Genomic DNA, 144,179 nt, shown 5'->3' with positions numbered 1-144,179 from the left:
ATTCCGTAGCTCTTTGTCCCATCTTGTCACAGTTTAAGCACCTGCCTTGAAACTTGGCCTTCTTAGAGATTCCTTTAGGCCCTAACTTAGAAGCTTTTCCAATTTTCTTCTTGTTCTTGAAGCTCTGACCATGCTCCACAACATTAGCCTTCAACACAGCCTTCAAAACTCTTTTATCAGATTTCTAGTTATCATCTTCAATACGAAGCTTGCTAATAAGAGCCTCCATATCCATCTCCTTTTTTTTGTGCTTTAGATAATTCTTGAAGTCACTCCAACTTGGAGGTAGCTTTTCAATCATACAAGCCACTTGCAAGACTTCATTCATGATCATCTCTTTGGCAAGCATTTCTTGAATAAGCACTTGCAGCTCATGTACCTGATTCATCAATGGCTTCGTATCTACCATCATGTAGTCCAAGAATCGATCTGTAATAAACTTCCCTGAACCTGCATTTTCAGTCTTGTACTTTCGGTCCAGTGTTGTCCACAGCTCTTTAGCTGACTTTGCGCCATAGTATACTCCGTACAGGTCATCAAAAAGGCCATTTAGGACATAATTTTGACATAAGTAATCAGAATTATTCCATGCATCCACTGCCATGAGTGTCTCCTTATCACTCTCTTCATTACTGGGTGCACATCTTCAGTCAAGTACTTCACAAGTCCTAGGGTGGTCAAGTAAAATAGCATCTTCTGCTGCCATCTCTTGAAGTTTGCTCCATTAAGTTTCTCAAGTTTCTTTGTGTGACTAGCAGAAGGAGGCATCTGAATCCAGAAGTCTGAGTGGGCACAGTCTTATTATCTCCACTTGCCATTTTTGGATAATCACAAAAACAGAAATCAATTAGATGTTATTTTCTATCTCAACAAACTAATTAAAACCAATTTCCAAAAGGAAAACATGCAAAAATATGATTTTTAGGGTTTCTATATACACCTACAAAAATAACTGTTCATGTGTCACTGTTCACTGACAAGTGTCATTGTTCATTGTCACGTGTCACTATGTTGATGTGGCAGAGCGCAACGTCATCACAATGTTGGCGTGACACAACACCATATCATCATAATGCTGATGTGGCACACTGCCATATCATCACGTGATGATGTGGCATGGCCACGTGGCAGCCGTTGCTGATGTGGCACAACCACATGGCAAGCAAAATATCCACTATTGATCGACACATGTCACCTGCAGAGACCGACATGTGCCACTTGTATCAGGTCGAAACGTGGTGTATCAGAAGGCGACATGTGGCGATCGCAGAGACTGACACGTGTCAGTTGTGATAGGTCGACATGTGTCTCCACTCGTCTCGCGACACGTGGCTTCACTCTGGTCGACACGTGGCCTCATGACTGTATAACACATGGCCTCCCCATGGTGCACCACTTGTCAGCGTTTCGTCTAGCCACGTGGTGCTCTCCCACTGTGACACGGGGTGAGCCCATTTTCAATGAGGCCGTGTCTCTTGAGCCTTGGTCTGCATCGGACTTGGATCTTGGACAGAATAGTAGCCTGTTCTAACCACGGGCTGGACTTTGAAACTGGACTAGGCCCAATAGAATTTTAAAATTTAGGCCCATTGACCTAGAATCCTACCTAAACTAGTTTTCCAACCTGTCTTCAACCTCCAGTCGAGTTTTCTCGACCCGTTTTCCTAATAAACAAGTTTTTTCGATACGATTCGAATTTTCACCCAAATTCCGCTATTCCAGAGACCAAAAATTGCCCCAAAAACACCAAAAAATTCATAATATTATGGGCAAGCTAATTTCTTGAAAATTTTTTGATAAAACAAAAAATAAAACATACCCACCCACAATATTATACACAGTTAAATTTTTTTTTTCTTTTACTAGTTCCTTTCCTCATCAATAACAAAAATAAATAAATATATACAATTTCCAAACACCAAACATACACTAATGGCAACAAACTTTTATTAAACAAAAAATAAAATTAAAAAAATAATCAAAAACTCATCCACATACACACGGGTACAAAGCAAATAAATTTTTTTTTTCTTTTTTTTTTCTTTCATCAAAACCCGTAGCACACACTTCACATAACCAATATATATATATATATATTATTTTACGTCCTGTGTGATATTACAGTGTCCTTAAGATATTTTACGTCCACCGGTGCAAGAGTTTTGTGATGAACATCTCCTAGGATACAACGGCTGCAAAAGCTTTTAAATCTAGCACCTCCAAAGTTTTTCTCTTTGAACTATCAAGGCACCTTTATTTTACCCCAATCATGGTTTTTATCTCTATGTTTTTCACATATTTTTTCAAAAATGTTTTCTCTGTGTTTTTCTTTATCTCTGAAAAATCCTAAAATTGAAAAGAAGGTTAAAGACTACGTGAAAGCATCAACCTTTCAACCACTAAGTTGTATTTCCTCAAAACTCTCAAACCCCACAAATTTCAAAATAATATTTCATTTATTTATTAAAATAAAAATTATTTTCTCCATCAAATGTAGGGTGCAAAAATACAAAAATAAAGACCCAAAGCCCATTTACAAATCATTCAAACTTAGACCCAAAATACAATACGATATTCATGGCATCCAATCCAAACACAAAAAGGAACCACGGTAGCACCGCGACTCAGGTATTCAAGTACTTGTCCGAACTCGTCTCTCCTTTTGGTAAAAATTTAACCCCAAAAAAAACAAAAGGGAACCATTAATTGCTTGGAATTTATTCTCAAACTCAAAGAACATTTTTTGTTTGAAAGAAGGTGCTGAAACTATTAGACCCCTCCGGAGGAAACCCTCAACCTCTTTGGTTGAGGAATATAAGCTTTATGGCAGAGATTCTGAAATTGAGGCCATTGTTGGCTGGTTGCTCTCTGATGATGATGATGCTGATGGCTGTGGCACTAATAAGTTTGTACTCATAGTGGGACCTGATGGAATTGGTAAGTCTGCTCTTTCTCAATTCGTTTTTTCTGATGAACGAATCAACGCCCACTTTGACCTTCTGCTCTGGGTGTGTTGGATAACTTTGATGCTATGAGAATGACTAGAACACTTTTGTATTTTTCTTTTTCTTTATGATGCAACTATAGATGTTAGCCTTTTTTTTTTTTTTTTTTGGAGTAATACTATGGGCATAACTTTAGTCATAAAGTAATTTCATGACTGTTAAGTATATATATTAATATAAATATTTTAAGAAAGTTGATATAAATATTTTAAGAAAGTTGCACAATGTTATCTTAAACATAACCGGCCGACCACCTTCCTAGTACCTAATTTTCAGCCTTTAATTTTCTGATTCAGATACCATTTTTACTTTGAGATGGGGATTATGAAAACCATGTCTCAAACTTCCTTTTTCCCGGAAACAACTAATTTTCACCTCCTCCTCCTCCTTATTCTACCTGTTCTGTTCATCTTCCTCATCAGTCACTTCAAAACTTGGTCTGTGTTCAAATCCTCATCACTTCCACCTGGTCCATTTCCATGGCCAGTTATAGGCAATATTATTCAAATAGGAACAAAACCTTACGTCTCTCTCGCACGCCTTGCTGAAACCTATGGCCCTCTCATCTCACTCAAATTTGGAAACCAACTACTCATTGTAGGCTCATCGCCGTCTGCTGCAATGGAAATTCTCAGGATACATGACCGGAATTTATCTGGACGACATGTTCCTCACGTTTTAGCAGCTAAGAGTTTGGAACTCAACAGATTTTCACTTGGGTGGTCTCTAAAGTGCAATGAATTCTGGAGGAACTTGAGGACCCTTTGTCGAGAAGAGCTATTCTCAAGCAAAGCAATAAGTAGTCAAGCTTGTATAAGAGAGACAAAGGTAAAGGAAATGTTGGAATTTATAGGTAAAAGGGAAGGCAAGGTGGTTAGAATTAGAGATGTAGTTTCTGCTGTTGTGCTCAATATGCTTGGTAATATTATGGTCTCAAGAGATCTTGTAAACTTGGAAGATGAGAGTGTTCATACTGGGGAAATTAATCGGATTTTGAGGAATATTTCGGATCTGGCTTCTATTCCAAATATATCGGATATTTATCCATTATTGGCTCCATTAGATCTGCAAAGATTAAGAAAGAAGGGTATGGAACTCCATCAAAGGAGCAGTGAGATGTGGAAGACAATCATCAAAGATCGGAAGGAGAACAGAGAAATTGGTATTGCCCCAAACCATCAAGATTTTCTTGATGCCATCATCAAAAAAGGCTGTCCTGAAGATCAAGTGAATCTGCTATTTCTGGTATAATGTCTTCTACCTCTGATAAAAAATATATTGTGATTATATATGTATTCTATATATTGTTTATATATGTTATTATTATTTTTATTTGGGGCAAGGGATTCCAAGAGGAAATTGTAAACTTTGTCATTGGACTTTGTGTAGAGAAGTGATTGATATTGATTATACTTGGTCATATTGACATGGTGATAAAATGGTTGGACTAAAGAGACATGAATGCATTTACAGGAGTTATTTATTGCTGGCACAGACACTAGCAGCTGGGTGATTGAGTGGACTATGGCAGAACTAATTAGGAATCCAAGATGCTTGAAGATTGTTGAAGACGAACTTGCTACAGAAATCAAACACAATTCTATAACAGAATCCCATGTAGCCAATTTAACATACCTTCAAGTTTGTATTAAAGGTTGTACCCTCCTGTGCCACTTCTCATCCCTCATCGGGCAGTTGAGTCATGCCAAGTTATGAACTACACCATTCCCAAGGACTCAATGATTCTAGTGAACCTTTGGGCCATTGGAAGGGGCGTCAATTACTGGGAAGATCCATTAGAGTTCAAACCAGAAAGATTTCTCAACTCAAGCTTGAATTTCAAAGGGAATGACTTCGAATTCATACCTTTTGGTTCAGGGAGGAGAATTTGCCCTGGCTTAACAATGGCTTCCATGCATGTTTCATTGATTGTTGCCTCCCTTGTTCATTTCTTTGATTGGTCTCTTCCACATGGAAAGGATCCAAAGGACTTGGATATGACAGAGAAATTTAGTATTGATATGGTGAAAGAAGAGCCTCTCCTCCTCATTCCAAAAACTAAATTTTAAGTGAAGATTATTCCATACCTTCTGTTAGGTGAATACAGAAGCTACAGAGACCACCAAGCATACTTGAAGAACAGAGGAAAGCAAGGTAAGCTATTGCATAAAGCTTCAATATTCGTATGAAATGAACATTCTACATAATATGTTTTCTGATTTGCAAATTCTGATGTGCCTTCAGAGATTGTTTTGAAAATCAGATTTTTAAGTTCAGGACCTCATATCAGAATGGTAAAATGAATTGCATTTATTGTAATATAAAGAACCTTCTAGACTTTTTAAATAGCACTAGCATCAAGGATTAAGTAAATCCAAAAATCTAAAGCAAATAATGCTGACTCTAAAAACAAGATTTACACATTTAACTTTTTAACAATTCTTCTTAATTTGTTATCTCGAGTTGGATTGATTCATGGACTTTTTGAATTTTTCCATAACTGATTTTGTTAGGATGTCTGCTTGTTGCTCATTTTGTGCTGTTTTAAACTCCAAATGAATTTCATAATAGTTCCTTTCATTAATTTTCTTGTATGATGCTCTCTTGCATCCACTTACAATAAGATTTTAGATTTTATTTATTTATTTAATGGCAGCAGCCACCACTCCTCCTTGTGGTGGAAGTTAAGCTTTTGAAATTAGTCTAGAATACCAATAGTGAAATATACACAAAGTTTTATAACAACCTTCTTTTTTTTTTTTTTCTGGGCCAACATAATAACTCCCCTAAGAAAGGGAGAGAAGAAAAGGGTTATTCATAAGATGATTATAGAACTGAATTGCCTCACTAAATGCTTTAAAGCAGTTTCCTAATCACATTCGGATGAAAGGGGGTGCTAGAAAACATATACCTTTGCCTAAGGATTGGAATTTGAAAATCCTTCACATTTGTAATTTCAAAAGCTAATAAGAAAAACTGCTGCAATTGCTCAAACATCTAAAAAGGCATGAATTTTGGGAAGCAATCCTTGACAGCAGCATATAAACCTGTAGATAGTTATCCCTACTTGATTCAGCATGCTGATCATAATTTAAATGCTCTGTCAAAATGAATCAAATTGCTGTTGGCAGTCCAACTTGAGTCTAATATATTTCAATTTCTACCTGGTTCATGATTTGTTATTTCTGTCTTTCCATCATTGCTGTTGGCAGTCCAACTTGAATCTAATTTCACATGGTAAAAACAGTAATGTTCTCCATGAAAACAGCTGAGTAAGCTTTGTTTGGCCTAATTATCTAGTAGAAAATCTAGGTGGGATACAGATCACAGAATTCCTATGGGCAATTTACTAAGTAGTTGAGGGTGAAGATGGTGAATATTTTATATTATAATGATATGAGATATGCATGTTGTTCCGTAATAAAACAAAGCAAATGGATATTTTTATGATACAGTAAAGTGGATGATGAATTTAGCATCTCAAAATCACTCAAGATTGTGATGGACACACAGATATAAATCACCTTCCTGCATTACATTCCAAAATGATGATTCAGAAACCAAATTGTTTCACTTGAAAAGTTTCATAAATAATTGGGGCTTAATTATGAAATTCATATATTAAATTGCATTATTGTCAAACTAAATAAATAAATAAATAAATAAAAACTAATAAATTAAATCTTCTTCTCCTCCCTTCTCATCCTACCTTTCCTGTTATTCTTAATGATCTTCAAGCATTTCAAAACTTGGTCTAATATTCAAACGCCAATTAGTACCCAGCGGGCCCATTTCCATTTCCATGCCCAAATATTATAGGCAATATCCTTCAAATGGCAAACAGAAAATGTTTAAACAATCTCTCCTTGGGTTAATTTCCATTTTGCACATATAATCATTAAGATGGTCTATAAATGATTTGTTAATATGTTTGCCACACAAACAAGATAGTTGGGTAAACCAATAGCGTCCCTGGCTTTGGTCTGTCTTTCGGCATCAGTTTGGCATATTATTTGTCTCTGAGAACCATAAAGTCACACATTTGTTAAGACCCTAAACATGTATATATAAGAAGACCAATTTCAGTAAACTAAAGTTCATTTTTTAATTCAACAAAAAATAAAAAAAAAGTTCACTTGGCGGCAAGCATTAATGCCGCGTGGTGAAACCTCTCATTCACGGCGATTTATTGTAATTTTTGTTAAATGCCAAATCTACCCTATGCAATTAGGAAAATGGTAATTTTTTTTAGACTAAATCTAATAACCACGTTTTTAATTATATTTTTATATTTAAAAACTATCATTTAAGAAAAGATCATAAATACGCTTCAATATTTAAATAGAATAAAAATAAAATATGCACTCCAATGGAGTTTTAGAAAAAAAAAAAAAAAAAAAACCGTAACAATGGAGATAATAAAATTTAGCAGTCAAGATGAAAAGATGACCCAAAAAAAAAAAATGAAAATAATTTTTTAACCCTATTTAGCTTTCTTTTATTATTTATTTGTTTTCTTTGTATTTTTTTTTTAAATTCTCTTTATATCTGTTCTTCACATGAATTGCTTTAAAAAAGGAGTTTAAAAAAAAAAAAAAATAGGAACTTTGAAGTCATTTGGCATGCATAGCCTATACAACGGGTTATGTATACTGAAGAGGATAATTATCTTTAGATTATATAACCAGAATGATTTAAACATGTTTAGATTATTATAAACATAAACAACATTTAGATTAGGTATATATAACCCAGATGATTCAAATCTGTTTGGGTTATGTATATCGGAGAAAATAATTGGATTTGGATTATATAAACTGAAATAAAAATGTAATAGTAAGTAAATTTGTTCAACAAATATGGTCTGGACAATTTTAACCATCCAGGTTTTGTATACATGAGTAGACAATTAGATCCATGCTAAATAAATTAAGTGTAAATTCAATGATATGTGTTGTTCATTTATGCATACTTGAAGAAAGACTTGTTCTTCCACTAAAAGTTAAAATCCTATTAAAAACAAAATTGAGTTGATCATAACATAGTATATAAAACTCATTTTTAAAGATAAATAATGCCAGATCAATTTGAAAATAGGACTATATAACTTAAGCAATACAATAAAAATGTTTTCTATTATTTTATTAACTGATTTATGTGTAAGATTCCATCTGCAACATAGTTGGAAACTATTGACTCCTTACAAAGATTTTGTATTTGCTCATAAAATCAAATTGTATGCGGTCTTGTTTCTACTTTTTCAGTCATTTTAGATACAATCAAAGGAGATTAGGGGTAAAGTTGATATAGTATATATTAAATATATTTAAGGATAAATAATGTATAATTTATTGTGTAGATAATAAAAATTGAATTAAAAATGAGTGTATGTAGAATATAGTGTGGTTATTAAATTTTATAGTATGGAAAAAAATTATTTTTAGAAAAAATAATTATTGATGGAGTAGCAAGATGCTTGTAAATTTGCTATTTTGTTATTTTTTTTTTATTGGAATGAAAAATATTTCTAAATGTTTTTCTAAAATCATAATCATGGTTAGCATTTTTTAAGAATTAAAGATTATCTTTTTGGTACATTATCCATTAAGATCTGTAATTAGATTCTTTTGGATTAATTTTTATCACTTATTTTCAAATTATATATATATCCATATGTCACTAATTTTATGTTTAACCACTCTATATGCCAATGTATCTTTATAAAATCATGCTCATGGTTACCATTTTGTGCGAATTAATATTATCTGATAAAAAAATTAAAGATTATCTTTTTGGTACATTATCCATAAATATTTGTAGTTAAATTATGTTGGATTAATTTTGATCACTTACTCTAATTTTATTTTAATACTCATTAAAATGAAGAAGTTTTTTCTTTTAAAATAAAACTTTTAATATTACTTAAACAGAGAAAATAATAGCATCATTTTGGATAGCATGAGCAAGTCAAAGGGGCCTTCTCTATCCAAGACGTATACTCAACTAAATAGAGAGTTTACTAATTAGAAAATTTTATTAAGAAAAAAATGTGTGTGTGTGTGTGTGTTTTTTTTTTTTTTTTTTTTTTTTTAATATGATTTCTCGGCAAAATAAAACTATCAGTTGTATTGTGGCATAAGTTTAATCCACAAGTTAAGTTGAATCAAAAAAGTTTTATTTTATTTTTAATAAAATAATTCATGGGTGAAGAAGTTAAAATAACGGGCCAAAGGGGGCAATATGGAAAATTAAAAGACCAATTACTTTTTTTCATATCAACAGGATAAAATTGGTAATTGACTTCATTTTTAAGTTTTCTTTTTAACCTAATCTACTGTAAAATCTTATCCACTATGTATTTCTATATGGAACTATAAATAAGGGAAGCAGTGCTAGTATCAGGTTAGATTTGCTACTTCATTTGCAAATATCCAGGAAGCTAAAGATTGAAATCTTTAGCACGTTTTTCAAGTGGGTATGGTGAAATATATAATCCGACTTAGATTATGGCTCCCAAATAATGAATTAGAGAAAGAAGTTGGATGGCTTGATTTTGTGAAATATATAATCCGACGTAGGTTATAGCTCTTAAATATTGAATAAGAGAACTAAGTTGGTTGGCTAAAATTAACTACTACTAATATTATGGAAATTCTCATCACCATCGTTATTGATGGAAAAACCATTATGACCTTTCTTATTAGTTTTTGAATTACTTTAAAAATTAAAATTTAAAAATATACTAGAAATTTATATGAGTCATATGAAGTTCATTTTGGCCTTCTAAAGTGTTATATTTCATTAGATTTGTATAAATTTAAGTACATTTTTAAATTTCAATATTTTAAAGCAATTTAATGACTAATAATAAAGGTCCTGATAATTTACAGTTTTGATAGAAGAATGAGTGAGTCACTACTATTTTAGCCTTAATTTTAGTTACCACTCAAACATACAAAAAATAAGATAATGCATGAAAAAGGTACATACCTCAACACATCATCACCCCTTTAAATTGATGATTTGTAGACCAAGTTTAACTTGCAAAAATTTCACATGGGCTGATGAGAATCATGTATCAAACTAGACTCTCAGAGAAAAGCAATATTCTATTCCTCCTTTTCATACCAACTTTCCTATTTTTGAATCCTCAAGTGCTTCAAAACTTCATCTAAGTTCAAATTCTCATTACTCCCACTAGGTCAATTTCCATGGCCAGTTTTAGGAAATATCCTTCAAATTGGAAAGAAACTTCATTTGACTTTGACAAGCTTCGTTAAAACCTATGGTCTCCTCATCTCTCTCAGGTTTGGAAAACAGCTTGTTATTGTTGGCTTATCACCCATTGCTGCCGCCGAAATTCTCAAAACCTAGGATCACATTCGGTCTAGCCGATATGTTCCTCACGTTATACTCGCTAAGAGTTTGGAAGTAAACACTTTTTCATTTGGATAAACCTTGGAGTGCAATGAACATTGGAGAAACTTATGAACCATTTGTTTAGAGAGCTATTATCAAACATAATGATATGCTCTTTTGCTTGTACAAGAGAGAAAAAGGTAATGGAAATGATAAAATTGTTATGTACAATGCAAGGCAAGGTGGTGAAAATTAGAGATGCAATATTTGCTATTGTATTTAATATACTTGTTAATATTTTGGTCTCAAGAGATTTTATATATCTAGAAAATAAAAGTTTAAATGGGGAGATGGGAAAGTTTGTGAAGGATATCATGGAATTTGGTTCTACTCCAAATGCATCTGATTTTTATTTTATATTGGCTCCATCGAACTATAAGGATTAATAGAAAAGGTCCATGGAAATTGTAACACCCCGATCCCAGTAAACCTCTGAATTTGAATTTTTGATCAAGTTTGACTGAATTGACTAGATTGACCAAGTGAGTTTTATAGCTGAGTTTTTTCTATGACAAGAATTTCATTTTGACCGAGGCATTATGACGAAGTACACATTAATCTAAGTTCATAGACTAGTAGTGTGTCAAAATCGAAGCTGAGATTAGAAAGTTATGGTTGTAACAAGGTACAATCAAGATTGATCAAGCGAGTTTGAGGTTGACTTTTTATTCGTATGGAGTTTGATTTTGACCTATGTACCATATTATAATGCTCGTAGATATGAGTCCTTATACTAGCAGCATATTTAATTTGGACCTTCTGTTGAAGAGTTATAGACATATAAAGTTTTAACTATTTTTCTATGTCTAACTCTACCGGGTAGTTTTTATCAAAAAAATGTAAAGTGATTTTAAAAAATATCCTAAGTTGCACCATGTGTCACCAATCTATGGGTGCCACATGGCATGTCTCTCTTTTCTTTTTCTTTTCTCTCTCCTCTGCCATGAAAAAGGATTCTCTCTCTCTCTCTCTCTCTCTCTCTCTCTCTCTCTCTCTCTCTCTCTCTCTCTCTCTCTCTTCCCCTCCTTCATGGTTTGATCAAAGTTGTCATTTCTAGGCCACCCAATGTGAACATGTCCCTACGCCGATGGAGCCCAATTGCCGAGCCTGTTGACGACACACCAAGATTGGGCGTTTGAAGCTGGTGGAGGCATGCTTCCATTTCTGGCGATTCTGCCATTTTTTGACGAACCTAGCCCTACCTATACCCCTATTCTCTATTTTAGACCCCTGATTCCAAATATAGCCTCCAGTTTTTCAAATTCTAAGTCATTTGAGAGATACAATGAGTTGAAGTTTAGCCAAAATTCTCCGGCCATTCGAGGGATCCAGCGGCGATTTTAGGTTTGTTTTAGCTAAGTGTTTTTATCCTTATCTTGCAAGCTTTCATTTGGTATATAGTTTACTAATTATGGTTGAGCATTTAAAATTTTACCATTTTTGAGCTAGTTTTGAAATTGTTATAAGAATTGGTCTGTATTGGAAGTTCCCCACCTAAGAAAATTGTTGCATATACATTTTTAAAGGTTGATAGGGGTTAATAGACTGCTCAATTTCATAAAATTGAGTATAATTAGGAGAAACCCCAAATTTTCGAGCAATAAGCCATTCAGGGTCAGTATATAGCTGGACTAACTTGAGTCTAACTTTGGAAACCCGAAGTAGTGAAAGTGAGATTTAAAATATCTAGTGTATTCTAGTACCCTTAGAGAATATATATGTTATTTAAATAATATTTCTAGTGTATGTTAGGTACACGATGGGACTTGCAGTGGATCTTACAGTAGTTTAAGGATGGACGAACATTATTATTGTGAGTGACATATTTTTCTAAGTTTAATTTGGAACAAAATAAATATTTGGATATATATATAGTTATATACTTATTGCTTTATTTAGTTATTATTAAAAATTGGATTTAAAGGGTTAATCTAACAAATTATTATTAATTGAGTTTTTATAAAATTCCAAAGGGTTTAGGTGCTGATGTTTAATTTAAAATAACTTCATTAGTTAATTTATTGTTGTAATTGCCGATCTACGGTTCCTATGAACTTAAATTATTGGGTTAGTTGTAGAATTAAAAGCATATTAATGTATATGGTTTTCTTTAAAATGCTTCAGCACTTTAATTTTGACTACAACCTATATTTGAAGTGCACAATATCACAAATTTAGCTTGGTAAAATGAATATATTATTAAAATATGTTGCTTATATTTTTATATTTATATGTGTGTATATAAATGAATATGTGCGTATGATTTTTGTAAGGCTATTTGTTATTATTTATTTATTTGTTTATCTATGCTGATCCAAGAGAATTAAAAGTTGTAAAAATAATTAATATTTAAATGAAACTAACATAGTATATTTCCTTAAAATTATATTTTTGATTTCAAAAATATTTGTTTATTTATTTGTTTAGAACATTTAATTATGGTTTTAAAATGTAAGTATGAGGAGTTGAATTAAAGGTTTTAAAATGTAAGTATGAGGAGTTGACGTTTTCATTATTATATATTTTTGTGACTATCTAGTCTATAAATGCATCATATAGTACCGTGTTCTCACTATGTATTGATTTCAGTATGCAGGTTATAATCAGTTGTCCTTTGTGGCTGTGCTAATTGAAGGTAGATAGGTAGTTTGTAGAGATGATATTAGTCAACTTCCTTATGGTTGAAGGACGACATGTTTACCCATTGCTATAAGCGCTAAGGTGAGTGAGGGTAGACGACTGTTTCTATTGTGATGACATTAGCCACCATTTCCTTAGCTTTAGGATGGTAGGTTATTTAGCATCGGAACCATTGAAATGCCAATGAGGCCGTCTGCTGGTTCTCTACTCCCTTCTTTTCTGTCAAATGGTGATTGGGACACCAAGCATTACTTGGAAGCAGCGGTATATCCTATGGTACAACAGGCATCCTTTCTATAGATATATAAATATATATATATATATATTATATCATGTTATGTGTCAGGTGTACTATACCATACCAGGGGTAACGACATGATTTGGCTCATGAACGGCTTAGTATCATATTTCTACTACTTATGAGACTAGCGGGTTGGATGATCATTATAGGCAACCATCCCTGGCTATATTGATAGCAAAATACCTACAGATAATTGATATCATGAGACCATACCTTGGTACAATATATGGTATATCAGATGTATTTCCGCTATGAGTGTGCTATTTATATAATACATTTATTAGTTTTTAGTTCTATTTACCTAATTATTATTATTATTATTATAGTCGTTGTTATTGTTGTTGTTGTTGTTGTTGTTTTCGTCAACTGTACAATTATTGCATTTGTTCGAATTGACGACTTAATGGATTTGGGGATATTTAAGCTTTCGAACAAGTATTATAGCTTTCGAGTAGGTATTGCAACTTTTAGGCAAGATTACTAGCCTTAAGACCGGTACTTCAGCGTTCGGGCAAATATATTAGACTTCGAGCAGGTATTGTAGCCTTCAGGGAAAAGCACCAGTCTTCGGGTTGGTACTTAGCCTTTGAGCAGATATTGCAACCTTTAAGCAAGAATACTAGCTTTCGGGTAGGTACTAAAGCCTTTAGGCAAGTATTGCAGCCTTCAAGTAGAAGTCCTTACCTTCAGATAGGTACTTCAGCCTTCAGGTAGATATCGTAGCCTTCGATTTAGTGTATTAGTCAACGAGCAAGTTATCCAAATCCTTCGAGAGACTATATGCATATTTATATTTATGTAGAATATATATATATATATATATATATATATATATTTACATTGGATTTGGGTTGTAGTGATGTTATCGAGGTTACCATTAAGACCTCAATTGTCAATTTAAAGTATTGTTTCTGTATATGCATTTTTAAATGTAATTCATTTTATTAAAGTTGTCTTATAATTTATCAGTTATTATCGATATAATTTGTATCTGCATATTTCCAAGATGTAAAAAGGTAGATTGTATGATTTAGGATATGGGACCTAGGTTGTCCTATCTCTTATTACTATTATTATTATTATCTTTATATCTACATTTATGTGTTTTGTATATTCATGAAGTGTTGTAAAAATGTGATATTGTAGTAAATGGGAGGTATGAACGACCATAAGCTATAAAAATATGCATTTCCTATGCTGTGTAAAAATTTAGGAAGAGCTGGAGCTATCCTGGAGTTCAGGTAATAAGCGCTAGAAGGGGTCCCAACACATATAAATGTATTTATGGTTTACTAATTATTACTCATATTTGTATTCCTACACTATCGTTAACAAAGTCCTACAAATTTGTAGAAACTTGTAATAAGGTAAGGAGGAATAGTGGATTTATATTTTCAGAATGAGTTTGCTGTGTAGGGAATATTTGGAAAAGTCCAGTTTACAGGGAAGATGTTGCAATTTTAATAATAAGGAATCCATGTTGTTGTACAGCATAAAGCCAATACGTAAAAAATAAAGAAAAAATACAATAAAAGTCCGGATTTTTTGTAAAATTTCCAATGGGATTTTTCCTAACCGTGGTCATTCTAGGATTCTGATAGGTAACTCTGGAAGGGTTTTGATATAAATTTTTTACAAGGCTCTAAGTTGTGGGAGACAATCATCAAAGAACGAAAGGAGATGAAGAAAAATGGTAATGCTTCAACCAAACAAGATTTTCTTGATGCTCTCATCAACAATGGTTGTCCTCGAGAACAAATTAATATAGTTTTGCTGGTATGATTTCTTCTCCTGCCTTACACTTTTCCCTTTCTAATTATCAGGTGATTCTAATTAAGGCTACATTTGGTGATGCTTTTAGATCTCTTAAAATGGATTATGAAAGAATTTTCAATAATTACTCTCTCTCAAAGCTAGAATTTGAAAAGTAGTTGGGGTATCTTCTTAGATTTTGCTTCTAGAACAATCACCATTTTAATATTAAAATTATTAATAAAACCTTAAACTAACCCCAAAAAAAAAAAAAAAAATCCTCTTTGACCATGTAACTTTTTACGGTTATTTAATAAATATATTTTTCTTCTTCACAATTAATTTGTTTTAAGTAATGTATTTTAATTTTAAATATAAGTATGTTGTTAATTTTGATTATATTAATTTTTATTAAGAAAACAAACAAATCAATAGTATAGTAATAATAATATACATAAGGAAATTATAATTTATGTCTTTTGGTCATTCTACATAATTACAATAAATAAGAATTTTATTTATCAAATATTCAAATTCGAGTTTTTTTACCTTTTAACCATTTTGAAATAGAGTAATAGAGGTACCAAAAAATCTATCAAAGTCCACACCAAAATGTCATGACAAACTATTTTGTTATTATTTTGTTGGTTGATAAATTAATATAACATAAATATGGATGGGTAAAATATTGAAATGATAAATGTTACAACATATATGCCAATAAAATAATTAATAACACCTCACCATTTTGTTTATATTTCGGTAAGTTTCTGTATACCTCTAGTATTAGTCTTTAAAATAACAGTTTATTAAAAGCTGGTTATTGTTGCTTCATTGGTTTATATATAGCAATTCCAAACTAGGCATAAACTTATTTGACCTCTATTGAACAGGAGCTGTTAGTTGCAGGCATAGACACTACTAGCTAGCTCCAGCGTTGAGTGGACATTGGCGGAGTTGTTGATGAGTCCAAAATCCATGAAGAAAGATAAGGAGGACTTGGTAGAGAAATCAAACAAGATAATTTCATAACCGATTCCCATTTGGCCAACTTGCCATATCTTAAAGCTTGTATGAATGAAGCCATGAGGTTGCACCCTCCTACGCTACTTCTTCTCTCCCATCGTGCAATGGTTTTAGTGAATATTTGGGCATTGGACGAGACCCGGATTACTGGGAGGATCCTTTAGTCTGCAAACCAGAGAGGTTTCTCAACTTGAGTTTGGATTTCAATGGAAATGACTTCCAATTCATACCCTATGGTGCAGGAAGGAGAATATACCCTGGCTTACCAATGACTGCCAAGCATGTTTCCTTGCTTTCTGCTTTCCTGATCCACTTCTTTGATTGTTCTCTTCCACAAGAAATGGATCCAAATGACTTGGATATGTCTGACAAGTTTGCTATTTCCATGGTGAAGGAAGATTCTCTCCTTGTCGTTCCCAAAATTAAAATTTAAGTTTCATATTATTCCACATCCCTGATTATGCATAATATTAAACATTGTAAAAACTGTTTGATTCTATTTTATTTCCCTTAATTTTCACTAACTTTCCTTCCATATTTCCCTTGTTAATTTTCTTTCTTTCCATCAGTTGCTATTGGGAGCTCAATTTGAGTTTTCACATGGTAAAAACGGTAATATATGTTGTTTCTAGAAGTGGACCTAGAAATTTTTCTAGAGGGCACCGTTATAATTGACGCTTAATTTTTTTTTTTTTGAAAGTATATAAATAAGGGTCGGTTTTTATGTTCTAAGATATTTGACAAATTATATTGTCCATTGAAAGAAGTAGATGGAATGTTAATTGAATGAAATAGGTGGAACAATGTTAAAATCATAGATATAAATACTTACAAATTTTTCAATACTTATCCACTCTTGATGTACCCAACCAAGGACCAAAATGATTTGTTAGATTTATGTATATGGCAAATTTTTCTATCTATATTGCATTTTGTCCCACCAATTATATTATTTACTAAACTAAATATTTTGCCTTTTTTTTTTTTTTTATATGAAGAATACGGCTTCAATATATCGGAATGATTTCACATTCATAATAAATACATTACAAATTTATATATAGAAAAAATTAACAGTCCATAAAGCAAAAAAGGAACATAATTACAAGAAGAAATAATAAATAAGTATAGTTTTATTTGTTTTAATTAATAATTCTTGAGCTACTACGTTACTAACTAATTTTATTAAATCATTGTAATTGTAAATAATTATTACTTTAAAATTGTGATTAATGAATACTATATTGCTAAAGATGTGTAGACAAATGTTATAATTATCATAAGTAATTATGACTTTAAATAAGTAAGAGATGTTTTTCAATTAAAAAAAAAAAGAAAAAAGTAAGAGATGAGTAAAAATAAAAAATAAAAAAAAATGAGGAAAAAAAGTATTAAAACCTGAGAAAATCTGAAACCCAAAGAAAGAAAAGAAACGAAAAAAAGAAAAACAGAGAAGAGAGAGAGAGAAGAAAGAACTCTGTTTAGTTTTCTGAAAACTTCGATACAACTATTTTTATTAACTATTTTGATATTTATACAAGAGACAAAACTGTATAATTTGCCAAAAAAAATATAAGAAAAAAGAAATAAAAAGGGGCTAAATTGCATTGTTGGCGTGTGGGAGTTAAACGAGGGACATTATTGCTTTGACAGCTGAGTGAAACGACAGTGTTGTTTGCCCTAATTATCCAATAGAAAATCCAAGGATATAGATCACAGAATCCCTTTAGGCAATTTATTGGAAGATTTTTTAGGTAAAGATGATGGAGATTTAATATTATAATAATATGAGATATGCATGATGTTTCCAATAAAAAAAAAACCAAGCGCATGGGAATTTCTAACAATCACTCAACCACCAAGATTGTAATGGAAACATAGTCAGATATACATTGCCTGCACTACTTTCGATAATAAAACAAGGCACATGTTTATTTATTTATTTACTTTTTCATTTACAATCATTTCTTTTCAAAATATATAATATTTAAAAATATAAATAATCTATCAACAATCTTATTTTATAGGTACAGGAATTTTTTAATTGTAATATTTCAAAAATAATTGGGGCTTAATTATGAAATTAATATTTTAAACTTCATTATTCTAAGAATTTAAAAAAAAATGAATATATAAATCTTCTTTTCCTCCTCCCTTCTCATTCTACCTTAATTTTCTGTTATTCTTCATCATCTTCATGCATTCCAAAAAACTTGGTGTAATATTCAAAACCCCATCATTACACGCAGGCCCATTTCCATGTCCATTTATAGTTAATATATCCTTCAAATCAAACAAATTTTTTGACATGTGAGGCTCATCATCACCACCACTGCAGTAACGGAAATCTTTAAAAAAATTTCCTTAACTTAATTTCCATTTTACAGGTACATATATGCCTAATAAGTATTACAAATTGGTTGATTTATATATATATATATATATATATATTAACATCATTATGAAATAAGAGTCAAAGATACGGTCTACAATGATTTTGGCAAGTGAAAGATCAGCCAAAAAGTTAAATACACACATCCCTGTGAGATGGTTGGGTAAACGAATATGTAGCACCTGGTTTTGCATCAGTTTGACATATTATTTGTTTGTGCGAATAATAAAGTCTCACATTTGCTAAAATTAATATTGAAGATCCTATATAAACGAATATCAGAGGAGCAAGTTCAATAAAATAATTAAAGTTCTCTCTTTGGTCCCAAAAAAAAAAGTACTTTTCTTTAAACCTAATTTATCCATTAGAAAATTTATCTTGGACAAATCACTATGCCCATTTAGTATTTCTATATGTATGGTTTTGCCTACTAAAATTACCAATATGCTGAAGTAGCAACTTTCCAAATGATTTGCTACTTTCATTTGCTAAAAGTCCGTAGGAGCCAAAGTTTTAAGATCTTTAGCACTTTTTTCCAATTGGGTTTGGTGAAATATAATCAAATTTTTAGGGAATGGTTTTCAAATAATTGTTGGAGAAAAAAGTTGTCGGCAAAAAAGTTGTAGGCCCAAAAGTGCTCATATTGTATAGTGACAAAAATTGTCGCTCAATCATTCAAACGATAATATAATGTATGAAAAAGCTACCCCCAGCCCCTTTATTTATCACCTTTAAAATGACGATCGATATACTAGTTTTACCTGCAAAAAAAATTCAAATGGAGCTCATGAAATTCATGTCTCAAATTAAACATTCAGAGCAAATCAATACTCTCTACCTCCTTCTGCTTCTCATACCATCTTTCCTATTCTTCATCCTCAAGCGCTTTAAAACTTCATCCAAGTTCAAATCCTCACCACTCCCACCAGGCCCATCTCCATGGCCAATTCTAGGAAATATCCTTCAAATTGGAGAAAGACCTCACCTGGATTTCACAAGCTTTGCTAAAACCTATGGCCCTCTCATCTCTCTTAGATTTGGAAATCAGCTTGTCATTATTGGCTCATCGCCTGTTGCTGCAACAGAAATTCTCAAGGCTCAAGATCGAACTTTATCTGGCCGATACGTTCCTCATGTTGCACCAGCTAAGAGTTTGGAAGTTAACAATTTATCACTTGGATGGACTCTGGAGTGCAATGAATATTGGAGAAACTTACGTACCATTTGTCGAGGAGAGCTATTCTCGAACACGGCAATAAGTTCTTTTGCTTGTATAAGAGAGAAAAAGGTAATGGAAATGTTAAACTTGTTACGTAAAATGCAAGGTAAGGTGGTGAAAATTAGAGATGTGACATTTGCTGCTGTATTTAATATAGTTAGTAATATTTTGGTCTCGAGAGATCTTATTAACTTGGACGATGAAAGTTTAAGTGGGGAGACGGGTAAGCTTGTGAGAGATATCATGGAGGTAGCTTCTGCTCCAAACATATCAGATTTTTATCCTATATTAAGTCCATTTGATCTACAAGGGTTAAGAAAGAAGTCCAATGAATTGTGTGATAGAAGCTCTAAGATGTGGGAGGCAATCATTAAAGAAAGAAAGGAGACGATGAAAAATGGAGATGCTTCAACCCAAAAAGATTTTCTTGATGCTCTCATGAACAATGGTTGTCCTGATGAACAAATAAATATGCTTCTTTTGGTATGATTAATTTATTCTTCTTGATTATGAACTTAGTAAGTTTTATTAAATTAAATTACCATTCTTTTCAAAAGTTTAAATTATTAAGAAGTCGATCATAATTATATTTATATTATCTTAACGAATACTTATTTGCAGGAGCTGTTATCTGCTGGCACAGACACTACTAGTTCCGCAGTTGAGTGGATATTAGTAGAGTTGTTGAGGAATCCAGTATGCATGAAAAAGGTTAAAGAGGAACTTGCTAGAGAAATCAAACAAGAAAAATCGATAAAAGATTCTCATTTGACCAACATACCATACCTTCAAGCTTGTATGAATGAAGCAATTAGGTTACATCCTCCTTCGCCGCTTCTTCTCCCTCACCGAGCCACTGAATCATGCCAAATCATGGGCTACACCATCCCAAAGGATGCAATGGTTTTAGTGAATTTTTGGGCTATTGGACGAGACCCCACTCACTGGGAAGATCCATTAGTATTCAAACCGGAGAGGTTTCTTAACTCAAGTTTGGATTTCAAAGGGAATGACTTCCAATACATACCCTTTGGTGCAGGAAGGAGAATATGCCCTGGCTTACCAATGGCCGCAAAGCATGTTTCCTTGCTTGCTGCTTCCTTGATCCATTTCTTTGATTGGTCTCTTCCACGAGATATGGATCCAAATAACTTGGATATGTCTGAGAAGTTTGCAATTTCCATGGTGAAGGATGAGTCTCTCCTTGTGGTTCCTAAAATTAAAATTTAAGGCAAATAATTATTCTATGTCTCCTTTCAATATTATGCATATTAGTAAGTTAAATTCTGTTGAAACTTTTTTATTGTATGTGTACGGGGTCTTACTTTTTATCATCTACATGGGATACGTTGGGAAAAGTACCTAAATATTTATCATGCCTAATAAACAGTTTGGCTAATTTCGTATCACTAGATTTTGTAATTTAGATCTAAAGATTATAGATGCATAGTTTGGCATCGTGCTTCTTGATCCCAGCATAAATGAAGTAATTACTTTCCATGTGTAGTCAATTAACATTTTCAATCATGCAGGATAATTTGGGAATTGAACTTGTTTAGCTTTATGTGTGATATATACTATCAGACTCAAATAAAGTTTATTTTAATTTATTAAATTGAGGTCTATCATTAATAACCATTATAATACATTATGAGTTAGGATTTGAATTTAAAAAAATTGGTTAAATATAGGTTTAATGATATAATAAAATTCTACTTAGAAAAAATAAATCATATCAGAATTCGATGATTAATAAATGTAATTTTAAATTTCAACTTTTGATATGATTCACTGGTTAAAAAATGAAGACTTTACATAAATCTTTATATTAAAAACTAGTATTGATCCCGTGCAATGCACGATATATTTAATCGCAATAAATGATTTTAAAAAATAAGAGTAACATTTTAGAGAATTAAAAAATAATATAACAAAAATTGAAATTGTGGAGGAAATATTATTCAATAGTTATATATCTGATTGATTAAAAGTTGAAAAATCACTTATTTTATTGCCTATTTATAGGTGAAAATCTTTAAAACTTGATAAGGACAAAATATTGTTTGGAATGATGAATGTAAATTTTTTTCAATTCCTAAAATTAAGCCGTTATTTGAAATTAAAGTTTCTTTCCTTATTATTTAAATAATTTGAAAAATAACCATGTATGGTATCATCCTTTGCAATCTAAATATTGTAAACTTAGTCTTATTTATGTCCTCATCCATTCAAGAAAAAAAAATATTTATATTCAAAATAAATAATTAGCCTTATCCAAGCTTCATTTGCTTCAAAAAATTATTATTGCTTTAAAAGGGTATCATTTACCATATTCAGATTCATTTATTACCTTCTAAAAAATGAAAATATGATTTATTTTGGCTCCTTTGATTCCATAATTAATTCTTAAATTTATTATTACTAGTTAAAAATTGTAATTTGGGTATTTTATTTTTTGATTCCTTAGAATAATTAATTTTCCTATATTAAATTCTCATAATATAATTTAATTATATTTATTATTATTATTATTATTATTAGTATTTATCCTATGAATATATTTTCACCTTATAAGATAATTTATTTATGGTTACATATATTTTAAGAAAATTAAATAAGGAGATCAATTTTATTATTGAAATCTATATATTATAACATTAAAATTTTATTTATTATATTTCTAAATATATATGAGTATATAAAATCTAATTATTAATCGTTGTATATAATATTTTTTTATTTTACAATAAAATAAATATAACAAACCAACAAAGATATTAATATATAGATTATAATTTTTTTAATGTTTTTAATCTTACTATCTTTTTGCTTTTTTTTTTTATTCCTTCTAAGTAATTAATTTTTCTATATTAAATCTTTATAATATAATCTAATTACCTTTTATTATCATTATTGTCATCACCATTATCTAATTACCTTTACGCTGACTGTGAATTATACACATAGGCCTCTTGTTGGAGTCATATACTCCACTCCCTCGATAAACTCTAGTAAAGCTTTATTTCTATTTAATTTTCTAAATTCACCTGTATCATATGTGCATACATACATACACACACATAAATGACAATATTTCTATTTAATTTTTTAGATTCACCTACATTATATGCATGCATGCATGCACGCATGCATACATACATACATACATACATATACACACACATACATAAATGACATAAATGAAAACATTTCATTGTTTCTAAGATAGAGAATTTGAATTCACATCTCTCGATTTCAATACCAATATATATATTGATATATATGTATATATTTAGAGGTTTATGAGGTTGATTGATTAGTACGTACCAAATTGAAGTGATGCATGACTTATGTATCATATATTACAGCTGGTGAAAAATAATAAATTTCTTCTGCATGAGGCCCTTCCAAATAAAGAAAGCAAAAATGAATGTTATGCATGGGCAGGCCAATTTTAAATCTATAATGGGAAAAAAGAAAAAAGAATATCAAATCTTTTAACTCAAAAAGCCTATATAAAGCATCACATATGTTTCCATCGTTGGACCTTATAATGCAATAAGCCAATGAAATTTTGTTCTCATTAAAGATGAATTAATACCCAGTAAACAATCTTCTTCAAAAGCCTTTTGTTCCTTTCAATAAGTTTCCACAGTATATTTTGGTTCAATGTTGTCAACTTCAAAGAAAATTCTATAGCATGGTTCACCTCGATTCTCATGATTTAGATGATCATGATTACGATCCATAAAAAAATATTGAAATTAAACAACTAAAAGTAAAACTCTAATAACCAAAACAAAAATATGAAAGAATAAAAAACACCAAAATATTGAATATCAAAAATTTAAATAACTGGAAGTATCATTTACTAATTTATAACCAAATGTATTTGACTTATTTGGCAAATAAAATAAAATTAAAAAAATTGTCTTGAATATAAATCCTATTTCACCATGACTAACAATTATATTTTAAAAAGGATATTCCAAATTTTTTCCACTAATAAAATAAAAGTATATTATTTATGTAATTTTTAATGTCCAAATAATGAAATATCTTTATTATTTTCCATACAATCAGATTTTTATATGAAAAAAATATTTAATATACTTTAATATTATATGGAGACTTTAATGCACGTCATATATATAATACATATTATATATGTAGATACATTTTAATTTATTATTTTATAAATATAATATTATATTTTTATCATAATTATACATTTTAACAATTTTATCCCAATTAATATAATATTATAATAATAAAAAATATAATTTTGGATACAACCAATAAAAAGTAAAAAATTTCATACCCTTTCAATTAATTATTTCAATTCGCAGAACCATATATATGTTGATGCACTTATATAGTATATAATAATATATATTTTTTGATACAACCAATTAAAAGCAAAAAATCTCATCCTTTTAAATAGTGATTACTTTTAATATTGATTGATATTTTGATAGGGATATAAATAGTAAAGAGAAAAAAGGATTTTTTTTAGTGATTTTGGAGGGAATTTAAACGAATACTATGATGACATTTGGCAATTTTTGTAACAGCCTAGACCATTCACTTCCAATATTATTCTCTTTGGACCTGGAGAATCCTCTTACAACCCAACCCTCAAAATTTTGTCAAAACGCATCTTACGGGAAAGGTGGAATCCACACCCACTTATATGGCATACTTCGTTCCCCTTCCAATATTATTCTCTTTGGACCTGGAGAATCCTTTTACAACTCAGCCCTCAAAATTTTGTCAAAACGCATCTTACGGGAAAGGTGGAATCCACACCCACTTATATGGCATACTTCGTTCCCCTTTCTAACCGATGTGGGACTTCACAATCCACCCCCCTTGGGGCCTAGCGTCTTCCCTGGCACACCGATTCGGGTACTGGCTCTGATACCATCTGTAACAGCCCAGACCATCCGTGTCCGATATTGTCCTCTTTGGGACTGGGAGAATCCTCTTACAACCCAGCCTTCAAGGTTTTGTCAAAACGCGTCGTATGGAAAAGGTATCCATACCCACTTATATGGCATGTTTCGTTCCCCTTTCCTACCGATGTGGGACTTTACAAATTTTTTGTGCTTACTTTCTATTTTAATATATTATATAGACATGCAGTAACATATAATATTATATTATATAATAATAATAATAATAATAATATATTTTTATATTCAAATAAAAAGATATTATTGTTAATTTTTATATAATCACATTTGTATATATAAAAATGATTAAAATATATTTAATTAAAGAAACTATATATATACAAATACATTTTATGTATTTAACTTATTTGGTAAATAAGATAAAATCTAATATTTTATTTATTTTAAATTTATTTTAAAATTGTTACCATATGTAATTTTATCAATATTTTGATAGTTATTGATAGTAATGGATAGTTATATCAAAAATTAATTTTAGATATATTTAGTTATATTCATAGAAGGTAAGATAATAAATAAATAAATAAATAAAGTGCTTTAGAGGAAATTTAGAAAAAGGATATGCTGACATGTGGTACATACAGTTCTTCTTTTATATATTATGTAGATTTTATTTAAGCTTGGCTAGTGTTATATGTAACCTCTTGCCCCCATTATTTGCATGATAACTCAATATATAGTTAGGATATAAGTAATTTAAACGTTATGTGATTGTCATATTGTCATGTGAATCCGTCATATAAGTCCAAGATGTCTTCATTGGCTGAAGTTGATGGTCAACTAGAGAATTGTTTGCAGCGATATCAAGCATTGAATGTGATTAACATAGAAATAAGCTTTTAATCCTTGCATAATTTTCAACAATTTATACGATAGCTGACCACTTTAGACATTAAACTAATGAATAATCCCCACAATATAGATATGCAGAACTTGAAAACCGTTAAACCAAGGTTACACACTGGTGACCTAAAGGTGCTCGGTGAGGTTTTAATGCTGCTAAAAGAGCGATGAAGCACTGTATATAACATGTTATTTTCAGAACAAATATGGGGTCCATGGTTAGTTTCATTGATTCAAATATTAAAAGAATTTGATTCTAGAATATTGTCCAACGGAAAAAGGAGTCTATAATAATTGAAGGCCTCATTTGAGAATGTACCAAAACTGGCGAAGTAAAATCGAACATGCTCACAAGTTGATAATGGTGCTTCAAGATCAAATAATGAATGAAAAAAGAATAATAAACATGGTCATGATGATTCTGTGTCTCTACAATGGCCTATTATGGCTACACATATATATTCCAAACAATTTTTTGAAATTTCACATAGGCAAACACGTTTGATAGTTTATACAACTTTTTATTTACTGGGTAGCAGAATTTGATGACTAAAGCAGCAATGCTAATCCATAGTTCGCCTTATTCTTAAGCTCATAGTAACAACATATACATTCTTTAATAAAAGGTAAAAAGTGAAGATGAGGATGAACCAACTTAGATGAAATACAAAGCAATAATGCACTTTCTCGCATATTGGAGCCAAGCACCCACATTGGAGCCAGAACTATGAGATATAGAAAGATAAGAGAGTTTCCTCCAAGATCTACTAGATCATAAATGCAATTAAAGCACCAACACTAACTGTCGAAATTGATCATATATAAATCATTGCATGTAAAAATAATGAGGTAATAATGTAGGGAATTCTAGTCTACTGCATAGAAGAGTCATTATAGTAAAAGTCATATAATTCTATACATGTTATCAAGGGAACATAGGACTTTTACAAATGGCAAACAAATATGACATATTTATGGGAAACTATATATTTTGCAATTTGAGTACTGAATATGCAAAGGCTACCACATGTACTGTGCAGTTGCAATTCTTTCAAAGACTAAATCAAGGCAAAATGAATCCTTTAGAATGTAATAAGCTGCAATCATTTTTGTTAGCATATAACAATTAAGCATGTTATGTATGTAGTTTTCATTTTTTCCTTTATATAATAGTCATAATTTGTTCATTTCATGGATTCCCTGCGGATAGATTACTCTCTACTTGCACTATTCAGGTGAGGGGACGAACCAACAACTATTCCTCTGTCTGTACACCATTAAGCATGTTATGCATGTAGTTTCTTTTCTTTCTTTTAATCACAGTAATAATTTGTTCATTTCATGGATTCCTTGCGGATATTACTCTCTACTTGCACTGTCCAGGTGAGGGGACGAACCAACGACTATTCTTCTCTTGGTACTGTGAAGTCCAGCCGCATCACCACTGCACTGACAATGTGAAGACTGCACAGCCACCATCTTTGACAATGGTCATTGCTGCATTTAACACCGAAAATGGATTGCTCAACAATTGTGGGCTACTGTCAGAAGCTGTTGAAGATTGTGGCCATACAACCGACTTTGTAAGCCTATAAATAGGCTCCATCCCGTTGCATGTAAGCAAGCCAAGAGAGCAAGCTCAATATTATCCCAAGTGAGGAATATTGAGAGAAAACTCCGAGAGAGAGAGTGTTTAAGTTCCAGAGAGAGCTTGAGAGAAGAGTGAGCAATTCCAGAGAGAATTTGACAGTATAGAGAGAGGTTCCACGTGAGAATCTCCACGAGAGAAGTTTTTTATTTTTGTATTCTATTTCCAAGAGAGTAATAGAATTCTTTTTATTTTTCTTATCATATTTCTTCTCTAAAGTGGTCAGAGACCACAACAGGTACACCATCTTCCTGCAATGATTTCCAGCATCAATACTCCGCCATGAGGTTTTCAATCACTACATGAGACACAAATTCCAGAGTTAGCTAAACTTCAGTCACTTCAACCAAATCTGTGCAAAATAGATAGCAAATACCACAACTTCACCTCAAGAATTAGGCCATGGCAAAACGAACAGTCAATCAGATGCAACACTAGGCAAAATAAATCCAACAAAACTTAATCCAGATAGGAGAAAATAACCTAAATCACTCTTTGTTAAACAAGTTTTCTCAAACTAATTGGTCCACTACAATCTGATCCTTTATATCGCCTTCTAGTCCATTACAGTATCATCATCTCCTCTTTATAACCAAAACCAAAACCAAATCCAGATTCCTTAAGACTTTGATCACTTTTCTAGACAATTCTATACATGCAATCTTCTTCCATTATTATAACAACAATCGTTTCCCATCAATCTATGCAATCTGAAAGTTCAAACGCTTAAGCCCAGAACTATTAAAAACCACAATTCTGACTCCACAAAAGATCGGAGCCTAAGCCCATTCTATGCACCCCTGTCAATCCCAATCACTAAGTTCCTCAATCTCTGCTCTGATCACCCCAGGAAGTCAAAAATTGCAAAATTCAATACCAAGTTAGGATCCTATATATCTATATATTTATATATTTATATATATATATATATATATATATATATATATAAGACATTTAACTCTATTTTTATGACAATTTGAACTAAGTAGCTTCAGGACTTTTGCTTTCAAATATATATCACAACCTCCTGAAAATGAATTTGCATTTGCAAAGATCATAAACTAAGTCAAAAATTGCAAAATTCAATACCAAGTTAGGATCCTATATATCTCTCTCTCTCTATATATATATATATAAGACATTTAACTCTATTTTTATGACAATTTGAAATAAGTAGCTTCAGGACTTTTGCTTTCAAATATATATCACAACCTCCTGAAAATGAATTTGCATTTGCAAAGATCATAAACTAATTATGCAAAAGTACTTTTATACTAGGTGCTTAAGGCAAGTGAACAGTGCATAAATGACATAAAATATTAGAGCCAAAATCAAGGATCTTCTATGGTAGTTCTAAAGTTATATATAAAATTTGTACAGTGGAATCGGGCAAGCCCCGTTATTTTTGTTTGATATATTTTGGACAAAAAATAGCATGAATGAAGCAAGGATGAAAGAAATATTATTAAGACAGACTACAAAACTTTAGATATTATGCTATTCAGAAAGTCATCTTGTAACACAATCACGACATAGTTTCAAAAGCACATTAGGATTTAGGACAGAGTTCAACTTAGCTAAGAACAAAGGTTACAAGCATCCCTGATAATCGAGTTAGAGCAGCTAAGGATCAATTTTGAGATTTGCAAATAGGCATTGTCCGTACTTTTGACTTTGGTTTATCTTAATTGCTAAATGTATTTTTCTGTCCATTCGTTTGTTGCTAATCGTAAATATGATTATACAATGACTGATAGCATGATAGCGTGTGCACATACACATTGGAACACTTTTAAAAATACTATCAATTGAAGGACAAAACTAGTTAAAGTTAAAATATGATAACTCTCAATGAACTTGATAAACTCTGACGTTTAGTTGAAATTTTACCTTTAAAACACTGTTTACAGAAAAAAAGGGATATAGATAGTCTCCTAAAGATTATTAGGATTGCATCTCACCATAACCAATAAACTTGCATATACAAGTAGTTAAATAATGAATAGCTTGCGAATTGCGCTAAGTTAAATTTGAAAATGTTATGCATCAACAAGGTATCATTTAAGTGGGTAAAAAAACACTATATAGTAATTTTCATTGTTCATAAAAACATTTTATGCCCTTTTGAATGAATAATTGAGTGCCAATCAACCGTGAAATATGGACGCAGCATTATGATTAGAAGGGAATGAATATAAAGATTCTGTTATATGCAATATGTAGTTGCAATCATTGCGAATAATATGTCAATACAGAAAGTGGTTTTGAATATAAACAAGTTTTTAACTCCCCCGGATTGAGTACCAATAAATCACACAATCATATGCTGGCCTCTAAATTCCATGTGTATGAAAAATCAAATTCAATGGCTTCAAGTAGTGTCTATCATTCAAAGGTGAAAATTATCAACTTATTTCCCAAAGGTGTTAAATTTATTTCCCAAAGGGATCGACTGTTAGTCCGTTAGAAATAATATTTTGTTGGTTGCTGTAAGCAAGCAAGTAATGAGACATAGCATTTGAAAGAGCAGATATATTATATCTCACCAAAGAATATTCTAACTTGGACAATATGAGTGTCAGGATGCACCATACGTATGTGTGTGCATGCGTGCGCGCTTATGTATACTTTTGACACTTTATGTCTTAACTCGTTTTTTACACATTGGCAGCACTCTAATTGCATCGCTTGTATAATCAATTATATGATAAAAGTTTTTAAAAAAACTTAACATACTTATTTGAAATTGATTTTCCCATTTAATCCTTGAGATATTGTGTCAAGCTTGGGGAGTTTATTGTGTTATCATCAAATATAATTGCTAGAGAATTTAGGCGTCCCCTTTTTCCTTCTTTTTGCAATATTGAGTTTAAGTTTCTCCAAAACTAGCTAGAATACCATTAAAAAACCAAAGAAATCCACTATCACACTTGAAATATGGATCAAACTATTGAAGATAACCAATCTCAGTGTATGTAGATTATTTCTTTATTACAATATTCAAAGGTTTTCTTAAAAAGTGACAAATAGACCAAAGAAATGGAATATTGTCTCAACATGCCGGCTATCATGGGCTTCTAGATTTGCTTTGTCTCTGCCTACTGAATTTGAGGTTGGGAAAACAAACCACTAACCATAGGATTCCAATATCCCTAAGTCGCAATGCTTCTATGGGATGTTTCATCAAACATCTTCTGGGCATCAGCTACGCGACTTTGCTAGAGTCCATTAATACCACTGTGTTGCATTTTGCCTGGTGGATTTATTTAGGGTTTTTTCGAAAAATAGCCACTTTACAACTTCATTTTAGAAAAATAGCAAAAAAAAAATTTTTTTAAAAAAAATAACCACCTTTTAGTACATCAGGACCAAAATACCCTTTTGTACTTTTTTTTTGGGTCTATTTTCTCTACCGAAATGCAACTTTGTTTTAGTTTGTTGTTTTTGGTTTTTTTTTTCCTCCATTCCCTTTTCCTTTCGAAACAGAACTAGGGCATAAAAACAAAGCTTTCCCTTTCTCTTTAGAAACACACCAGCAGCGCCATTTTTCCTTTCCCTTTAGAAGCACACCAGCAGCGCCATTTTCCTTTTCCCTTTAGAAGCACACCAGCAGCGCCATTTTCCCTTTCCCTTTAGAAGCACACCAGTAGCGCCATTTTCCCTTTCCCTTTAGAAGCAGCGCCATTTTCCACGAACTTGTAGAAAAATGGCGGAAAACTGGCGGAAAATTGGCGGAAAACTAGCGGAAAATTGGCGGAAATTTTGCGAAAACTGACAAACTGGAGGAAATTAGCGGAAGTTCATCTTTTTCGCCAAATTTCCTCTGTTTTTACTGTTTTTCGCGATTTTTTAGTTTTACACAAAATTTCTCCCATTTTCAAACCATATGCCACCTAAGTATATTTAAAATCACATATAACATCTCATAAATTAATTTCTTGCATACCCATATCAAATAAAAAGCTTAAAAAACCCTAAACTAATAAAACTTACAAGAAAAAAGAGAAAGAGAAAAAACAAAAAAAAACACATATTTCCTTACTTTCATCTAATAAGAAAAAAAATAAAATTTTTACCTGATTTTAATTTGAGATATGAGAAAATACAAAAAAATGAGAGTGAGAAGAGATGAGATACAAAGAGTGACCTTAGACAAACCCCACGAACGGCTGTGTAGAAACCCCATGAACGGCTGTGTAGAGAAACAAAGGAAAGGGTAAAAAAAAAAAACCTTTTGCGTAATTTTCAATTTTATCAAGGGTATTTTTGTCCCAAGGTTGCTAGTTTTTTTTAAAAAAAAAATTTTTGCTATTTTTCTAAAATGGAGTTGTAAGGTGGCTATTTATCGAAAAAACCTATTTATTTATTTGAAAATTGATCACTTATGAATTGGGCTTAGAGAGCTGGGTTTGAACATCTCCTATTTCAATCTCTTCAGCTTGTTCCACCTGTCGAGCGGGTCCAGCCCACCGATTGTTGGACGAGAGACCACTTCAAGAAGAGGACGAACAGGCTGAGGATGTTCAAATAGGGGATATAAATGTGAATATCGAGCAGTGGATAATCCAAATTAGTCACATGGCTACATAAGTTTTCTTTTCTTTATTTATTTATTTATTTATTATTATTATTATTATTTTTTTGGTTATGTTTTTGTTTTACTGGTTTATGACTTTTATCATGGCCAAGTAAGGTTGATTTGTATAATTGCAACTATTAATGTTTAAAAAATTACACGTCAGAGTATTTAAAAACTAAATATTTATTAAATGCTGTGATCCTTGCAACGTGTTTTTGTTCCCAATGGAAGATCGACTTAATTGCTTTTAATTAGATACGAAGAAGTAGATAAATTATTTTGAATAATTCTATCATCTAATTTATAAATATATTTATTAATAATACATATATTATTATTTAATTGATTAATATATTAATATAATTTAAAAATAGATAAACAAATATTTTAAACAATAAATATTATTAAATATAAAACGATCGAATAATTATACATATATTTGGAATATATATATATATATATATATTGATAGACTAAATGGTGTATGTAATATTATTTAGTAATGTCTCTACAACCAGGGCTAAGTCTATACAGCTAGAGCTTAGTAGAATAAAATTCCCTTTAGCTTAGTTATGTTTTAATAAGGTTAGCTGACTCACTCATTTTCTCAACATTAATAAGTGATATTTAACTATATTAGGAATGATAAATGATTATAATGATAACAAAAAAATCATTATTTTAAATGATTTTTAATTTGATGTATGTATATATATTTTTTGTTCTTTAAGTTTAGGCTCTATTTGGATAATGATAATTTTTCTTTATTTGAATATTTATTTTGATATGGAAAAATATGGGCTTAAAAAATTATATTTCCACCTATATGGCAAAATATGTGGAAAAGAATCATTTTAAGAATTTCAAAAAAAAATAGTTTTAATATTTTTTAAAAATACTTTGTTATTAATTTATTATATAATATTAAATTTTATTATATAATATTAAATTTAATTATTATTAATTCTAATTTTCATATTTCTTTCCAAGCATAACAGAAGAAAAATTAATCTTAAGAAACTAATTCTGAAGAAAATCAATCCTAAGAAATTAATTCCAAAGAAACTAAATTAAATCCATTTCTTTTCGAATTTTGACATTTCTTGAACAAAATTTTATAATCAACAAGTGAAATATCAAAAACTTTTAAAAATAATTGAAAATCAAAAAGCAATCATTTATAAATTTTACCAAACAAGCCCTTCATGATTTAGCATACAGATAGTTATCCAAATTCACTTGAAGAAGAAACTATGTGGGGCCAAAGTAAGGCTAATCCATATTAGTCTAAATCATAAGTCTTATCTTATTAATATATTAAAGTTGGATAGTTTGTTAAACTGTTTTGCTAAGTATCTTAGCGAATAATAATGGATTGTTTTTTCTCCAAAACTATATTAATATATATTAAATTGAATAGTTTTGTCAAGTGAAATGGTGAGCTATTTAAATCAAATATTATCTATAAATTTTTAAAAAATATGTCAAGTGTCAATATTTAATATTTAATAGTATTAATTACTGAATAGAACAAAGAAAATTAAATTGAAAATTGATAATTATCTAAAATTATTCAATATATTAAATATTATCTAATTTTTTTTAAATATGTCAAGTTTCAATATAGATAATAGATAGTATATACTATTATTCAAAATTAAACAAAGAAATTTAAATAAAAAAATTAATAACCATCTATAATTTTAATATTAAATATTAAATATAAAAAAGAATTGAAAATCGATAAAAAAAAAAAGAAAAAGTATAAAAGGGGCTGGTATTGCAATATGAATGAAATGTAAATAAGTATTTTTGTAATTTTGTGAATATACGAAAACATCTTTGTAAAACTCAAAAAAGAAAGAGGGTTTAACTGTAATTTTTTTCTTTATTTTTTTTTCTATATTAATTAACTATTAATTATAGAGATTTGTGATCGAGATTAAAAATATTTCACACCAAAATTGTTTTGTAGCCTTCAATTAATTAATCAAGCTGTATAGCTGAAAACATTTTTTGTTGCAGGCACGATTAATTACTGACACACAAATATTATGACAAAATTCTTTTAATTACAAATTAACAAAATTTGATTTTAATGCCAAAAGTCAACGGTGGCTAGCTGTTTTATTTTTGTAATTTAATTTTTGCATATTCCTTTTACAGAACATGATGACAACACCTTAACTATTATTAAAAATATTAAATAAGAAATTTGTAAGGGTGGCCTAATAAGAGCATCAAGTTAATTATTTGACATCTTATAAGAAATTATTGTGCTAAAGCGACATCAATATAACAATTTATCCTCTGAACCATACTAATTTTTGTATTTTACTTTATAAACAATTGCTTTTCTATCACTTAACTTAGTCTAATCATGCCATTTACTTTAATAAATTTAGCACAATTAGTCATATGGTATAAAAATAAAATAGAATATTTAAATATGATTAATTTCTTTAGATTCAAATATTCAAACGCGTATATGGCTGGAACTTGGACTTAACCGACACTAAAGCCAAATATGTTACAGTGAATGAAGGCAAACTCTAATTATAAATAAAAGAAAAGCAAAGCCACATCCTTACATGTGGTACTGGAAATCAAACAGCTAGAAAAGATAAACCAAATATTCTTCTCCCAATGAAAATCACATCTCAAACTACAGTATTCTCAGAAGAAGCTAATCTTCTTCTTCTCCTCCTCCTTCTCAGTCTACCAATCCTGTTGTTCTTCCTCATCAATCACTTGAGAAATTCTTGGTCTATATTCAGGTCCTCATCACTTCCACCAGGTCCATTTCCATGGCCAATTATAGGCAATATCCTTCAATTAGGAACCAATCCTCACCTCTCTCTCGCACGCCTTGCTCAAACATATGGCCCTCTCTTCTCACTCAAACTCGGAAACCAGCTTCTCGTGATTGGTTCATCGCCTTCTGCTGCAATGGAGATTCTGAAAACCCATGATAAAAGTCTATCCGGCAGATATGTTCCAAACACTTTAGCTGCGAAAAGTCCGGAACTTAACAAATTTTCACTTGGATGGTCTCTAGAGTGCAATGAGTTGTGGAGGAACTTGAGGACCCTTTGTCGAGACGAGCTATTCTCAAGTAAAGCAATAGGTACTCAAGCTTGTATAAGAGAGAAAAAGGTAAAAGAAATGTTGGAATTTATAGGTAAAAGGCAAGGTCAGGTTGTGAAGATTAGAGAATTAGTGGCTGCTGTTGTATTCAATATGATTAGTAATATTGTGGTCTCAAAAGATGTTGTAAACTTGGAGGATGAGAGTGAAAATGGGGAGATTAATAGGCTTGTGAGGAACGTTGTGGAGCTTGTTTCTACTCCAAATATATCTGATATTTATCCTCTTTTGGCGCCATTGGATATACAAGGGTTAAGGAAGAAAGCCTTGGAACAACATGAAAAGAGCAATAAGATGTGGAAGGAAATCATCAAAGAAAGGAAGGAGATTAGAAAAAGCCGTATTGGTGATTCAACTCATCAACATGATTTACTTGATGCTATCATAAACAAAGGTTGTCCTGATGATCAAGTCAATGTACTTTTTCTGGTATGACTTCTTTTTCCTTGCTATCTTCTGTGATCACCACTGGTTCTGCTACTTGCAATTGATATGATGATTGTTATTTTATTTAAATATTTTATTATCATTATTTTTTTAGTTTTTTAATTGAAAACTTATAGGGGAAAAAAAAACTTATTGTGTTTTCTTATTCTATAAATTAATAATTATTATATCACTTACCGTTTCTACCAAATATCGATTAATGGTGACAAAGAATACAGTACCAAGGGGCAGAATATGATAATCAAATATGTCCTCGCAACACATATGTTGTGAACGATATGTGTTGGATACGCCAAATTTTCTATATGACATTTCTTTAGCAATTCAAATTTGTCATTTACGCACGAAACTTTTTGATGCCTATACTAACTATACATAATTTTACAGGAGTTGTTTATTGCTGGAACAGACACTAGCAGCTTAGCAATTGAGTGGACAATGGCAGAACTAATTAGGAATCCAAGGTGCTTGAAGATTGTTGAAGATGAGCTTGCTAGAGAAATCAATCAAGAAGATTTCATAGCAGAATCCCATGTACCCAACTTAACATACCTTCAAGCTTGTATTAAAGAAGCCTTGAGATTGTATCCTCCTATACCATATCTCGTCCCACATCGAGCAGTTGAGTCATGCCAAGTTATGAACCACACCATTCCTAAGGACTCAATGATTCTGATGAACCTCTGGGCCATTGGAAGAGACCCAAATTACTGGGAAGATCCATCAGAGTTCAAACCAGAAAGGTTTTTGAATTCAAGTTTGGATTTTAAAGGGAATGACTTCCAATTGATACCTTTCGGTTCAGGAAGGAGAATTTGCCCTGGCTTACCAATGGCTGCTTTGCATGTTCCTTTGATTGTTGCTTCCCTCATTCATTTCTTTGATTGGTCTCTTCCACTGGGAAAGGATCCAAGGGACTTGGATATGACTGAGAAATCTGGTCTTGATATGGTGAAGAAAGTGCCTCTCCTCCTTGTTCCAAGAACTAAATTTTAAATATGAGATAATTTTCCTCTTAAGTTTTATGTGTAATATAAGTAAGTACATCAATGTGTTGTGTAATCAATATAGTATGGTTTTGTGATAGATGGTGTCTTAATTTGGTATAAGAATTTAGAGCTACGAATTATATTTAAATTTAGTTAAATATGATTGAATTAAACTTTAAAATAATCCGAACCAATCATATCTGCTTAAGCATTTCATTTTCCAAACTGCATATATATATATATATATATATATTCAGACTTTAAAAAAAAAAAAAAAGAAAAAGAAATTAACAATGAATTTAAACTATTAATTTGTTCAAATTCAACTTTGCCGTGTAAGATAGGGAAACCCCAGTCCATGTAAATAAGTGGATATATAACCAGTGTGTTATCGGCAAAGGATGACCAATTTAGCATTTTTTAAAATATTAGCTACTTGACCGGGCAAGTTACTGTATATAATTGCAATTTCACGTGTTCTTCTTCTTCCGGTGGAAAAATTATTTTCCCGTTTTATGTGTTATCTTCCAAAATATAAGCATCACAATATACCAATAAAAACACCCAAATAGAGTTAGTAAGCTCTATATTTCAACAAAACAAGACAAAAACCACGTGAATTATTTTTGCAATAATTAAACTCCAAGTGGATATCAAAATATTTTAATGGATGAATAATCTCCTTTTTCAAGAAGAAAATTGCTTCCTACTTTTCTCTTCACTTTTCCAAATCTACCTTCTAGATTATTCCTCGTCCAGCATTAATGGAGTATTCTCTTTCTCATAATCCCCTGCTAACTATGATGTATGCTATTATCCTTCCCTTCCTCCTCATCTATTTCATTTACTACCACCTAAAAATTCCAACCGATTGTTCTAAGACCAGACAATGCACTGTCCCTCAGGCTGGAGGTGCTTGGCCTATTATAGGCCATCTTCATCTCTTTGGTGGTCAGCAACTGACCCACAAAACATTAGGATCCATGGCAGAAAAGTATGGACCGGTTTTCACCATAAAGCTCGGTTTTCATAGAGTTTTGGTTCTGAATAGTATAGAAATGGCAAGGGAATGTTTTACTGTCCATGACAAGGTCTTTTTCTCTAGACCAAGTGTTGCTGCTTCAAAGTTGCTTGGCTATGACTATGCTATGTTTGGCTTCGCTCCTTATGGTGATTATTGGCGCGAGGTTCGAAAGATCGCAACTATTGAACTTTTATCCAACCAAAACTTGGTAAGCTCAAGCATATTCGAGCATCGGAGGTGCAAACTATTATCAAAGAGCTTTACAAGTTGTGGGCTAGTAAAGCTGGTGAAGGAGGTGGAGTTTTGGTGGATATGATGAAATGGTTTGGGGATTTGACGCATAATATCAGTTTGAGAATGATAGGAGGGAAGAGATATTTCGGAGTTGATGCTGAATTCGAGGACGAAGAAACAAGGCGTTGCAAGAAATTGATGAGGGATTTTGTTTCTCTATTTAGTGTGTTTGTGTTGTCTGATGCTATACCTTCTCTTGGCTGGTTGGATATTAATGGATATGAAAAAGCCATGAAAAAAACTTCAAAAGATTTGGACATCTTGCTAGGAGAGTGGTTAGAAGATCATAAGCAGAAGAGATTAATAGGTGGAGAAGACAAAGAAGAACAAGATTTCATGGATGTAATGCTATACATCCTAGATGATTCAACGAACATCTCTGGTTTTGATGCTGACACAATTATTAAGGCTACTTGTTTGGTAATAAACTCTAGCTACTAGACTAATAAACATTTTTTTGCTCTAAAGATCTCTAAAATTAAGCACGGTTACAAAAACTCGTTTAAGATAACATTTGTTTCTTCAGAAAAGATTCTTAAAAAGTTACATTTTACTGATTTTGGTTTTAAGCTCTTCAACAAAACTGTCCAAACATTCTTAAACTTATGAGCCTCAAAAGCTAGAAATTGCATTTCAGAAGCCATGCCAAACATTAACTTAATATTTTGCTGGAGTACTTGGCTTTTAGGAGTTTTTCATTAATTTTGGGGGTATCATGCATAGAATGTACAATTACTTGGTGAGCATGTATCTGTACATATATATACTTGGTCAATTTTGAGTGGTTAATGATTTGTCTTAATTCTTGTCTCCTACATAAATATGTATATATATATTCATCAAACACCTTGACCTCAAAACATAAAAAGGAAAGGACAAGAGCATATCATGGAGTAGCTAGAAAAATTATACATACCATTGAACTGTGGCTGATAAGGATCTTTGTCTTATTGCATATGCAGAACCTTTTATTAGGAGGCAGTGACAGCATTTTGGTTTCGATAACATGGGCTTTATCATTACTACTAAACAATCCCTAAGCTCTAAAGAATGCACAAGATGAGCTAGACATGGTTGTTGGCAAACAAAGGCACGTGGACGAATCAGATATCAAGAACCTAATCTACCTCCAAGCCATTGCTAAAGAAACTTTACGTCTTTATCCACCCAATCCCATGATTAGTCTTAGAAGTGCGATGGAAAATTGCACCCTCTCATCTGGCTACTTCATCCCCGCCGGTACTCGTTTGATGGTGAATGTATGGAAAGTTCAACGCGACGAGCGTGTTTGGCCCAGTCCGGACGATTTTCATCCAGAGAGATTTTTGACAATTCATAAACAAATGGATGTGAGGGGTAAAGATTTTGAGCTTATTCCTTTTGGATCAGGAAGGAGGTCATGCCCAGGTATATCAATGTCTCTCCAGGTTATGCATTTGGCTTTGGCTAGCTTCTTGCATAGTTTTGAAGTTTCTAAACCTGTATTCAATGAAGATTTGGACATGACAGAGAGCAGTGGGTTGACAAATATGAGAGCAACACCCCTTCGAGTTTTTCTTACTCCACGTCTTAGTTCTAATCTTTATGAACATTAATCTAATTGCGTGGAAATTTTATGATTATATGCAGGATCAAGGTGTTTGAGACTGTATTGGGATAATTAGTCATGCATTTCCTTGCCATATATAAAAAAAATATATTTATATATATATATATATTTTTTTTTTTTGAGTAGTTTGGTTTTTTGTTGAATTGAATGTCATGCATTGTATAAACTTTGTCGTTATGTATTGAATTGCAATTATATATACATATATATTATAATATTAAAATGCGACAAATATCAACTTGTTTACCAGCTTCTTGAATACCAATAGTTGATATTATATTTTTATTGGTTTCGTTCTAAAGTTAAACATCTTATATTAGGTTATTTAATTAGTCAATCATTCATATTATATATTAGTATTTAAAATTAAAATATTAATAAATAAATTGGTATCCATATTTTCATCTCTATCAAGATAGTTCAGTAGTAAATCTATATAACTTTTAAGACAATGATTTTGAATTTCAATTCTTCCACCCAATTGATATTTATATTATTCTTATTGTTTTCTTAATTATTACTTGCTTATCTTTAAACTCCTCTAAACAACATGTAATTTGATTCTGTATATCTGTTAATAATTTGCTATGTTAAGAAGGGAGATTGATATAGCTGGCATACTAAATCATGTCACAAAGTAAACCAAGTTGTAATTTAAGCCCCAAAAAAATAAAAAATAAAAAATAAAAAAAGAAAGAGTAAACCAAGTTGTAATTGATTTTTTTTTTTTTTTCGGTTTAACAAATGGTCATATCTTACCATATCACTACATATATTCGATATAACATATCCAAGTATTCATCAAAAAAAGTTCATGTCAAAGTAGAGAAATTAACAAATTAGAAACAGAATCAGCTAAATATTATTTTACCTAATTCTCACTTTCCTTGTTTGGTTATTTTTCTCCCTTTTTAGGAGTTTGACTTGGCATATTGAATTCTTCCATCCATTATCGATATTGCAATTTGAGCTTTTGATGAGTAGTACAAAATATAATTCTTTTGTCAAACCAAAAAAAAAAAAAAAAAGAAAAAAAGAAAAAAACTTTTATTTAGCAAAAATAAACAATTAAATATTGCTCAAAAGGTGAACAATCGTTTTCTGGACAAAAACAGCTACAAATAAGCCAAAAAGTTACAACCAAACTCTATATCACCCAAAAAAAACACTAAAATAAAGCACCACGAAGACCAGACCTTATAATTAATTAATCACAATATCTCGAACTTCCACAATAAGATCTGTATGATCGCAACTTCAAGTTTTTTTTTTTTTTTTTTCATTTTTTCCCCCTGTTAAGCGTGGAAATTTTAAAACATTTTTTAAAATATATACAAATACATACACATACACGCGCAAAAAATGAAGTGAAAACCTCAAAATTATCTTCAGTTTAATTACCTTTATAAATTTCATTATTAATTATGACTAAGTTAACTTTTGTGATATTGATTCAATTTCGGATCTTGATTGCTATCATATGTAGATTCATGTATTAATTTTATTTTCTTAACAAGAATTATAATATTATTAAATAACAATCCTACCATTTAATTATTATATTCTCAAATATAGAAAATGCATAAACTCAAGCTAAGTTAAAATGATAATAATTAAGTTTAAATTGAAATTGAAAAATTGATTATCTATAATTTTATTATTTAATATTCAATAGTAAAATATCTAATATTTAATATAAAAAATAATTAATTTTTTTTCAGAAAAATATGTTATGATTTTTATCAATTATAAATATACATATTAATAATGTAACACCACGATCCAAACCACATCGGAATTCGTGCACGTTAACCGAGGTTGACCGTTGATCGAGTGGGTCAAAAGTTGACTTTTTGTTCCGGTTGAAATTTCTAGTTGACCATGGTACCGTGGCGAAGTGCATGATGTCCCGAGTTCGTAGACTAGTAGCACGTCGAAAACGAATCTACGGTTTGAAAGTTATGGGCAAAACAAGTCGAGGTACAAACTGTCCAAAAGGTGCTGGGAGTTGACTTTTTATCATTGTATAATTTTGTTTTGACTTTTGTATGGTTGTAAAGTACTCATCGATACGAGTTCATAGATTAGCGGCACGCTTAAATTGGACATTTGGTTAAAAAGTTATGGACGTGTGAAGTTCGCTAGATACCGTAATATTTTATTATATCTGGATTAAGTGTACAGTAACGCCACATGTTGTCACCTGATTGGTCCATGTGGGTGACCAGTGTCACCCACGGTGTCTTTTATTTGGCAAAAACGACGGGGAGGAAAGAGAGAGAGGAGAGAGAGAAGGAGAGAGAGAAACGACCGGCCGCCGAAATTGTCAAATTTTCAGGCCGATTCTTGCTACACGCGTCGGCCAAACTGGAGCGCCTCTCCATTTCCGGCCGAACTCCGAAATTTCACAATCACTGGTCGCCGGACGCGCCCAAAACGAGCCGGCGAAGCTCGACGGCGATTTTTCCCCTCCACCGCCGGCCACCGCCGTTTGACCCATTTTCGGCCACTTTCAAGCCACACGCGCCTGACCGGTCTCTCCCGTGGGAATTCCGGCCTACCCATCAAATTTCACGGCCATGGGACCTCCGACGCGCCGAGATCGGAGTATTTTCCGGCGAAGCGCCGAAAACCTTCAAATCCCGATCTCTTCGCCTTCCGGCCTCCGTTTGCCTCACAGCCGGTCCTATTGGAACCCTCTCCCCTCGATCTACAAAGCCCCCAAAAATCTCAGCCATCGGCCACCAGACGCGCCGCCACCGACGGCGGTTGCCGGTGACCGCGACGGCTCGCCGGGAATTACTGTTCCGGTGAGTACCCAGTCCCGTCTCCGGTCCCTCTCAACTAATTCCGACCTCCTGAATCCAAATCCGGCGTCCTTTTCCTCGACGGTTTGGGAGAAGCGAGGAGTTGAATCTCGAAAACTTTCCGGCGAGATTCCGGCCACCTCGGATCCGATCTTAGGGAAGTAAGACCGGATCCGTGATCCTCGTCACTCAAGCTTCGATTCGGTATATTATTCGTAATTTTTAGTTGTCGTTTGTGTTCGTTCCCCGGGTACCCATTTGGGAGTTATCCGATTAAAATATTAATATATTTGGTTGGTGTACTGTGGATGTTATAGGTGCACGTGTGGGTAGTAGAGTTGATCCTGCGGAGGATCTTAGCTGATATACGCGCTCAAGGTGAGTAACCCACCTTTAAAAATATTTTGGGCAATTAATTATATTTAATTGGTATTTAATGGATATTTGGAATTATGCTCATGTGGCGCAATTTAATTATAATTGTGGAAAATTATTATTTTATTGTGATTTAATTTTATTTATTACGCATGAGCAAGGTATTTTCAGTAATAAATCGTATGTGGTTTTAATATCATATTTGGGCATAATTGGTTTAAATATTTTAAGGAAATTGTTTGTTTAAATTGGTGGTTTGAATTTTATAATTATGCCCGTGGAATATTATTTATTGGACCTCATGTTACGAGAAAAATTATTTTTATTTGTTATTGATGGTTTCGTACCCGGTATGTTAAAGGAAAATATATGGGATGGTAAATTTGAAAACTGGTATATTTCCCACGGTGATTTTGGAAAATCGGTACGGTTATATTAATTTAACAATTATTTTAGACGCACTCATACAGTATTGGTGTTCCAATGTATATGTGGTTAGTGCGCAAGTTATTATGTCTCCCATGAGTTGCCATTGGACCGTGAGCAGGCAAGTTTGATATTGGCCACAGCCGCCCCCCTCCTTGGCCGGGATGACGGTTTCAGCAGCGGTACTGTCGGGACGCCGAAGTGCCGTTTGCAAGTTTCTCTCTTTAACCTCCCACCAGTCGGTGCTCGAGACGCTGGGTATCGGAGGGCATCACTGGTATATGGTGTGGTGTGTCAAGTATAAATTTTTGGATGGAAATTTCAAACCCCAAAGTGTTCAAAAATTATTTATTATATTTATTTACATTTTAATTATATTTGGGGTATTTATTTATTTATTGTTTATTAAGTTGTTTGATCCCTTGGTTTTCGGAAAATACGGATATCGGATTTTGTGAAAATGTTTTAAAAAGGAAACATTTCCAATGGAATAAATAGTGAGGGTTTTGAGAGAAATTATTACTTTCCATTGTTATTATTTTTTTTATCTATTTAATTGTCGGTATTAAATTAAATTTCCTTATTTGTTATATAATTAATATTAAAAGTTTTTAGTAGATAGGGTTACTCACTGAGATGATTAATATCTCACGTTTTTAAATTCCGTTCCCTTATATGCAAGGGGTGGTAGTTCGAGAAGTACCTTTGTACTCGTTTATTTCAATTGTAATATTTCTTTCATCTTTGTTGTATTCTATGCTTAATAGTACTTTATGAAGCTCTGTATACTGTTCTGGACACTTATGTATTATTTATGTACTGGATTACTGTTATTCCTACGAAGTGCTGTAAAATTGTAAAATCAATTTGTAGTATTGTGGGAGGAATAAGGGGATGAATATAGAAATGTGTTTTCAATGCAGGAAATTTGTGGTAAGTCCAACCCTTAGGGGAGGTTCTGCCAGATTTTCCGTTGGAGGGTCCGGTAGGGTTTTCCTGGGATCAGAGCTTGTCTAGGGTTCCGGTGAGAAATTTTGGACGGATCCTGACAAATAAAAATTATAAATATAAATAATAAACTATACAATGTAATTGTAATTGATAAGAATATTTTAAAATATATATAAAAGGAAATATCTTAAAATTAAAATAATAAAAAATAGGTTAGATGATAAAAGAGATTTAAGGGAATAGAATATCCCATTTAAATCAAGTTCTTTATTGAATCAACTAAATCTTTTATTTAAAGAGATAAGTTATTTTTGAAATCTATATTTTGACAATGAAATAAAAATATAGTTGAAAGTTATATTTTAAAATATAAATTTTAAAAATTAAAAATGAAATTAAAAAAATCAAACTGAAATTCAAAATCATATTTTAGTAAAGTCTTCACTTCTGTTAGATGAAGGCACAAAGGCGAAGCAAAAACAAAAATAATAATAATAAAAAAAATGCTAAAATTTAACACTTGGGAATTGGGCTTGGGGGGTCAAATCAATGCTAATCCATATTATTCTAAGGGTTTGTTTGGTATAGCTGATGAAAATATAGCTTTAGTTTATAAAACTTTGTACAATAGATTTTTTTGAAAAATAGCTTTTATTAAAAAATTAATAAGTGTTTCGCTGTAAATAAAAAAAATGTATTAAATGCTCAATAAGTTTGCATATAAGCTAAAAAAACTATTTTAAATGCTTATTACGTTTTAATATAAGCTAAAAAAAAAAAGAGATTTTCTAAAAAACCATTAAATCATAAATTACAAACTAATCAAGATCATTATCATGACAATAAGATCATAGACATATTGTACACATAAGGGGTATGGGGTACCGATATTCTTCTTCCTCATCCCCATCCCATCTACTTTATAGTCTTCTTCATCAAACCTCAATCAATAATTAAATTCATATCGAACTTTATCTAAATTCAAGTCCCTTTCACTTCCTCCATCAAGACAATTGAAATTGACACGAAATTCTCATTTTTACTTTAACAAGATTTGCTAAAACCTATATCGACCATTCCTCTCACTTAGTTTTGTTCATAGGAAAAAAAAAATAATTTCTCACTTGGAGTTGGAAATCAACTTCTCATCATAGGGCTTATAATTACACACTTCTGTTGCAACATATATGTTTAGAACCAAAGTTCAAAAAATCGGTATCAATGGAAATATCAAAAGTTTAAAATACAAAAATTTCCATAGAAATATTGAAAAATATCAAATATCGATAAAAAAATTATAAAAAATGATGGAAATTTGTTTTAAAAAATAGAAATTTTTACTAAAAGTTTAGAATTAACTTATTTAATCCATCAATGATCAAATTGATCATAAAACTTGCTAAAATATTGAATGGATGTTATATTCTTCTTAATGAATTGATTTATAATAAACATTAATGACCATTGATAAATTATTATTAATAAAAACATGTCAAAAATACATATATGATAAATTTATTTATTAACTAAAATATATGAAACGATTATTACAATTACATTATAGTTTATAAATGTTATCTTAATACCACATAGAATTTTTGGTGGTTGAAAATCATCGGTTTCTTCCGCATTTTGGTTCTGAGATGTGAAATATGAGAAGTAATTATAAAAAGATGTATCTCCTTAATAATTTTGCATATAATTATTAATATGCCAACCATATAGATCTTGTATTATCGGTTGACTATGTGCATAACTACTATTCTCTGATAGTTGAATTTGAGATGGTACTCATGAGTTGCTACTTGATGATATTTCATAAATATCAATTGAATAAGGATTATGAAAATGATTTACAACCCTATTGACCCAAAATTCATATAAATTGAATTCTTTTCTTGTTGTGACATCTCCATGTATATGTTTCATCATCTATTACCCACATTTGTAAAACAGATATTCACAACAATAAGATTTTTCAAGTTCAAAAATATAATCTATAATCTTTGTATTTTTGTTTTATTGATATTCAATAAGTAGAACTTATTAATGTTATTTAATTCAATTCATTCTATTTTGCTTATATCACTAAATGTTTAAAAGACAATTAAAGGGTAAAAAAATTATCAATAAAGTTAATTTGACAAAAAAATTTACAAAATATCAATAACATTTATGAATTTTTTAAAAAAATTAAAAAAAAAATTCTATGGATATTTTCGAAATTACAATGGAATTTTATGGAAATTTTAGCAATTTCCATGAAAATTATAAATTTTTTTAACCAAATTATTAATGATTTGATGTGGATATTTTTACGGAGATTTCCATTGAAATTTTGGAGAAATTTTAAAAATTTCAATGGATATTATAGAAATTCTATCTATTTCTATTTGGAACATAAATTTTATTTCGACCCCTTAAAAAAATAAAAATTTCAAAAAAAATTTGGATATTTTAAACCATGTTTAGAACAAAATCCCACATCGATCATTGCCTACTAATTAATTCTTTTAGGAAAAAATCACACTAATGTCTTCTCTGTTTTTCAAATTCTTAAAAAAAAAAAAAAAAAAAAAGAGTTACCACTTACATTTAATTTTTATTTTCAGTGTCAATTCTATTTCTACATTTAAAAAAAAAGAAAAAGTCATATGTAAATTGAGTGTATAAAAATACAAATGTCAATTATAAAATTTTTTATTGATTGTATATATTTGAAAAAAGAAAACTGACTATTTAGTGGGAAATTTTTTTTAAAAAAAATGTATAAAAGGGGCTGATATTGCAATATGAATGAATTGTAAGTAAGTATTTTTGTAATTTTTTGAATATACGAAAACATTTTTGTAAAACTAAAAAAAGAAAGAGGGTTTAACTGTAATTTTATTTCTTAATTTTTTTATATTAATTAACTATTAATTATTGTGATTTGTGATCGAGAATAAAAATATTTCACACCAAAATTGTTTTGTAGCCTTCAATTAATTAATTAAGCTGTGTGGCTGAAAACATTTTTTGTGATAAGCACGATTAATTACTGACACAAATATCACGACAAAATTCTTTTAATTACAAATTAACAAAATTTAAATTTAATGCCAAAATTCAACTGTGACTAGCTGTTTTATTTTTGTAATTTAATTTTTGCAGATTCCTCTTACAGAACATGATGACAATACACCTTAACTATCTGTAAGCGTGGCCTAATAAGAGCATCAAGTTAATTATTTGATATCTTATAAGAAATTATTGTACTGAAGCGACATCAATATAACAATTTATCTTCTGAACCATACTAATTTTTGTATTTTACTTTATAAACTATTGCTGTTCTATCACTTAAATTAATCTAATCATGCCATTTACTCCAATAAATTTAGCACAATTAGTCATATGGTATAAAAATAAAATAGAATAGTTACATATGATTAATTTCATTAGATTCATATATTAAAATGCGTATATGGTTGGAACTTGTACTTAACCGACAATAAAGCCAAATATAGTATGGTCAATAAGGGTAAACTCCAATTATAGATAAAAACAAAGCAAAGCCACATCCTTACACGTGGTCCTGGAAATCTAACAGCTAGAAAATATAAACCAAATATAATCTCCTAATGAAAATTACATCTCAAAATACAGTATTCTCAGAAGAAACTAATCTTCTTCTTCTCCTCCTCCTCCTCAGTGTAACAATCCTGTTGTTCTTCCGTATCAATCACTTGAGAAATTCTTGGTCTATATTCAAGTCTTCATCACTTCCACCAGGTCCATTTCCATGGCCAATTATAGGCAATATCCTTCAATTAGGAACCAAATCTCACCTCTCTCTCACACGCCTTGCTCAAACCTATGGCCCTCTCATCTCACTCAAATTCGGAAACCAGCTTCTCGTAATCGGTTCATCGCCTTCTGCTGCAATGGAGATTCTCAAAACCCATGATAGAAGTCTATCCGGCAGATATGTTCCAAACACTGTAGCTGCCAAGAGTCCGGAACTTGACAAATTTTCACTTGGATGGTCTCTAGAGTGCAATGAGTTGTGGAGGAACTTGAGGACCCTTTTTCGAGACGAGCTATTCTCAAGTAAAGCAATAGGTACTCAAGCTTGTATAAGAAAGAAAAAGGTAAAAGAAATGTTGGAATTTATAGGTAAAAGGCAAGGTCAGGTTGTGAAGATTAGAGAATTAGTGGCTGCTGTTGTATTCAATATGATTAGTAATATTGTGGCCTCAAAAGATGTTGTAAACTTGGAGGATGAGAGTGAAAATGGGGAGATTATTAGGCTTTTGAGGAACGTTGTGGAGCTTGCTTCTACTCCAAATATATCTTATATTTATCCTATCTTGGCGCCATTAGATCTGCAAGGGTTGAGGAAGAAAGCCATGGAACAACATGAAAAGAGCATTAAGATGTGGAAGGAAATCATCAAAGAAAGGAAGGAGATTAAAAAAAGCTGCATTAGTGATTCAACTCATCAACATGATTTACTTGATGCTATCATCAACAAAGGTTGTCCTGAAGATCAAGTTAATGTGCTTTTTCTGGTATGACTTCTTCTCCCTTGCTATCTTCTTTACCCCTACCACTGTAAAATATGAGTAGAGCATTGCTATACTGTGATCACCACTGGTTCTGCTTCTTGCAATTTATATGATGAATGTAATTTTATTTAAGTATTAATATTATCCTTATTTTTTTCAATTTTTTAACTAAAAATTTATACAGGAATTATAAATTTACAGTATTTTCTCATTCTGTAAATTAAGAAATATCATGTTGACTATTGTTTCTATCAAATATCGATCATCAATAGTGACAAAACAATATAGTACTAAGGGGCAGAATATTATAATTAAATATGTGCTTGCAACACATGTTCTGTGAACGATATGTGCTGGATAAGCCAAATTTTTTATATGACACTTCTTATTGCAATTCAAATTTGTCATTTACTCACGAAACTTATTGATGCTTGGACTAACTAGACATAATTATACAGGAGTTGTTTGTTGATGGAACAGACACTAGCAGCATAGCAATTGAGTGGACAATGGCAGAACTAATTAAGAATCCAAGGTGATTGAAGATTGTTGAAGATGAGCTTGCTAAAGAAATCAACCAAGAAGATTTCATCGCAGAATCCCATGTTCCCAACTTAACATACCTTCAAGCTTGTATTAAAGAAGCCTTGAGATTGTATCCTCCTGTACCATATCTCCTCCCACATCGAGCAGTTGAGTCATGCCAAGTTATGAACTACACCAATCCTAAGGACTCGATGATTCTGATGAACCTCTGGGCCATTGGAAGAGACCCCAATTACTGGGATGATCCATCAGATTTCAAACCAGAAAGGTTTTTGAATTCAAGTTTGAATTTCAAAGGGAATGACTTCCAATTGATACCTTTCGGTTCAGGGAGGAGAATTTGCCCTGGCTTACCAATGGCTGCTATGCATGTTCCTTTGATTGTTGCTTCCCTCATTCATTTCTTTGATTGGTCTCTTCCATTGGGAAAGGATCCAAGGGACTTGGATATGACTGAGAAATCTGGTCTTGATATGGTGAAGAAAGTGCCTCTCCTCCTTCTTCCTAGAACTAAATTTTAAGCGTAAGATAACTTTTCCCCCCAGATTTATGTATAATATAATTAAGTACATTAATGTGTTGTGCTAATCAATATAGTCTGGTTTTGTGATAGATGGTGTCTTAATTTGGTATAAGAATTTAGAGACTATGAATTAAATTTAAATTTAGTTAAATATTTTTTTAAAAAGTTTAACAATGCATTTAAACTTTTAATATTTTTAAATTCAACTTTGCCATGTAAGATAGGGAAACCAATGTCTATGTAATTAAGTGGATAGATAACGAGTGTGTTATCAGCAAAGGATGACCAATTTAGCATTTTCAAATAATATTAGCTGCTTGACCGGGCAAGTTATTGTATATAATTGAATCTTCACGTGTTCCAAAACATAAACATTACAGTGTATCAATAAAAATACCCAAATAGAGTTAGTAAGCTCTATAGTTTAACAAAAAAAGACAAAAACAATGCACTGTCCCTCAGGCTGGAGGTGCTTTGCCTATTATAGGCCATCTTCATCTCTTTGATGGTCAGCAACTGACCCACAAAATATTACGATCCATGGCAGACAAGTATGGACCTGTTTTCACCATAAAGCTAGGTTTTCATAGGGTTTTGGTTCTAAATAGTATAGAAACAGGAAGGGAATGTTTTACTGTCCATGACAAGGTCTTTTGCTCGGACCAAGTGTTGCTGCTTCAAAGTTGCTTGGCTATGACTATGCTATGTTTGGCTTCGCTCCTTATGGTGATTATTGGCGCGTGGTTCGAAAGATCGCTACTATCGAACTTTTATCCAACCATCGACTTGGTAAGCTCAGGCATATTCGAGCATCGAAGGTGCAAACTACTATCAAAGAGCTTTACAAATTGTGGGTTAGTAAAGGCGGTGAAGGAGGTGGAGTTCTGGTGGATATGATGAAATGGTTTGGGGATTTGAGGCATAATATCAGTTTGAGAATGATAGGAGGGAAGATATATTTCGGAGTTGATGCTGAATTTGAGGACGAAGAAACAAGGCATTGCAAGAAATTGATAAGGGATTTTATTTGTCTATTTAGTGTGTTTGTGTTGTTTGATGCTATACCTTCTCTTGGCTGGTTGGATATTAATGGATATGAAAAAGCCATGAAAAAAACTTCAAAAGATTTGGACATCTTGCTAGGAGAGTGGTTAGAAGATCATAAGCAGAAGAGATTAATAGGTGGAGAAGACAAAGAAGAACAGGATTTCATGGATGTAATGCTAAACATCCTAGATGATTCAACGAAACATCTCTGGTTTTGATGCTGACACAATTATTAAGGCTACTTGTTTGGTAAGAAACTCTAGCTACTAGACTAATAAACAATTTTTTTTTTCTCTAAAGATCTCTAAAATTAGCACGGTAACAAAAACTCATTTAAGATAACTTTTGTTTCTTCAGAAAAGATTCTTAAAAAGTTACATTTTATTGATTTTGGTTTTAAGCTCTTCAACCAAACTGTCCGAGCATTCTTAAACTTACGATCCTCAAAAGCTAGAAATTGCATTACAGAAGCCATGCCAAACATTGATTAAACATTTTGCTGAAGTACTTGGCTCTTAGAAGTCTCTCATTAATTTTGGGGTATTATACATAGAATGTACAATTACTTGGTGAGCATGTACCTGTACATATATATACTTGGTCAGTTTTGAGTGAATAATTTGTCTTAATTCTTGTCTCCTACATAAAAATAAATAAAAAATAAAAAATAAAATATATATATATATATATATATATTCATCAAACACCTTGACCTCAAAACATAAAAAGGAAATGACAAGAGCATATCATGGAGTAGCTAGAAAATTTATACCTACCATTGACCTGTGGCTGATAAGAAACTTTGTCTTATTGCATATGCAGAACCTTTTATTAGGAGGCAGTGACAGCATTATGGTTTCGATAACATGGGCTCTATCATTACTACTGAACAATCCCCAAGCTCTAAAGAAGGCACAAGATGAGCTAGAAATGGTTGTTGGAAAACACAGACACGTGGACGAATCAGATGTCAAGAACCTAATCTACCTCCAAGCCATTGCAAAAGAAACTTTACGTCTTTATCCACCCAATCCCATGATTAGTCTTAGAACTGCAATGGAAGACTGCACTCTGTCATCCGGCTACTTCATCCCCACCGGTACTCGTTTGATCGTGAATGTATGGAAAGTTCAACGCGACGAGCGTGTTGGCCAAGTCCGGATGATTTCCAGCCAGAGAGGTTTTTCACAATTCATAAACAAGTGGATGTGAGGGGTAAAGATTTTGAGTTTATTCCTTTTGGATCCGGAAGGAGGTCATGTCCAGGTATATCAATCTCTCTCCAGGTTATGCATTTGGCTTTGGCTAGTTTCTTGCATAGTTTTGAAGTTTCTAAACCTGTACTCAATGAAGATTTGGACATGACAGAGAGCTGTGGGTTGACAAATATGAGAGCAACACTCCTTCTAGTTTTTGTTACTCCACGTCTTAGTTCTAATCTTTATGAACATTAATTTAATTGCATGGAAATTTTATGACTATTTGCAGGATCAAGGTGTTTGAGACTGTATTGGGATAATTAGTCATGCATTTGGTTTTTTGTTGAGTTGAATGTCATGCATAATATAAACTATGTCGTAATGTATCCAATTGCAATTATATATACATATATATTATAATATCAAAATGCGACAAATATCAACTTGTTTACCAGCTTCTTGAATACCTGTAGTGATATTATATTTTTATTGGTTTCGTTCTAAAGTTAAACATCTTATACAATGTTATTTAATTTGTCAATCATTCATATTTATTAGTATTTAAAATATTGATAAATATAAGTCTTTTGTCAAACAAAAAAAAACACTTTTATTTAGTAAAAAAGGAGCAATTAAATATTGCTCAAAGGGTAAACAATCATTTTCTGGACAAAAACAGCTACAAATAAGCCAAAAACTTAAAACCAAACTCAATATCAACAACTGCGACCAAATAAAAATACTAAATTAAAACACCACGAAGATCAGACCTTATAATTAATTAATCACAATATCTCCAACTTCCACAATAAGATCTGTATGATTGCAACGTCAAGTTTTTTTTTTTTTTTTTTTTTTCCCCTCTTAGGCCTGCAAATTTTAAAACATTTTTTAAAATATATACAAATACATACACATTCACGCACACAATACGAAGTAAAAACCTCAAACTGATCTTCAGTTTAATTACCTTTATAACTCCCCCCCCCCCCAAACAATGACATGGAACGATAAAATAGGCGTTGAAACGGCACCGCGGGTTCTCTTAAACGACTCTCTTTGAGACGTCGTTTTATCTCCTTCTTTCGCTTTCCTTGCTATCTCTGATGCTTTCTGGGCCATGGCTTAGAATGGGCTGCTGAAAATCCCAATGGGTTGGGGTTGGGGGGTGAAGTGCCGGTGGACATGGTTTCTACAGCCTCCGTTGACTCACTGCTATAATGGATTTCCAATTCCTCAACCACTATCATCAAACGGAGCTCCGGTAATGGATTCTTTTCACCCAAGTTGAAAATTTTCTTATAAATTTTTCCCTTCAAATTGTAATTTTCTTCAATTTAGCTACTGAAAATGTGGGTAGTTCATGGATTTTTGAATTTTAGGATTTTTGTTTTTTATTTTTTATTTATTTATTTTGTAGCTGCCGAAAATGTGTGTAGGTTTATACTTTTGATTGTGCATTTGTTTATATATTTGAACTGAATTTTCTAGAAAAAAAAAAAAAAAAAAAAAGTGCTTTAAGAGGAACTTTCTAAGTTAATTAATCTGATTAAGATAAATAGGAGTTGCGCTCCACCTAAATAAAGGCTTTAGAATTTGAAATCTTCCCCATTTGCAATCCAAAGCTGAGATTGAAATCTGCTACAATTTCCCAAATATATGATAAGAACATGAATTTTGGTGGGATGTTATATGATTATTATCATCCCCAGGCAACATTTGAGAGAAGCAGGGAGAGGAGGAATGTGGCTGATTCAGCTGCAGATTTTTTCTCAAACTTAAATAGACCTATAGTTTTACTTTACAAACCTTGTGTTTAGTCTTTTTGGAACTTGGTTAAGCATTTTGATTTCCTTAGTTCTGTTCTTTTGTTTCTCTACTTTACAAATTACTTCTGTTGGGAGTTCAACTTGAATTTTTGACCGGTACTACATGAGGAACAGTTAGGAAACCGATAATTGGTTTAAGGTGCGAAAGTCAATTTTCAGTTACAAATAACAAAGTAGATTTAAGTATTCTTTCACATTACTATCTATAAAAAATTTTAGAGTGGTTGAACTACTCATGTTGAGAATTTCTGTGGCAATTATTCAATGATAATTTGAAAAGGAAATGTATTAATTAAGACAAAATTTCTATTAATTAATTGAGTTAATTAATAGTCTAGACATGTATGTTGTTTCTAGAACTGAGGTTTGTACAATGCAAACGTGTAGTGTATAATCATAGTTTGACAAGGGAAATGTGGGGGTCAGTTGCTAATATTTTAGTCATTAACTCAATCATTTAACAATAAACAAATACAATATGCTAATCAAGATTGCGATTGACAACCAGATCACAGACCTGTTGTATAGAAAATACTGAACACCTTTTTATATCACCCATTAAAGTGATGATTTGGATACCGGTTTTGCCAGTTTTGATTGCAAAACTGCAGATGGTGTTTATGAAAATCATGTCTTAAGCTCTGTTTGTAGATAAAGCCAATCTTCTCCTTAAATTAATTGAGTCAATTAATAGTCTGGACATGTATGTTGTTTCTAGAACTGAGGTTTGTACAATGCAAACGTGTAGTGTATAATCATAGTTTGACAAGGGAAATGTGGGGGTCAGTTGCTAATATTTTAGTCATTAACTCAATCATTCAACAATAAACAAATACAATATGCTAATCAAGATTGCGATTGACAACCAGATCACAGACCTGTTGTATAGAAAATACTGAACACCTTTTTATATCACCCATTAAAGTGATGATTTGGATACCAGTTTTGCTAGTTTTGATTTCAAAACTGCAGATGGTGTTTATGAAAATCATGTCTCAAGCTCTGTTTGTAGAGAAAACCAATCTTCTCCTTATCCTCCTAATCTTACCTTTCCTATTCATCATCCTCAAGCTCTTCAAATCTTCATCCATATCCAAATCTTCATCACTTCCACCTGGTCCATTTCCATGGCCAATTGTTGGCAATATCTTCCAAATTGGAAAGGAGCCTCACCTGGCTTTCACAAACTTAGCTAAAACCTATGGCCCCCTCTTCTCACTCAGATTGGGAAATCAGCTTCTCATTGTGGGCTCATCCCCCGATGCTGCAATGGAAATTCTCAAGACCCAAGATCGCTACTTATCTGGTCGATATATTCCTCATGTTGTACCAGCTAAGAGTTTGGAACTTAACAATTTTTCACTTGGATGGACATTGGAGTGCAATGAGCACTGGAGGAACTTACGTACCATTTGTCGAGGAGAGCTATTCTCAAGCAAAGCAATAGCTACTCAAGCTTGTATAAGAGAGAAAAAGGTATTGGAAATGTTGGAATTTATTGGTAAAATGCAAGGTCAGGTGGTAAAAATTAGAGATTTAGCACATGGTGTTGTATACAATATGATCAGTAATATTCTGATCTCAAGAGATCTTATAAACCTGGAGGATGAAAGTATAAATGGGGAGATGAGTAGGCTTGTGAGGAATATTATGGAGTTGAGTTCTACTCCAAATATATCTGATATCTATCCTATATTAGGTCCATTGGATGTACAAGGATTAAGAAAGAAGTCCATGGAACTATATGATAGGGGCCGTAAGATGTGGGAAGCTATAATCAAAGAAAGAAAGGAGATTAGAAAATTTAGTGATGCTTCAACTGATCAAGATTTTCTTGATGCTCTAATCAACACTGGTTGTCCCGAGGTTCAAGTGCATATGCTGCTGTCTGTATGATTTCTTCTCCTATCTATCTTGTCCCGCTCACTGCAAAATAATATATATATATATATATATATATTTAAATTACTGTATATTTACTTACCAAATATTTTGATGTAATGCATTTTGTCACAATAATTTGTTGTAAAACAATTTATATTAATTAAACTCCCCTGTTGTAAAATATTATATGGTCACTACATTTTACCAAATATAGTATAGATACGAAAATATAAAAGTTTTTGTAACTAAATGTAATTTTGATTACAAGATTAAGTTAATCTGAATCGCCAGAAAGCACTTTGAGTCACAAATTTTTTTTAGTTATACTCTTAACTGTTAATTTTATTTGATCACAAAATCACAACTTTTTGTGATAACTTTTACTTTTGAAATTATTTGACTGAAGTGTATACCTCCTTGCCAGCTCATGAACTACTCGTGAAACTCAACGTTCAACAGCATGATTTATGGATGGTTTGACTGATTGAGATGTATTTGCAGGAGCTGTTAACTGCTGGCACAGACACTAGTAGCTCGACAATCGAGTGGACATTAGCAGAGCTAATTAGAAATCCTAGATGCATGAAGATTGTTGAAGAGGAACTTGCTAGAGAAATCAGCCAAGACTTGGTAAAAGAATCCCATCTACCCAACTTAACATACCTTCAAGCTTGTGTTAAAGAAGCCATGAGGTTACACCCATCCGCACCACTTCTTCTCCCTCATCGAGCTGTTGAGTCTTGCCAAGTTATGACTTACACCATTCCAAAAGACTCCATGGTTCTAGTGAATTTTTGGGCTATTTCGCGAGACCCCGATTACTGGGAAGACCCATTAGTCTTCAAACCAGAGAGGTTTCTGAACTTGAGTTTGGATTTCAAAGGGAATGACTTCCAATTGATACCCTTCGGTTCAGGGAGGAGAATATGTCCTGGCTTATCGATGGCTGCCAAGCATGTTCCTTTAGTTGTTGCTTCCCTGATCCATTCTTTTAATTGGTCTCTTCCAAATGGAATGGATCCAAGAGACTTGAATATGACTGAAAGATACAATATTACTATGATGAAGGAAAAGCCTCTCCTCCTCATTCCCAAAACTAAATTTTAAGTAAATTTTATGTAGAATATATCTCCTTTGCGTGAATCAATAAAACAATATGGTTTTATTGTTGTTTCCAATTTATGCAATTTAGTTACAGCCAACTGGCATATTTATGCATTTCTGAGCTAATATTTTCTTGTTGCAAGTCTCCTAGACAAGTTATGATGTTACATTTTCAGATCATCTACTGGAGAAGAAGAAGAATTGATTGAAATTTTTATTTATTTATTTATTTTTAATGTAAGAAAAAAGGACAGAGGGCATAGTTTGAGCATGTGAGAGTATGTATAAAAAGTCTCATAGACCTGGGACTACATAGTTCCTAGGCACAAACATGTGTGGAATCCATATGTGGAGTCCTGACAAGTTTTGTGTCCAGAGATTTTGTAGTCCTGGACCATGAGTTTATTTTTGCATTATTCTAGTTACTCTTCGATCAATAGTTTAAAAAAATTTCAATAGCCGGGAGAAAATAGCGTTATACCATGCCCTCGTCTTGTAAAGTCAAAGCAAATATTGGGCCTTTTTTTTTTTTTTTTTGTGTGATAGCAAATATTGATGTTAGAGGAAAGAAACTATTTAGAGAGTTAATTATTAACCAATTGAATTTATTTTGACTTTTTTCTTTCTTGTTTTCATTTTGTTTTGGGTTGTTTTGTGGAAAAATAAGTAAATAATTAATAAAAATTGGATTGGATTTCCATAATTTTGATTTTTCTAAATACCATCAGTAGAAATCACATAATGTCTGTTATCAATTTGAGCGTAGCGGGCAAAAAATCAAAGCTTTGGGTGCATTTTTTGATAGTTTTTGTGCATTGCCGCACTGCCACTCGAACCTGGACAAGGATGGAACAGAAGCATGATTTAGGCCAGCTCGACTGCGATCTTGGCCGCAGTTTTGGGTGCATTGAAAGTTCGAGAGACAGAGTAAAAAATAAATGTTTATTTGCTTTGCTAGTTTTTAAATTATGTCCATAATTGCACTTTGATACTTTTTTTTTTTTGGTTTTTATTTTTCATTTTTTAAGCATTTTACTTCTTAAACTGTATTTTTAATCTAATTCATTGTTGTTTTGAAACATTTAATACATTTGTTATAACAAGAAAGGAATAAAATTACAATATCCAACAATTTCACAAGATTCTTACATGTTAAATCAAATGTACTGCACATCTCAAAATTGTTAAAAATAAATAAAAATAGTTTAAGGATTAAAAGGTACTAAATATTGAAACTTAATCACTGAAGTATCAAAAAATAAAAAATATAAGGACCACAGGACCAAAGTTGTTGTGGATATTGGTCAAGGATTAACATAGCTAAAATTCCAAAATCAAAAAATAGTTTGAGGAGTTTAGTGATATTAAATATTGACCCTTTTATTTAATTGTCCATGTCCATAGTCCTTTTTTTTTTTAAAAAAAAATTTTTTGTGATAAATTGAGGTGGGATTTAGCACCAAGCTTAATCCAATGCAGACCTGGTAGGTTAACAACAATGACCACTACCATCTGAATTGTTGAGAAAGGAACTGCCGACAAATGTTAAAACTCAATCCATATCCAACATGTTAATATATATATATATATATTTATATTTCCAACATTCTGTCGATTTATTCATATTAAAACCTCAAAAATGTTTTCTCCCTCCGACCATTGGCCATCATAACTTGATGGATGATTATCACTATCAAGCCCTTCATAAATGGCACCAAATACCTGCTTCATAGCTTCTATATTTAAAGAACCAGAGCCACTGAAAATCCATCCGCCTCACAACCCCAAAATAGGCTAATTCATAACTATCACCATTTAATCACTTTAATAAATTGCAGTTTTATTAAGAACTAAAATAACAGTTTATATAATACAGGAAACAGCCATGTAAGCCCTTCTTTCATTCAAAACGATAAAGTTTGACGTGTCAAATTATAAGCCACAAAATTTGTTTCACAATGAGTAAATGAATATCTAAAACTGCCATTAACAGGTAACAAACTTTTAATATCATGTACTGTTTTTTAAGAAAATATATAATATTTGTAGATATGTTGATATATCATAGAAAATGAAAACAAATATGTAAAATAAGGGATAAAATTATTGTTCTTTTATCAATAAAGTAAAACATTTAAAAATAATACATACACACACACACACACACACGATTAATATCAATTGCGGTCTCTCAAGTTTTTTTAATTTTTTTAATGTCAAATTTAATCTTTGATTTTTTTTGACAATTCAACAAAAGCCACTATCGAGTCAGCCGTTTAGGATGTATACTCTCTCTCCTATGTTGCAGGATGAACCACCTTCACAAACAAAATTTTAAAAAAAAACATATTAATAAAAATAATAGAAGTAATTATAAGTCATTATACTCAATAAATAATTACCCTCACTAAGAAGTAATTATACACAATAAATAATTTTTTTTTTCAAAAAAAACATGTTTAAACTTAACTACGCAATTTTTTTAGATATTAATATACATATATATATATATATATAAATATTGTAATAGGCAATAATATCTCTAATAAATATAAAGTTGATATGTTCTGAACACTTTAGCTGCTATAAATCCAGAACTTAACGAATTTTTGCTTAGATGGTCTCTAAAGTGCAATGAATTATGGAAGAGCTATTCTCAAGCAAAGCAATAGGTACTTGAGCTTGTATAAGAGAGAAAAAGGTAAAAGAAATGTTGGAATTTATAGGTAAAAGGTAAGGTCAGGTTGTGAAAATTAGAGATTTTGTAGAACTAGACTAGATTGAACTGAATTATTTTAAATCAAATTGTAGTATTTTAAATTTAGTTCAATATGATAGGATAAGATCTCCAATAGTCCAGTCCACTCCAATCTAATTCTGTAATAAAAACCGGTAATTAGTGGTTGTTGTATTTAATATGATTAGTAACACTGTGCTCTCAAATGATGTAGCGAACTTGGAGGATGAGACTGAAAATAGGGAGATGAATAGGCTTGTGAGAAATGTTGTGGAGCTTGTTTATACTCCAAATATATCTGAGATTTGTCCTACTTTGGCTCCATTGGATCTACAAGGGTGAAAGAAGAAAGGTATTGAACAACATGAAAAGAGCAATAAGATATGGAAGGAGATCATCAAAGAAAGGAATGAGATTAGAAAAAGTGGTATTGATGATTGAACCCAAAGTGATTTACTTGATGCTATCATTAACAGTGGATGCCTTGAAATCAAGTCAATGTGCTTTTTGGTATGGCTTCTTCTCCTTTACTATCTTCTTTACCCCTAGCATTTTCGAAGATGAGTAGAATATTGTGATCACCATTAGTTCCACATACAATTGATACGATTGTATTAATTGATTTTATTTATTTTTGTTTTAAATAAAAAATTATATGAGAAAGATAAACCTATAGCTCTTTTGTAATTCTGACAATTAATAATTATCATGTCAGTTACCCATTGTACCAATATCAATCATCATTTGTGACAAATAATATAATATCAAACTGACAAAATGTTTTTTATATATACATATATATATATATATATATATATATTGTTAAAAACAAAATATTATAATTAAATTTACTACAAACAACATTTGTTACTAAAATTAATTATTATTGCTAAAAGCCATTTACTGTGCTTAAAAGTAGTTTTAGCCACGCAATTGATTGTGGCTAGAAAACCTATGGCCAATGTTCATTTTTTGTAGCTTTACTGAAGAAATTTATTGATGTTTGGACTAATTAGACATATGCATTTTACAAGAGTTACATATTGCTGCAAAAGACAGTTGCAGCTTTGCAATTGAGTGGACAATGGCAGAACTAATTAGGAATCCAAGATGCTAAAGGATTGTTAAAGATGAACTTGCTAGAGAAATCAACCTAGAAGATTTCATAGCAAAATCCCATGTACCCAACTTAACATACATTCAAGCTTGTATTAAAGAAGCATTGAGATTGTATCCTTCTATACCATTTCTCATCCCATATCGAGTAGCTGAGTCATGCCAAGTTACAAACTATACCATTTCTAAGGACTCAATGATTCTGATGAACCTCTGGGCCATTGAGGAGATCCCAATTATTGGGAGATCCACTAGAGTTCAAATCGAAAAGGTCTTTGAATCTGAGTTTGGATTTCAAAGGGAATGACTTCCAGTTGATACCTTTTGGTTCAAGGAGGAGAATTTGCCCTAGCTTACTAATGGCTGCCATTCATATTCCTTTAATTGTTGCTTCTCTCATTCATTTCTTTGATTGGTCTCTTCCATAGGGAAAGGATCCAAAGGACTAGGATATGATTGAGAAATTTGGTTTTGATATGGTGAAAAATGTACCTCTCCTCCTTGTTCCAAAAACTAAATTTTAAGTATAAGAACGAAAAACTAAATTTTAAGTATAAGAACCTTTCCTCCCAATTTTATGTATAATATATGTAAGTCCTTTTTGTTGTTCAATCAATATAGTATGGTTTTATGTCCCTATAATATTTCTACAACTTCTTTCTTTCTTTTTTTTCTTTCTTTTTTTTTTTTTTTTGAAATATATTAAATTTAGGGAGAGGGATCCTTTTACCTGTAGATATGATGAAACCGCAAGCTTAAGAGAGTTAAACAAGAGTGGCCATTGCCAAAATATCTTTAAAGTTGACTAGTATTAGGAGTTAGTGTTTAAAAAAATTAAAAAAGAATTTATAATTTTGGCAGTATCAGCTACTTTATTATGAAGAAATCTTTTGAGTGGCTGCCTCATAGGTAAGAAAGCTTGTTGTTGGCTAGGTTGAGTTAGCAATAATAAATTATGTCATTATAGAATGAGTTGACACCTTTAACTTTGCATGAGCTAATGTCTTAAACATTAAGCTAAAAAAACGTAAGGCAGTTAACTAGATTTTTCAAATCGAGAAGTTTCCCAATGTATTTTCATCACATATGTAAAGCCTATAAATAGGCAAAGCCACTTCCATGTAATGTAAGCCAATCAAGCCATTTAAGTACATTGATAAAATCAAAGCATTAAGTCATTCCTTCTCTCCTAAATTCTCTTGGTCTCTCCTCTCAATTTTTTGAATATCATTCCAATTAATTCAAGTCCTTTTCAAAATCAAAATTGTCTAACCTCCAAGCTACTTTTCAATAGATTCCATAATAATGCAAAAAATTTTGGTATCATAGCCTTGTTTTAATCACCCAATAAAATAGCCATGGTAGCCAATAACCAATTTACTTTTAGTTATGCTCAAAATCTAGCTGATTCTCATCTTTACCTATAAGAGTTATGATTTTTAGTGCATTCAAATGAGGACTCTCATTATCTTATAAGATTTATGGGATATAATTCAAGAAGGCTATAATGAGCCTCCGAGTCCAGAACAACTACAGTCATGGATAGAAGCAACGAGGAAGGAGTCCAAGCAAAGCATCCAAAGATATGCACCAGTATTACCTTTCATTTAACAAGAGGCAAGCCAAAGTATCTTCCCTAAAATATCAAATGTAACAAAATCTAAAGTTGCATAGGAAACAATAATTTGGAGGCCACGAAAAGATAATCACTATTAAATTTTAAACTCTTTGGAGAGAATTTGATAATTTGACGATGAAGGATAATGAAACTACTTAAAAAATTTATTTTAGAGTTTTGGCAATTACAAATAAATTAAAAGTTATGGAGATACTATTACAAATCAAAAACTTGTATAGAAAAATATTAAGATGTTTACCAGCACAATTTGAGCATGTTATTACAACTATAGAAGAATCCAAAGAATTGAAAACTTACATTGGATCAATTATTTGGCTCTCTTGAAGTATATGAAAAAAGAATGAGAAGGTTTTCTAATAAACCTGTGAAGCAAGCATTTAAATTTAATTGCAACATCAAAAAAATTTTAGGAGCAAGCATTCAAATTTAATTGCAACTTCTCAAAAAAAAAAAATTGCATCTTTAATAAGTAGCTATAACATCCCGTCTCCACTAGCAGATCTGTCACTCTCTACCAATATTGTCTCCAATTTAGCCACCACATTCCGTATGGGATTTTAAATTCAAAACTTCCTAGGAGATCACCCATCCTAGGACTGATCTTGCTTGAGCACGCTTAACTTCGAACTTTTTTCAAATCTCGAAGCCAATCATCCTGAAAATACCTCGGTATTATGAGAGTGACTATTATATTTGAATCATCCTCTGATCTACACTTAGATAATGTGAGATTGGACTCCAGGTGACTTGCCAGTATCCTACACCCACCACACTGGTCGTCATAATCGACCCCCCTTGGGACCCAATGTCCTTGGTGGCACACTTCCGATCGGATACAGGTTATAATACCATTTATACACCCCATCTCTACTGGCGGACCTATCATTGCCACAATACTTGGTATGGGATTTTTTATTCAAAGCTTTCCAGAAAATCACCCACCCTAGGATTGCTCTTGACTGAGTGTGCTTAACTTCTAAGTTCTTTCGAATCTTGAGCCAACCTCTCTGAAAAGGCTTTGGATTTACATTTGAATCATTCCTTTATCTACATTCGAACGACATAGAATTGGATACCAGATAGCCTATCAGTGCCCGATACCTACCCACACTTGTCATCACAGCAGCATAACAAAAAAAGGAGGTTCATTCAAAAAAAGATGTAGTAGTTAAGGTTGAGGTAGAAGAGGAAGACATAATAATGGGCAAAGAACCTTTGTGGGCAATCCTAAATCTTATTGCATGATTTGCCCCCAAAAAAAAAGAAAAATAAATAAAACTAAGTATGAGTCAAAAGATTGTCACTTTAGATGCACAGCAAAATTTCTAATCATTCACAAAGAGATTGTTGGTTTAAATACATGCAAGAAAGAAACGAAGTTAACTATTTTGAAAAGTTGAAGAAAGTCAAGTATTTTATTCATGCATGCCTACTTAGTATTTAAATAGTGCCTCTAGTAGTCATATCACAGGTTATCGACAACTTTTTAAGGAGGCGGATTAAAATTTTTCATCTGAAGTAAAGTTTGAAGATGGAAAATTACATGAGGTTAAAGGAAAATAAATCACTATAGTAAATTCCAAAAAAGGTAATTCCAAGCTCATCAATTATGTTCTATCAAATCTTTCAAGTGTTAGCCAGTTATTTCAAAAAAATTATTTCGTAAATTTTTATAGAGTTTAAAGTACAATTATTGATAAAAATAAAAAAATTATAGTGGTAAAAATAAAAATGAATCAAAATAATGTTTTCCCTCTTAATTATGCCACATAATAACAAATGTACTTTTCAAAGTCAAAAAATGTATGACTCATATTTATAGTAGTATTTAAGATAAAGACATCTAAATTATAATGGCCTAAAACTATTAAAAAACAAAAATATGGTTCTAGGCTTACCTATTATTTCCCATATAAATAAAGTCTATGATGGATGCACTTACGAAAAATGTCTAGATTTTCATTTTCAAAAAATGTATAGAAAGCAAAGGCACAATAAAGTCTGTGATGGAGGCACTTGTGGAAAATGTATAGATTGTTATTTTCAAAAAATTTCTAAAAAGCAAAGTCGCCTTTAAAGTTGGTACATTCTGATATTTTTGAATCAATTCAAACTCCGTCACTGAATGGAAGAAGATATTTCCTTCTGTTTGTGAATGATTATACTTGAATGATGTGGATATATTTTCTTAAAAAAAAGTCAGAAGCTTTTTAGGTCTTCCAACAATTTAAAGTGCTTGTAGAAAAACAAGTTGGAAAGCCACTAAAGATACCCAAGATACACCGTGGTGGAGAATTCATCTTAATTGTTTATGGAATACTATAAGAAGAATGGAGTTCAAAGACAACTTAATGTTTACTTTTTCGATTCAACACTCTTAGTCAAGTTGATGGCGAGATCGATTTTTCTTTTTCAAGGTTCGAGATAAAAAATAAAAAAAGAAGGATCGCCACCCATTTCGGCTCATCCTGCAATAAAATGGTATAGTAGAATGCAAAAATATAACAATTGCTAAAATGGCTAGAAGCATGCTAAAGGAGAGAGGTCTTCCGAATGACTATTAGGTAGAAGCAGTCAACACTGCTGTCTGCATCCTGAATAGGTCTCCAACAAAAGTTGTTAAGAACAAGACTCCATATCAGGTGTGATACAAACAAAAGCCCCAAGTACAACTTTTAGAAGTATTTGAATGCATAGGTTATGTGCATTTCCCCCTATAATATAGAGAAAATTTTGATGAAAAGGAGAAAAATATATCTCCTTGGTTACAATAGTGAATCAAAATGTTATCAGTTATATTATCCAAAAATAAATAAACTAGTAATTTTTAGAGATGTTATCTTTGACGAAGCTACAACATGGAAGAGGAAAGCACTCTCAAAACAGGAGCAAAAGTATTTAAACAAACTCATACTAAGGAGAACTCAGATCTTCAAGTAGTTCAAGATCCAGATCTAAGCATAAGTCGTTAAGAAGCTCCAGGCCTCATCCAAATAGTGCATATATCTTCAAATGATAAATTACTGCCATGAAAGGTATGCTTAATCGTAGAACTCTATGGATATACTAACATGGAATTTTTTTTACATGTAAGCCTCAAAATTTTGAAGAAGTAGCAAAAGAAGAAATTTGGATTAAAGTAATAAACGAAGAAATTGCAACCATTGAAAAGAATAATACATGGTTATTGGTAGATCTACCTAAAGCAAAGATATTATTGGACTCAAAAGGTTATACAAAACTAAGTACAAAGAAGATAAAATAATTCAGAAGCACAAAGCATGGATAGTCGCCAAAGGCTATCTGCAACAACTAGAAATCAATTTCAATGAGACATTTGCACCAATTGCTCATATGAAAACTATTAGAACAATTCTCATATTACCTGCTCAAATGGAGGTGCTAATCTATCAACTAGATGTCAAATCTGCTTTTCTAAAAGGTGAACTCAAAGGAGAAGTAAATGTGGAGCAACCTTGGGTTACACTATTACAAAAAAAGAAAAGAAAAAAACTATTGCGATTAAAAAGGCACTATATGGATTAAAGCAAGCATCAAAAGCTCGGAACAAGATAATCAATTCATATTGTTGACAAAATGGATTTCAAAGGAGTCTGAGCGAGCTTCCTTATATGTCAAAAGAGAAGGTAAACAAGATATTTTCATTATCTAGTTATATGTTGATGATTTGATCTATACTGGTAGTAAACCTAAAAATGGTAAAAGAATATAAAAATGCAATCATGAAAGAATATAAGATGATAGATCTTAGCCTAGTGAAATATTTTCTTGGTATCCAAGTTTAAGAAGCAAAAGGAGAAATATTTATTTCTAAAAAAATATATATTTAAATGATCTTCTTAAACAGTTCTGCATGGACAACTGCAAATCGGTGTCTATGCCAATGGCATTAAATGAAAAGTTGTGAAAGGATGATGGAGTAGAGAAAGTTGATACCAAAATCTACAAGAGTCTGTCATATGCCTCATATATCTAACAAATACCAAGCCAAATATTGTCTTTGCTGTAATTTATGTTTCCAAGTTTATGCACAAACTGAGTAAAAATCACTACACAACAGTAAAGAGAATACTTTCTTATCTACAAGAACCAGAAAGCTTGAAATTAAGTATGCCAAATAAGTAGACAACAAGCTTGTTAGATATATAGACAGTGATTGTCAAATTCAATAGATGATTGCAAAAGCACCTCGGGATATTTATTCTACATAGGTACAAAATCAATATCCTGGTCATCAAAAGCAAAAGTAAAATATATATCAACAATAGATGTAGCATGTGAAGCAATATAGCTCAAAAGAATTTTATCAGATATGCAACTTAAAGAAACTACTCTAACAATCATCAAGTGCAATAATAATGTAATTTGTAATTACATTATTACTTGACATTAAGTTAAGAAATGTAAGACGGTTAACTAGATTTTTTAACTCAGAAATTTTCTCGATGTATTTTCACAGCCTATGTAAAACTTATAAATTGGTAAAGCCGCTCCATTTAATGTAAGCCAATCAAGCCATTTAAGTGCATTAATAAAATCAAAGCATTAAGTCATCTTCTCTCCTAGAGTTCTCTCGATATCTCCTCTCCATTTTTTGAATATCACTCCAATTAATTCAAGCCTCTTCCAATATCAAACAGTTAAGTCTCCAAGTTATTTTTCAATAGCTTCCACAATAATCCAACAGTTGGACATTTTTCTTGCACGTCTAGCTAATATCTCTGTAGCTGATTGATGTTAAAGATATACATATATATGAAGCCTACTTTCCAATAATGAAGCTTTTATTTATTAAAAATAGATAAATAAAGAAATAAAACTTAAGCCTAATTTACATGTTCTTCTTTAAATGGAATAATTAATTTCCCATTTTATGTGGTATCTTCCAAAACATAAACATCACAATATACCAACAAAACAACAAATTAAAGTTAGTAAGCTATATATTTTAACAAAAAAGACAAAAACCACCTGAATTATTTTTGTAATAATTAAACTCCAAGTGGATATCAATATATTTTAATGGATGATTTCCTTTTTTATGAAGAAAATTGCTTCCTACGTAATTTTCTCTCCACTCTTTAAAATTTACCTTCTAAAATATTCCACCTCCAGCTTTAAGGAGTATGCTCTTTGTCATAATCTCTTGCTAATGATGAACTATACCATTATCCTTCCCTTACTCATCATCTATTCATTTACTACCACCTAAAAAGTCCAACCAACTATTCTTAGAGCAAACAATGCACAGTCCCTCAAGCTTGTGGTGCTTGGCCTATTATAGGTCATCTCCAACTCTTTGGCAGTAAGCAACTAACCTACAAAACATTAGGATCCATGGCAGATAAGAATGGACTGGTTTTCACTATAAAACTCGGTCCATACAAGGTTTTGGTTTTGAATAGTATAGAAATGGCAAGGGAATGTTTAACTATCCATGACAAGGCCTTTTTCTCTAAACCGAGTGTTGCTGCTTTGGTTCGGGGAGAAGAATTTTAGTTGTTGCTTCCCTAATCCATTCTTTTAATTGGTCTCTTCCAAATGGAATTGATCCAAGAGACTTGAATATGACTAAGAAATACAATATTACTATGATGAAGGAAGACTATCCTCATTCCAAAACTAAATTTTAAGGAAATTTTTTTTTTTGGGGTAATATTGAGGAAATTTTATGTAAAATATATCTCCTTTGTGTGGTTCAATAAACAATATGGTTTTATTGTAGTTTCCAATTTATACAATTTAGATCTGCATTTTAGGATGATGCATTAACATATGATCCATTGAAGAAGAAAAATTGATTGAAATAGATAAGTTTTTTTTTTAATATTTTATTTATTTATCTTTTATGTAAGAGAAGGAAAGAGAGAATAGTTTGAGCATCTGAGAGTATAAAACAAGTAGCTAAATTGGAGTTTGTTTCTACATTATTCTATTACTCTTTGGACAATAGTTTTAAGAGTACGAAAAAAATTCAATAGCTAGGAGAAATAGCATAATACCATGCCATCTTCTTCTAAAGTCAAAGCAAATATTGATTTCTTCTTTTTTTTTTTTTTTTTGGATGAAAGCAAATATTGATGTTGGAAAAGAGAAACTATTTAGAGAGTTAATTATTACATGTACCAAAATTTTCACCAAGTTTTTTAACTTAGTGACGTGTTATAATATCACTAGATGACATATTTATATAATCTAAATATGGATAATTGAACTTTTAAATGGATAAATAAATAAAACAATTAAATATTGTCAAATTATCCACCATATTATTTGGTAAATATTTCATTGTTTTTTATTTTGACTTTTTTCTTCATTGTTTTCATTTTGTTTTGGGTTGATTTATGCCAAAAACTAAATAAATAACTATGAAATTGAAGTCACATAATACGAAGTTTAGACATGAATGTTCATTATCAATTGGAGTAAAGTGAGCAAAAAATCAAAGCTTTAAGTGCAATGTGATGGTTTTGAAAGGTATGAGAGACAAAGCAAAAAATAAAGTATTGTTTACTTTGTTAGTTTTTAAACTATATTTGTAATTGCACTTTGGTATTTGAATTATTTTTTATTATTTTGGCATTTATGATTCTTAAAATTCATTTTTTTTGGTATCATCCAGTACTTAAATTGTTTTTTAGTTTAATTCTTGGTGGTTTTGAGATATGTAGTTCACTTGCTGTAACAAGGAAACAATAAAATTACAATACCAAGCAATCTCACAAAACTCTTGCATGTTAGATCAAGTATACTACACATCTTAAAACTGCTAAAAAAATAGACAACAAATAGTTTAAGGACTAAAGTACACCAAAATCTGAAGTTTAATGACCAACATGCCAAAAAAAAAAATTTTGAAGACCAAAATGGTTTAGGGATATTGTTCATAGATTAACAGAGCCAAAAAAAATCCAAAAACAAAATATAGTTTGAGGAGTTTAATGATATTAAGGCTTTGTTTATGTCAGCATGAGGTGTCAATAATTATTGTAAATAATTGTTACGTTTATGATTGATTAGTAAACTTTTTTTTTTTGGGGCTAAAATTGGGATTCCATTGAAACACAAAAAAAAAAAAATAAAAAAAAAAAAGAGCAAGATACAGGAACTTCATCCCGGACTCAGGGAGTTTCCAAAGGTACACTATCCCGAATCACACACACACCACAGGAGGATGGTAGCTAATGAGGGTCAACTGGACCACTAAAACCTTGTTTAGTTGCCCATTTTCCCACACTATAGACTAGCTTGTTTGCCCTCCTTGGGGCCCAACCAAAAGACATACATTCAAAATTAGAAATGAAAGATATAATGTTCACAACGATACTTTCTGCAGCCCAATGCAAACAGATTGTGTCTCGCTTATTGATAGCTTGGCAAACTATTAACACATTAGTTTCCATGCAAATATTTCTCCATCCAAAGGCTGAGCCTACTTGAATTGCTCTCCAGACAGCTTCAGCTTCTGCCACTTCAGGCATAGATACTCTGACCTAAATGTTTAGACATGTATGTCTTCCTCTTTTTCGTTTCATGCCACCATTGCTAAGAAGCAACCACCTTCTGTCATTGTGCATTGGAATTAACTTTAATTATTCCGATCGAAGGATGCTTCCAAGTGCGCAAATTTGGCTCCGATCCATCCAAGCAGGTTGTCTCTTCATCAGTCTTGGAAGCTTCTACGAGTTCTCTATATCTGATGGTTACAGCATTCGCCAAAAGTATTGGATTAGCAGCAGAATTTTTATGAAAGGTTTGGTTACGCTTCCACCATAGCTGCTCCATAATTAAAGCATTGAAGATGAAAAAGTTGTTCTTATCTTCGTAGTGTACAGGTAAAGTTCCTTCAGGCTCTGCTAGGCATTTAAGATAGGATTTGAGGTCAATGTACCTAGTGCTTTCCTATCTCACACTCCTTGGGAATGCAAACCAGACTCTTTTGGCCACTTCACATTAGAAAAAAACATGCATTTCATCTTTGCAACATTGACAACCATGAACACACTGATTGTATTCAACATTAATTCCTCTGGCCTCTAAATTTGATAACACCAGTAAACCATGACTGGCAAGTTTCCAAAGGAAGAACTTTGATCTCTCATGTATTTTACTGCCACATAAGGTCTTCCACCACTTTCCACCTCTCAAACTTCCTCCTTCCACAAGCTTATAGGCAGACTTCACAGAAAACTGTCCGGATTTAGTCCCCATCCACACTAATTTATTCTCCTGAAAAAGTTTTATCCAAAACATTCTTTTTATATTCTCCACCATTTGTTGATTGAAGAGACTATTGTTGTAGTTCCAATTCCAATCACCATTGCTCTCCTTCAATGAACTAACCACGCGCATAATGGAGGGCAAATGGTTTCTTGGATTTGGTAGAAAACTTGGATTATTGGGAATCCATGGGTCTTCCCATAAGTTTATAAAATCTCCTTTCCCAGCTCTATAGCAAAGATCTTTAGCTAGCAAAGACCTTACTCTAAGAATGCCACTCCACTGCCAGGAACTTTTTTTCTTTCTGCATCTCATAAATGTAGAAAACGAAAAGTATTTGGACTTCAATGCTTAGACCCACATATTGTTTCCTTCCGTAGCCAGGCTCCACCCTAACCTTGCAACTAAGGATTTGTTGAAGCTCCACAAGTTCTTGAGGCCGAGACCACCATTTACTTTCGGTTGGTAGATTATTTTCCAAGACACTAGAGTGAAGCCTCTCGAAGTATTAGGATCATTTCTCCATAGGAAAGCCCTAGCCATTTTCTCTATGCTTTCGCACCATCCTTTTGGCATAAGAAAGGCAGACATTCAATGCAAAGGGATTAAAAATGCTACATGCTTTATCAGAGTGGCTCTTCCTATTTGAGACAAGAGTTTCAACTTCCAGCCTTGAAACCTCATTTCCACCTTCCTTCTTAAATCTTCAAATGCCACTTTCTTATTTTTTCTTAAGAACGGAGGGAGTCCCAAACATTTTGCTGCCTTCTTAAGTTCTTTCATTCTTACGCATCTTTGAATCAGCACTCTACTTTTTGGGAATACAAAGGATTATTAATTATTTATTTGACCATAGATTGATTTTAGGAATAATTGTAATTAATGTAATTTCTTTATTTTGTTTATGTATATATCTTTATATACCTCCTTGATGAAAAAGAATAGTAACATACAAAAATATTATTTGAAATTCCTCTAAGTTTCTACATGGTATCTGAGTATTCGTTCCTAAATAACGTCCTTATACGGATCAAAATTTGAACTTTGAAATTCTTATCTTGAATTAAATAAAGTTTCAATTCTGAAGTTTTTATTCCAAATCGAAGTTCTTTTTCTAAAATTTGTATCTTAAATATCGTATTTGTGGCATCTTCATTCAGAAGGCTCAATCTTAGAGAATATTTTTATACAAATCAAATCAGAATTTCAAATTTCTTACCTTGAATATTGTATCCCCTTATTTCATATTATGAATTACAAATCAAGCCTTGAATTGAATTTCAAATCCCAAATTGAATTCTCATACAATTTTTTGAAAGTTTGTTAATGATTATTGATCAGAGTCAACTAGAATCATCATTTGAATATATAGGATTGGAAGTTATCAATGAATTGGAAAATACAATGGAGCACCATCTTGAATAGCATCACTTGGAAAAGTACCATCCGATGGAATGGCATCTAGTAGAGCCCCATCCCATGACCTAATATGTTCTTATTGTAATAAAATAAGTCAACTGAAACAAAGATATTATAAGATAATTAGTTATTTTGATGGGTAGGTCTTCAGCAAGAAACCCCGAACATCCAGGTATGGCAGATAAGCTATCTATTTTTTCTCCAAACTCTAAGAATAGTACATGAATTATTGATACAGGTGCATTCAATCATATGACCAATGATTCAAGTCAGTTTATTCTATCTTTTCCTTAGTCTCTCATATCCACAGCTAATGGCAATACCTCTCTTGTTATTAGAAAGCCTCTATCCTTTTACCTGAGAAACTTACTTTAGATATTGTCATTGTTGTTCCATCTCTTAAGTATAATCTATTATCTATCAACCAATTAACTCAACTATAGCATGTACTATGACCTTTTGCCTTTATATTGTATTTTTCCAGACATTCGAAATCAAGAGACTCTTGGTTATGGAGTTAGACAAGGAAAAGTCTACCATTTGGATCTAGCAAAAAATGGAAACCAAAAATGTGTCAAATAAAGTGGACTAGTGAAGTAATCAAAACTTGGGAAACTATTTGGATAGCATCGAAGATTAAAACATCTATCTTTTGGCTAACTTGAGAAGCTATTTGGCTATGGCATTGGAGATTAAAACATCATTCTTTTGGCTATATTTGAAAGTTGCAACCTCATCCATTTTTTAAGGTAAGTGATTTAAATTTTCAACATGAAGTTTGTGAAATGGCTAAAAGCCACCCAATTTCTTATTTGCCAAGCTTTAATAAATGTTCAAAACCTTTTATGGTCATTCACTCTAATGTTTGGGGTCTTGCAAAAATTCCATTCTTTTTCTCAAACTTGTTATCTTGTCACTTTTATTGATGAATGTACCCTAATGAGTTAGATATCTTTTCTTAAAAATAAAAGTGAAGTATGTATAGCATTTCAAAAATTCAATAGTATGGTTACTACTCAGTACCAAAAACATATTCAAGTCTTTCAATCTAACAATGGAAAAAATTTTGTGGATGCATCCTTAGGAAAATTCTTAAGGAATCATAGGATTCATCATAAAACTCCTCTACCTATACTCTGGAGCATAATGAATTGGCTGAAAAGAAGAATCGACAAATATTAGAGGTTGTCTGTACTTCTCTTTTGGCATGAAGATGCCTCGGTGTTATTGAGGAAAGGTGGCAAAATCCGTTGTATATCTCATTAACCAAACATCATACAAAGTCATCAATTTCCAAACTCTACAACATATAAGATGCAATCCTTCCTTTCCATTCCTCATCCACCAAATCTCAAATCCTGAATTTTTGGTTGTACCATATATGTCACATTCCCAATAGTCAGTAAAGTAAATTGGATTCATATGTCAGAAAGATGTGTTTTTGTTGGATATTTTGATTTTCAAAAGGGGTATAGATGTAATGATCCTCAAACTCGAAAGAACATGTATTGCTAGATGTTTCTATTCACGAATTGGAGCATTACTACTCAAGGAGAGTTTCTAAATCTTCTTTTCAAAAAGAGAGTTATAGTGAAGAGAACATGCTAAAAGGTGGAGATGAGTCTATGGAGTTAGAAGAACTTGGCGAAAGGTTGCAAAGCACTAATAATGAATCTAAAAGTGCCAAATCCAGTAATGATCCACTGGATGAAACAGTTGGCATAGAGTCTGAAGATATTAAATTTGGAGATATACCACTGAATGAATTTGGTATTGGCAATGAATCTAGAAGTTCCAAATTCAATGATGTACCACTAAATGAATCTAGTATTAACGAAGTTAAAGCTTCCAAATCTGATATTCTTGATGAATCCCACGTTCCTGACATCTCTTAATCCGACTTCCATGATTTGTCTGACCTAATGGTAGAGTTACTCCTGTATACACCAATAACTGAAGATCTTACCCAAAATGTTCATCCTTAGGTAATCTCAAATCCTAATCTAATAAATTTGATAATTCACCTGTACTTACAGGAGACATAGAACCTAGGTACTCACAAAAGGACAAAAGAAGAAGTACTAAAGAAAAAATATGAACCTAACCTTAAAGCCAAGGCTAAGTATCCAATTAGTAACCATGTGTCAAGTCATATCAATAACCATGTTTCAAATCATAGATTGTCTAAATTGTATGTATTTACCATTAATCAATTATCTTATATGCCTATTCCTAGTTAGTGTACAAGATGCATTGGTAGATTTGGAGTATAAAAATGTAACTAATGAAGAAATGGAAGCTTTCTAAAGGAATGCAACTTGGGAACTTATGTCATTGCCTAATGGAAAAAAGACAGTTGGATGTACGTGGGTATTAACAGTAAAGCTTAAAATGAATGGTAGCATTGACAAATATAAAGTAAGGTTAGTTGCAAAAGGATATATGCAAAAATATGAGGTGCATTATTAAGAGACATTTCCTTCAATAACCAAGATCAATACAATCTGGATTCTTATATCCATAACAGCTAATTAAGATTGACCCATTGAACAATTCGATATTAAAAATGATTTTCTTAATGGGGATTTAGAAGAGAAGTATATATGGATTTGCCATTTGGAAGTAAACGTGGACCCTTTGGTAATGGTAAAGTTTGTAAGTTGAAGAAGTCTCTATATGGATTGAAACGATAACCAAGAGCTTGATTTGGGAGATTTTTGAAGACAATGAAGGCACTTGGTTATAAACAGGGTACTTCAAATCATACTTTGTTCATAAAACATAAAGCAGGAAAAGTAATAGCTTAAATTGTATATGTGAACGATATGGTTTTAACAAGTGATGATCCACATGAAATGAAGCAATTGTAACAATATTTGGCCACCAAATTCGAAATGAAGCATCTTGGTCAATTCCAATACTCCTTATGGATCAAAGTTTCAAAATTAAATCATGAAATGTTTATGTCACAAAGAAAATATGTGCTAGTCTTTTAACTGCAATTGAGATGTTGGATTGAAGAGACGCCTATAGAGATGAATTATAGACTTGGAGAATATTCAGATCAAGCTCCTATAGAAAAGGGTTGTTATCAACAATTAATTGGAAGATTAATCTACTTGTCACACACAAGATTGGATATAGGTTGTGCAAAAGCATAGTTAGCCAATTTATGCATGTGCCAAGTGAAAAACATATGAAGGCTATGTATCAAAACCTAACGTATTTGAAAAATGCTCTAGGAAAATATTTGTTATTTTCCAAAAGTGATACCTTGGGTATTGTAGGATACACAGACCCTAATTGGGTAAGGGATCAAACTAATAGAAGGTCACATCCGGATACTTTATGTTTGTCAAAAGAAATTTAGTCAATTGAAAAAGCAAAAATCAAAAGGTTGTAGCAAGACCTAGCACAAAAACAAATTTTGAGGTATGGCTCATGGTGTATGTGAATTACTTTGGGTAAAGAATATTTTGAAGGATTTGGATTTTAACTATCAAAAGTCGATGGATTGGCATTGTAATTATAAAGTAACCATTAAAATTGCTTATAATCCAATACACGTGATCATACTAAACATGTGAAAGTTGATCGTAGCTTCATCAAGGAAAATTGGAATTGGAAATCATTTAATTTCAATTTGTTAATTCAGAAGCCCAATTAGCAAATGTACTTATAAAGGCTATATCTGGAAAGATATTAAATGCTTCAATTGACAAGTTAGGCATGATAAATATTTATGCTCCAACTTGAGGGGAGTGTCAGCATGTGATGTCAATAATTATTTATTTTAGGATTGAATAGTAATTATTTAATTGACTACAGATTGATTTTAGGAATAATTGTAATTATTTAACTGACTATAGATTGATTTTAGAAATAATTGTAATTATTTGTAATTGATTCCTTATTTTGTATAAGTGTATATATTTATACACCTCATAGATGGAGAAGAAAAATACCACATAGAAATATTATTTGAAACTCCTCATAGTTTCTACAGTTTGTTATGGTGGAAAAGTGGAAGGAAAGAAAAGGATTGATGGAAAAATGGAAGGAGGAAAAATAGAATGGATGTTTGGTTAGAAAAGAGAAAAGGATAGATGGAAGATTAGGGAATGGATTTTCCATCCAAAAGAATCTCTCCACATATGGAGGAATTATTGTAAGGAAAAGTAGTCAATGAATAAGTAATAATTAAACTTACTCATAATTTATTCAATGAATAAGTAATAGTTAAACTTATAATTTTTTTTTCTTTCCTTCCATTTTCCACTACGATACCAAGCAAATGATGGAAAGTACCATTTTTCATGTCATACCAAATAACAGGATGGAAAAAATATGAATTTATCCATACCTTTCCTTTTCCATGTCTCTTCCACTTTCTGTCGTTCTTCTTTTCAATATCTCCTACAAAATCAGAGCTATTGACCCCTTCTATTTAATTGTCCATGTCCACGGTCAATATTTTTTTTTTTTTTTCCTTTTTGATACATTGAGGTGGGAGATTTTAGTGCCAAACTTAATCCAACCCAAATCTGGTAAGTTAACAACAAAGATCATTATCAATCTAAATTGTCAAAAAAAAAAATGTCCACAAATCTTAAATAAACTCAATCGATATCTAACATGTTCAAAAAATAATTATTATTATTTCCAACATTCTATTAATATACTCATACTAAAAACTCAAAAATGTTTTCTAATTCTGACTAGTGGACATAACAAATGCATGCCAAAAATACTTTGGCCTCACACCTTAATAAATTATTGTTACTATCAAGTCATTCGTAATTGATACCAAGTACTACCTTCAAAGCTTATACGCAAAAGACCAGAGCCACCCAAAATCCATCCACCTCACTACCCCACATCAGGATAATTTATAACTGTCATCATTTAGTCAAAAGCTTATCTAAAAATAACGTCAAGCAATAAGCCATATATAATCAAACTTTTTTTATTAAATAAATTGTAATTTTATTAAAACCTTAACTAACAATTTACATCAGGTTGTAATATTGATTGTTATAGTATGGAAATAAAGTTCCACCTTGGCTAAACATGAAGGATACATTTGATACCATGTTCAATACTGTATAAGCTATCTTATTCAACGTTTGACTAGAATTGATGCGTTTAGTCAACTATATAAAGATGTCGAATCCACTATTTAATATAATAATATACCTTACTGTAAATTATATTAATCCATGGAGGATCAAGTTATTGCTAGATTGGGCTCTTTAGGCTTTTTCAAGTTTGGTTTCGCTTTTTTTTTTTTCCTTTTCTTTCACACCAACATCTTTCTTTTTCTTTTCCCTTTTTTTTTTTTTTTTGGGGCTACAGTATTGCACTTTTTATTTTATTTTTTAAAAAAAAAATCCTGTCTTCCAAAAAATTGCTCCATATTTCAGGTTTGCACATCTTTCTTTTTTTTCTTTCGTTCTTTCTTTCTTTTGTTTTTTTTTTTTTTTCTTTTGCCACAATGCTGTATTTTGTATTAAAAAGAAATCCTTTTTTTTTTTTTTACACAAAACTGCTTTTTTTTTTTAATGCCTACACTTCTTTTTTTTTTTTCCCCCCTAAAATGCCTGCACTTTGTTATTAAAACAAAAAATTCATTCTTCTTTGTTGATGCAGTACTTTTTTTCTTTTTTCTTTCTTTCTTTTTTTTTTTTTTTTTTGGTTTGGAATTATGCACTGCAATTTTGTGTTAGGTTCCTTTGTTATTATTAGCATTTTTCTTTTGTGTGTGTGTGAAAGTGTTACCTTTTTCTAAATTTTTTTAATATTATATAATTTTAAGTAATGAATTATTATTATTATTATTATTATTAATGATTCAAATTCAATTTAATAGAAAAGATAATTATTTTAAAAATTGATTATAATATTTAAAAAATGATAATTTAATTTTTATTAATTATAATGTAATTATTTAAACAAAATGATATGAATAATGAAATAATCATTTTTTAATAAAACTATTTTTTTGTACAAAAATTTATAATACAGTGTGATCATGCATTGAACATTGTACATAATATTATACAATACAAACTTATACAATACAGGCTAATATAATCATGCTTAATGAGCCTATATTGTACTAGTAGATAATATATTAATTTGTACTATATTATCACTGTACAATGTTTGTGAAAAACTATACAATGAACATGTATTAAATATGCATTTTTTTCTATTATTATATTAAATAAATTATCAAAAATTAAATTTTATGGAAAAATAATATTTAACCAAAGACTCAATTTTAAAATATTAGTACTACAAATAATTAGCAACATATGATATTCGTAAATGCAATATTCTCAATAGGTTAGTTGAATAAGTCTATTGGTTGTGGGAACTACCAACAGATTATCGAAGTCCAAATGAACTCCTAGACTGTCGGACCATTAAAATCCATGTAGATCTTAAAAAAGAAAAGGGATGCAATCAAATGTGTCATGAGGATATGTTCCAACGAAATATGGTGGAATGTAAAGTATGCGGGTTTAAGACCCTAGGAGTAAATTTGGCTAACATTTTTGAAAGAAACCCAATAGACCAATGAATCATTACTTATGGTAACAAACCGATGACTAAGCCAAAATATGTTTATGGGCTGTGAAAACCACCAAGGGATCGATGTCCACATGGACTCTTAAACTAACAGACCATTAAAGCATATCTGAATCTCACAAAGGAAAGGAATGTAGTGAAATGAGCCGTAAAAACAGGGTTTAACATCGTGTTGTGGAATATAAAGTTACGCATTGCTCACACACTATGACATAGATATGTATAAGTATGCGAGCTTAGGAATCCAAAAACAACTTGGCTAACACTTTTAGAAAAAGCTCAATAAGTCAGTGGTTAGGCCGTCATATTAGAACTTTGTTGAAATATTAGAAAGAAGACTTCATGAATGACACAATGCAAATAGTTTGTGATCGATCCCTTTTAATATAAAAATAAGAGAAAAATTCATTTGCATCATTTCACTCTAACCATTATTTCACTTAAATCCCGTACGATTTGAAAAATTATCATTTATCTTCTTTTAGTTTTCTAATATATTGTCAAAAGAGACCAATTTTATAGTTTCATTAATTTTTATTAGTTAATTTTAACAATTAAAGACTAAATTTGTATTTTGACAATGTTATTATTATAACATATAGATTTAACTTCCTTTTGGTCTTTAATTTTTAAAATTAACTGGTATAAACTGATAAAATTAACAAAGAGATTAGTTTTGATATATATCAAAACTGAAGAAAGGTTAATGATATTTTAAAAAAATATAAAATATAAGTGAAATAATAGCAAAACTAAAATTATATAAACGAAATTTACCCTAAAAATAAAATTTAGAAAAGAATTAATTTCTACAAATAAAGTTGGAAATAAATATATAATAAAAACTAATAACAACATAATAAGTTAGCAAAAAAAAAAAAAGAAGAAGAAAAAAAATAGAAAACAATCAATTTCTACAAATAAAGTTGGAAAAAAAATACAAAAAAAAATAATAATAATAACAATATAATAAGTCAGCACAAAACGAAAAGAAAAAAAAAATCAGAGAAATAAAAAGTGTTTCTTCGGGTAAAAGGAGGAAGTGTAAAGCAAAATTAGAAAATAAAAGAAAAAAAAAGTTAAAAAGGAAAAAGGAGCTTGAATTTGCGAATCCTTGAAACCCATCTAAAAGGGTGTTAGTTTGGATGTGAAATAGATGTGGGCCTAGTAGTGTTGGGGAGGTCTTTTACGGCTCAAACTCGAAAGTTGTTATTATGTGTGCGTCTCACATGCATTTTTGTGCAGCTAAAAAGTTACCAAACATTTATTTGCACTGTTTAATGCTATGAGGGATATTATGGTATTATCCATAAATAATCCAAAGGTCAGATGAGTTGGAAAAAACTGGTGCTTCAAATAGTATTCAACATAGTGATTGAAAACGTTATTTACAAACATATTATTATTTTATAGAGCACCAACCACCTTTCTACATCACACTCTTTAAAATGACAAGATTAAGTTTGACTTGCAGAATTTGAAATTTATTGTCTATGAAAATCATGTCTCAAGCTGTATTTTCAGGGGAAACCAATCTTCTTCTCCTCCTCCTCCTCATCATCATACCTTTCCTATTCTATATCCTCAAGCAGTTCAAAACTTTTCTTATATCCAAATCCCCATCGATTCCACCAGGTCCATTTCCATGGCCAATTATAGGCAACATTCTTCAAATAGGAAATGAACCTCACCTAAATTTGACAAGCTTAGCTCAGACATATGGTCCACTCATCTCCCTTAGATCTGGTAACCAGCTTCTCATCGTTGGTTCATCGCCTACTGCTGCAATGGAAATCCTCAAAAAACAGGATCGCAATTTATCCGGACGACATGTTCCTCATGTTACACCAGCTAAGGATCTTGAACTCAATAAACTTTCACTTGGATGGGCCATGGAGTGCAATGATTATTGGAGAAATTTGCGTACCCTTTGTCAAGGAGAGCTATTCTCAAGCAAAGCAATGAGGAGTCAAGCTTGTATAAGAGAGAAAAAGGTGATGGAAATGTTGGAGTTTATAGGCAAAATGGAAGGTCAAGTAGTGAATATAAGAGACCTAGTGTCTGCTGTTGTGTTCAACATGCTTGGTAACATTATGGTCTCCAGAGATCTTATTGACTTGGAAGATGAAAGTCTAAATATTGGGGAGATGAATAAGCTTGTGTGGGAATTTGTAGAGGTTGTTTCTATTCCTAATATATCCGATCTGTATCCTATACTAGGTCCATTGGATTTGCAAGGATTAAGAAAGAAGTATATGAAACTCCATGAAAGGAGCCAAAAGATATGGGGTGAAATTATCAAAGAAAGGAAGGAGATGGGAAAGACTGGCAATGCTTCAAGTCAAAAAGATTTTCTTGATGCTCTCATCGACAATGGTTGTCCTGAAGAACAAGTCAATATTCTGTTTCTGGTATTCTTAATTATTCCCCTATATTCCATGCTTTCTAGCTTTTTTTTTTTTTATATAAAAATAAATAAATAAATAAAAGGAAAAACGCATGGTGTTTTTACTTTATTGCAAGTTTATGAAAGTGACAAAATATTGTTATTATATATGTGCTCTCTGTGTATGACCTGTACTCAAATAGAGAATATAGGTAGTCACGTCTGTTAAAATATATATATATATATATATATAATAATTATCCAATTAGAGTAGGTTGATTTTATAATATTAGTATAAAATAAAAATAAAAAAGTTAGATTGAAATAAAAATAATTGAGTTACTTTAATTAATTTGAACGAATTGTACATTCTGAGTAGATCATAATTGTGTATATTTATATACACACACATTATTTTAAATATATACATATATATATATATATATATTATTTTAAATATATATATATATATACATGTAGATATATATATATATATATATGCTGTCTCATATATATATATGCTGTCTCTGATACTCTTAATCACTTTTCTGTATTTCTTGATTTCTAGCTTAAAAAATAAAACAAAACAAAATTAGGTGTTTTTAATTTATTGCAAGTTTACTAATCAAGGTGACAAAATATTGCTATTAAATATGTGTTCACTGTATATGACTTGTACTAAAATATATATTATGTTTAGTCAACTCTTATAACCCCAGATCCACACACACACACACACACACACACACACACACACACACACATATATATATATATATATATATTTAATATGTTTAGTCACATCTCTTATAATATGCTTACTATATCATTCAATATTTTTTATGTAGAAAGCACCAGTTTTTGTGTGCAATGCATGCTTAACGTCCAGTAAGGATGTGTAAATTAATTAAAGTTTAACTTATATATTCGTAATATTTTGCGGAATTTTAAATATGCATATGCATTTTTTATATATGCTCTTCTTAGCAGAACTATATATATTTATAAATTTTTTATGATCCATATCTGGTATGCATTATAATTTATACGTTTAATGCCAGATAATATATTATCTGATATTAAACATATATACTTAATATACACTGTAACATAGTTATACACACATATATATATATATATATATATATCTGTAACAAGGTCTTTAATAAATCATCTCTGATATTGAAATGATCTCATCCAATGAGGTATGAAAGATTGAAAGTTAAAAACAGTTATAAATACAAGATTTTTAACCTCCAATGTTTTATACATTGTTCGATGAAGTCATTTCAATAGCTGAGATATTCGTCAAACACCTTGATACATGGAAAGGCCGCTCTGTATGTTAATTTAGAAATAGAAATGTTTTTTTTTTTTTTTTTTTTGATAAATTGGAGAGGGATATTTTATCACCAAGTTTTGATTTCTAGTCTTCGAAATTATCACCAACGATTATTACCAACAGGATTATCCCATGGAAACAAACTAAATTGGAAAATAAATATAGTTTTGATTAAGTAACATGTATTTAATTTTTTTGTTCTCAGTAAAAATGTAAAAATCATGTATACATCCCCTATAAGCTCATAGGTTACTTTCTTATGGAAACTCATCTGCAGGAGCTATTTATTGCTGGAACAGGCACAAGTAGCTCAGTAATTGAGTGGACATTGGCAGAACTAATCAGAAATCCCAGATGCTTGAAGATTGTTGAAGATGAACTTAGTAGAGTCATCTACGAAGATTTCATAACAGAAATACATACATCCAATTTAACATACCTTCAAGCTTGTATCAAAGAAGCAATGAGATTGTACCCTACTTCACCATTTCTACTCCCACATAGAGCTGTTGAGTCATGCCAAGTTATGAACTACACCATTCCGAAAGACTCAATGATTTTGGTGAACATTTGGGCAATCGGACGAGACCCCAATTACTGGGAAGACCCATTAGTATTCAAACCCGAGAGATTTATAAACTCAAGCTTGGATTTCAAAGGAAACGATTTCCAATTCATACCCTTTGGTTCAGGGAGAAGAATGTGCCCAGGCGCAGCTATGGCTACCAAACATGTTTCCTTGATTGTTGCTTCCCTCATACATTCCTTTGATTGGTCTCTTCCACAAGGAAAGGATCCAAAGGACATGAATATGAATGGAAAATATGGCATTGATATGGTGAAAGAAGAGCCTCTCCTACTTATTCCCAAAACTAAAAGTGAAGGTAAAGATTGTTAATCCATCTAGCCTAATTAACATATAATATGCAACTACGCTAGTATGGACCCTCTTTTTATATTAAAATTTTATTTGTCTAGGCAGCCACCGAACTGCCTCCACAGGGACACATCTTGAAGCATTTAAAAAATAATAATAATAAAGAAGTTTGCATTTGTCTTACATTTCAGTTGTACCATAAACTGTATGTTTCATGTGACAAGACAATTTTCAAATTTTATGTAATTAAGACGTAAATCTGGCAAGTTATTATGTTATTTCATCAATGAACTTGGATCAATATTGTATACTAATATTTTATTAGTAGATTATTAGCAGAATTTTTTTTTTTTTTTTTAAGTTCAATCTTAAGGTAAAACAGTATATAAACTGTCTTAGCCATACCATGGAGACTCTCAACGACCATGTTCATGGTAGATGTTCTTCTTCTCAACTTTGTTGTTCTCTCAGGTTCTGTCTCACACATGCTTGAAAAGGGCAGATGAAAATCCAAATATTTGGATCTGAATTGCAGAGGAGATGGACTCTGCTACAACATCTGACCCACTATTATACTTGGATTTGTGCAATTCTTTTTTAATTCTATATTTTTTTTTTATTGGAACAATGTTTATTTTTAGTTCAATAATGCGGATATGCATGAATAACTAATTAATTGCATAACTGAACCTCTTGGTAATCTGGTTCTGTTATTCTTATCTTCTTTAATCACATTCTCATACAAAGGGGAGGTGTGCTTGAAAACGATATACTGCTTCTAAAGGCTTAGAGTTTGTAACCTTTCCATTTGTATTCCAAAGCTGTGTTAAAAAATAAAAAATAAAATTAAAAATTAAAAAAAAAAACTGCCACAATTGCCCAAACATTAAATAGGACAAGAACCAATTTTTTTATTTTTTTTTTAATAAAAGTAGGACATGAGCTTTGGGTGATGTTATACAATCACCAACCAATGGTTAATTATTATTATTATTACTGGCTACTGTCAGCAACAAGCAAATAGTTGGTGTGGGGGAATGGGATTGCATAAGCTACAAGATTTCTTAAACATGTAGGCAGGTTAGTTAAGGAAACACATGAAAAACCAATAATTGGCTTTATGTCAAACAATTGTGTTTTGGAAATATACAACAGCTTAGTAGATTAAATTTTCCTTTTGGTTTGATTCTCATGTTGAGGATTTCTGTGGAAAATAAATTAAGGAGACTTTGGAGGAGAATGGAAATTTTATATAATGTTCCTAAAGATGCATACTTTTTCTAGTACCAAGTTGTGGTTTTTCTATTGGAGAAGTAGTTGGTGGCTTGCAAACCAAACTATGCACTCAATTGTTAAATTTGTGGAAGAAATTGTGGGGTTTCATATGCTAATACAATAGTTTTTTGTCACTACATCATAGAACAATAAAATAATATTCTAAGCTAATAAAATAATAATCTAAGCTAATCAAGAATGCGATTGACGAACAGATCTACAAACATATCGTATACAGAGTACCCTGCACCTTTGCTATAACACACTTTAAATTGATGATTCAAAAAACAGTTTTAGTTGCAGAAATTCAAATGGGGTTTATGAAAATCATGTCCCAATTCTTAGAGGAAACCAATCTTCTCGTCCTAGTCATCATCACCATACCTTTCCTATTCTTCATCCTCAAGCAGATCAAAGCTTCATCTATATCCAAATCCCCACCAATCCCACCAGGCCCATTTCCATGGCCAATCATAGGCAATATCCTTCAGATTGGAAAAGACCCTCATCTAAATTTGACAAGCTTAGCTCAAACCTATGGTCCTCTCATCTCACTCAGATTTGGTAACCAGCATCTCATCGTCGGCTCATCACCCACTGCTGCAATGGAAATTCTCAAGACCCAAGATCGAAATCTATCTGGTAGATATGTTCCTCATGTTGCACCAGCTAAGAGTCTAGAACTTAACAAATTTTCAATGGGATGGACTTTGGAGTGCAATGAATACTGGAGGAATCTACGCACCCTTTGTCGAGGAGAGCTGTTCTCAACCAAAGCAATAAGCACTCAAGCTTGTATTAGAGAGAAAAAGGTAAAGGAAATGTTGGAATTTATAGGTAAACTGGAAGGTAAGGAGGTAAAGATTAGAGATTTAGTGTCTGCTGTTGTATTCAATATGCTGAGCAATGTTATGGTTTCGAGAGATCTTATAAACTTGGAGAATGAAAGTGTAAATGGGGAGATTAGTAGGCTTGTGAGGAGTATGATGGAGGTTGCTTCTACTCCAAATATATCCGATATTTTTCCTATTTTAGGTCCATTGGATCTACAAGGATTGAGAAAGAAGTCCTTGGAACTGTTTGATAGAAGCCGGAAGATATGGGAGGCAATCATCAAGGAAAGGAAGGAGATGAGAAAATCTAGCAATGCTTCAACCCAACAAGATTTCCTTGATGCTCTACTCGATGAAAATTGTCCTGAGGAACAGGTTAACATGTTGTTTCTGGTATGATTCCTTCTCCTATCTCCCCTGTCCCATACATAAATATTATATATTCTGTCACAACAAAACTGTTTATGCAATAAAATGTGAGTATTTTTAATCAGAAAATTAGTTATAACAAGAAGCATTGGCCTTGTTTAGCCATGTGGCTCAAAAACGGTTTTCTGTTTTTTGAAAACTAACTTTTCCTTTAAGAAATGATTATCACGATTGGATCAACACTTGTAATAACAAAGTTCTATAATTCTACAAACAAAATTTTGTGTCACTAATCAAGTTCATGAACTACTATTAAACACCATAATTATTTGATAGTTGGACTGATTTGTCATGTGCTTGCAGGAGCTATTAACTGCTGGCACAGACACTAGCAGCTCAACAATTGAATGGACATTGGCGGAACTAATTAGAAATTCAAGATGCATGAAGAGTGTTCAAGATGAACTTGCTAGAGAAATCAGACAAGATTTGGTTAAAGAACCTGATTTGACCAACTTAACATACCTTCAAGCATGTATTAAAGAAGCCATGAGGTTACATCCTCCTGCACCACTTTTGCTCCCACATCGAGCTGTTGAGTCATGCCAAGTTATGAACTACACCATTCCAAAAGACTCAATGGTTCTAGTGAACTTTTGGGCCATTGGTCGAGACTCCGACCACTGGGAGCATCCATTAGAATTCAAACCAGAAAGATTTCTCAACTCGAGTTTGGATTTCAAAGGGAATGACTTCCAATTGATACCCTTTGGAGCTGGTAGGAGAATTTGCCCTGGTTTACCTATGGCTGCTAAGCATGTTGCTTTGGTTGTTGCTTCTCTTATCCATTCCTTTGACTGGTCTCTTCCACATGGACAAGATCCAAACAACTTGGATATGGCCGAGAAATATGATCTTACTATGATGAAGGAACAGCCTCTCCTACTCATTCCTTTAACTAAGTTTTAAGGTATACATTATTGAAATGTAACATATAGATATTTTGAAAGTTTATGTAATTTAGATTCTTGTGGCTTTGTATCCGTTGTGTCATATTTCCAACTTATGATGAAAAACATTAAAGAGAGGATATATTTCAATCTTCCTCTCCTAGTCAATTGAATCTTCATGCTCTTATCATTTCCTCTGCCAATGTGAGAAAATTTGTTCCTAACAAGTCAGTTTGCAAACCAATGTGGGATTACAAAAAAGGGTCATTTGAATTTATACTCTGTGTAATGAAATAATTTAACTAAAATGTGGATAAAAGTTGAATATATTTCCAGATTATTCTACCTCCATGGTTATCCCTTATAATGGCCATTAACCCTCACATTGACAAACAAATCTTTTCAAAAATGACATTAAAGTAGAACACTAGCTTACAAATTATAATTATGTCTTAGAAAATTCAGCTTTGATGAATTGTTTATTTCCAGAATTGATCATAATTAGGCAATTTAATATAGAATTACCTTACTCAAGTAGTAATTCTGAAACCACGTTTGAGGATTTTATAATGTAAAAGTAGTTAGAGATGAGCAACTAAGTTATATATGCAATCAATTAGTTAGATTGAGGAAAAGAAAGTTGTCGAGGTCAAATTCTAATATTATAATCTAAACCACTTAATTATACAAACCTTAAACAATTTGACTAAGATTAACGAGTGACAAAGCATTGTAATTATCAAGAACTACTTGTGAAACTCACACCCATCAGCACCATGGATATGATTTCACTGATTGACATGTACTTACAGGGAGCTATTACTTACTAGCATCTCCTTTTTGTAAAATAGTATAGGACAGGCCCTAAGCAATTATCAATTTCCATGTAATATAGTTGTTCGTAAACACACAATATGGTTTTATACCAAAGTTTTATGTTATTTATATCTTGAGCTGGCTTGTATCATGTTTCTCAACTAGCATACAACAAAAGATATTTATACAAAAATTTCCTTAGCAGAGGATCCATTAAAGAATAAAATACTCTCTATTTTGGGTTATTTTGCTTGTTCCACACATTTCTTGTTGTGATTGGACCTTTTCAATGTTTTGGGTTTTCACAGGTAGTGGAGCTGGGTTAAGTTGTTATTGAACCCAAATAATCAACCCAAGGCCTAAAGATATAGGTCATAAATATCTGAGAAAAATGTACGTCGAAATTATGTATTCTTTTTTCTTTTTTTTCTTTTTTTTAAAGGAAAGTCTTGAGAAAAAGTGAATTTGTGAGTTTGTTATTTGACTGTCCTTGTTGGAAAGGATTTTTTATGAGATAAAACCGAACAACAAACAGGTGAATATGGTTGAATTCATAACTAGCGGCTCTCCTAGACTCTTGAACATGTTGTAGAGCGTCATCGTTTCAAAAGTCATAAACTGTTACTAAGACAATGATAGAACAAGACAAGTCGGTGAAAATATTTCGTCCATTCAAGGACCACTAACTATTACTTCCTTCCATTACTTTGCCGGTAGTGTCTCCATCATATTCTTTATTATATTGCTGTCACTTTCATTTGTCTTCTTCCTTCAATTCCTCTCTCATTCCTGTCATCCTCAAAAATCAACTAGGATGCATAAACCCCATGAAAAATCTCACACAAATGGACAAAAAAGATACTCAATGTAATGGTAGAACAGCCACTCCCTTTGTACCTCAACTGTACTACTCTTTCTTAAAGCCCATTAGAAGGCTCATAGACTCTTTTATTTTAGATATTTTTATTTTTCTGTCTTATTTTCTTAAAGTTTTAATCTACTAATTGATAGATGATAAACATTTTTTGGACTAAGGTTAAGTATGGTTTCAATGATTAAGATGTAACATTATATTTTCATAATGCATATATGTTATTGTTTGTACATTTTCCATCCACTGAGAATGACTTTTTTGGGAAGCTTTGAGAGCCTTCTTTTTCTATCTCTTTCCTTAATTTTTTTTCTTTTTGAAATGACTTTCATTATTATTCCCTCGTGCTTCATCCATTGGCAGAAGTGAAAAAGCATAGTGAGTGGTAAAGAAGATCTGAATGAAATCTCTACCTAGTAATGTGGTTTCACTTTTTCATGGTTGTTTTTAGCGAGTTGAAATTTTGACAAAGACCAAAGCATCTAATGCATCTCTGGCCATATATAATTGAAGCTAAAATACTTAAACTCTCTGGGAAAAAAAGAAAAAAAAAATTATATGTATGATTAAAAAAAGAAAAATTGTTGGAGTATAATGCGTATGATGTTTACTATAATAGGTTGCCGTTGAGGTAATTTCTTGCCAGTAAGCAACAAACTGCATTTATTTTTGGTCCACATCAATAAAGATAAGGGATTAGTTAAACTAATAACCATTAAACAATTTCCTAACGACAAAATTAAAGTTTTTAATTGCGTGGTTAAAAGAACAGTAGCTGACCTGATGTTAAATTATATGATGAAAGAAGCAGCATAACTAAACAGTGAGCACAAGGCCATTGCCGTATACCCGTCTCCCGTTCCATTTTTGTAACAACAGGAAAATCTGAGCTAGAATTAAATGTATATCTATCAGCTGCATTTAGAAATGACCTCACTCTCTGGCTTTCTTGCGTACATAAAAGTATATATATATACACATTTATATTTTAGCTAAAAAAAAGTGTATATATATATCTATATATATGTAGAAATTAATGGCATCTCTTTCTCTATCTATATTTGAATATAAAACCTTCCACCAAAAAAAAAAATATATATATATATATAGGTGTATAAAATCAGATTCATGATATTAGCTGGAGCTGATGGTTTTAGTATCAAAAAAAATTTTATCATTTTTAAATCACTTCAAGGTTAAAATTTAAAAATATATTTATAGTTATTTTGTTTAAATAAAATTTAATAGTTCATTAAATTTGCATTGAAATTATAGCATTTAAAGCAATTTAATAATTAATAATACTAAAGTCATATTTAATATGAGTTTACTCTGTACATCACATATTTATATACCATAATAATTTGTTGGGAATATATATTTCCAAAATGTTGTATCAATTAATGATTTAATGATTTAAAACTAACATCTTAGTTGGAACTATGTTCCTTACACATCATTCTTGTGTTTCTACACATCATAATTGTTTATATATATATATATATATGGGCAGTGTTCAATGTAATTAGATATTTGGTAAGCCATCTTGATCTTTGGTGGGATATATTCAAGATTTGATAGACACCAGGAAAATATGATAGTGGTTTCCATAATTTTTATAATATTACATTGACCATTCAATAGATAAGATGATAGTCTATATGAAATGGATGTTTACATGATAGATATTTAATTCTAAAGTTCATCTATAGTTTTGTTTAAATCCCAGTTAATTATATATATATATATATATATATTTAAATAAAATAATAATAATTGATAATATTTATCTATTTATTTTTTCCTTTTTAAAAATGTTTAATTATTGATAAATATTATTTTGTTAAATCATATAGTATAACAGATCATGTAAAATAGATCATTTCCTTGATAGTGTCTATTTTTTTATCAGATAGGTTAATAGAATATTTAGACAATTATTTGAGGTTTTTTTTTTAACGAATGCCTATGTTTCTAATATAGCAAATAAAATTTAGCAATTTATAGTGCCATTGGAGATACTCTTAACACAAAATGTTATTCATGATTTTTAAATGCTTATTTACTTTTAGATATACTCAATTAGAGGTGAAGATATTTGTTAAAAGATTTTTATTAAATATCTTGGTCCACTACTTATGATACATATTAGGAATAATTACATTAACTTACCTCCTAATTTGAAAATTTATCATATTTATCCTTGGATTCCAATTTTTTTTTTTTTTTCATAAACTTACCTTTTAATTTCATATACATTGCAATTTGTGCCCTTTTACCATAACAAAGATAATCAAATGTAAAAAACATTCTAGTGAAAGACAAAAACACCCCTTCAAATAAAGCGCAGCCTCTATTTTATTGCTAGCCATTGCTGATGAAATCAAATTTATCAATAAAAAATAAAAAGGAGATTAACAAACATTTTTATGCTTCGAATAAAAGATGAGATATGTACTTTGGAGAAATATGTTAGAAATTGAAAGGTTTTGTTGAAGGCCTAGAGGGAGCCATTGTTTTCCATTTTGATGGATGGTTTACCTTTAGTGGTTTTGTAAATTAAGATTGATTTAAAAAAAGAGAGTTGAAGGTGTTTTCCATCTCCTCAAATCATATTGTTTAGAAAAATATAATATTGAAATGATGATAGCTATGGGATTTGGGATCAATTGAAGCTCTCTGCAGGAACATTTGGGACGTCTCCATGGAATTGGCTTGTGATAAAGCAGTGTTGCCGAATAACAGTTTCTTCGGCTGTTTGACTTTCACAGAAAATGGAAATGTATGTGACTTATTAGTTTCGAAATCTTCAATGTTTTAAATGAAACAATATATAGAAGGCTATTTTGTTCTTCACACTTGATAATTTTATGTTCAATAAAAATGAACAAATTGCAATGTATATGAAATTAGAAGGTAAGGTTTTGAAAAAAAAAAAAAATGAAAATGTAAGTGCAAAAGTTTTTCAAACTAGGAGGTTATACAAAACTAGGATTTTCCCCTATAAATTATATTTTTATAAACGTGAATCTTCATTGACTATTTGTATAAAACTAGGAAGTAATCATCCATTCATAACGTTCTGATGGGATCATTGGTAATGTTAATTGTTTAATGAAAATTATAATATTTTCTTAGTCAAGCTGATTGAATTCAAATAAATCATTATGCAAAAATAAAATAATAATAATAATAATAATATTAATAATAGAAATCAAACCTTGAAGCTAGACATATATGTATACCGGGTTACGTTATGTAGATGTGCCACCATAACAAATTTTGACAACAACCGTTAATAAATTTTTAATTTTGTTTCTAAAAATTATCTGTTATTAAATTCCATGCTTAATTAGACTGTGACTATATCTAAGATAAAAAAAAATAAAAAAAAAATAAAAAAGCTTTTTTTTTTTTTTAACTAGCTAGAACACAAATGAGCAACTATTAACAAATTTTTATATATTGCTGAAAAAAAAAAAGTATGCACTGTGTTAATTTTTAGAGCTCAATTACAAAATTCCAATTCCAAAACTTGCAAAGTGAGTTGACAAGGATAGGAACCAAAAATTTCAACCTCCATGATGAAAAATGCAAACCAATCAGGATTATGCATGAGTTCACAAGGAAGATCTGTATATCGATCTCTCACTTCAAGAAGGCATTTTTTTTCTTGCCACACTTTCTTTTGTAGAATTTTGTTTTGTATGGAAAACTGTCAAGCAACTTGCTAGATTCCCATCAAATCTCCAAGTTGAAATTAAATTAATCTCTAATAATATTTAGTCCCTGAATTAGGAATCAATCAAAGCATAATAGTCAACAATTAATCAACTCAAAAGACGTAATATATACATCACGCTGCCTCAATATTGCACAACATGCCCTCCAAAGATGGCTCATCCGTACAATTTTTGGAACTAGTTAACTAATCAAGACTTTCTATCCAAAAAACAAGAGTTAATGAAGATTTACTGTTAATTAATGCACTATTTTTAATAAAATAATACTGAAAATTATGTATCAACCTCAAAGTTATATAGTGAGTTTGACTCTTTCCACAGGACTCATATTATATGTACCAAAATGCAGTGTAATTTATTGTAGATGACCAATTTAACCTAATTAATTTATATTGATATGATCAATATTGTATATATCAATTTTTTCTTTTTCTTTTTCTTTTTCTTTTTCTTTTTGAACAACTTATCGCTTTAAAGTTAAGTTAATTGAACATATTCTTATATCTATAAATTAATAATTAGTATGCAACTTTTATTATACAAAGAAATAAAAAAGATAAAATTATAAATTAATAATTAGTATGCAAACGTTTACTTATATAAAAAATGAAAAGATAAATTTTCAGATAGTAATAATAAATAAGTGAAAGAAAAACCTGCCGATAATATATGAAAGTTATATTGGATTTCATTTTTAAATATTCATTTCTCATTATTAATTATACATAATTAGTCAGCCTTTTATGAGATGGATATGATAATATTATATAAAGAGATTTGTTTTTTTTTTCTTTTTCTTTTTTTTATTGGTTTGGTAAATTGAGAGACACGTTGATATATGTATATATATAGCTAATAATTTTTAAAAAAATTATAAGTAAAGCATCTACAATTATTAAATTTATATATTTTCATGATTTAACGATTTTAAATGATTGTTTTTCACAGTTTATCTTTATAACTTCCCTATCAATTAACAATTAGTATGCAAACGTTTATTTATATAAAAAATAAAAAGATAAATTTTCAGATAGTAATAATAAATAAGTAAAAGAAAAACCTAGCGGTTATATATCAAAGTTATATTGGATTTCATTCTTAAATATTCATTTCTTATTATTAATTATACATAATTAGTCAGCCTTTTATGAGATGGATATGATAATATTATATAAAGAGATTTGTTTTTTTTTTTTTATTGGTTTGGTAAATTGAGACACATTGATATATATATATATATAGAGAGCAAATAATTCAAAAAAAAAAACTGTAAGTAAAGTATCTACAATTATTAAATTAATATATTTTCATGATTTAAATGATTGTTTTTCACTGTTTATCTTTATAACTCCCCTATCAAGTTGAAACCCAACATAACTATATATATATATATATATATATATATTATATAATCATCCAGTATTCATAAGTTCTATAAGGCAAGCAATTAATAAAAGGGATACTATCAGCATTAGTCCCTAAACTATATCAACTGTTAGACTTAAGTCCTCAAACTTTTTTTCTTGACAAACTAATCCCTAAACTGATTTAACAGTTGCACCGTTCGTCCTTCCCTTGCTTACCGTTTATTTTCTACCGTTAAAAGCACATGTTTGGCACATATGAATAAAATTAAGGATATCTATTGTCTTTTCACACCTATTCATCTAAGCCACTTCTCTCCCATGTTTTATCTGATCTAAATGCATATTTGAGATTGCCTGAAAATTTGCTGAACTAGTATTCAAAAGACTTGCCATTTATCCCAAAATTTGGTCCATGAAATTGCACTTCCCGCTGCCAAATCCATTCATACATGACCACCATTCCAAGAAAATTACTCTCTCATCATTTTCAAATCCTCCAAACCCCAATATAATTCTTTTCCCTTCTTGCCCTCTCTCTCCCTCTCTCTCTCTTTGGTGGTTTTGTTTTTGACAACTTACTTCTAGGCATGAGCTGATTGGAAGAAAAAAATTTCCATTTTATTTCCTTCATTTTGCCAATTTGCGAAGGAGGTGGAGAGTGAAAAAAAAAAAAAAAAAAAAGGTGCATAAAAAGACGTGAAATACCCTCTTACTATTCACTCACGTGGAAAGCATGTGATTTTAACAATCTCAAACGGATGAAAAAAGAGTTAAAAAGGGTGAATGGTGCAGCCTTTTAATTAGTTGAGGGACTAATTTGTCAGGAAAAAAAGTTTGGGGACTTAGGTGTAAGAGTTGATATAATTTAAGGACCAATGCTGATAATATCCCTTAATAAAATGATTGGATTTTCCCCTATAAATTATACAAAACAAATAGTCAATGAAGATTCACGTTTTTTTTCTTTTTTCTTTTTTTAACTGCAGATTCAAGATTAATAAAATATTTTTCACCCAAAAAAAAAAAAAGATTAATAAAATATTTTAAATTCTAAAAAATTGCAACTTGACATAATTATATTAATAAAGATGCATAAATCTAATAGATTCTTTTCCTTCTCAAGAAGTACACATCTCTCTTTCCCTTCTGCCTTATCCATAATTCGGATGAGTCAGCATATACACACGTGTTTCCACTTATCTTTTGCCACATCATCTTTTGTGCTGACTCATGTCCACGTTGAGTGGCCGGACCTTTTGCTGACTGTACAGTAGTACACGTTTTAAATTAATTGGTCTATATATTTTTTGCATTAGTTTACTAATCTTTTGGACGAATGGTCCATTTCTTTTTTTCTTTTTTCAATTAATTTGACTTCAACAGATAAGACTTCCAAACCTCGTTTTGTGAACGGTCCAAAAAACCTTAATATATAACCTTTAGTATGTATTCATGGTATTTAGAATGAGACTGTTTCACATTAAAAATATTAAGGGCAATATAGCTAATATAAAAAAAAATTTTGTTAATAATTGTCCGGTTGAATAAAGAATGTATAAGCTTTTGCTTTATGTAAATTTAATAATTATGGACTCTTTTTGGGCGGTGATAGTTGTCTTTTATTTGTTTGATATAGTGTCTGATCGATGCTAACAAGAAATGCAAAAAAACACAAAGCAGAGAGACATTGTTTTGTAAAAAAGAAAATGTAGTCTTTTAGGAACCCTTCTATAGTTTAATTTATTTATTTATTTATTATTATTATAATATTGGAAACGTGGAATCTAAATTCATGGAACAGTAAATTCTACGTTACGGTTTCCCACTTGATTGTGCCCACTTTTTTCTAAACTTAGTTATAATTTAGAGATATATTGTAAATTCAAATAATTAATTTGAAAATTGATCAATCAATTTTTTCAAATTATAGTAAAAAAATAAAAAATGAGGCAAATTTGGCATTAGGCGATAGTCTGTCATATTATTTAAAAGTTTATGAAACAAATTAAAATATGAATAAAAATTGAAGTGGATATTTTGTAATTTTTCTTAATTTAAGTGACAAATGTGTAATAACCATATGAAATGCTGGGTATGAAGTTTTAAATTTTCTTTTTTATTTTTGACTTCAAGATATATATATATATATATATATATATATATATATATATATAATTAAACTCACATCAAAACAAAATGATATTTTTAATATCAACGTTTTGTTTCATTAAAGTCTTAAAAAAAAAAAAAGGGAAACTTGGCATTATGCAATATCATATGGAAAAATATATAATATTATAAAAATAATCAAAATAATGATTTATGTAAATTCAAACATAAATAAAAATTGAAGGGGATATTTTGTAATTTTCCATAATTTGAATGGCAAACGTGTAATAACTATCTTAAAGATTTGTTATGAATTTTCAAGATGTTTTTTTTTTAATGACTTCAAAATATCTGTACATATATATGTATATATATATATATATATATTGAATAGGACTTCAAGATAATTCAACCGTAAGAATTTATCATGTATAATTTTTATTTTTTTAATTAATTAATTGATTAATCTTCTCCTTGCACATGCATACACCATTCTCATTGGGAATTAGAACGCGTGGAACTTACAAAAACTCATATTTTATTATACCAACTTAAAAACAAACAATTGCTCATTTGTTTAATCAAAACATGATCTCCAACTTAGGCCATACAAATACAATATATATATATATATATAGATATATATATATATATATATATTATTCTAATGAATTTTTAAAGAAAATTTTCTTTATCACTTCTTCAATGTTTTGGCTTTAAAAATATATTTAAATTTTAGTATGTTCTTTTAAAATTTTAATAAATTTATATAAATTCAAAAATATATTTTAAAATTCAAAATTCAAGGATTAATAATAAAAATTTTGATGAAAAATCTATCAAAATATTTTAATAAAAACTGACTCTGTATATATATATATATATATGTATCAATATATAACATATTGACGTGTCAAATATTAAATATATGGTTAAAATAATTATTTAATACAAAAATTTTGATTAAGTAAATAATATTTTTTTAGCAGTTATCAAGTTATTAAATATTCAACATAATATGAGATTTATATTTCTAATAAATAAAAAATCAATTATAATAAACAAATTTAATGAATATTTTGATAAATATGATTAAATTAAGAAAAATCCAATAAACTAAATAAACAGAAATGAAAGGAAAACAAGTCATTTTCTTAACCATAGTAGTTACCACCGGTAGTGTGAAAGGGTTGGACATAAAAGTAAATAGAATATTACTTTTCTTTCTTTTAAGTGAAAACGGAAAAAATATATATATATATATAAATATATATATTTGGGTCAAAGAGTAGGCCAATGAAGAAAAATCAAAAACCATGCACAAAATAACAGTGTGAAGCCAACTAATACGGAAAAGTATTTTATTATTATTTTTATTGTTGAGATAACAAAATAACAATATAAAAATAAAATCACGGTCCAATGCTGCCTATCAATCGCTTCTCTGTTTTCCGTCCAAATCAAACACCGCTGTCTTCCTTTTCTTTCCCGGGAAACAAACAAACAAAACAAACTCACAGCCCGTACTACGCGTCCATGTACAAAGTAACTCAGGTTGACACCCATATCCGCCTTTCTCATTTTCTTTTCTTCTTTCTCTGGGAAATCTTGGATCAGGGTTTTAGAACTTTCTAGTTTTTTTTTTTTTTCTTTCTCCTTTTTCTTTTTTTCTGGGTTTTCTCTTTCTGGGTCATATGGGTTCCAGTTTCTCTTTGCTCACTTCAGAACCAGATGGGTCTCTTCCTTCGCAATCAAAACCTGGTCTTGGTGACTTGCCTGAGGGTTGTGTGGCTTTGATTCTTGAATATTTGGAGCCGCAAGAGATTTGCAAATTGGCGAGGCTGAATCGGGCTTTTCGTGGAGCTTCTTGGGCCGATTTCGTTTGGGAATCGAAATTGCCATCGAATTATGAGGGTATTGTTCGGAAAGTGTTCGGTGATTCTGTGGGAAATTTGGGTAAGAGAGAGATTTTTGCGAAGCTTTGTCGGCCCAATACTTTTGATAAGGGGACCAAGGTGTGTTGCTTCGAAATTTACATTTTTTCTGTTTGGTGGCCTAGAAATGGGTGGAAAATGGTAGAAACTTGAAATTTTAAGATTGATGTAAACTCTTTTTTGATGGGTTTTTTTAAGTTTTCCGGGAACTAATGCAATTTAAGACTAAAAAATAAATAAATAAATATTCTACTCTTTTTTTTCTTTACCCCTCTCTATCTCTCTCCCCCTTTTTTATTTTTTGTTGTTATTTTCAATCTAAAAAAGGAGCTACTTAATCTGTTTCTTTTACCGGAAATTTTATTAAAAAATTTCAAGGATTTGGATTTCAGGTTTATGTACTTCTTTTTGCGGAGGAATACATTAATCTGAGCTAATTGTGATTTGGTGTGTGTTGTCATTTTCGGTTTTTGCAAAAATCGTATATTTTTTGTTTGGTTCAGAGAGAAAACGTGTGGAAAGAAGCAAACTTGATAAATGTTATAGATATTTTCGTTAATTTGGACCATTAGCCCAACTACTAGTCTGAGCTGAATAGTTAATTTAATTAAAAGATTTGTAAGCATAAAATATATCTGTTTCTTCATTTTTTGGGGTTTCTTGGTGACCAAACGGGATTTATGGATCGAACAATTCCTATCGTTATTTATTTATTTGTTCTATTTTTTTATTTTAGATTTTGTTTTTGATGGATATGAAATTTTGGGTTGAGTGCAGAAAGTCTGGCTGGATAAAAGTACAGGTGGTGTTTGTATGTCAATTTCTTCAAAGGGATTAGCAATCACAGGGATCGATGATCGAAGATATTGGAATTATATTCCAACTGAAGAATCAAGGTGAGATTCAGTCAAACTTTTTTTCTTTCTTCCTCTTCACGTATTCAAGTTCCGTTAAAATGGAAATATTTTGTATCAGTATTTTCACAAAATAGATGGCTGACGAAAGTCCAAGTTTCACATCAAATTTCCTTGCTGAAATTTTCAGAAGTATGTTTTTGTTATCCTCTTTTGTTTATTTTCTAAGTGCATGATTTTTTTGACATGATAGATTGTAGCTCTACAATTGTTTTGGTTTCTTAATGACTGTCTAATTGTGGGTATTTCCAGAGTGCCCTGCATGTTGCTTCCTTTCCGTCTTACTTCTTCATATTTTGGTAGAAAATGTGTCCTATGAAACTTTAGTATCCTTGAGACTGTAAATAATGGTGAATGTCATTTAGTCATGTAAAACTAATTGGCATTGGCAACAAGAACAAATGACAAGTTTTTCCTGGTTTCATGCTGTCTTTACATTGAAAAGATATGTTTCTCCTTTTTATATAGATGATCTTATTTAATGTTTATGGACATCGACATCTATTGAAAAGGATCAAATAGATAATTGTTTTTCAATAATGTTTGTGATTCCTATAGTATCAGTATGCAATTATGCTATGAATTTAAAACACCAAAGGATCTAGATACTGGTTGTTTCTTTGACGCACTGCATCCAGTTGACCGTTCCAACCTTTGTCAGGATAGACTGCATATGTTTTCTGCAATTAAATAGTAGGGCCCCATGTTCATGAGAAGAAACGGAAATAGACGTGGTTGTTTTTTTTCCTTCTGTGGATTATGCATCCTATATGCAGTGTTGCTTCATGTTTTCCTTCTGGTTCTTTGTGCTTAAATTGAGGCTCATCGGTGGAATAATATGTGTAGATGTAATTTTTCTCGTACTAATTTGGATCTCTCTTTCATCACGTATAGATTTCGCACTGTTGCATATCTCCAGCAAATTTGGTGGTTTGAAGTTGATGGAGAAATCGAGTTTCCATTACCTCCAGGGACTTACAGTCTATTTTTCAGGCTGCAGTTGGGGAAAGCCTACAAGAGGTTTGGTCGCCGAATCTGCAACCTCGAGCACATACACGGTTGGGACATAAAGCCAGTTCGATTCCAGCTATGGACTTCTGATGGTCAGAATACCACATCCCATTGCTTTTTGGGCGAGCCTGGAAAATGGAAGATCTACCATGTTGGAGACTTTGTTGTGGACAAATCGAATGCAGCAACAAAGATCAAGTTCTCAATGACTCAGATTGATTGCACGCATACAAAAGGTGGTCTCTGTTTAGACTCTGTACTTATATACCCAAGTGAATGTAGAGAGAGGTTAAAGCATTTTTAGATCGCACTTGACCTCTGAAGATAGGACAGTTTCCATGTATTATAGAGAAAGTAGGCGATGCCTGAAGAAAAACGTTCAATCTGGAAGCCCCATGTATTAAAAAGCAAGGCAACTAGGAAATGTGAATATGTTGTTTCATTTGTTCTACATAGTGAGTGTTTTCATGATTTGTACATCTCCATTTAAAGGGCTTTTTTGCGTCCTGTGGGATTTTGGTTGATCATGCAAGTTGCTAGTTGTAGTATGATTGGCTTTTTCTATCATTTTGTTGTTTAAAGAGTCTCAACTGGAGTTCCATTTTTTTCATTTCCATTTTCTGAATCAAAAATGATATTTTAGTTCTTGTAGATGTGAGACCGCCACTAATTCCAATTTCCAAATGCTCGTCCAATACACCTTTCGGTAATTTATATATTTTAAAATTTTCTTATTGAACAGCTTACAATCACTTATAGGCGGCCTTATTAGACACTTTATTAAGGCTTGCATGATCATGGATAAGATAAGGCTTACATGATCATGGATAAGAGTCTTACTTTACATGTCATTTGCTTTTGTGTTTTTTACCAAAGGGTGAAGTAGGGAATTGGTATATTAAATACAAGTTCTAAACTTATAACTTTACATGGAAGGCAAGGTTTTGAATTTCAAAGTCTCCTGTTGAAAATATGAAAGTAAAAATATAAAAAATTATTGAATACTAATAAAAATGATAAAAATGATAAAAATTTATGAAAATTTATTTTAAAAAATAGAACTTTTTATTAAAATTTTATTAGTTACTTATTTAATTAATTTATTATCAAATTAGCTATAAAAATTATAAAAATATTAAATGGATATTATATTGTTCTTAATTCAATCGAATTATAAGTTAATTGTTATAAATATATTATTAATTATAAACAAATATATCAAAAATATATGTTTAATAAAATTATTTATTAATTAAGATATATAGAACAATTATTAATAATTATATTATATTTTATAAATATCATTTTAATACTATAAACAATTTTAAATGGTTGGAAATTATTGGTATGTTCCATATTCTTATTTTTAAATTGTGAAATGTAATAAGTAATTCATTAAAAAAATATATCTCTTTAATAATTTTGTCTTTAATTGTTAATATTCCGTGGATATGAATATATTTTTTTACACATTTTAATTTTTATCTAAGTTCTAATTTTTATCCCATTTATAATATCTATTCAACTATTAAATTTATCATTACTAAATCTATATATATATAATAATTGATAATAGACTTATAACTTATGATACTAATTTTTTCTAAAAATATAATAAATTAGATTTGTCTCATGTAATTTTGAATCTTTTTGTGAAATGTAATTTTTTTAATTTTCATTTACTTAATTATTGAAAGACAATTAAAAGATAAAAAAAATTATCAATAATGTTAATTTAGTAAATTTTTTTATTAAATATCAATAATATTTATAAAATTGTTTGATAATATTTTTTTTATAGAAAAATCATAGATATTTTTAAAATTTTTATAGAAATTTCATAAAAATTTCAGAAGTTTTCATAAAAATTATAAATTTTTAAACCAAATTATAATGAATTTAATATGAATATTATAATAAAAAAATTTATTAAAATAATAGATAAATATTAAAAATGTCGATTAATATTATAAAAGTTATGTTCATTTCTATGTGGAATATGTTCATTTCTATGTGGAAGCTAAAGTTTAATTCCATATATTTGAAAAATAAAAATTATGCAGCAAGTTGGATACTTTAGCTAAGATTGGTGATAAAACGGCCATTGCCTGCCACTTGCAAAATTTCTGGTTGGAAACTGGCTTTTTGAGCGTTCAACAGCTGTCCTTAAATATCATATTCTATTTTACCGATGAATAGCGTGTCACTAGCCTTGTCAAGTGAACTTTCCCGAGCCTACCAAAAGCACTAACATACTTTTTAATTAGCTGTTACCTGTTTTGTTTTCCTCTATTAATATAATCAATCATGGATGTGCAATTCCATCATCCAATATCAATATTCATTTGTTGTTTTCGTTTCCTTTTGTTTTTGAGATAAATCTGATTCATCTGTTTACTGTATTATACTATTCATATCCAATATCAGTATTCATTTGTCGTTTTCCTTTCCTTTTGTTTTTGAGATAAATCTGACCCATCTGTTTACTGTATTATATACTATTCATATATTTAACATATCTTCTTGTACTATTTATCTTTTTAACATATCTTACATTTAACCAGGAAAAGCCACATCTGAAATGACAATACTACCAGTGCATAAAGATTTTTTCAATTGAACAAAAATAAAATTAACATTGTTGTATATAATAATGCTATAAACCTTCATATTGGCAAAAAGACCCTTTTATAACATGTATATGCACCTACCACTGCACAAACTGGCCTAACCCAAAAATGCAAACTGAAGGGCTATTCATGGCTTTTTTTTTTTTTTTTAATTGTTTATGTCATAAGCAAAAATTCTACTACCTTTCTTGATGACCACTGCTTAAATTCAAAAGTAGATGAGAGGATTTCAGACAAATCTGATTCTGCATTTATAAAGTAGGGACTTGCACTAGTTCATGCCAAAAGCTAAAGCTAGCCCTCAGGTTGTTAGCCTACCATGTAATTCTTCCCAAAAAGTTTGCAGGGGCAATTGCAGCTTCTTTGCTATTAACATCTATTCCCCCGGGCTATGATCGGAACTTCCACCTCATCCTCATTTATTGCTCTCATGTTCTTCATCTCCTGCAGTATTTTGTGGATCATGCAGTTCTGTGTAATCTGACCACTGCATTCCAAAGAACTTGACAAGCCATTGACCAGCAAGTTTTTAGCCATTTTTGAATATGTGGTTTTGGGTCCATGAAATGATTTAGAAGATGGTTCTTGGTTAGGCGTATGAGTTTCCTGTTTCGCTGGGCTCGGGATGGAGGTCACTATGTTTTGTGTCATCAATTTGTGGAAGTAACCAGGCAGTGCAGAAGCCGCCTGTTCTAAACCAGTTGCAAGTGGATTGGACGTGTTTGAGATATCATTTGCGTTAGCACCAACACCATGAGATGTAGCCATCTCATTCAGTGGCAGATCTTGAGCTCTTTCTAGCTGCTTATTTTCTCCTGATTCCCCTGCTGCCTGAAGCTTGGTTGTGTAATTTTTGAAGCTCTCTATAAACAAAATTGTAATCAATTATGAGGAATGTGATTCTATGAGTAAACAAGCTAGCCTAACAGTAAGGTTTTCCCCTTTTTTTTTTCAATAGGGGGGAAAAAAAAATCAAAAAGAAAAAAGAGCAGACAAAAACATGATAACACTGCAGGATAACCAAAATCAATGTTCACCCGAAAAGCATTCTAATTTGTAATATGCCTTGTTAGTAAATATCAGACCAAAACAAAAAAAATGTACCTAGGGGGCTAAATTATGGAGCAATTTATCCTTTATCAGAGAAGAAAGAGTAACATTAAAGGAAATCCTAAACCTTCTTATCGAAAAAGAAAAAAGAACCAGAACAGCTTCAACAAAAAATGTAGTTACTTACCGATTGGACCAGTGTGATTATCCTTGCAGAAAGTCATTAAATCTGTCATAGTGTTGGCAATATCAGCCACCTGTTAAATAATAACATTTCAAATGTTAAGAACATGTAGAAAATGAAACATTAGTTTGCAAGGAAAACAAATACAATTTGTCTAAATGCACCTGCAAGGAACGAGTGTATCTCTTTGAAAATCCAAAATCATCAACCAACTGCAAATCCAAAGCTTTTGCAAGCCAAAAACCAGCTTCCTGGACCCTACAGTTAGTACAAAAATGAAGAACATGAATGTAAAATTATATATTATAAATGAGTATAGTATATTTATATGTGATTTCTCATCTACGTGGTGTTTCATTCTCTGGGTATTCCAATCTCAATAACCAATGAAATTCATCTACATTTTACTTTTATCTAAGGTTTGGAAATCCTTTAATCTTTATGACGTAGCAAATCTTAATAATGATGATGAACTCAGTCATGTTATTCTGGGACTAAAACTCTTTTATCTCTGATCTTTTTCAACACTGATACAAATGTACTATCTTCTACTTGTTTCTTTTTCCATTTGAGTGTTTCTCAACGGCTGAAAGACACACTAAGCATTATCACAAAAGATGTCCATTCTAAATCTTATCAACCAATTTGGATGAAGTCTGAAAAATCCCTTAAATAAAAGGCATAACAGAGGAGTACAAAATCACTTTAGCTGGAAACCAAGTACAATTACACCATTCATGTACTAGTTTGGACAATCCATTAAAAATCATAATCATGGAAAACATCAACTGAAAAGAAAAACACAAAGTTCTTACAGATTGCGATTTGCTCGTAAATCCTGTGGTGAAACCTCACCAGACCCACTATTATCAATGGAGCTTTCGTATTTTTGGGCAGCATTAACAAACTGATTAACCTAGAATCATGACATGTTTCAAGAACTTATATTACATTAATGTTGCGTCTGCTGAGAATAGCAAATCTAAAGTTATTAAATTTATGAAGAATCTAAACAGCAAATTTAAACTACATGGAATTTGTAACCAGAAACAACAGGTACCTGTGATTCAACCAAGCTACGAGGATGGTATACTTCATGACAGCGTGCACAAAATTCCCAGGACAATATCTGAAAAGCATATGTTAAAAATGAGCATAAAATCACCATATTTATGATACATTTTCAGTAATTATGCTGGACAAGGTGTTAAAATACTGATTGAAATCGCATTCACCTTGAAATCCTGATTGAAAACTACGCGAAGTTGACCCTCATGAACAACACGAAGTTGCTCATAAACACTCTCTTGAACTGCCTTTCCATATTCCAGCATCATTAATCCTGAAGGGAATCTATACCCACGAGGGCAATCAAGAAACAAGAGTTCATCGATCACACCAGTCTCAAATGTCAATTTACTGAGCCTAGTGTAACGGTCCGCACCTTTAGAATGGCTTAGTGGCATTTTCGTAAATATTTGAAGGTCGGGATCTTCGATCCCGGGCCGTGGGAAGTTCTTAAGAATGTCACTAGGATGGTGCATATCGAATGGCAAGCCAAGATGTGAAGGTTTGCTAGAGAAAACCCCATTATGATTCCTCGCACAAAGTGATATCTATGGGTGCCAGAAAGGAAATGGCTCAATAAGCTCTTTAGGGGGGTGGTCCGTGTTGGCTCTCCACGGCCCCCGGCTCCGGCTTCTAGCTTGGGCTAAGCGAGCTTCCCATGGGCGACGGCAAGCCATGGGGCGGACATATAGTGCCACGAAGGTGGGCATATGTCTCCGAGGGACAGGGAGTCCCGAGGACAGTACCGGTAGGCGCTATGAGCTGGTATTGCGCGTCACTCCTGTGTCAGAGGCTAAGTGTAGCATTCGCTATGCCGTTTTCTATCGGCTATGCCAAGAACACACGTAGGCCTTTGTTACAAGGTTGTGGCAAATGTGCCAATGAGCGGGGGCTCGGGTTCTGCCTCGCTCAAGAGGGTCGGAAGCTAAATAGGCACGGACGGGGCGACACCGTGCCATCGGGTGACATTCATATGTGGGCTTCCAACCTTGTGTTGCTACCCTGAGGGCATGTTGGCATGATGCTGGTGTGCATGCTCTAGGGTCGGATGCTATTCGAGATGTGCATGGACCAAGGCCCGAGTGAAGAGATGGGTTGCTGGCTAGATCTTGGCACAAGATTGAGTAACAAGCTACCGAGTGGGCGCAAGGCCATCGGGCTAGCTTGCTGAGCGACACGAGCCATGACGACTATGGGAACCTCATGAGCATACAATTGGTATCAGATGGGTCGATATATGAACTCGGATAGTGAAAAGGCTGGCCATGACTGGAGAGTCTTGGCGCCGCACGGTCTATTCCGCTGCATAAAATGTAGGACCGTGACAAGTGGTATCAGAGCCCGGTTTGTCCTGCAATAGGCGAACCGAGGAACGGATGGTATTGGTTGGTGATGCTTGGATCCGTAGAACCCCGATGCTACTGTGAAGGGGGCATTCTTGCATGGAGCATGGTTAGTTGTGGCGGCATGCCCAACTTGAATATGATGTGGGGATGTTCACCAAACGAGTACCAGTGTGCGATACAAATACACTTTAACTGGATGCTCGAGCAGCGAGGCAAATGCGAAGTTCATGAATGGGACAAGCATTTGGAATAAGTGACTGGTGCTCAGAAAGGAATTCATGCGTCGTTAAATGAGAGTACAAGCCGTAAGTAGTGCAGTTCTCTTGAATAATTGAGGGCTTGTTAGCCATGTGTTTCTTTTGGTGTATTGGTCTTAAGAATTACAGAAAATACCAAAAATAGATCCATTTTGACGAAGAGTCTTGACAGCCACAAAGAGTGGGGAAGAAAGAGCAAGCCAGTGCGGCTGGGTGGCAGAGGCCACGTTTGTCCAAGAGAAAATACAACCTTGTCGAAGCGAATGAGAAGTCAAGACGAGTGGATGCGTGGAGCACTGTAAATTTGCCAGAGGGCAAAACTGGCTCAGAGGAGGAGCCGAGATACAAAAGTGAGCAAGATTGAGGCAAAGAACTAAGGAAAGGACTTAGTTCAAGATGACACTAGGTGTCAACAGCCGAAATAAGGAGGTCGCAGAAGAGAGGACCTCCATTCAAGATGTGGTAACTCGTCGGGAAGAGGATGCCACTTGCGCAAGGGTTGGCTTTGGAAGCCACAAGGATAAATGCACACTCGAGGGATGTTGTGCATAAATTTGCCTTTGGAGAAGGCAAAGCTAGCTTGAGAATTGCTAGCACATCACCATCGTGGAGATGGAAATTTGAGATGCACACTCGAGGGATGTTGTGCATAAATTTGCCTTTGGAGAAGGCAAAGCTAGCTTGAGAATTGCTAGCACATCACCATCGTGGAGATGGAAATTTGAGATGCACACTCAAGGGATGTTGTGCATAAATTTGCCTTTGGAGAAGGCAAAGCTAGCTTGAGAATTGCTAGCACCTCACCATCGTGGAGATGGAAATTTGAGCGCGGGAACAAGAGCTAAGAAGGGAAACTTAGCTCGTCACGGCAACAGAGTGCCGAAAAAGCATGAAGTGGAGTTCAAGAGAGAGGAGAACTACCACATGAAGAACTCTCGAGTTTGGGTACCGTTGGGATAGTTGACGTAGGGGCACCACCTGAGAGGAGACGGTGTGCTCGATGAGAGGGTCAATGTTACCATCGGATTACTTGGTAGAGTTCGGTCCACGGGAGGACCTTGAAGGCAAGAGAGTGCCTTACTTTGGAGCTCGGGAAGCTATTCGTCCAAGAGGGACAATAAGCGTTGGCTTGGGTGCCAACAAGTGAAGAGAACATTTGTCCAAGGGGGACACGAGTCTGGCTTGGGTGCCAGCGAGATATACAAAAGGCAGAATTCGTCCGAGAGGGACACCATCTGCATATGGAGCTGAAAGTGCGGGGCGAAGCACTAATTTATGCACAAGGAGGTGCATGTTTTGAGGAAAGCTTGAGTTTGGGTGAACGCATGCAATAGGTCCTTGGCCAAGTCCAAGAGTGGGCGCGCGAAGGTCATCACAGAGGGTGATTCTACAGAGGTAGAGGGACGACGTATGCAGGATCTTGAGTTTGAGCCTAAAGAGCTTATGTGGATGAAAGGTGTTGCGCGGAGTGCAGGAGTCTTGAAGATAGCAAGCGGGCACGTCGATGAGGGCATCGACGTAATGAAGTGGGGGAGGATGTAACGGTCCGCACCTTTAGAATGGCTTAGTGGCATTTTCGTAAATATTTGAAGGTCGGGATCTTCGATCCCGGGCCGTGGGAAGTTCTTAAGAATGTCACTAGGATGGTGCATATCGAATGGCAAGCCAAGATGTGAAGGTTTGCTAGAGAAAACCCCATTATGATTCCTCGCACAAAGTGATATCTATGGGTGCCAGAAAGGAAATGGCTCAATAAGCTCTTTAGGGGGGTGGTCCGTGTTGGCTCTCCACGGCCCCCGGCTCCGGCTTCTAGCTTGGGCTAAGCGAGCTTCCCATGGGCGACGGCAAGCCATGGGGCGGACATATAGTGCCACGAAGGTGGGCATATGTCTCCGAGGGACAGGGAGTCCCGAGGACAGTACCGGTAGGCGCTATGAGCTGGTATTGCGCGTCACTCCTGTGTCAGAGGCTAAGTGTAGCATTCGCTATGCCGTTTTCTATCGGCTATGCCAAGAACACACGTAGGCCTTTGTTACAAGGTTGTGGCAAATGTGCCAATGAGCGGGGGCTCGGGTTCTGCCTCGCTCAAGAGGGTCGGAAGCTAAATAGGCACGGACGGGGCGACACCGTGCCATCGGGTGACATTCATATGTGGGCTTCCAACCTTGTGTTGCTACCCTGAGGGCATGTTGGCATGATGCTGGTGTGCATGCTCTAGGGTCGGATGCTATTCGAGATGTGCATGGACCAAGGCCCGAGTGAAGAGATGGGTTGCTGGCTAGATCTTGGCACAAGATTGAGTAACAAGCTACCGAGTGGGCGCAAGGCCATCGGGCTAGCTTGCTGAGCGACACGAGCCATGACGACTATGGGAACCTCATGAGCATACAATTGGTATCAGATGGGTCGATATATGAACTCGGATAGTGAAAAGGCTGGCCATGACTGGAGAGTCTTGGCGCCGCACGGTCTATTCCGCTGCATAAAATGTAGGACCGTGACACTAGGCAGAACTTCATAAACAGCCTCTGCCAAGCAGGAAAGGACCAGTAAAAGTTACTTGCCATAAATAAATGCAATGCAGATAATAAGCTTCACTAACTCTGAATGAATGCTTTCTTACCAAACCCTTTCCCTGATCTACAACCGCATATTTCACATTGCCAACCATCCTGAAAAGACAAAAACAGAAGTTAACAATTTCAACCCACAACTTAGGAAAGAATTATTAAAGGAAAAATGTATATATACAATAAAGAATTCACATGAAGGCATGGACAACAAAGAGTATACAAGTGAATGCCTATATGTCACAGAAATATAACGCAAGAAAAAGAAAATTGTTAGAATGAGAGAAAATTACTGGGATACAAATAATCTTAAAGTGAAAAACAAAACATATTGGCAGGCTGAATACAGACCATGGCTGCATGGGAGAAGAAACTGTTGTCTTGATGTTCCGCTTTATCATACAAAGACACGCACCACCTTCTCTTTGCACACGGAGCATAATACTCCGCAACAAATTCCCTCCAATACGCCATACCATTGTCCTAAATAGCAAACAAAGTTTGAGTCATGACCAGTATGAAGTTAGTATATGACAATGCAAAATTTAATCACTACTGTACTAATAGTATAACGCTCACAGGTGGTCGATGTCTAAGATGAAATATGTACTGCATTAGCCGGCGTGAACATGCACCTTCATCTGATGGTTGCAAAGCAGTACTAGTTGCACTATTCACCCCCAGATATTGCTGTTGGTTCTTCATTGGTTGTTGCTGTGGTTGCATGTGAACTCCCTGCAACTTTGGGTGGTTCTGGTTCCAGGACATATGGTTGTGAAACAATGCCTGGAGCTGAGGGGTATATCTCTGTAACTGCATAGAGTTCTGACTCTGCAGAAGCTGTTGAATGCTATACTGGTTCTGAAGAGCCTCTTCTTTAATGTCTAATCTGGGTTTCTTATGCCTCTGAGTTGAATCAATGGGCTCTTGTTTTACCCCAATAACAAGTGAATTGTAGTGCTTCTGTGATTCTTGAGAAGTCATAACAGAAAAAACATCTTCTACTTGTTTGTTTTTAAGCATCTCGGACCTGTTTTGGGGTACATTGAAGGTGTGCTGAGCTATGGAGGAACCATTTAGGAGTGAAGATGAAGACAGAGTAGGAACATTAATGTTGGATTCGATGGTGGTATTGGAACTTCTGTGAGAGTAAGGAATCTTTGGAAATATAAAGTTAGCATCCATGACTGAAGAACTTGCAGTTCTGGGTGTTGAACTTGACAAGTTTCCAGAAGAGGCATCTAAGAGAGAAGCTATAACAGCTTGGAATTGTCCACGCTTCTGAAGCAAGTTATCAGAGCTTGAGGACTGAACAAAGCCTCCACTTGGTGCCATAGAATGAGCTGCCAATTCATGGCTGGAATCTAAGAAGGCCTCCAGAGACATTCCTTATTCCTTCAACGCCAAATTGGAATCATATATGAATGTAGACAAAGATATCCTACAAGAGAAACCAAAATGAATAGTGGATTGAAGGGTAATAGAGCTCAAATGGAACCAGTAATTTTGATACTTCAAGCATAAGTTAAATTTTCTTATATTTTTATAGACCCTTTGTTAATATTGGTAAAAAAAAGGGAAAAAAAAAATCAGGAATTATCTTAAACTGCTTGTGATGGATACTTGCCTCAAGAATAAAAGTAAAATTAAAATTACACGATATCTCTTCAGAAAACCATCTATTATATCAAAAGAAGAAATGAAAACAATCTCTTCAGAAAACCATCTACTATACCAAATGAAGAAATGAAAACAATGGCACGACAGGAATGCATATAAAACCAGAGTCTCAAAGACTCAATATGAAGCTAAAGGCAATAGTTAGCCAGCACCCAGTATTGCTTAATACTGGATAGTCACCCAAAAAAAAAAAAAAAAAAAAAAACAAGGAATTTCATAGATCTCAAGCTCTATTACCAAATAAAAGCATAAACAAGGTTCAAACGCATGGTTACCAAACAAGAATATATATATATATATATAAAAATATATATAAACTTATTGTAAAAATTTTGCTTTTGTGGCCTCAATTCAGATGTTCATCACCTCGATAACTAATCTCAACATCATCAAAAAAATCATCACTTATTTGCAAAACTTAACTATTAGACATTTTATTCTCAAAGAGCTAAACTTTACAGTTGATAGAGACACCTCATTGCCCCGTTGAACTGAATAAACAAAGGGGTGAAAAACAATTTTTGACACCCATGATTTAGCTCAAAGAAAATAATTAAAAAAAAAATAATACCAAAACAATAAAAAAAAAAGAAACTGCTCAAAGCAAAAACAGAAATCATTATGTCCAACATTATTTCCAAATAAAACCAACCCTTTTACACATATTTCGACACGGTTTCAAACGAGAGCTATTTCAATGCCCATGGTTATCCTATCTTTAACCCAGGTCATAGTTTTTTTTTTTTTTTTTTTCTGATTCCAAAGGAGGAAAGTATCAAAACCTTTTTAATGTTTACTTTTTTCTCACAGGCATTTTCTCGGAAATTAAACACCCTTCTTTCTTACTAAAGCAGTTAAAGTCCAGACAAAGAAAAGAAAAAAATTATGGGTTTGATTTGTTACACAAAGCAGGTGCAACAAAGAAAGTAAAGAAAGAAGTCAAATTTCATACCCGAAAAAAAGAAAGCAACAAAGAGAAAAAGGAAAATGGTATAATGGGCTGCCCGTTAAAGTGTTAAAAGCATGGAAAAAGACATATGAAGAATAGGAAGAGTTTAAGCAAAGTGTAAGCAGAACCGCCATGGACTTGAGGCAGAGTAAGGTTGGAGTTATATTGTGAGCGGGAAGAGGCACCGAGTGAGTGAGTGAGCAGTAGGGGAAGGGGGTGACCGGCTGTACAGGTTACCAATTGCAGGACACGCGTCATACCTCTATCAGCCACGTACTCTGTGGAGATTGCACGGTGGCAATATAAACTTTCTTGTCCCCTTCTGTTCTTTTCTCTTCTTGCCCTCCTATTTTTCTTGTAATTGCAATATTGCCCTTGGTCAATCTGTTCTCTGTCTGCCTCTTTTATTGTTTCTTTGCTTTTGGAGTGTCAGTGATGATGATTTTGGCATGGAGGATGAGTTTTTGACAGAATGGTTTGGATTTTTGTTATTAAATAGTGAGAAGAAAAATTTAATAACAAAAAAAAAGATTGTATTTAGGAACATTGTAAAATGTGGTTCTACAAGCACCTTCTACTACTATTGCCATGTTTCTGAATCATTTTCATAAGATTAACAAGATCAGACATTGAAAATATAGTACTTTTGGGGTTAAAAACAAGCTAATTAAGGAACTTCAATGAATAATATAACAATTTATGTAGTTTGACATACACTAAGTCATAAGATTTTTTCTTTATCCAAAAAAAAAAAAGTCATAAGATTTTTATTCCCAATCATTCAAAGCAGATCCACAGAAAAAGACCCAATAAAAATAACCATATCCTTTCTTTATTCGCCCACGATGATCTGCAATATCAATTCTCTTATCAGATACACTTCCATAGCTGTAAAATAATTGATTTTAATATTTATTTTCAATGAAAAATGGTATAAATTTCAGCTTGCTTTAGATCTATTGCTGCCCTTATTTGGGTTTTAAATTTAGAGCCATTAGACAAATGTTTCCACACGGTCAAGGTCAAGGTCTCTAGCTTATGAAGAGATGGGTTATGATGTGATGATTAACAGAATGTTGAATTTTATAACCAAAGAAAATAAGAACTGAAGGAATTATAATACCAGCATCTGGTATTTATCCACTAAGCGTACAAAAACATAAACATGGTGGTTATTTTGGTCTACTTAATGCCATTCACAAGATGTATTGGTCTTTTTTTGTGCCTGAGAACATAAAAAGATAGATCAGTAAACTTAAAAACAATCAAAACCTTCACTAAAATTTAATAAATTACAATTGTATGGTAATCATGAAGCGGAAAAATAGGTCAACATGGTTGCAAAAATGGGTTTCTTGTTTTCTCCTCCCATTGTTCCTTGCTCAGTAAGATTGCGACTGCTGCAGATTCCAGAAGTGAAGCATCTCATGCACTATTCAAACCCCATCTCAATGCATAAACTTCTTCAACATAACTATGAAGATAAACACAAATTCATACTATTTTTAAAGAACAATCTAATCATCTTTGCTGCTCAGCATTATCAGGCCTGCGATATGGCATGTATCTATGGTCCTTGGCAGCATTCTTCCGCCTCCTTTTTTCAATGTAAGCTTCAAGTTTGCCAGATGCCTGGATTATATGAAAGTGTTATAATTAGTATGCCACAACATACCGAATGCATATTTCCATATCATGGCTGAAAGTGAGTAGACTGATACCTTAAGTTCTTCATATTTTTCAACCAGCCTTTTCTTTCGGACCTCAGCTGCAAACACAAATGGTGAGTCAGACTGTATCATATACATGATTAAGCAAAGCTAAGAATGAGAAATTATCTCCTAGAAGCTAAGACAAACAGAGCAACAGAGAGAGAAGAATAGAGAGAAAGGGATACATTTCTTAAGATAAAAGGGTTGTTTTCCTTGCTTTGCTGCTTCCTTCTCATTTTTCTTGTGCTCAGCCAGAATTTTAGCATCAGTATGCTTTACTGACTTGTACTTCAACTGTTTGTCCTGCAAATGTGCAATGAAAATGAAAGAGTCCATTAAAAAACTGCTCCAAATTTCCATAGAGATAAACAAAAATTAGAGAAGTACATATTGGGTAAATGACCAGAATCGGTATGACACATAAATAGGCCAAGCACTTACAATCCAAGATAAGCGATCTTTTATTTCTTTAGTGACTTCTGGGTTATTGGTTTTCTTTAATTGCTTGCGTAATTCCTGTAATAACCAAAAGTTACAGTCACAAACAGGAAATGAGCACTCAAGTCATATATACGAAACCATAACTTATTTAAGAAAATTACCTCTCTTTCAGCAGGAAGCTCCTCTGAGTACAGAAAACTATATCTCTTCCTAAACCTGTGAGATCATCTTAATAGTATTACTTACAACAAAAAAACATATAAGCTTTAAAAGAAAATTCAATCAATTTGCATAAGGTGGAGTACCACTATGTGATTTATAGAACAAAAAATAAGCATTGAAAGAAAATAAAAGAAGTATTGCCAGGCCGTTGGCAAGTCAGAACAGTTACCAAATAAAATTACAGATATGAAGTGTTCTTGAGAATAATCATTAGGAATAAGTCGTCAACGTGAGAAGTCAAACAATAACTTAGTGCCCCTTTAAATAATACCACAAAGATTGGTGGTTATTTTCCCTTTTAAATAATTGAAATGCCAATATCCCAGGAAACGATTCTTCATGTTTTTTCATCCTAGTGATACAGATACTAAATTTGAAGCATGCATCAAAAACCTCCATATTACATAATATTCCAGGACTACTGTATAGTCAATGGTCGTTTCCACATTACCATCAATATGCAAGGTAAATTAACTCTCAGATTTCTAAATTGCTTCAATTATGTGGTATTCAAAAGTCAGAGAGGAACAGACAGATAGACGAACGGAGGAAGAAAGCAACTAATGACTGGAAGCTAACAAGGCTTACAGTGTAAAGCGCCCCATTAGTAAGGCTACTAATAAGAAAACACTATTACCCCTTAAGCAAGCAACAGCCTTTAAGCAAGCCCCATACTCACATAAATGCATACAGGAGAAACAGAAGAGAGAGAGAGAGAGAGAGATGCTTACCCGTCAACATCAAGTGTACCACACAATGATTCAAATCGTGGGTCACAGACCACCTAAACAAGCAGTAAAATGACATGAACCGTCAAAAGGCTTTATGCTTACGTGCTGATAAACATAAATTTAACAAGTTTCACATCATACCGATAAGAAAATTGAGGAAATAATTAACTAATAGTTGTTTGTTAATTGATGTCTTCTCATTCTTAGATTTCACAACTACAAAATTTCAACAATCCCACCAAAATAACAGAGATTTTTCACCATTTTGAAGGAAAAATTTAACGAATTTTAGATTTTTTCCTTGCAAATTGAGCGACAAGAATAAACATAAATTTAGAAAGTCTAGTCTTTGTATCATGTGACTAAATCTAAAACAACAATTTGTCCCAAAAGAAAAAATCGTATAAAACTGTATTTGATACCTTAATGTTCTACAGATAAAAATAAATAAAAACTGAAACTCATAAAAGAAGCTGCACTTAGCTATCACAATTCACAAAATTTTCACCATTGCTTAGTTTCATAAAATAAAAAACATGGAACCTACCGTATCATGAGAAGGATAAGAACCAAAATGGTTTCAATCCTCAATAAATAAACAAACCCCACAAGTCAAAAGGCCATCTAACTTGTCAAAAAAAATTAATAATAAGGCCAAACCGACTTCAGTGCTTCAATTACGAACCCTATGACTTGTTATTAACAAAACAATTAGTTATAAAGAACAACCTCCCAATTGATTTCAATAAGTTTAATAATAATTAACATAAATATCGATCACAATCACCTTTTTTGGAGCTTGGATAACCTCTCTAAATCTACCAACGGGCTTCTTAGAACTAGCTTCCAGTGGCCTTCACAAAATCACATAAAAATCAGAAACTTTTTTTTTAACTACATTATAAAACCAAACCCAATACAACAAACCAAATGTTTTTTTTACTCAAATTTACCTGTTTTTATTGGCCCTTCCACTTTTCTTCACTTCATTGTGCTTCTGGTACACTGAATACGACCCATCAGAGCGTGCCTTCTGCAAATCCCCGAATGTCACATCCGCTAGTTCCCTCTCTATCTCCTCCTCCTACCATCATAAATTAAAATTAAAATTAAAAAAAAAAATCCATCTTTGTTCGAATTTTTTTTTTAATCAAATTTGTTATTGAAATATGATATCATAAATTAAAAAAAAATAAAAAAACCTCGATTACCCACTTCTTCTGAAGAAGAGGAAGATTCATGTTCTTCTTCTTCTTCTTCTTCTTCTTCTTCACTATCTTGGAACTTGGTTTTGTTTGACTTCATGATTTCGTTGGATTTCCTCATTCTGATATGAAAAAAACAAATATGGGTAGAGAAAGTGCGAGTACCCCAAAAAAAAAAAAAAATCTAAGAATCGTTGAACTAAGAATTTAAGGAGGTAAAAAACCCTGATTAGAAAGAAAGAGAAACCTGGAGAGAGAGAGAGAGAGAGAGAAAGAGAAGACACAGTGGCAGCGGCTGTCGTCGTCGGCAACAATATGGTAGCGGTGGGCTCGCTGGTTTAGGTCGAGTTTTTAACTTTAAAAATCAGTGTGGGAAAATCAGACGGTGGGTAATTTGTTGTCTTAAATAGTTCAGATACCATGCGGTAGAGACCATGAGAAGAAACATTAATAACCTATCAATACTTGCCATGTATGTAATTATAAAATTTAAATATATATATATATATATATGGGTTTTATTTGGATGGATAAGAAAAAAAAAATACCCCAACGGTTTCGATCTGAACAGGTTGAATTTCATCAGGTGCATCAGTTTGATTCAGAGAAAATATTAATAGAGACAAAAATGTTGACAATATGATTTTAAGTAAAAATTGAGAAAAATATTGATAAAAACTTAAACAAAATCATGGAGACTTTTAATTTTTTTTAATAAAACTTGACACATAAATTATATAGAATTGTATAAACAAAACAATAACACATTACTTTGCAGTATTAATATTAGTTATGTATTGTATAGAAATAACATAATTATATTGTATAAAGTATTATGCATCAATAATATATTTAACATCGAAATTTTGAAAAAAAAAAAAAGATCACAAAAAGAATAGATATACAGTTGAAAATATGGATAGTTTTCTATGATAATTTTAAACAAATGAAGGAATTAAAAATGAAGGAATTAATAACGCATCACCTATGTTTAATGAGTATTTAATTATGCCGTTTCTTTCTCCAATTGTATTTATATTTATTTATCAAATAATGGATTATCATCATTTTACTTATATTTTTATATTATTATATTTTGAGTCATTACATATTCATTGAAAATGAATAGATTGGATTTGTAACAATCCATCTCAAAACCAATCCCTCCTAAAATATAGATAGAATTTGAATTTTTAAGCGTTTCAATCGAGGTTAATCAAGTTTTATTTTTTAAGTGGGGTTTTTTTCAAATGGAATCACTTGAATTGCTTTAAATATCCTGAAAGGAATTTAAAGCGGTTTTGTATCTTGGTATTAATAAATAAAGTTTTATTTATTTCTATATTTGCTTACATATATTATTAATAATACTTTATAAATATCATGAAAATTTCAAGATTATCCTAAATCCTTCCAAAATTACAAATTAAGTATCAAATGTAGCTTTAATCTATGTTTTTTTTCCAACCATGAGCACCCCAAATCATGCAATACAGTCATAGATCACAATATAGTCATCCTAAATCCTCCCTTTGTTGTTTAAAATTATTATAGATTAAATAGCAAATATAAGCCCTAATTTCTAATTTATGTTATTTACAAAAATACCTTCCATAACTAAATATTACTAATGGTAATTTTGGAAAGTTTCTTATCAATTTTGGATGGAAAACTAAATTGGCTGAAATAAAAGAAAAAATTTCGTCCTTATCTTTTTATTTATTTATTTTTTTAAATTCAAACAAAATAATTAAATGCTTTGCTTTCTTTTCCTATTCCATCAATGTAAAAATAATGTTAATGGGTTAAAAAGAGTACTTTATTCTTTTAAAATTATGAATGAAGCCGAAAAAGTGGTTTACTAACCACGATACAATTTTAATGATATTTTCATATTTTAAACATATAAATTAGTAGAATGTCAATAATAGGCTTTAAACATTAAATTCTAACAATGGAGATTAAGATGAATGACAAATTTTCTCTTTTAACATTGAAAAAGTATGCTAATTATATTTTTTTTAATGATTTGTGTTTTGGTTCCATGTTTTTTATCCATTTTTTTTATTCATTGGTTTTTTCCTCTCATTTTCTAGTCATTCTAACATATACAGTATAACCTAGTATTTTTGAGATTATAAAAAATTATTCATTTAAAAAGATTATTTATTTATTAATGAATGAATAATTTATTAATTTAAAAAGAATTTATACTATTTTTGATAAATAATTTTACTGACATTATAATATATACATATATATATATATATATATTTACAAAAGAAAATATCAATCAGGCTTAATCAAATCTACAATTATAAGATTGATCGCTTCTCAATTAACAAGAAAAGAAAAAAATTAATAGAGCATCAGTTGATCAATTCTTATTTCAATTTTTTTTTTTTGGTACATCTTGATACAAGTAAAAAATTTAAAATGTATATTTTGGAAAAAATCTAAATTAAAAAAAGAGAAATTATTAAGTAATATTTAGTTGTTATATATAGTAAATGTTTATATATATATATATATTATTTACTTTTGTAAGTTTAATAAAATATTAATTTATATATTCGATGGATTTTAAAGAAATTTTTTTTTAAAATTATTATGTTATGAATTTAACAAATTTATTCATTTGTAAAACAGTCCGAATTAAAATCAAATAATTTTATTTATTTAACAAGATTATTTATTTATTGATGCTTTACATACTTGTGATCCCAAAATCAAATCAATACCTAGCGAAATACGTCCACACTATCTACACCATACGAGTTAAAGAATTACATAAACTAGAGCTATGCTTACTGTTTCTTTTGGTAGACATATATTTTCTTTATATTTTCTTTATATTTTCTTTATATTTTGGTAGACATATAAAATAGTGTATGTTTAGATTTTCTTTATATTTTCAGTAGTGTATGAAGTAAAAATTAAGAGGAATGTGAGTAACAAAAACGTGTACTACATGTTAGAACATTTAAAAAAAAAAAAAATTAGATTATTTGGACGAGGGGAACTATTGGGTTTAAAAAATGGGTGGTATTGGGACAAACTTATATGCTAGTTATGTGGTCAAATATAGCAATTTTTTTTTTTGTGTTATTTATTTATTTATTTAAGAAAATTCAATGTTATATAATTTTTTTAATTATAAATTGGAGGAAAAGAGGAAATTTTCATGATCTAAAAAAGAGTAATCATTAGTAACTTTTAATTATATAAATGTCATATAATTGACTAGTTTTATGAAAAGCTAATTTTAATTTTTAGATGTTAAAATTAATTAATAAAAAAAAATAATGGATGATTGAATTACCATCATTAATTAAAACAAGTTAGTGATAAAATTCTTTTTTAAAAATTTGGGATTTAACAATATGATTAATGCAAAAAAGTTCAAAACAAAATTTGCGACGATTGTAATATTATACGACGCATTCTCTGAATTTGGATCAAAATCAGGACCGACCGTCAAAACCCAACCCATCCCATCATCAATCTGATTCGTCCGCAATTAAAAGAGCTTTCGATAACTTCGAGATTTTTTATAAATAAATCCACAAACGTAATTTTCCACGCGCAGTGACAGCGCGTGAAAGCCCTCGACATCCACCAGACAAAGAAAAGAATAGAGAATAGGGGCATTATCGTAATTTCTCAAAACTCGAAGCCTCTTAAAAAACCTTTTATTTATTATTATTTTTTTTTGGTCGATTTTTTGGAGAATTTTGTGACGCTTTTTTGGAACTTGAAGCGTCTTTAAAAAAGCTTTCTTTTGTCGACTCGACCAATTTGTGCTGTGTGTGACATTCACAATCACCAGCAAAAACCGAATATCAGAGCTTCGGGACTCAGAAGACCAAGAGACGCAAAACACCGAGCTGAGTTAGCCATGGACCTCGACATGGATTCCATGGCAGCGACGATTGGGGTCTCCGTACCGGTGCTCCGGTTCCTCCTCTGCTTCGTTGCCACCATACCCATCAGTTTCCTCTGGCGATTCGTACCGGGTCGATTCGCCAAGCATCTCTACGCCGCCGGAACTGGCGCGTGTCTCTCCTACCTCTCCTTTGGTTTCTCTTCCAATCTGCATTTCTTGGTACCAATGTTACTGGGTTATGCTTCCATGGTTCTGTTTCGCCGCCAATGTGGAATCCTCACATTCTTCTTGGGATTCGGCTATCTCATTGGTTGGTACGTAATTCTTGTCGCTGGGTTTCGAAAATTGTCCTATTTTTGATAAGTAAATTTGTGAATGCAAACTTTTTCCCTGCATGAGTTTTCAAATTTAGGATAAATTTGGTGGCTAAGGGTGAAAAAGAAAAGAAAAGAAAAGTTACTTTGATTGTTTTGGATGAATTGGGACTAGGTCCAGGCCATAAATTTGCTAGACTGGTATAAATTCGTTGCCCTTTGTGTAACTGCTTAGCTTTGATCATTGAATTAGATAATGCATGTCTAATTGGAATGTGAATGAATTCTGAATCAGATCAGCTACTTTGATTGTTTTTGATAAGTGAATGAAATATTTAATTTCCCCGATAAATGCTCTCTGCGTTTGAGTGGTCTGTTGAGGTTTTGAGATTATAGGTTTAAAAATATGTAAATTACTTTCTACTTATGTATGTGAGTATTTCTTTAGGTGCGTTTACCAATTTCAAATTTTTTTGATGTGGGGCAATTGGGATGTCAACTCAACGAGTAGGAATTTTTGGGGCTGAGCAGCCATCTAGTTTGGCAAGTCCTATTTTCCTTTTCTGTTACATTAACATTATTTTTCAAAGAATTTGAAGTGATAATGATTCTCTGAGAAATATCTACATAATTTTTGTCTTTAAATCGTTGGAAGTATACATTTTTGCTTCAAAAAACTTATAAAGACTTTTTTTTTAAAAAAAAAAAAAAATGTGTAGCCATGTATACTACATGAGTGGAGATGCATGGAAGGAGGGAGGAATTGATGCAACTGGTAAGCAAAACTTTTAGCTTTTCATACATTGCCTTCCGTTCCCCAGTTTTTTGGGTTAGATTTCTTTTAAAGCTGATTTGCATTATTAACTTTCATGAACTAAAAAGTTCGAAGTTGTGTCGGTAAGTTTGTTACATTAAATATTGACAATTCCCTACCTGCATATGCTTATTTTCATTTTATCAAAAAAAAAAAAAAAAAAAAAAAAAAAAAAAAAAGGGATGTTTTTGTGTTATATTTGTATAATAACTTTCCTATGCTGCTTGGTATAAGTTTTTTCTAACCTTTTTTTTCCCCTTAAATAAAGGAGCCTTGATGGTGTTAACATTAAAAGTTATCTCGTGTGCAATAAATTATAATGATGGGATTTTGAAAGAGGAAGATTTGCGTGAACCTCAGAAGAAAAACCGGTTGGTTAAGTTGCCTTCTCTGCTTGAGTACTTTGGTTACTGCCTTTGCTGTGGTAGCCACTTTGCTGGTCCAGTTTTTGAAATGAAGGATTATCTTGACTGGACTGAAAGAAAAGGGGTACGATAGTAATGCTCTCAATGTCTGCTTCAACACTCCTTTTGTGATTAGATGAGACTAGGAATCCTTTGTTTGTCTATCGTCTCAATTTATTTATTTAAAAAAAAAGGAAAAAAAATGTTCTTGTTTAATTTATAGGAAATATTTTGCAGATTTGGAGTCCTTCAGATAAAGGACCATCACCATTCGGGGCAACGATTCGAGCTTTACTCCAAGCTGCTTTTTGTATGGCCTTGTATTTGTATCTGGTACCCTATTTTCCCCTGTCCCGATTTAGCGATCAAATCTACCAAGAATGGGGATTCTGGAAACGATTGGGCTACCAGTATATGTCTGGATTTACAGCACGTTGGAAATATTATTTTATCTGGTCAATTTCAGAGGCTTCTATCATTATTTCTGGCCTGGGTTTCAGTGGTTGGACATCGTCTTCACCACCAAAGCCACGATGGGATCGTGCAAAAAATGTTGATATTTTAGGTGTTGAGTTAGCAAGGAGTGCCGTTGAGTTGCCAATTGTGTGGAACATACAAGTCAGCACCTGGCTTCGTCATTGTAAGGCTTTTGTGTTTTTGTTTCATTTGTTTTTCTTGGCTATCTCTGCTGGATATGATTGTCTTGTGTTGCAGGATTAGAAAACTTGACCTCATCTATCTAAACAAAGAAAAATATGCATACACACAATATATGTTGTAGCGTGGAAATGTGATTATTTTGACTATTAAAAAATATGTTGTAATTTGATAATCTTTTCCAAAAAATCAGTCACACACACTCACGTGAATACATACAACAAAAGTTTCTTTCTTTAGCAAAATCTTGGGGTACAAAACTACTCTTGAGCTTTTGTCTAATAGGTTCTTTTGTTAGAATACAGAATTGGTTAAGTGGAGGAAGCCAACATGATATTTGATTTGATAAAAGATTTGCTTCGGATGAATTTGATAAACATTGTCATTCTTTCTTTTGAAGAAAGAAAATAAATTTTATTCGAAAAATTCCTTTATTCAAACATATATCTACTATGTATGCTGCCTATGTGTATTTCAAGTTGTCAATTTGATCTTTGCTCTAACAAATTGCCTAAGCAAAAGAGCATATTTTAGAATGTCGCAGTTCAGGGATGACTGTACATAAAATTAAGATTACGGCCATATTGGGGCATGATCCAAATTATTGGTATACTTGTAATTAATTCTAAATCATTAATCTTAATCATACAAGTTGATTTTTCCCTGTTCACCTCTATGACTGAAAGTTGTTAGCTGTTATTAATGTGATTAGAATTCTATATCTTATACTTCCTATTAAAATAACCATTCTAATTACAAAAATGAAGTTAAAAATGAAGTTAAGTTGCTGAACATTTTAGGCTGCCCGATCCAATTGCATTAAATTGTGTGCTTGTGGAATATGTTGGTTTTTTACTTTGTTGGCCGTATCCATTGACATGTAAAGGATTGGTGCATTGACATATTTTTGCAAGAGATGGCAGTTTATTCAAGTACCACTACTAATATATTGTGCTGCTTAGATGTTTATGATAGGCTTGTTCAGAAAGGAAAGAAACCTGGTTTCTTCCAGTTGCTGGCGACTCAGACTGTCAGTGCCATTTGGCATGTGAGTATAATCTTACCCTCGCCTTGTCTATATATTGTTTACTTTCCCTTTTTTTTTTTTTTTTTTTTTTTTTTTGGTCCCCCTTTCTTCAACCACCTCCCCCCCAAGCACAACGCATTGTGAAGTGGTGATTATTCTAATTACATGAAGGAAAGAAGCCATAGATAAGCAGATTCATCCTCTAACAGGTTATATATATGCCTTGAATTAACATTTCTGTGATCCAAATGTGATAATAGAGGTTTATGTTGTATTCATATATGTGGTCATTCCATCATGGTATTATACAATGGAATGAATTTAGTATCTATGTTAATTTGACTTTCTTGTTCATCAATTTTCCTTTATGTCTTTTCTGGACAATTATAGGGATTATATCCTGGGTACATCATATTCTTTGTCCAGTCGGCATTGATGATTGCTGGTTCTAGAGGTACTGATCAGGCTGCCTTGCTGTATATTCGTTTATTGCACTTCCTTCAAGTGATTAACGAGTTTCGTTTGACCGTGTCTATTTTGCTGCATCGCAGTCATTTACAGATGGCAGCAAGCCGTACCACCAAATATGGCTCTTGTGAAGAAGATACTGGCGTTTCTGAACTTTGCTTACACTGTCCTGGTTCTAAACTACTCCTGTGTTGGTTTTATGGTTAGTCACCTCTCTCTCTCTCTCTCTCTCTCTCTCTCTCTCCCCCCCCCCCCCCCCCCCCCCCACAACATACACACATACACAAGTATAGAAACATGAAGAAATCAACTAATTTGGAAGCCAGTGCTCGTTAAGCTTCTAATATATGCATCTTGTCTTTGACAGGTATTAAGCCTGCATGAAACGCTGGCCTCATATGGGAGCGTGTATTATGTCGGAACGATTCTTCCCGTAGTGCTGATCCTCCTCAGCTACATAATTAAGCCAGCGAAGCCTGTGAAGTCCAAATCTCGGAAAGATCAGTGAGTTTAGGAATCACAGTTATCTTCTCTTGTGAGGTGCTTGGAAATGAGTTTGGGAGGAAACTGTTTTTCCAAGTTTCTCCATTGTTAATTTACCAAAAAAAGTTTCTCCATTGTTACTCAGATGATATGTGACATCTGTTATTGACATGTGAAATTGTTAAGCCTCTTCACATTTTGAATTCAATGGCATTAAATTTCCATTAATCTCACAGACTGGATCTGTTTGCCGATATAAATTCTGGTAGTTAGGAACATCATTTCCCATATATATATATATATATATATATATATATTACGTATGTATGTATGCATGCATTATATGTCAAATCAAATGGCGAAGCGATATCAAAGGGTCTATTGCAAACTATATTTATATATAATTGACTTGAGGGTTAGTTACGCACCATTTGAAAGTGATACCATTTAGCAGCGGTAAGAGTCTGTGGGGCACTTTCAGAAGACTTTTTTTAGAGGCTCTGTGGGCACTTTGAGAAGGCGTGTTTGTTATTAAGTATTTGTTTGGCAGATTTTTTTTGGATCAAAAATTCTATTTGAATGTCAAATTTTTTTGTTAAAAAATAAAAATATTTGGCAAGAGTCAACAAATATTTGTTGTGTAAATTTATAAAGTTTTGTATAATATATCTTTTTAAAAAAGAGTATTTATTACAAATTTAATAAATATTTGATTGTAAATGAAAAAATTACATTAAATGCTCATTAAGTTTTTCAATTTTTATATAAGTTAAAAAAAAAGAGTTTTTTTTTTTAAAGAAGGTTAAAATTTGAATTTTTCTAAAACAGTTTAAAAAAGTTATTTTTTGAATTAACAAATATTTTTTAATTCTTAAGTATTGTTATTTTTTAAAAAAAAACTTTTGACATTCAAATAGAGTTTTTGATTTAAAAAAAAAAACTTTGTGAAATAGACACGTTAACCAAAAAAAATAATTTTTTTAACTTGTTTAAAAAAAATATAAATTTTAAATTTTTAAAATTTTTTTTTTTAATTTATGTGAAAATCGAACAAAGATTTAATGAAGTTTTTTATTTAGAACTAAATACTTATTAACTTTTTAATTAAAGTTTTTTTTTAAAAAATAAAATTTTATAAACTAAAATTTTATTTTCATTAACTATACCAAACAAATACTAACACAAAGAAATTACAACTATTTAAGAACAAGCTAAGCAATTACGACTCAATGCCAATGCCAATCAAAGCATTCTATTTGACCCCCAACTCACAAAAGAAATGAGTCCAGACTGATATAGGAATCAAAACATTTTTCTTTTTTGGAATAATACATATATTTTTCTAAAAGGAAAGTTATAATTGATGATTTGATTGATAGCCAAATATGGGCATTTGGTCAAGAAGCAATTGTATCGGGACTCCCAACCATGTTTTAAAATGGTAAGCTTGGTTTCGGTTCAAGCTCAAACTTTGCACTTCTCCTTACTTCATCTCAATGCTGAGGTAGTTTTCTTCTATTTATTTGTAGAATTAGGAAGAGTTGCAACAGCAAATGCGAACAAGCTAGCATTTAGGCCTTCTAGCGAGAAAAAAAAAAAAAAAAAAAAAAAAAAAGAAAAAAAGAAAAAAAAAAAAGAAAAAAGAGAGAAGGCTGGCATTTATGCCCTGTTTGGGAACTCTCAATCTTTTGAGTAAATTTGATTATGATTCAGTTTTCTAGTAATTACTTTTTCTTCAATAATTTTTTATTAATAAGAGAATTTTTAAATTTGAAAGTAATTAAATTACATTTTATATATGTTACAAATTAAGGCTAAATTTATATGTATATATATATATATATATATATTATAAAATCAATATATAATTTTTGAGATATCCTTAAAATGACATCTTTAAAGTGATATTTATCTAGATGAGAACTATGGTTTAGAACTCTCAATCTTTTGAGGAAAATTAATTTTTAAAATTTAATTTTGTAAGAATATAGAGCCTATTCAATAATGGTTTGCAAAACGGTTTTTCATTTTATAAATAGAATATGATCAAAATTGCATTGGTAATTATTTTTAAAATATAAAACCTAAGAAAAGTTGGAAAATTTTTCTAAAATATAAATAGAATTTAGAAAATGTCCAAAAGTCGTTTTACATGTATTTGTGAAATTTTGAAAACAAAGAATATATAATATTTATCATTTTAAATTAAAACTATTTATTTTATATAAATATAAACCATATTTAACATATATCATATACAAACTAATGTTTATCATTTTCAATAATTTTTTTTTTTTTCCGTATAGGTATATATATTATATTATATAATTTTTAGAGCAGCTTAGTGCATAGTATTGATATGACACGACATTGCAGCCGAGGTCAGGCTGGCATTTGCCATGCTTCCTTTCCATCTTCGCCCAGGTCCGAGCTAGGGTAGTGGGATTATTAGCCAAAAAAATATATATATATATATATATATATATATATGACACAACATTAAAAGGGGGCAAAAAAGAAAATATAGGAAAATTTTAATATTGTTTTAAATCCTATATTATTTTTACACCACATTACAATTTAATAGACTATTATTATTAAAAGATTTATTTTTCTTTATAGATTTTTAGTATTAAAAAATAAAAAAATATAAAATTTATCGATTTTACCCCTACATAGCCAATAATAAAATAAGCTAGATAGCTCATTAAATTATTATTATTATTCTCATAAAATATTTATCATATATGCTTTTAAATTCTAAAAATATGAAATTCAATTCACCATTTTCAGTTTACAAAATTGATTTATAAAAATAATTTTAGAAAACATTACCAAACAAACCTTTAGCTTGCTATGTATTAGCTTCAATTACTATTTGATGAGTATTGGGAATGTATTATGAAAATAAGGATTAATATGTAATAAAAATTATCTTTTAAGTATAAGGATAATATGGAAATAAATAAACACATTTGTTCACTTTTCTTAAGAAATTTGAGAATACCACATATTTTATAAGATTTATTTTTTCACTAACCTTCTCACATATAGGGAATTACTTTCCATTAGGGTCCATATTTCACTGATAAAATACATTATTCAAACAAAACTAGAAATTCCAAGGGAATCTCAAATTATTATTAAGAATGATATAATACAAATGGGCTAAAGGTCTCATTTGGAAACTGTCATTCTTTTTCGTGGAAATATGAGATTTTTTGTGAAAATTAGTTTTTCCTATATTTGGGCAATTTTTAAAAAATAGAAAATATGGGTCCAGTGAAAATCTAATTCTAGATTTAGATCTCATTTGAAAAAAGTATCAAAGGAAATTTGAAATTTTTTGAGAAACTAAAATTTTCACATATTTGGGTGATTTTTATAATTTGGAAAAATAAAACTTTCACATGTTTGGGTGATTTTCATAAAGAAGAAATTGTGGATATTGGGAGAAAATAAATCTCAACATGTGGAAAATAATTTTTTTAAAAAAAATATAATTTTGAAATTTACTGAAAAATTAGTTTTATATATTTTATTTAAAAATAATCTTATCCTCAAATTTTAAAATATAAATTAATTAATTACTTATAAGTTTTAAATATCATAAAAAATAATTTCTAAAATACTAATTTTTGAAAACCAATTTTTCAAAATTAATTCCTCTTTAAATTTTGATACTTTCTAAACAAGAAAAAATATGGTGGACAATTGTTTCTCTCAAAATAATGTCATTTTTAGATTCATAAGGAAAGCAATATTGCATATATATATATATATATCATATTTTAAAATAATTTTGCCTCAATTAGAAGATATCGATTAATTTAATTCCTTGCGAATCTAGAAAATTCCATTACAAATCCACCGTAGACAACGAAACGAATTTCTGAAAAATTATTGTTGGAAATTGTTTTTCTTCAAGTTTCTAACACGTTCCAATCAAAGCTTAAATTTGGGAATTAAAAACTATCTAAAAATAGAAAAGTTGTCGCTTAGCACATTTCCATGGGATTTATACACTAACCTACTTTATAGATTACCAAATGTGGTCTTAAATCAAAGTTGCTCTTAGGCCATGTTTGGTTCGTCTCAAAGTTGATTAGAAGATAAGCATTTTTTGATAAAATGAAGATCTCATTGGATAATCTTTCACGAGCAAAATATGGATTCATGTGGAATTTGATATCCAATATTGGGGAAAGCGATGGAAAAGTTGCTTCTGGATTCGATTAGGTTCATATTAGAATTGAATGGAAGTTGAAATTCTTTCAGAAAGTGAATGTTTCAATGTTTAGATAATTTTTTGCATGAGCAAAATGTCAACTAATGCCAACTAATTCCAAATATTGAGAAAGTTGGGTGGAAAGTGTTTCACTAAAAAGGTTTTCATTCTACTTTTTAGAAAACTAGTTTAATTTATTTTCCTAATAACACATTTACCTTTCTTTTTAATTCAAGTAAAAATTTCTTTTTGGTCTTTTATTTTTCTATTGATAACAAAATATTAATTTGTTACATTAGATTGACATAATTGATAAGTCATTTATATTGACATATGAAAGATCATAGGTTCAAAATATCAAGATGGAAAAAAATTGTAAATGATAAAAAAAATAAAAAAATAAAACACTAGACCCTGCAAAGGCAAATCAGTAAAAATTATTATTTCCTCCAACAATAATCTCTATTTGAATTCCTTCACCTTTCAATATATATCTATATATATATATATATATATATAAAATCTAGGAAAGGAAATTGTTTTCCTATAAACTAATTTCGGCCAATTCATTTGATCCCCAAATTTTGTTACCCTGAATGATGCCATGAATAGTGGAATATAGCCTTATATGCTTATTAAATTGGATTAATATACCAAAATGTGACATCAAACTAAACTCACAACCGTACCAAAATAGTTTGAATGAGAAAGAAGGTTTAATTGGGAATAAAAAGCCCAAAAAGAAAACTATCCTTTAAAATTGATGATGTTTTTGGTTCTATTCAATTCTAATAGCCAAGATGAATAATATTTTTGGTAGAAAAAGTGTAACTTACTTAAAAAAAATATATATATAATTAGCTAGTTAATTTGCTTAAGCCAAAAATAATGATAATGTCCTTGAAAACCAACCGTGTAAGGGAACCAGACATGTGCCAACTGGCTGTTGATTTTCTTTTCTGCAGAGCTGGCCTTAACATGTTCCTCCTTTGAATATTTATGTGCTGCCTTTCCACTTTTAAGACAACGATAAGACATTATGTTCCTCTTTTGTTTATTTATTTTAATATATATTATATATTATATATGTAATAACAAATAAGTAAGAACTTGGACTTTTAAGTTTATTTATAGAAAAAAAAAATAGCATAATTAAATTGTGCACGTTAAATGATTTCGTGACTGATATTTTTTGTTTTAGCTTCAGTTTTTATAAGTGGATAAGCCAAAAAGATTTCTTCTTTGTCCTCTTCATGTAAGGAAATTATTCTTTTTTTCTTCAAATTATCTTTTTATTTTTTATTTTTCCCCTTCTTCCTGCTCTGTAGGCAGTTTATTCTCTTTACTTACTTTCTTCGCTGTCCATTCATTTTCTCTTTTCCTTTTTCCATTCCATTTTCTTTATTTTTCTCTGAATAGAAAAGTAATAGATCTAAGCTCTCTCTCTCTCTCTCTCTCTCTCTCTCTCTCTATATATATATATATATATATATATATACACAAAGACTTTAGTTCTCTTTCTTGTTATCCTTCTCTTAAACCTTCATAAACAAACTGCTTTGCTTTCAAATTACATAAAAAAAGGCTATACTTGCTGTAATTTGGAAATATATTCCAAACCCAATCCACGTTTTCCTTGCTACAATGTTTCCCAACTCAGTGTTTTGTACCTGTGTGTCTTTGATCCCTCAACCTATCACCATGGAAATGCTTTTCTACAAAGTTTCTATTTTCTCTTCTGGGTTCCCTCTAATCCAAGCCAAGAACATATAAAAGCTTGCAACTTTCTTTGAGTTTCTTGTTCAACTCTACTACGTACTTCTTCTTCTTATTATTCATTGTCATAAAAAAAGCTTCAAAACCAGATCAAATCATATATTACAACGATGGAGCCAATGAAGTCAAAGATCAACAGGATGTTTTCCTCCACAAATAAAGCCTCTCACGTTGGTCAACAAGTTCCTAACATCGGTGAGTGGGAAATAAGGCCTGGTGGAATGCTGGTTCAGAAGCGAAATTCCGATACAAATCCAAGCAATGTTTCGGTTCCAACCATTAGAGTTAGAGTTAAATATGGTTCTGTTTATCACGAAGTATATATCAGTTCCCAAGCAAGTTTTGGTAAATGGAATTATTCATACTATTGGTTTTTTGTTTGTTTGTTTTCTTTTTTATGAGAAATTTTGGGATTTGGATGAAGGAAAATGATATATGTGTTGCAGGGGAATTGAAGAAAAAGTTAGCAGAACCAACTGGTTTGCATCCATTGGATCAGAAACTGATATTCAAAAACAAAGAGAGAGATTCAAAATCATATCTTGATGTTGTCAAAGTTAAAGATGGATCTAAAATGGTGTTGGTGGAGGACACTGCAAGCAGAGAAAGAAGGTGCGTGGAGATGATGAGAAATTCAACAGTGGAAAAAACTTCCAAATCTTTAGCAAATATCGTTTTGGATGTAGAAAAGCATGAGGAGCAGGTAAAAATTCCAACTTGAAAATATTTTACAATTTTTTTTTTTTAAAGCAATTGATTTACATATTCTTATGAATTGCTTTAGTTCTTCATTTGGGTAGGTTAAAGCATTGGAAGAAACGGCTTCTAGAGGTGGGAAAATTGCAGAGACGGAAATCGAAAATCTGATTGAAAATTTGATGACAAAGTTAATCCAACTTGATGGAATTGTTGCAGAGGGAGATCTGAAACAGCAGAGAAAAATTCAGGTATATTTTGGAAACCTTTTTAGTTCATAATTTCCATTGTGGTCTCCATAAACCAGGTTCATAAATTTTCTAAGTTAAAAAAACAACTTTTGTAGGTGAGAAGAGTTCAGAAATGCATAGAGACTTTGGATTTTTTGAAGCTACAAAGCTCCAAATCTAGCAGCATTGCAGATAAAACCCACATTCAGCAACAAGACAATTCAATTATGCACAAATCAAAGCCAATGCAGAAGATTCAGATGCCACAGAAACAGAGAAATTTCACAGCCCAAAAGATAGTATTGCAGAATCCTCTGCAACAATCTGAATCAGTAGTGGTAACCACAAAATGGGAAACTTTTGATTGAGGCTCTGAAGCTTCCAAATTAAAAAAGGTTCGATGAGAAAGTCATTTGAAAATTTTATAGTCCAAAATAATGCAGAATGGCTTCTGGACACACATATGGAAATTACCTTCTGGGTAATATTCTGTTCCTCTGTCTATAATTCATCCATATAGATATTTTCATTGTGGGGTAATTGTTCTCTGCAATTTGTATATAGAGAATTAGAGTGGGGGTCTTTGCTGCATAGATAAAAAGGTGTAGTTCATAAATTGGAGATTGTTTTTGTTGCAGAGAAAAAAAATTGCCTGCAACAATTTTTTTATTTTTTATTTTTATTTTTTAGTATTGGCTCTGTTTACTCTGCTTCTGTGTTTGTGTGGCTTTTGCTAGAAAAATACTTTTTCTGGTTTAGTAGCATTTAATGTATGCATAAGTGAATAGTGGAATGTCCATGGCTTTGGGACCATTTTGGGCCATACGGTTCATCTTAATGATTTTGTAGCTTATTTCGTATGTGGTTGTCACTTGTCATTCATCAATGGAGGAGTTAATGATCTTTTTATTTCTTAATATGTTTAATAGACAATTTCTAGAATAGTAATCACGACTTCGAATATCGAAAAAATAAATATAAAAATAACACAGTCTTATTGGAAGGTTCAGTGATAAGAAAAGTAGAAAATAAAGAGAGGATAGCTATATGATTAATAATGATGAAAAAAATTATAAAAAAGCTACGGTTTGACTTATGAGAGCTTTGATTTGATAATGGTAGAGAAGTTTATAACTTTTCATGGCCAACATGGTGTTAAATATTATCCATCCTTTAATTATACACACAAACCTACAAATTCATAGTTGTCATTGGAGACATATGACCCTACTTACCCAACTTGAGTTTAAACCACCATCTATGATATTGTCAATGAAAAACACTTATTAAGCAAATAAAGAAACAATTATATAATATGGTTAAAGTGGCAATACATGGTACAATGTGGATGAAGACAACTAATGCGGAGGTTGTGGTGGTGGTGGTGCATAACTAATGAGTTCAGTGGTGACTGCAGTGTGACAAATGAAGATCGCAGAGGGACAATGATGATGGTGGCATTAGAATTTCATTATCAAGTTGAAAATTTGTTATTTACCAAACGGAAGTTGGAAATTTGTTGTTAATTGACTCAAATTGGAAACTAAATGAATCTCAATTGGAAGAAATTTTTTTAAAAGGCTTCAATTGAACTTGCAAGAAATTAGAGAAGAACAAGGTTCATTACCTCTCTATTAACCTCCATTGTAAATATTTCAAAAAATAATAAATGATTAAAACAATAATAATATAAGAAATGGGTTTAGTTAATGGAATAAGCATGAGAGCAAGGTAGATAGTTAAGTGGATTAAGCGGATAGTTATGAATATTGCATAAGAAGAGAGGCAATGTTTGTAGGAATATTGAGTAAAGAATATAGAAATAAAATATATATTTTATAGATTTAGTTTTTTTTTTATTTTATATTAGATAAGTTTTTGAATTTAATAATAACTATTTTATAGGAATAACTGTATCTTTATTTAAATAAATAGCAATTGTTTTTTGAGATTTTGGAATTTTTATTTCTATATTTTAATCTGGATAAATTTTAAAATATTTTTACCATATTTAGGTTTACATTTATTATCAAATACTAAAAATATATAAAATAAATATAAAATTTAACTTTTAATTAATTTTTATCAAATTTGAATATTTAAAAAAAATTGATAAAAGTTAAACTTTAATTTTAAATCAATATTTTTACTAAATATATAAATAAGAATATCATTCTTTTTTCTATTTTCTAATTTTATGAATAACTATTTTTATTTTTAAAACAATGGTTATTATATATGCCAGACATATATTTACTGTTTTTTTAATAAGTATTTGGGAATTTTTTTTTTTTTTTTTAAAATGAATAGGCAAGTCGTATTTGGGAACGTACTAAAACAAGGTTGTCAAGCGGATTGCATAATGTCAGTCGCTTCCTTATTCCTTTTGTTTTCCTATTTCTTATTGCTGTTTTAGGCTAGCTGTATAGCTTCCCAATGTGTGGTATGAAAATTTTCTAATATGTAGATCTATCATATGGGTCCCTAAATAAGATGCAACGTTTGGTTGTTATAATTGGTATAACTTATGGTTCAATTGGGTATTTTATTTTTTTATTATTATTTAAATTTTTTTTTGATAATAGGACAATACAATTTTCGAATACCCATTTTACAAAGGTATTGATGTCATTACATGTACCATGTAGGAGAGATAACTAAATGGATGAACAGAGTAACTCTGTAAGGGTGTTACTTGAAACCTTTCAAACATGGAAGACTAGTTTACCTCTATCCCAAAATCTGAGGGGTCCCCTATAATATGCCCAAGAAAAAATGGTATGCGCTGTTTTTTGCTATCCAATTTGATGCCTTTTTATATGCCCCAACCCTTTTTTTTTTTTTTTTTTTTTTGTTTTGTCGTACTCTTTCTGTCTTTCATCATTTTAGTCAATAGTAATAATAAAAAAAGAATCATGATTTTTGTCCCACAGTTACATAGAATGATCCACTTCTAATATGCTTGAACATCTTTGAAGTACACAGCATATGATCTCCTAGCACAATTATATATCCTTTTCCTTTAACCTAACATATAATTACATGAGCATGACAAAATAAGTTCTAGGAGAAGTAAAAATTATGTACCTCACTTGAATCAGAACTATAATTTTAGAAAGCTTTTACTTTCAATGCGTCAAAAGATTCAAACCATCATGCCCCCATTAATTGATTGTTCAAGAAAGACACCGCCCAAGAATATATAATAATATAATATATAATATATAATATATAATATATAACATATTTGTACATATATATCAACCTCAAAACACAACTCCCATCATATGGGGACCCAAATGAGATGAAAGAACAAGAAGCCATATTCAATTATATGGGAATATAAAAGACATATCAAAATTGATGCATCAGTGAGCGCTGAGAAAACTCATCATCTATGTATTGGCAAACACATGGTAGTGGTTTAAGATGAAAGAAATCAAAGATGCAGCTTATTCAAAAAGGCCAATCATTTCTTCATTTTTAACATTTTGCTTTTGAAAGGACAGTTCAGTGAGAAGTTGCAGAACCAATGGATATACAATACATTCATTTTATGGAGTTTAAGTACTAATGAAGATCCTCTGTCCCAAAAATAAAATAATACAGTTAAGTTTCCCATTGTACTATTAGTCTAATATTAATATATATATACATGGAGAGTGATAAGATATATAGAAAAAAAATAAAAATAAAAAAATAAAACAAAAAACAAAAAAGAATGGAGAAATAAAAACATTGATTTTGGGTCTCGAGTAGTTGGGCTTTACTCTTCTCTTATACATTGGGCTTCATTAGTAGGGCCTTGAATTGCAGAGCAAAAATAACAACTCAAATTCATGATGGTCTTTTGGGAATTTGACATGAAAAAGGCGTGCACAGAGTTTCGTTTTTTTTGCTTTTTGCTTTCTGGTCTTTTATATATACATAATATATATATATATATATATATATATATATATATATATATATATATATATTTTTTTTTTTTTCTGCAAGTAGAACTTTTCCATTTATGAATCGGTAAACATTAACCCGGTCAATCTGTATCTATGTTAGCCTTGTTATGGCCTAGCTATCGAGACAATCTTATTAAGGAAATTTCTGTGGTGAGATCGGTTTTATGGTAAAATTTATAATAAATGGTTCATAAAATATCCTAGGTGTATAACTTTTAATCATAAAAATGTAACATTCAAATGTTAAATATGTTATTCATTTTATAGTTTAACGTTACCTACTTATGAATCATGTTATATATTTTATGTATAATTATTAAACACTCATTATACCCTAAAGCCTTAAAAAATAGCTAATTGTTGATTTCTCATTATTTATTTATTTATTTGTTCCAAATATCCAATCTTATGTTTTCAATATTGTTTTACTTTAGAAGTTTTTGATATCCTTATTGATGTGTTAAAAAATGGAATTATTCATTGTTGTGTGGTAACATAGTTGGTTTTTAGTTTTTAATTTTTTGTTTTTAATTATCTGTAATTTGCTTATGTTAAATATTAGCTAGCTAATAGTAGTTAAAGTTTATTAAGCATTTAAGTTAATTATAAAATTAAGGAAAAAAAAAAACATAAATACCAAATTAAGCACAACTTCAAATTGTGTTGGTTTTTGTTTTGTTTTGCTTTTTGTTGTTTTTCCCCCCCTTCTTTTAAGTTTATACTTGTTTAAAATATGTAACAAACTACAACCACAATTAGTTAATACTTGATATAAGCAAATTATATACAATCATGTAGAAAAAAAAAAAAAAAAAACAGAAATTAAAAACTAACCATATTACCAAATAATACCTTAGGATTTCGTTTATTTCTTTTCCTTCTTTATCCATATTTAGAAATCAGAAGCAAAAGAAAATCAAATTAAGTAGGCTCACGAATTGTGAAAGAGATATACCTGAGTTTCCATGATGTAGGAGTTGTTTGGACCTAAATGATGATTAGCAGGATAAACCAAATCTAATTGACTAGTACTAATTATCCTCATACTTAAAGAAATTCCTAACCAAGATTCATAAGGAGGTGTCTCTAATTAGTTAATTACCAGTCTCATTTTCACATATAGAGGATAGTGCGTAGATTTCAATATGTAAAGAGTAGAAAGTATAAATTTCTTAGTGCCCTAGAGTATTATGAACATTTAGTCTAGTCAATATTGGCTCACTATTTGGTCAATGACAAGGCCGAGTTAGAACCGATTCATTGGATTGTTTACCAGTTCACAAATCTTCCCCTTAACAGGACAACTGGGAAAGTTCTACTTGCACTATTCAAAATACTCTATGCACACCCTTTCATGTCAAATTCCGAAAAAACCATTGTAAAAATGAATTGTTCTTTCTGCAGTTATAAGCTAAAACTTCATATTGTTCATAAAAATTAAAAACTAAATTTATCAAAACAACCGGATTCAAAGTTAAAATTTAGATTGCTTTTTGGTTGCTTTTGAATAACATTTAGTTGTTTTGTTTGCAGATAAAACTTTTATCAAAAGCAAGCACCTCAAGAGCACTTTTACATTTCTTTACATGGGGAACAATCAGCGTATTTTGAAGGTACGTGATTGTGAAATTCATTTTCCACATGAGGAGTTTAAAGAGATTCTTGCTAAGCTCGGGAATATTAACTAAAGATTGTAGTTGAAATTCATAGAGAGAACATATTAGTAATATATATGTCCATGACAACAAGTCAATTAAATCAAATATTTACATCCAACTATTAAATGCAATACAACACCAATTTTTATATGATTCATTTGCACATAAGCAATCACTATAACCAAAATTCTTACAGGGATTTGATTAAAAAAACTACAAGTTTTAAAAACAAACAAGGAGGCGCCAAAGTGATGACAACAACCCGAGTAATTCATCACCACTATCACCAAAGAAATTATAGTAGGCACCTCGTTCTCCACAAAATTACGCACACAAAAAAACCAGATAATTGAATAAAGCATATATACAAGTGATTTATGTAAACAAAAGTTAAAAATAAAATTTTGCTAAAAGAAGGTTTGCATCATAAATGGCAAGCCATCATTTTATTGTTGACAATAGAATATATTTTTGAGTCTATCATCGAAAATAAGCGGGTGCCACACCCCTTATAGTGCAAGATTAATACGCATTGTAGCAGGACTGATTAAATATATATATACATATATATATATATATATATATATCAATATTGACAACAAAATATTTAAACCCCATAACTGGAGAACATGAATAAATTTAGTGTATTATAAATTCAATCCAAACAAAACAACAAATAATTTTCACCCGATCAAAGTCCATTCCAAAATCCAATCATAAAGAAAATTTTAACCAAGCATTTCATCATCACAGCATTATGTCCCTAAAAAAAATAAATAAATAAATAAACAAACAAAATTGCTTATTTATCTATATATACAAAATTTAGTTTCAAATGAGTAAAGAAATAAGTTGCGAGGATACAAAATTTTAATCTTTTAATGAGGACTATCAAGGACTATATGATGATGAAAAATGGTTTAAGCCATTCAATCACAAATCCCAAATCCCAAGTTTTCTAAAGATCATCTCCTACAACTAAATCATATTTCATTATTAAAACAGATATTTAAAATCTACTGACATTTTTTTTTTTTTTTATGCTATTGCACATAACCTAAACATTTGAATAAAATAGACCATTAACTAATTTTAAAATCTAAAACAAGCAAATAAACTTCAAAAAACTTAAAAACCTACTGCAGGTGGCTTTTGGCGGTGGTTGGCCAGATTCCTGTTAGGGGTTGACTGTCTTCATTTGTAAACTAGATCATGCCATCGTTGTTGTCTTCATTTCCAGCAAGGAGGTCTTTTGCATTCGTTGTTGTAAAAATTCCCCTATCAAAATATGTCAATTCCTGCTGAAGAAACAAAGCCCCTATAGACTCACTTGTAAACCCTTGCTCAAATTTATCGTTGACTTCAAAGCCAATGTTAGGGTCACTGGTCACTTGCATCCAAGCCATGGTTCCCCTGGCTTTTGCAATCTCATGGAATACGTTAAGTGTAGGTTCACTAAGTATAGGTAGTAAAGTATTCTGGACACCTACAAATGCAAGTTGATAATGAAAATGTTACTTGACATTCAAGTAATGGAGAAGAGAAAGAAAGTAATACATCCAACATCCAATATACAACAGGACTTACTAAAATTATGATTTGTACCTATTGTTTTAAAAATGAAAGGGAACAATGTTTAGCTGTAATATATCTGAAAGGCACCTCAAATTAGTTGCTCCATTCTTCGACGACTCATCTGAACAGCAAAGCAAAACAAACCAATCTATCAATAGCACAATGGGAGACATACAAATTATAGACAATTTCAATAAGAAATTAAAAAAAAAAAAATAGACAATCTTCAAATCTGCAAATAGCAAATCATGGAAAATGATTTCTTAATAAGCAAATTAAAGAGTGATGATTATTAACCTTCTTGCTTACTTATCATAAAGTGGAGGCCAACTGGTCAAAGGAAAAGGGATAAGCGGTTTGATCTCATCTCCCCTCTCTTTGGTTTTGCCTTCTTATCTTCAAGGATTTCTCTTAAGATAAGAATATGTTTAGTATCCCCGTATTGACCAACAACATTACCTGCATAGTGCTCACCAGAGTTGGAGTATAAATACCTTGCTGTGACGTCCTTTTAATAAAAGAATTGAATAGTACAGACTTTCCAGACTTGTTCGCGCCAAAGATGAAGCATTGGAGAACATTTCTTTCTGGTTGTTCTGTATTCTTTCTTGTTACATGAATAGTAAATGTAGGTTCATTGCTATAACCAATGTATAAAAGATTCTTCAAGCAAAAAATTGGGTTTAAGAGAACCATGAGAGCCCAAAATGATACAAATCCTTCAAGCGATAGCCCATTTTTCTTAGAAGCATCCTTATAGGGAGCCTCACTAAATGGAATTCGTAGAACTATATCAAATAGATCAATCAATTCATTGGGTCTAAGAGCTCTATCCTTATCAGGATCAAACCGGTTAAAGATCTAGATGAGAAACTTTATGGCTTCATTTGACAGCTCTACACTCTCATCATCATCATCATCAGGAATTTGTGATTTCTCAATGAAGATGAGATGAGATCATCTGAAAGCACTAAATCATAATTGTATCCAAATTGACTGAGGATAGTCCATATAGCTTCGTAATCTTCAGCTATCTCCAAATTTATAATAATATAGTTGAACTCGTCAAAACAAATACCAGCGAAACTTGGAATATTTTATATGTTACCTAGAATTTTTTGAATTCTTCAAATTTGATAATACCATCTTTATTACCATCATAGAAAAAAAAAAAAAAAAAAAAAGGGCTTCAGGGCACTATTAAATTTGGGATTCAAAATATTGTCAACATAGTCAACATATATGGGAAAGCGTGGAAAAAAAAAGGTCTACTGCACCTTGGTAAATAAAATGAGTCTACAAAGAATGAACACACAACCATGATTATAATAATATGCAAAGAACGATTGTTAACGAAAGTACACATATGACAGTGAAAGCTTACAGCATAATCCAAAAGATCATAACACAAGAAATGCCAAGATTAGGCATACGGGGAAATCCTTTTACCCTTAAGTTTAAATCCACATCCTTAGGTTTTAGATCCACTTGACATCCAACCATTAAAAGTGGAGTATTCACTTGAAAAGGGAAAAAAAACAATTATATATATATATATATATAAATGGGAGATCAAGTAGTAAGTTATATGGGTCTTAATCAAATTAGATCAATGTTTTCATTTTAACATACTCAGTGGTGTCTAACAAATAAAATAGAAATATACCTTATATTGACTAAGTTAAGGAATCCATGTTTGATAAAGAGAAAGAAGAGTGCCAACCCTAGTATAATAAAAAGCAAGCACAACAACATCTGCCTTCTTTAACATTTCAATATTCTCTTTATCATCAAGCCCATTGTTTACCAAAAACTAATAATAATAATAATAATAATAATAATAACATAATAAAATCAACAAAGAAAAACAATCTCAAAAACCAAAAAAAGAAAAAGAAAAAGAAAAAGAAAATAAAAATAAATAAATAAACAAAATAGCAAAACAAAAAAAAAGGAAAATTCGTTGATACCAATCAAGTGAGGTAGGGTCAGTAGGTAAACCATTCACATCTATTTGGGAAGTCATGGGTTTCAAACATCGGGCAGAGGGATGCCTTTGGAGCAAAAAGTATTGTAAATGGCCAAAAAACCAAGGAGAAGTCTCCATAAATACGATGCCTTTGGAGCAACTGATTCCCGGTGGAATGAATTGACGTTTGAAATCAGTGCCATCTTTCTTTGATGACTTAACCACCGGGTCTAAATTATTCCGTTTGTGAATTAAGGAGCATATTGTCAATAGGGGAACGTAAGGTGGATTTTCAAATACCGGATCTTTTGTGACAACAATTAGGCCAACTTTTTTGGGTTCTTCTTTCTTTCAATGCTATCCTAAATAGATGTTGGAAGGGATGGAAACCAGTTATAAAAAACTAACTCTTTGTTGTGAATCACTCTCTGCTTACTCTTACCAATCCAATCATCCATTCAAACTAATAAACTAATTCACTAAGATCCTTCACAAAATAATCTTTAGAAATTATAAAGTTCTATATCTTTAAAGCCGATAATAAAGAGTGTACAGCTAATGCAAAAAATTTAATAGGTTGTTCATTTCCTTTGATAAATTTTTTTTAACAGGAACACAACACAACTTAAGACACATTTCGTTTTATATTGACAGGTATATAAAGACGAACTAATCTTATAAATCCTAAACTTTTGTGGTGTTATTTGTTAGAAATTTTATGGATCTAAATATACATAATAAATTCCATAAATTATAAATTACTAACCTCCAAACGCAGCCATTGATAAATTAGATCTTTAATCTTGCAAAATAGAAACAACGTAAAGTAGTGCCTATGGACACACTACTCTCAAACCATTCTCAGATTTCTGAAAACCCTAATATCCAAATACTGTATGGTATTCTTGTCTGCTTGCCCTAAACCTTTTAAATAATCTCTACAAGTCAGACTTATCCATTAATTTTGACACACATAAAATAATAATAATTTGATAATATAATTATAATAGGAAAAATATGGATAAGTCAATGGGCTTATAAAAAGAGTTGGTCATCCAGTCCAATGGGCCAACTGGAGTCTTATAGAGAGTGTGTGATCAAGGGCCCGACTACAAAATAATAAAATAAGCCAGTGCCATTAATGGCATAAATAGGCCCTGTAAGTGAGTAATTGATTATGCCAAATTCATAAATATTAATTTATTCAACATTCTCCCACTTGGACTGCATAATCATCATCATATAAAATCCAAACTCATTTACTATATAATCTCCCGAACCATAATGCCATTTCATCCAAATATATAGTATACCGACAGGGCACAACAATATACTAGACTAGGCAGTAGAGATTCTCTCAGTAAATCTCCTATAACATTATACCATTTCAACTGAGTACTTTGCATGCTATAAACTCAGTCTAGGTAGTAGAGATTTACCTAACCATGTGCAATCCCCCAACACACAAAACCATTTCATTCAAGCACATTGCGTATCGACAGGATACAACAATATACCCAAACTAGGTAGTAGGGATTCACCATGGCACATCTGGATCAACATACACATATACATAGACTAATAGTCTCAACAGGCCTGTAAATATAAGGAGCAATAATATATGTAATAAATCATCTCATAAATAAATAATGATCCACATACATCAATGTATTAAAATATTCAAAGAAATAAATAATACTCAACATGGATATTACTACAGAAAACATAACAAACTCCCACTGACCCACAGCAGTCTCAACTGCCTAACAATCCCATACGGGACACATGCTCCTTAAATATGCCTACCGATAAAACCTTGGTCAGTGGATCTGCCACCATGCTATAAGTCGGCGTGTGAACAACAGTAATGAGATCCTCTTCAACTTTCTCCTTTACCACAAAATATTTCACATCAATGTACTTCGCACCAGGAGCACCTTTTAAATTATTGGAAAAAGATACCGCTGCAGTATTATCACAATACATCATAATAGGTCTCTCAATGGAGTCAACTACTCCTAAATCACGGATAAAATTCCGTAGCCAAACTGCATGACGGGTAGCCTCATAACACGCCACATATTCTGCCTCCATAGTCGAGGATGCTGTCACTGATTGCTTGGCACTCCGCCAAGATACAGCACCTCCTGCTATGATAAATATATAACCAGTGGTAGATTTCTTATCATCCACACAACCTTTATAGTCTACATCACTATAACCCAATACTTCAAGAGAGTTGGTGCGACGATATGTCAACATATGATCTTTAGTACCCTGAAGATACCTAAGGACCTTTTTAACTGCTTGGTAATGAATAGGACCGGGATTGCTCATAAATCTACCAAGCACACCCATAGCAAAAGCTATATCAGGCCGTGTGCATACTTGAGCATACATCAAACTACCTACTACTGAAGAATAGTGAACATTCTTCATTGCCATCCTTTCTCTATCATTCTTGGGACACTGATTTTTAGAAAAATTTTCACCTTTCGTAACCGGTACACTTCCAAGAGAACAATTATGCATATCAAATCTCTTAAGGATTCTATCAATATAAGCTCTCTGAGACAATTGCAACACATAATTAGTCATATCTCGAACAATCTTGATGCCCAAAATAAAAGAAGCCTCACCAAGATCTTTCATATCAAAATGGTTGCACGACATCTGCTTTGTCTCAGCTAACAGATCAGTGTCATTAGTAGCCAAAAGTATGTCATCAACATACAACACCAGAAATACAAAACTGCTCCCACTGACCTTCATATATATGCATCTATCAACAACATTCTCCTTAAAGCCATTTTTGGTGACAACCTCATCAAACTTAAGATACCATTATCTTGAAGCTTGCTTAAGACCATAAATAGATTTCTTAAGCTTACAAACCAAATTACCATTCCCTGTTTGTTGGAAACCAACTGGTTGAACCATATATACATCCTCATATAAATCACCATTCAGAAAAGCAGTCTTGACATCCATCTGATGTAACTCCAGGTCATAATGCGCTACAATCGTCATAATGATTCTAAAAGAATCCTTTGTGGATACAGGAGAGAAAGTCTCTGTATAATTAATTCCTTCCTTCTGGCTAAACCCTTTAGCTACAAGTCTAGCCTTATACTTCTCCACTTGACCATTGGAGTCCTTTTTAGTCTTAAAGACCCTTTTGCACCCTATAGGCTTGCTACCCTCTGGTAACTCAACCAAATCCCAAACTCCATATGATGCCATGGATTTTATTTCATTTCCATTGCATCCAACCAAAAATTTGAATTTGAACTGCTTATGGCTTCCTCATAAGTGACTGGATCTGAATCATCACTTATGTCAAACTCATGCTCCTGCAAGTAAACCTCATAGTCATTAGGAATAGCTGATCTCCTAGTCCTTTGTGACCTCCTCAAAGGTACATCAGCATCTGCAATAGCTGGAATATCCTGCTCTTCAACAATGAGTTCATTCTGACCAACTACTGGTTCATCAACTACTGGATCAACAATATCTCTATTAGAAACAACTATACTGGGAATGAAAACACTTTCTTCTCTAAATTGAGATTCCCTTGGACCATTACTATCATCAAACCCAAAATCATCTTCAAAATAAATGGCCCTGTCTGATTCCATAATCCTGGTGGTGTGAGAAGGACAAAAGGATCTTGAACCCCTAGATCCTATACAATAGCCAACAAAATATCCACTAATGGTTTTAGGATCCAACTTCTTAATTTGGGGATTATAAATCCTTACTTCAGCTTTGCAACCCCATATTCGAAAATGATGCAAATTAGGCTTTCTCCCTAACCACAACTCAAAAGGAGTCTTAGGAACAGATTTACTTGGAACTTGATTCAAAATACAAGCAGCCGTCCTTAAAGCCTCTCCCCACAAATAATCTGGCAACCTAGAATTTGCCAACATAGATCGCACCATATCCAACAAAGTTCTATTCCTTCTCTCAGTTATGCCATTTTGCTGAGGTGTACCAGGCATCATATATTACGCATCAATGCCACACTCATGCAAATAAATAGCAAAAGGTCCTGGGTTCCTTCCAGTTTCATCATATCTACCATAAAACTCACCACCTCTATCAGACCTTACAGCTTTTATTTTCTTATTCTTTTGAAGCTCCATCTTTACCTTAAACTCTTTAAAGGCAACTAAAGAATCTGACTTCTCATGAATAAGCTCAACATGTCCATAATGAGAGTAATCATCAATGAATGTAATGAAATATCTATAACCACCCAAAGCAGTTGGTGTAAAAGGTCCACATATGTCAGTGTGGATTAACTCCAAAACATTTCCACACCTAGCTAACTTATCATTTCTTACCTTGGCAGTTAACTTCCCTTTCACACATTCAACACAAGTCAACAGATCAGATAAATCAAAATTAAGAAGTATCCCATCCTTCACTAACCTTTCCATTCTATGCCTAGAAATATGTCCCAAACGTTTATGCCATAGCATTGAGGAATTGTCATTAACTCTTTGGCGTTTGGAAGCAACAATAGGAGTAACAATAGAATTAACAGAGAAATTGAGACCATTATTAAATAAATCAAGCTTATATAAATTGCCACATAAAGTTCCAAAACTAACAACTTTACCATCCTTAAATAATTCAACTTTGTTATTTCAAAACAAAAAATTATAACCTTGACTATCCAAAACAGAAATAGATAACAAGTCTCTTCTTATTGAAGGTACATAAGAAACTTCTTGCAACTCCAAAGCATATCCAGTGGCAAGCTTCAATTTGATTGTTCCCACAATGTTCACCTTCACTCTTGAGCTATCTCCCATATAAACATGCTGCTCAAGATTGGTTGGGCCCCTTCGGCTTATCATTCCCTGCAATGAATTAGTAACATGAATT

General features: G+C 31.6%; 13 protein-coding genes, 1 long non-coding RNA gene and 3 pseudogenes across 19 annotated transcripts in view; 14 read left to right on the top strand and 3 right to left on the bottom strand.

The window, feature by feature from the left end:
- The window catches only part of LOC125419082 (secreted RxLR effector protein 161-like), a 3,242-nt gene extending 3,220 nt beyond the window's left edge, over positions 1 to 22 (bottom strand). Inside the window, exon 1 of the mRNA XM_048464189.2 lies at positions 1 to 22. This exon is cut by the window's left edge and continues 249 nt beyond it. Within this exon, the coding sequence (XP_048320146.2) occupies positions 1 to 22 (22 nt within the window).
- Positions 23 to 2,539: 2,517 nt separating this feature from the next.
- Positions 2,540 to 5,356, top strand: LOC107430009 (probable (S)-N-methylcoclaurine 3'-hydroxylase isozyme 2). 2 transcript variants are annotated; one of them, XM_048464445.2, is made up of 3 exons: positions 2,540 to 2,937; positions 3,302 to 4,250; positions 4,479 to 5,356. In XM_048464445.2, the coding sequence occupies exons 2-3, from the start codon at positions 3,321 to 3,323 to the stop codon at positions 4,719 to 4,721; spliced, it is 1,173 nt and encodes a 390-aa protein (XP_048320402.2). In that variant the 5' UTR covers positions 2,540 to 2,937; positions 3,302 to 3,320; the 3' UTR covers positions 4,722 to 5,356. The 2 variants fall into 2 exon arrangements, with proteins under 2 accessions (XP_048320402.2, XP_060674514.1); XM_060818531.1 differs by having other exon boundaries at positions 2,543 to 2,937; positions 3,607 to 4,250.
- LOC132804049 ((S)-N-methylcoclaurine 3'-hydroxylase isozyme 1-like) lies at positions 4,745 to 5,308 on the top strand. Its single transcript, XM_060817937.1, has 3 exons — positions 4,745 to 5,018; positions 5,103 to 5,159; positions 5,250 to 5,308. The coding sequence occupies exons 1-3, from the start codon at positions 4,745 to 4,747 to the stop codon at positions 5,306 to 5,308; spliced, it is 390 nt and encodes a 129-aa protein (XP_060673920.1).
- Positions 5,357 to 11,483: 6,127 nt separating the features above from the next.
- LOC132804353 (uncharacterized) lies at positions 11,484 to 13,655 on the top strand. The gene is made up of 2 exons (XR_009639479.1): positions 11,484 to 11,768; positions 13,014 to 13,655. It is a non-coding gene; the product is annotated as an uncharacterized LOC132804353 (long non-coding RNA).
- Positions 13,656 to 19,270: 5,615 nt separating this feature from the next.
- On the top strand, positions 19,271 to 21,265 carry LOC107430014 ((S)-N-methylcoclaurine 3'-hydroxylase isozyme 1). The gene is made up of 2 exons (XM_016040795.4): positions 19,271 to 20,237; positions 20,376 to 21,265. The coding sequence occupies exons 1-2, from the start codon at positions 19,272 to 19,274 to the stop codon at positions 20,982 to 20,984; spliced, it is 1,575 nt and encodes a 524-aa protein (XP_015896281.2). The 5' UTR covers position 19,271; the 3' UTR covers positions 20,985 to 21,265.
- Positions 21,266 to 34,375: 13,110 nt separating this feature from the next.
- On the top strand, positions 34,376 to 36,480 carry LOC107430026 ((S)-N-methylcoclaurine 3'-hydroxylase isozyme 1). Its single transcript, XM_016040807.4, has 2 exons — positions 34,376 to 35,376; positions 35,782 to 36,480. Exons 1-2 carry the CDS (start codon positions 34,447 to 34,449, stop codon positions 36,388 to 36,390), a joined length of 1,539 nt encoding a protein of 512 aa, XP_015896293.3. The 5' UTR covers positions 34,376 to 34,446; the 3' UTR covers positions 36,391 to 36,480.
- A 681-nt stretch (positions 36,481 to 37,161) lies between these two features.
- On the top strand, positions 37,162 to 39,296 carry LOC107430022 (cytochrome P450 CYP82D47-like; annotated as a pseudogene).
- Positions 39,297 to 47,492: 8,196 nt separating this feature from the next.
- Positions 47,493 to 50,039, top strand: LOC107430025 ((S)-N-methylcoclaurine 3'-hydroxylase isozyme 1-like; annotated as a pseudogene).
- Positions 49,540 to 52,156, top strand: LOC125419083 (cytochrome P450 CYP82D47-like; annotated as a pseudogene).
- An 848-nt stretch (positions 52,157 to 53,004) lies between these two features.
- On the top strand, positions 53,005 to 56,665 carry LOC107430028 ((S)-N-methylcoclaurine 3'-hydroxylase isozyme 1). The gene is made up of 2 exons (XM_048463382.2): positions 53,005 to 55,453; positions 55,949 to 56,665. The coding sequence occupies exons 1-2, from the start codon at positions 54,491 to 54,493 to the stop codon at positions 56,552 to 56,554; spliced, it is 1,569 nt and encodes a 522-aa protein (XP_048319339.1). The 5' UTR covers positions 53,005 to 54,490; the 3' UTR covers positions 56,555 to 56,665.
- A 23,131-nt stretch (positions 56,666 to 79,796) lies between these two features.
- LOC107430020 ((S)-N-methylcoclaurine 3'-hydroxylase isozyme 1) lies at positions 79,797 to 83,185 on the top strand. The gene is made up of 2 exons (XM_016040800.4): positions 79,797 to 80,708; positions 82,303 to 83,185. The coding sequence occupies exons 1-2, from the start codon at positions 79,800 to 79,802 to the stop codon at positions 82,921 to 82,923; spliced, it is 1,530 nt and encodes a 509-aa protein (XP_015896286.3). The 5' UTR covers positions 79,797 to 79,799; the 3' UTR covers positions 82,924 to 83,185.
- A 1,128-nt stretch (positions 83,186 to 84,313) lies between these two features.
- Positions 84,314 to 86,524, top strand: LOC107430019 ((S)-N-methylcoclaurine 3'-hydroxylase isozyme 1). Its single transcript, XM_016040799.4, has 2 exons — positions 84,314 to 85,403; positions 85,743 to 86,524. The coding sequence occupies exons 1-2, from the start codon at positions 84,453 to 84,455 to the stop codon at positions 86,346 to 86,348; spliced, it is 1,557 nt and encodes a 518-aa protein (XP_015896285.4). The 5' UTR covers positions 84,314 to 84,452; the 3' UTR covers positions 86,349 to 86,524.
- Positions 86,525 to 96,563: 10,039 nt separating this feature from the next.
- On the top strand, positions 96,564 to 99,704 carry LOC107430023 (F-box protein PP2-A12). 2 transcript variants are annotated; one of them, XM_016040803.4, is made up of 3 exons: positions 96,564 to 97,250; positions 97,947 to 98,065; positions 99,077 to 99,704. In XM_016040803.4, the coding sequence occupies exons 1-3, from the start codon at positions 96,930 to 96,932 to the stop codon at positions 99,396 to 99,398; spliced, it is 762 nt and encodes a 253-aa protein (XP_015896289.1). In that variant the 5' UTR covers positions 96,564 to 96,929; the 3' UTR covers positions 99,399 to 99,704. The 2 variants fall into 2 exon arrangements, with proteins under 2 accessions (XP_015896289.1, XP_015896288.1); XM_016040802.4 differs by having other exon boundaries at positions 96,569 to 97,250; positions 98,978 to 99,704.
- Positions 99,705 to 101,691: 1,987 nt separating this feature from the next.
- Positions 101,692 to 110,990, bottom strand: LOC107430030 (probable transcriptional regulator SLK2). 3 transcript variants are annotated; one of them, XM_025078726.3, is made up of 11 exons: positions 110,832 to 110,990; positions 108,779 to 109,640; positions 108,551 to 108,682; positions 108,253 to 108,301; positions 108,137 to 108,157; positions 104,194 to 104,387; positions 104,019 to 104,087; positions 103,774 to 103,874; positions 103,123 to 103,216; positions 102,962 to 103,031; positions 101,692 to 102,587 (listed from the first exon to the last, which is right to left on the bottom strand). In XM_025078726.3, the coding sequence occupies exons 2-11, from the start codon at positions 109,583 to 109,585 to the stop codon at positions 102,094 to 102,096; spliced, it is 2,031 nt and encodes a 676-aa protein (XP_024934494.2). In that variant the 5' UTR covers positions 109,586 to 109,640; positions 110,832 to 110,990; the 3' UTR covers positions 101,692 to 102,093. The 3 variants fall into 3 exon arrangements, with proteins under 3 accessions (XP_024934494.2, XP_060674274.1, XP_060674275.1); XM_060818291.1 differs by having other exon boundaries at positions 110,532 to 110,977; XM_060818292.1 differs by lacking the exon at positions 110,832 to 110,990 and having other exon boundaries at positions 108,779 to 110,255.
- Positions 110,991 to 112,078: 1,088 nt separating this feature from the next.
- Positions 112,079 to 115,538, bottom strand: LOC107430024 (uncharacterized). 2 transcript variants are annotated; one of them, XM_016040805.4, is made up of 10 exons: positions 115,387 to 115,538; positions 115,150 to 115,261; positions 114,888 to 115,018; positions 114,722 to 114,788; positions 113,935 to 113,987; positions 113,143 to 113,197; positions 112,982 to 113,056; positions 112,726 to 112,843; positions 112,550 to 112,596; positions 112,079 to 112,460 (listed from the first exon to the last, which is right to left on the bottom strand). In XM_016040805.4, exons 2-10 carry the CDS (start codon positions 115,258 to 115,260, stop codon positions 112,350 to 112,352), a joined length of 768 nt encoding a protein of 255 aa, XP_015896291.2. In that variant the 5' UTR covers position 115,261; positions 115,387 to 115,538; the 3' UTR covers positions 112,079 to 112,349. The 2 variants fall into 2 exon arrangements, with proteins under 2 accessions (XP_015896291.2, XP_060674273.1); XM_060818290.1 differs by having other exon boundaries at positions 115,150 to 115,264; positions 115,392 to 115,506.
- Positions 115,539 to 118,868: 3,330 nt separating this feature from the next.
- Positions 118,869 to 123,420, top strand: LOC107405014 (lysophospholipid acyltransferase 1). Its single transcript, XM_016012026.3, has 8 exons — positions 118,869 to 119,339; positions 120,059 to 120,114; positions 120,422 to 120,642; positions 120,795 to 121,197; positions 122,177 to 122,262; positions 122,632 to 122,695; positions 122,793 to 122,911; positions 123,077 to 123,420. The coding sequence occupies exons 1-8, from the start codon at positions 119,038 to 119,040 to the stop codon at positions 123,215 to 123,217; spliced, it is 1,392 nt and encodes a 463-aa protein (XP_015867512.3). The 5' UTR covers positions 118,869 to 119,037; the 3' UTR covers positions 123,218 to 123,420.
- Positions 123,421 to 128,744: 5,324 nt separating this feature from the next.
- Positions 128,745 to 130,947, top strand: LOC107430029 (BAG family molecular chaperone regulator 1). The gene is made up of 4 exons (XM_016040809.4): positions 128,745 to 129,541; positions 129,643 to 129,899; positions 129,997 to 130,143; positions 130,239 to 130,947. Exons 1-4 carry the CDS (start codon positions 129,307 to 129,309, stop codon positions 130,488 to 130,490), a joined length of 891 nt encoding a protein of 296 aa, XP_015896295.1. The 5' UTR covers positions 128,745 to 129,306; the 3' UTR covers positions 130,491 to 130,947.
- Positions 130,948 to 144,179: the final 13,232 nt, after the last annotated feature.

The sequence above is a fragment of the Ziziphus jujuba genome, chromosome 6 (genome assembly GCF_031755915.1).
Source record: "Ziziphus jujuba cultivar Dongzao chromosome 6, ASM3175591v1".
Classification (NCBI taxonomy): domain Eukaryota; kingdom Viridiplantae; phylum Streptophyta; class Magnoliopsida; order Rosales; family Rhamnaceae; genus Ziziphus; species Ziziphus jujuba.
The sequence above is the reverse complement of the archived record's forward strand: the minus strand, read 5'-3'. Positions and strand labels throughout refer to the sequence as shown.

Excerpts from the sequence above, each read along its gene's own strand:
- LOC132804049 (XM_060817937.1), top strand. The coding sequence starts at position 4,745 with ATGATTCTAGTGAACCTTTGGGCCATTGGAAGGGGCGTCAATTACTGG. Across the intron at positions 5,019-5,102 it reads GGATATGACAGAGAAATTTA|GTGAATACAGAAGCTACAGA; the intron begins GTATTGATATGG and ends ACCTTCTGTTAG. Across the intron at positions 5,160-5,249 it reads GAAGAACAGAGGAAAGCAAG|AGATTGTTTTGAAAATCAGA; the intron begins GTAAGCTATTGC and ends ATGTGCCTTCAG.
- LOC107430014 (XM_016040795.4), top strand. The coding sequence starts at position 19,272 with ATGACGATCGATATACTAGTTTTACCTGCAAAAAAAATTCAAATGGAG. Across the intron at positions 20,238-20,375 it reads AAATAAATATGCTTCTTTTG|GAGCTGTTATCTGCTGGCAC; the intron begins GTATGATTAATT and ends ACTTATTTGCAG.
- LOC107430026 (XM_016040807.4), top strand. The coding sequence starts at position 34,447 with ATGAAAATCACATCTCAAACTACAGTATTCTCAGAAGAAGCTAATCTT. Across the intron at positions 35,377-35,781 it reads AAGTCAATGTACTTTTTCTG|GAGTTGTTTATTGCTGGAAC; the intron begins GTATGACTTCTT and ends ATAATTTTACAG.
- LOC107430009 (XM_048464445.2), top strand. The coding sequence starts at position 3,321 with ATGGGGATTATGAAAACCATGTCTCAAACTTCCTTTTTCCCGGAAACA. Across the intron at positions 4,251-4,478 it reads AAGTGAATCTGCTATTTCTG|GAGTTATTTATTGCTGGCAC; the intron begins GTATAATGTCTT and ends ATGCATTTACAG.
- LOC107430029 (XM_016040809.4), top strand. The coding sequence starts at position 129,307 with ATGGAGCCAATGAAGTCAAAGATCAACAGGATGTTTTCCTCCACAAAT. Across the intron at positions 129,900-129,996 it reads TAGAAAAGCATGAGGAGCAG|GTTAAAGCATTGGAAGAAAC; the intron begins GTAAAAATTCCA and ends TCATTTGGGTAG. Across the intron at positions 130,144-130,238 it reads AACAGCAGAGAAAAATTCAG|GTGAGAAGAGTTCAGAAATG; the intron begins GTATATTTTGGA and ends CAACTTTTGTAG.
- LOC107430030 (XM_025078726.3), bottom strand. The coding sequence starts at position 109,585 with ATGTCTCTGGAGGCCTTCTTAGATTCCAGCCATGAATTGGCAGCTCAT. Across the intron at positions 104,388-108,136 it reads GGCTGTTTATGAAGTTCTGC|CTAGGCTCAGTAAATTGACA; the intron begins CTAGTGTCACGG and ends CGGACCGTTACA. Across the intron at positions 102,588-102,961 it reads TAATCACACTGGTCCAATCG|AGAGCTTCAAAAATTACACA; the intron begins GTAAGTAACTAC and ends TTTTGTTTATAG.
- LOC107430020 (XM_016040800.4), top strand. The coding sequence starts at position 79,800 with ATGTCTCAAGCTGTATTTTCAGGGGAAACCAATCTTCTTCTCCTCCTC. Across the intron at positions 80,709-82,302 it reads AAGTCAATATTCTGTTTCTG|GAGCTATTTATTGCTGGAAC; the intron begins GTATTCTTAATT and ends ACTCATCTGCAG.
- LOC107430024 (XM_016040805.4), bottom strand. The coding sequence starts at position 115,260 with ATGAGGAAATCCAACGAAATCATGAAGTCAAACAAAACCAAGTTCCAA. Across the intron at positions 112,844-112,981 it reads AAGATCGCTTATCTTGGATT|GACAAACAGTTGAAGTACAA; the intron begins GTAAGTGCTTGG and ends GCACATTTGCAG. Across the intron at positions 112,461-112,549 it reads AAAAATATGAAGAACTTAAG|GCATCTGGCAAACTTGAAGC; the intron begins GTATCAGTCTAC and ends CATATAATCCAG.
- LOC107430028 (XM_048463382.2), top strand. The coding sequence starts at position 54,491 with ATGATTTGGATACCAGTTTTGCTAGTTTTGATTTCAAAACTGCAGATG. Across the intron at positions 55,454-55,948 it reads AAGTGCATATGCTGCTGTCT|GAGCTGTTAACTGCTGGCAC; the intron begins GTATGATTTCTT and ends ATGTATTTGCAG.
- LOC107430019 (XM_016040799.4), top strand. The coding sequence starts at position 84,453 with ATGATTCAAAAAACAGTTTTAGTTGCAGAAATTCAAATGGGGTTTATG. Across the intron at positions 85,404-85,742 it reads AGGTTAACATGTTGTTTCTG|GAGCTATTAACTGCTGGCAC; the intron begins GTATGATTCCTT and ends ATGTGCTTGCAG.
- LOC107430023 (XM_016040802.4), top strand. The coding sequence starts at position 96,930 with ATGGGTTCCAGTTTCTCTTTGCTCACTTCAGAACCAGATGGGTCTCTT. Across the intron at positions 97,251-97,946 it reads CTTTTGATAAGGGGACCAAG|AAAGTCTGGCTGGATAAAAG; the intron begins GTGTGTTGCTTC and ends GGTTGAGTGCAG. Across the intron at positions 98,066-98,977 it reads ATTCCAACTGAAGAATCAAG|ATTTCGCACTGTTGCATATC; the intron begins GTGAGATTCAGT and ends CATCACGTATAG.
- LOC107405014 (XM_016012026.3), top strand. The coding sequence starts at position 119,038 with ATGGACCTCGACATGGATTCCATGGCAGCGACGATTGGGGTCTCCGTA. Across the intron at positions 122,696-122,792 it reads GATGATTGCTGGTTCTAGAG|TCATTTACAGATGGCAGCAA; the intron begins GTACTGATCAGG and ends GCTGCATCGCAG. Across the intron at positions 122,912-123,076 it reads ACTCCTGTGTTGGTTTTATG|GTATTAAGCCTGCATGAAAC; the intron begins GTTAGTCACCTC and ends TGTCTTTGACAG.